The sequence below is a fragment of the Nelumbo nucifera genome, chromosome 1 (genome assembly GCF_055504915.1).
Source record: "Nelumbo nucifera cultivar China Antique chromosome 1, China Antique-T2T, whole genome shotgun sequence".
In the NCBI taxonomy this organism is placed as follows: Eukaryota; Viridiplantae; Streptophyta; class Magnoliopsida; order Proteales; family Nelumbonaceae; genus Nelumbo; species Nelumbo nucifera.
In genome coordinates, this window is record NC_142649.1 from 153,535,756 (window position 1) to 153,679,934 (window position 144,179).

General features: G+C 40.3%; 3 protein-coding genes across 10 annotated transcripts in view; 1 reads left to right on the forward strand and 2 right to left on the reverse strand.

Moving 5' to 3' along the window:
* The first annotated feature begins 1,639 nt into the window (after positions 1-1,639).
* LOC148804016 (uncharacterized) lies at positions 1,640-2,688 on the forward strand. The gene is made up of 2 exons (XM_088899039.1): positions 1,640-2,038; positions 2,116-2,688. The coding sequence occupies exons 1-2, from the start codon at positions 1,655-1,657 to the stop codon at positions 2,686-2,688; spliced, it is 957 nt and encodes a 318-aa protein (XP_088755165.1). The 5' UTR covers positions 1,640-1,654.
* Positions 2,689-6,482: 3,794 nt separating this feature from the next.
* On the reverse strand, positions 6,483-114,731 carry LOC104587649 (RNI-like superfamily protein). Of its 8 annotated transcripts, XR_016080428.1 has the most exons (19): positions 114,443-114,731; positions 113,535-113,622; positions 113,221-113,347; positions 109,250-109,318; positions 109,004-109,171; positions 108,822-108,895; positions 83,156-83,258; positions 60,387-60,434; positions 60,172-60,220; positions 55,846-55,908; positions 54,665-54,894; positions 22,009-22,129; positions 21,832-21,932; positions 21,049-21,162; positions 20,794-20,961; positions 20,498-20,644; positions 20,272-20,417; positions 7,855-8,184; positions 6,483-6,603 (listed from the first exon to the last, which is right to left on the reverse strand). XR_016080428.1 is itself a non-coding variant. In XM_088894772.1 (18 exons), the coding sequence occupies exons 2-18, from the start codon at positions 113,596-113,598 to the stop codon at positions 8,033-8,035; spliced, it is 1,944 nt and encodes a 647-aa protein (XP_088750898.1). In that variant the 5' UTR covers positions 113,599-113,622; positions 114,443-114,731; the 3' UTR covers positions 7,778-8,032. The 8 variants fall into 8 exon arrangements, 7 of the variants coding, with proteins under 7 accessions (XP_088750898.1, XP_088750900.1, XP_088750899.1 ...); XM_088894772.1 differs by lacking the exon at positions 6,483-6,603 and having other exon boundaries at positions 7,778-8,184; XM_088894774.1 differs by lacking the exon at positions 6,483-6,603 and having other exon boundaries at positions 7,778-8,184; positions 113,245-113,347; positions 114,443-114,730.
* A 26,448-nt stretch (positions 114,732-141,179) lies between these two features.
* The window catches only part of LOC104587648 (GDSL esterase/lipase At5g33370-like), a 3,695-nt gene continuing 695 nt past the window's right edge, over positions 141,180-144,179 (reverse strand). The window contains exons 3-5 of the mRNA XM_010245345.3: positions 143,954-144,179; positions 142,257-142,509; positions 141,180-141,717 (exon numbers count right to left, since the gene is read on the reverse strand). The exon at positions 143,954-144,179 is cut by the window's right edge and continues 17 nt beyond it. Coding sequence (XP_010243647.1) covers positions 141,479-141,717; positions 142,257-142,509; positions 143,954-144,179 — 718 coding nt within the window. The 3' untranslated portion in view covers positions 141,180-141,478. The remainder of the gene's footprint in view (positions 141,718-142,256; positions 142,510-143,953) is intronic.

Consider the following 144,179-nt stretch of genomic DNA (forward strand, 5'->3'; position numbering starts at 1 on the left):
CCGAGCTACTTGTTTTTTGCCACGTGGCATGATTTGCGAGGTCGGGCCAAATCTTCCTTCATCAATTGCCCCCCACTCCTCGTGCTAAGGATCTTGCCCTGGCGCGGGGAGTTCGCAATGTGTTAGGTAGATTTGCCCTGCACTTTGAATCTTGGTTCTGCCGGCGCAAGGTGCGTTGTCAGGGTTCCTTGGGTTTCTTCGAGCGTCCATTAGGCGGGAAGCGCGCCGGCCTGCCCAAATGCTTATAGATGTGGCGGCGCGCGCTTTATTTCGAAATTTCGAAAAAGCACGCAACTTGGGGGGCGCGATAGCGGGCGTCTTTTCAAATTTGAAAAAGACGTGCCGCTGCCGTTTTTACTAGGGAGACGTGCGCTGGCGTTCCGTCAGTTTCGAAAAGATGTGCGTCGGCGCTCTGTCAATTTCAGAAAGACATGCGCCAATCACGTCTCGGACTCGGGGGACGTGCGGTCAGTGCGGCTGTAGGCCGTCGGATTGGCTTTGATCTATGCCGTCGCCTTTCGGTCACTGTGAGTATAATTAGCGGGGGGGACCCCAGTTGTTGTCACTTATGTATTTCTCTCGAGCTCGCGTCCGAGTCTCAGCTCGCATCCAGTTCGCGTCCAAGTTTTTTCAGTTCGCGTTCAAGGCCTTCCGCTCGTCTGAGCTCTTGTGGTCTACAGCCTTTGTCCGGGTGAGTACTTTCCTGGATCCCATCTCACTCCCCGATGTCTAGCTTGGATGGCTCAGATAGTCTTTTCAGCGGGTCTGATGCAGGTTCTACGAACCGAGTCGCATCCCTCGATAGCCCTAGCGAGCCGGAGGTAGAGCTCGAGGAAGAGTTCGAGCTTGTAGGCCAAGGCGCTTTGGGTAGTTTTGCGTCCACCTCTCGTCGGGGTCGGATGTTAGACAAGTTTGGTCCTTCGACCATGACGCCCGAGGGGCTCCAATCCCTCATTACCTACTATAACTTGCCCGGGGAGTACGCTTATTTCATACCTTCGGGTAGCTTTCCTTGGGAACACGGTCCTGATGAGATCGTGATATTCTGGGAGCAGCTCGCCGTAGGGCTGCGATTGCCTTTCCATCCCCTCTTTGTCGAAGTCTTGAACCACTTCGGCGTGACGGTCGGCCAGCTTCACCCGAATTACATTCAAAATTTGGTCGGGACAATCTCCTTATTTAGCGAAGAGAGCTTTCCGTTGGACTTGGAGATTTTTTCTTCAATCTTGATGCTTAAGAAGCAAGCGGGTCCCCTCCCCGAGTGTAGGCGGGCTTACTTCCTGTCTCCTCGCCCGGGCTTTAAGCTTTTACATGAGCTCCCCAACAAGGTCCCAGCATGGAAGCGGGACTATTTCGGGGTGCGAAGTGTGCTGGGGTGGCCGTTTTAGACCGGGTGGGGGATGACCGCTCCTAACTCCGGGGTCACGCTTGACAAAGAGATGATGAAGGGCCTCCAGCAATGGGCGCAGCTTGGGCTGAAGTGTCAACAATATCTGACGGAGGCCGAGCTCATTGCGGCCGGCCTGAGTTCGGGTAGGTTCTTCACTTAGAGATTCTTATCTTGCTGTCTTTCTTGCTTTTTACTGATGGCGAACTCCTTTTCGCAGGTGTGATGGATTCTTAAGGGACCCGAGGTGGGCACTTGTTTCAAGGCATGAAGAGGAGAAAGCGGGTTGCCAAGCGAAGTCGCGCCGAGATGCCCCGGGATGCAGAGCCCGAGGTGCCGGACTATCAGCCAGAAGATCTGCCCAGGGAGCCCGAGATGGTCCCTCCAATGCAGGAGCCGGCAGGGGGCCCTTATGCTGAGACTACCTACACAGGGGCTCCTACATACTCCGGTGCTCCTGCTTATTCCGGGTTTGCTCATACGCGAGCTGGGCCCTCGGGCTCGGGGGCCCCGGGGGATTTCAGGAGTGTGTTGTCGCCGACCCATGCTCTTCAAAAGAGTAAGGAGGCTATCTTCCTCGAGGAGGTCGCGGCGTGGATTGATCTCCCTCTACATCAAGTGGCCTGTCGTGCCGTTACCCATGCCATGGTGGTAAGTGTTCCCCCATTTTTAGAGCTCTTTGGCTTTCGTTTTGTTGGTTCTTTTGATCACTCGGTCCCTTTTGGTAGGTGAATTCTTCTATTCACGCCTTGGCGGCTCAGGTGGAGAGGAGCTCGAGGCAGGCACGAGCTGCCGAAGAGGCTCGTCGCGCTGCCGAGGAGGTTGCTCGTGCTGCCGAGGAGGCTGCTCGTGTTGCCGAAGAGACTGCTCGTTTTTCACGGATCAGGCAGGCGAGGTCTCAGAGAGATGCTGAGGCCATGGGAGTGGTGGTGAAGCACATAGCGGACTTGAGGCTGGATCTACAGCATCAGGTCGAGTACCTTCAGGAGGACATCAGGGAGAGGACACAGATCTTTTCTCAAGGTATCGAAGATGCCAAGAAGAAGGCTGTCGATGAGTACATTGCTTCGCTGGGCTTTGATGATCTGATGGTGGATTCATACAGGAGGGGTTTTAAACTAAGCCGGTGGATGATCCGGAATACGTACCCCGAGCTCGATATTAGCGCCATATCCACTTCACGCATAACTCAGGAGATGACCAATGCTGCTGACGGTGAGCCAGACTTCGAGGGCGAGGCGGGGCGTTCGGGTATTGTTGAAGTGCCTTCTGATAATGAAGAAATAGCTCTAGGCTTGTAATTTTTTTTTATGTACTACCTTACTTTTGAAATGGAATGACTTTTGCTTAAGTGTTGGTTGTTCTTTCTCCCGAACTGAGCATATTTGCCGAACTGATCATACGTCCGATCTGTTTCCTTTCCGGGCTACCGCACTCGCGCGGCCTGTTTTGGTGGTGATTTTATCCACTTTGCTTGGCGGTCTATAGGTAGTATCGCCTTAGGTTGACAATGTTCCATGCTCGGGGTACTTGCTTTCCCTCTAAGGTTTCGAGCTCGTATGCCCCCTCGAGTGCTTTCTTTATTCTGTAGGGTCCTTCCCAATTTGGTCCGAGTTTTCCTACACCGGGTTCGGGTACCATGATCTTACAGAGAACCAGGTCGCCGACGCGGAAGCTCCTCTTCTTTACTCTGGCGTTATAGTACCGAGCTACCTTTTGCTGGTAGGCCACAGTTCGGATGTGTGCGAGGTCTCTCACCTCGTCCAGTTGGTCGAGGTTGGTGCGTAACTCGTCTCCATTTGTCTGCTCGTCGTATGCTTCTAGTCGCAGCGTAGGTACTTCGATTTCCGCCGGGATTACTGCTTCGGTGCCATAGGTGAGGTTAAAGGGGGTCTCTCCTGTGCTGGTTTTTTCCGTGGTTCGGTGAGCCCATAGAACACTTCGTAGCTCGTCTGCCCACAATACTTTAGCTCGGTCTAGTCGTGCTTTTAGTCCGCGGAGGATGTCTCTGTTCATTACTTCTGTTTGACTGTTTTCCTGCGGGTGTGTGACCGATGTGAAGTTCTGACTAATTCCCATACTTTGGCACCATTCTTGGAACTTGATATCCTTGAACTGTTTGCCGTTGTCGGAGATCAGTATCCGGGGTAGCCCGAAGCGATATACTATGTTATTCCAAAAGAAGTTCTGTATGTTTCGGGCTGTAACTGTTGCCAGAGGTTCAACTTCTATCCACTTTGTGAAATAATCTACTGCCACCACTAGGAACTTTCTCCCACCGGTTGCTGGCGGGAATGGCCCCAGAAGGTCGATGCCCCATTGCGCAAAGGGCCATGGACTGGTGAGGTACTTGAGGTCGGCAGTAGGCTGATGGTGGATATTGGCATGCTTCTGACACTTGTCGCATTTTCTGACGAGCTTGATGGCCTCTGCCTTCATCGTTGGCCAGTAGTATCCTTGTCGAAGTGCCTTTTGAGCGAGGGCTCTGCCCCTAGGTGTCCACCGCACAAGCCTTCATGAGTGTCGCGGAGTACGAGCTTAGCTTCGGCAGGTCGCAAGTATCGCAGGTAGGGGAGTGTGTAGGATCGTCGGTACAACCGTTCGTCTATTAAGACGTATTTGGCTGCCTGGCGCTGCACCCTCTTGGCTGCATTGCGGTCCGTAGGGAGGGTTCCATCTAGCAGGAAGCTCGCAAGTGGGTCGATCCAGCTCGGCTCTGCTTCAAAGACGAGAGCGACCTCTTCCGCCCCATCGAGAATGCTGGGCCGAGGTAAGTCCTCTATGTACACGGTTCTCATGGCATTGTGACTCGTGCTGGCTAGCCGGGACAGGGCGTTGGCCTCAGTGTTCTCTGACCTCGGGATTTGCCTAATGAAGTGTGACTGGAAGTTGAGCAGAGCCCCCTTTACTTTTGCCAAGTATGCAATCATAGTGAGCTCGTGTGCTTTGTACTCGCTTGTAACTTGGTTGACCACGAGCTGGGAATCACTGCAGATAACTACGTGCTTTGCTCCGACCTTCTGTGCTAGGTTCAGCCCGGCTATCAGTGCCTCGTACTCCGCCTCGTTGTTGGATCTGCGAACTCAAAGCGTAGTGCGCATTCCAATTTTGTTCCGTTCGGGCCGCGTAGCACTATTCCAGCCCCGCTGCCCTGCTGGTTCGAGGAGCCATCTACGTGAACGATCCAGGGCTTCTCATCCCAGTTCGCGTTTGGCCTAACCAGGAGAGATGCTACACTGGCCGCTACTTCACGGGGTTCAGACTCTATTGGTTCGGGAGTTCTGAGCTCACCCGAACTGGGGATCTCGGGCTCGACCGGCTCAGGGGCTTCGAGGCTAAACGTGCACTCGACGATAAAATCTGCCAAGGTTTGGGCCTTAATAGCAGTTCTTGGCTTGTACTGGAGGTCGTACTCGCTGAGTTCGATGGCCCATTTCGTCAGTCGACCGGAAACCTCGGGTTTGAGTAAAACTTGCCTCAGAGGTTTGTTAGTCAGGACGATGACGGTGTGAGCCTTGAAGTACGGGCGGAGTTTCCGAGCTGCTATCACCAGTGCATATGCTAGCTTTTCTATCTGCGGGTACCTTGTCTCTGCTCCCTGCAAAATTTTACTAACATAATAGATGGGTCGCTGGACCCGATCTGTTTCTTTTATTAGTACCGAACTGACCACCTCGTCGCTTGCCGAGAGGTACAGTTCTAAGACCTTGCCCTCCTCGGGCCGGGCTAAGGTTGGCACACTAGCGAGGTAACCTTTTAGCTCGTCAAACGCGAGCTGGCAGTCTTGGGTCCACTCGAACCATTTGCCTTTGATTGCTTTGAAGAAAGGTAGGCAGCGGTCTGATGATTTGGACATGAAGCGGCTTAGAGCGGCTATACGGCCGTTTAGCCTCTGAACTTCTTTAGTTTCCGGGGTGGTCTCATATCTCGGATGGCTTTTATCTTGTCCGGGTTGGCCTCAATACCGCGCCGATTGACAATGTACCCTAGGAATTTGCCCGAGGTGACACCGAAGACGCATTTGTTAGGGTTTAATTTCATGCTAAATTGACGCAGGATTTGGAAGACAGAATCTAAGTCTTGTTTTAATTCCTGTGAAAACTGTCTTGACGACCATGTCGTCTACATAACATTCTAATTTCGGGCCAATCAGGGGCCGAAACAGTCTATTTACAAGTCTTTGGAAGGTCGCCTCGGCATTTTTTAATCTGAAGGGCATGACCTTGTAGCAGTACAGGCCGAACTCGGTTATGAAGCTGGTTTTTTCCTCATCGGACTGGTCCATCCGGATTTGGTTGTAGCCCGAGTAGGCGTCCAGGAAGCTTAGCAACTCATGTCCCGAGGTCGCGTCCACTAGGCAGTCAATTTTGGGGAGGGGGAAGCAATCTTTCGGGCAAGCTCGGTTCAGGTCGGTGTAGTCGATGCACATGCGCCACTTGCCGTTCGCCTTTTTTACCATCACTGGGTTCGCCACCCAGCTTGGGTAATGGACTTCCCTTATGAAGTCTGCTGCGAGGAGCTTCTCGACCTCCTCGTTGACCGCCCTCCAGCGCTCTAGGGCTAAGTTGCGTTTCTTCTGTCTAACGGGTCTGACAGTTCGGTTCGTAGTGGTTCCTTGACGGAAGCACTGATCTGTAGTGTGCGAGCTGGGTCCGGAGCCGAAGTTGGGACTGCGACCGTTTTCTCTGTGGGCGAAGCTCATTCCTCGCCTTGCTCCGTGGGCCGCTCCAGGGTGGCAACATAACATTTGCGGGACTCGAGCTGGTCGCCCCGCGCTACCCCCACACCGAAGTCCGTAGGGAACTTCATGGCCAAATAGTAGGTGGAGACCACCGCTCGTAGGATATGCGTGATTGACCGCCCTATTATGGCATTGTATGGGGAGGGGGTCGCGACCACCAGGAAATCATGGTTGAGTCTGACCGCACAAGGCCATGTGCTGAATTCCACAGGTACTGTTATTTTTCCGAGGGGCCTGATTTCCTCTCCGCTGAAACCCACCGAGGGGCCTGACTTCCTCTCGGGACAGTCTGCCCCAAGAATCCGCAAGGGAAATAAGATGAAAATTAAAATTTGAAAATGGATGAAGCTTCAACAATGGAACAACATGAATGAACCGAATTGGTAAGGAAGTCCACAAGCTGATTGGTTTCTCTATAGAGTGGCTATAAGTGGCCTCCAATCTTTCCTCTTTTGCTAAGCTCCAGCATTCCTTCCTGCACCCAAGCTTTAAATACATGGTTCATGTGAAATCAGGACGGTTCATGTAAAATCATACCTGCGGAAAGACATGAAAAATGTGGGATCCAAACGATCTTGGGTTGTAATGTCTGTTTCGAAGGGGCTTCACACTAGGGTGCAAATGGATCGGATCATGATTTGATCCTATCCAAAGTCTGATCCTATATTTTCTGATTCGGATATCTCCATTTAGATCATCCCTATCCAATTCAAGAAGATCCGATCCGATATATATGCTATTTATATATTTATAAATACATTATTTTTTTTATAATGAAAATAGTTGAAAAGATACTTGTATTTTTTGTTTTTCTTTATTTAAATTGTTATATTTTATTTTTCTATTAATAATTTATTGTTTTTTATAAATCAAATCGGATTGAATCAGATCGAAAAATCCGACTTCCTCATCAGATTCAAATTCAAATCCATGGATGTGATCAGATCGGATCTGCAATTAATAGTGTTGGATTTGAATTCAACTCAGATGATCTTGGGTTGTAATGCCTGTTTTGACGGGGCTTTCTCACAACAGCTTCTGGCTTGGCAAGGTGGATCCAACACAGAAAACCTAGAAGTCAAGGTTTAAAATAACAATACAGGCCATTTTAGGTTAAAATAATCAGGACGGTTCATGTAAAAGCATACCTGCATAATCGGCCTGTATCGAAGCTCATTTTCCTTTTTTTTCTTTGAAACTGGTTCAGAGGGGTTGGTCTAAGGCTAGTCTACCCCCTGAACCAGGTCACACCCCGAGTTAAGCCAACGATACAATATGATACGATATGCCCAATACGGGGTGTATTATATCGAAATTTTGAACTTTGCTAGAAGCTATGCTTGGTGAAAAACTGGAAAGCCCAAATATTCAAAGCAGCTCAATCAAAGCTGAGGCCCTCTCAAACGGGCTCCAGAATTCTCTCTAGGGGATGAAGTTTCTTCAGCACAGGTATGGCGGTATCTTCCAATATTTTCCTGCGAAGTCCTGGGCTAACCAACCAAAACATTCTTGTTTTTGTAATTTGATTTTTTTTCGTTATTCCTTCTCGAATTTGTAGGTAGATTATTTGCATTGATTGTTAAGAATGTCAGAGTAAGTGTAATGCACAAGGAGAGGGCCCATAGCCCAACATGGCCCACTTAAAAAAATTTATGTTAAACAACTAAAATTAATGGAATATAAGCAATTAAAGAAGCAATCATATAAATACATAATCAAAACTTACAACTTTCCAGCTTCTTAGGAACTGGTATCTTCAATCCCTAACAAAGTCTTGGAAGTTGGAACTATGGCTGTAGCCTGTAGGTAGACTACTAACTGCATACTTGATCCAAAGCTTTGTTTGGAAAAGATTCTCCAATTTATGGACGTCTTTTGCAAATACATATTTGACAGAACTACTCTTATGGATCATCATCATAAGGTGCAGTTGAGGCAGGGAATGATGGGAGAAGTACAATAGGTCTTCCATGAACTTGAAACTCAGCAAGCATGGAACTGGTATGCGGTTGACAACACCGAGTATTTCCTGTTAGGTCAAGCAGCTCAATTTTACCTGAACAAACAGTCCACGATGAAGTGAATAACTCAACGTACAATTTGATTAACCAAGCAGAATGAAGCCAATTAAAATAGTTGCCAGTCTAGACTTGAAGCATTATTATTGAGAGACGAGAGAAATGTAATTGCATGAATTGATTTGGAGGATGTTTCCAGTAAAAAAGCACATTTACCAGAATGGATATCATCCTTGAAAAATGGAAATAAATAACAATGAGGTGAAACCCCTAATCATTCAGTTTGCAATTTCCAGTCTTTGGAAGAAATTTTGTTCTCTTTTATTGAATAAAATATAATAAATCTATCTTATATTTTTGTGTTAGTTTACAGAAATGTTTGAGTTAAATGTGAAAAAGTTGTATGAGTTAATCCACAAATTAAATTTGTAAATCTAACAATTACTTTTAGCAATAATATATATTATTTAGTTGCACTTCTTTTTTTTTGTACACAATTTTACAAAGTTATTATAACCAAATGTTACTTCAACTTTTACTTGGAGTCTAAGCCTTAAGAGATTGAGATAGAAGTCCTAAACGAGAGACTTCATATGGAAGCTTATCTTCAGCCTTCATGGTGGAATTAGAATAAATAAATAAATAAATAGAATTTATAGTGATTTGTGGGGACGTGCTACCCCCCATCTTGTGTAGCCCCTTACTTTTATTATAAAAAAAAAATAAATAGAATTCTATTGTTATTTTGAAGTTCAAATTTCAAATACCATGTAAGCTACTTGCTATCTTGCTCTCAAAGTGAATAGACCTGTGAATTGGACTAATAAAATAAGTTTTCAAGTTGCTACATCTACAAGTGATCAAGGTAACCATGCTTTTGATTTTAATACTACTTTAGTTATTAATAAAATACACACACCTCAGATATCCCTCCCACCCCAGTTTTCATGCATAATTGTAATCCTCAGAAATTTCTTAAAAGAAGGAGTACAAAAGATCCTTCACAAAAGTCAAGGCATAGAGTTTGCTGTGCAAAAAGATCCTTCTGCACATGAACATGCCAAACCATCAGTTATGGAATTGAGTCTTGGGGTCCATGTGAACTCAGCTAGAGTTGAAGTGGAAAGCTCTCTTGCTTCGTTGAAGTAATGGGCCAGCTGCCTCTTAGCACATACCTCCCCTTGTTGGAAGGGCTAGGATCCATCATATGGATGGCCGAACCATACTAGATGGCTGGGTGAAATTTCAAAAATTTCCTAATCCTTCTGGGAATCGAATTCCCTATGTTTTGAAAAATTGCATTTTTCTGGATCGTTCTTACATTGAACCGGACCAGATTTGAAACCAAACTAAGAGGGAGATGTGTCCTGATACGAATACCACAAATGCAGATCCCAAGGTGGAAGTTCACGCCCAAATTAGTCCTAAAACTAGCCTCCACTGAAGATGGTGCAGTGTATAGGTGAAGCTGATTCAGCAACACAGTTTTCAACAAAACTGCAACGCAACTGCTTGGATCGAACTAGGGAAAGTGAGCCTGAAATTCCTCTGGATTTTTCTTGAAAAAATAAGAAAACTGATTTCTAAAAGTCATTGATAGCTGATGTTGATCTGGAAGAAACTGGGAGACAAAAGGATGCAAAGAGAACCAGAAACTACAAAAATATGAAGCTATTTTGGACTGGTCTGCTCCCTCCTCTTTTATAATCTCTTATGAAGCTACCTCCTAACCTAATTAGGAGATAATCCAAATCTAAATCAGATCTGGACTCTAATTAGAGATATACCCTATCTTCTTATAAGATTAGGTGCTCCATACTCAGATCCAAACCTAGATTCGCCCCATGTCACATGACAACTACAACTTAATCATATTAATTATGGGCCTTAGGCCCATCAACTATAAGGCTCACGATTCCAGAGTGTTGCTTGGCCCACTTAGGCTTGATTTGTATGGCATGGGACCCCACAATGGCCTCACATAAGTCCACATAGGCTCAGCCCAGCCTCTATGAAAAGACTTGGCCGAATTCACTGCTAAACATTGCCCGATAGGGAAAGACCTCTCCCTTGGGTGCAAGGTGCAGTGTCACACTCTCTACTTGAATGGATTCCGAGAATTAAAATCTTTTTGCAAGCATTTTCATAAAAAATTAATATATAGATATAATGAATATATTTTGCAAAATCAGATTTCAAAACAGTGTTGAAATTCAACCGACAATTCAGGTTTCCATTAGAGAGAGTGTAAACCTTATCATTCACTTTGTCCAACAAAGGGGCCGATCCTATCACTATGATCACCCACTTAGGTGAATTCTCAGATTGCCCCAATATACCTAGGTTTTGACCCTTGATGGATTTCACTGGTTGGCATATCAAAGACAACCCGATCCAACACCTAGTATAGTACCATAATCAAGTCTAGGGGTTATGTGTAACTTTCTAGTTTTGCCCATCAATTTCCAAGGTCTAGGGCATAACTAGAAAATGGTCCAGGTTCATTGTTTCATCCAAACACACATTGCATGTGCTTTGGGTCTAACCCTACCATATGAGACAAGCTGCCCCAACTTCTTTGGCAGCATATCAGTGTCAGCTTTGGCAGGATAAACTCCCCAAGTCTATCCAACAGTTGAGAACATTCTAAACTAACACAAGTCTCATATGCGTCCAGTTTAAGGGGTAGTAATTACACAGAAACATACCAATGTCAACATGAAATATATCAATACTTTTATTCATTTATAATAAATGTATTTGTACATCAATTTGATTGGAGCTAAAGGTATACACTGTTTAACACACCCCTCCCCTTTCGGGGAGGGGGGGGGTGAATTCTAATCAATAGAGCTCCTTATAGGATCCATCTGAATCCCAAATCTTAGGCCTAGGATTTTGCAATATTGGATTTAGAAATCAGGTAGAGGTACATGGAGAAAATAATAGGCCTAAAAATCCCAAAGAAGCAAAGAAGCTATATTTATTAATCTGAACTGATTGATTATTTAAACAAATATATGAAATACAAAAAGATATAAGCATATGAACTTGCTGCACAGAATGAAGAACTCAAGTGTAATTTCATAAAAGGAAATCTACATTGTATGAAGATAAAAAAAAACCCAGCTGGTTGGCCAATCAAGTAGTCAATTTCAAGTACTATCTTCAATACTTTGCAGCACTACCGATTTATAATTTAAATTCTACTTGCAATAGTTAGGGGTGGTGGAAACTTTGTGCAAAATAATGCTAAAGATTAGGACCATACGTAGTTTACCCTCCCATGATCCTAGATAGCTGGGACCAACGTTGCACAATGGCCTTATTATTCTACTTGCAATAGTTGCTCAATGCAGATAGGACTGCAAACGGATCGAATCAGATTCAGCAAGAGGTATATCTGATTTGATTCAATAACTTTTTTAGTGATTCAAATCTGTATATAATCCGATGGGATTTATAAAAGTTGATTCGAATTCGACCCGTTAATCATAATGGATATCCGATTGTTAACCTATTGAGAATTTTCAGCCATGAACACCTATAATGGTGTACTGGATACAGGAAGAGAAAGAGACAGATTGACAGGGGGTGAGTAGAAGATTTACAGTTTCAAAAACAAATTACTTGCAGCCCCAAGTGGAGGACCAGTGGTGGCGCCTGATTATTGCCTGGTGGTAGCTGGAACTTTGGAGTTTGGAACTGGAAGCTGGTTGCAACGACCCTCCAAGCAAATCCACAGTACTCTGGAACTCAAGGCAGACAGGTGGTTGGAGTCAGAGACATCTAGTTTGGTTGGCGGGCAGTGTTTGGTTCTAGCATAGGGAAAGCATGAAGCACCAATACAGACTGCTGGTTTCCTGTGTTTCTGGGTTTGAATGGCGGAGTGAGAGAGAGAGAGAGAGCCAGAGAAAGAGGGAGATGCGTGCAGACTCAACTGGTGGTGTGTTGCTGGCCATGCTGCCGGTGATGGAAGAGCAGAGCCATAGAGGTTCGAGTTTGACAACCATTCGAAAATGAGGAATGACAGCTAGAGCTGTAAATTGGGTCATGCTGCCCACAGGCCAGCACGACATGGGCCGTGGCGGGCCCATCTCGTCACTGTAGCATGCGGGCTGTGCTGGGCTTGGGTTTTAAGGCCCATGGGCTGGAATGGCACAACACAACAAAGTGGGCCATGCTGGCACAGTCCTGCGGCCCGACCCAATATATATAATCAAGGTTCAAAGTATCGGAAGCGCCAAGTGTATCGGAAAGGCAATTTTAAGAGACGTATCGAGATACGCCTTGGATATGCATGTGTATCGGAGAAAAACTAAGATACACATAGATACACTTGGAAACACTATAAATACTTTATTAGATCATAAAAATACATAAAATACACTAAATATAAGACCTCAATGAGGTGTATATATATTAAATTAATATATTTTAGTGGTTTTATGAAGAAATATATTGTAGCTAATTATAACTTCATTAAAAATCCTATGCTTAACTATAATTTATAAATTATAATCTTAAGTTTTAATTTTTTATGGGATGGGAAAAACCCAACTCTCCTATCCAACCATAAAACATGCATTGGCACAACTTCTATGTGAAAATATAATTAATAATTATTTATTATTCCAAAAATTATAAAAATAAATAAACATTATATAATATATTTAAAAATAGTTATTAAAGAAGAAATATCAATTGCTTTGTGGATATGATAGATCATCCATAGAATTATAATATATTCAATCATTGTGATCAAATAGTAAAATATAATTAATTATTTTTTAATTCTAAAAATATAAAAATAAAAAAATTATTAAAGAAGAAATTTCAATTGGTCTGTGGATATGATAGATCATCCATAGAATTATAATATATTCAATTGTTGTGATCAAATGGTAAAATATAGTTAATTATTAATTATTTTTTAATTCTAAAATATAAAAATAAAAAAAAATTAAAGAAGAAATTTCAATTGCTCTATGGATATGATAGATAAATCCATAGATCTAAAACATATTTAGTCTTTATAGGTAGAGAAAAAAATTACATTTTCAAAATTTTTGTTAATTTATATTTTCCCTAAAATATCTTCATTAAATTTCCATAAATCTACTGATAACACAAAAAAGTTATGATTTTGAATGTAAGAAATGTAAATCAACATAAATTTAAACATCCAAGAAAAAAAAGAAATCACAAGATATTATAAAAAATTGAAAAAAATTACCTATTTTTGCCATGTTTTTTAAAAATTTGAAAAATCTTTTAAAAAAATTAATGATTCACACTTGTTTCTTGCAAATTGTTGCAAATCTAGCACTCTAGGAATGAAGTTTGGAGTTTTAGAGTCATTTGGGGGTGAAAGAAGGCTTATTTTTGGGAAAAGAAGCTTTCTTTCCCCCTTTATTTATTTATTTTTTTAGTTTTTGGCTGTATCTTTTTCGTATACTACCTATACACCCCGATACACCCCTGATATGCCCCGATACACCTCCAATATGCCCCTGATACGGGTCCAATACGCATGAAAAAAGATGGAACATCCGATTTCCATGTGTACCCCGTATCTATTTTTCAAAGATACGACACGATATGCCCCGTATCAGGCATATCACATCGAAATTTTAAACCTTGAATATAATATATTAATATAGTTAAAGTAATCAAGAAGAAGAAAGGGTTTTGTCGAGAATCTCAGGTGTGTTACTATTCACACCCTGAAGAATGCTTTACTTAACATATTGAAGAAAATTACAAATGGGCCCTTGAATAGGCGCCCAAATACAAAAAAGCATGAAAGGACATAAATGCCCTTACACTCTCAACACTCCCCCTCAAGCTGTGCACAGATATTTGTCATGCCTAGCTTGTTCAAATTGTTGTCAAGCTTTGATTTGGAGACACCTTTAGTAAGACAATCGGCCAATTGATCTTCAGACCTCACAAAAGGTAAACAAATCTCTCCATTGGCAACTCTTTCTCTAATGAAATGTCGACCAACCTCTATATGCTTTGTACGATCACGTTGAACAGGATTCTGGGATATGTTTATGGCTGCTTGATTGTCACAATATAATATCATTGGAGTATCAATATGCACTTCCATTTCTGTCAACAAGTTCTTCAGCCATAACAATTTGGAAACTCCATGAGCCATAGCTCTGTACTCTGCCACTGCACTAGATTGAGCCACAACTGATTGTTTCTTACTTCTCCAAGATACAACATTACCACCCACCAAGGTACAATAGCTAGAAGTAGACTGTCTATCATCAATAGAACCTGCCCAATCAACATCAGAATAAGCCTCTACCTTGAGATGCCCATGATTAGAATACAACATCCCTTTTCCTATCATCAATAGAACCTGCCCAATCAACATCAGAATAAGCCTCTACCTTGAGATGCCCATGATTAGAATACAACATCCCTTTTCCTGGACATCCTTTTAAATAGACAAGTATTCTATTCACTGCTTTCATATGAGATGATTTAGGCTTGTGCATATATTGGCAAACTACACTCACGGCATATGATATATCTGGTCTAGTCAAACACAAGTAGAGAAGGCGACCGACAAGTCTTTGATACACAACTTTGTCAGGAAGGACATCTCCATCATCAACTCCCAACTTATGATTGGGATCAATTGGAGTTTTAGCTGGTTTACAATCTAATTTCCATACCTCTTGAAGCAAATCAAGGACATATTTCCTTTGAGAAATATAAATGCCTCTCTTTGACCTTGCGACTTCAATCCCTAGGAAATACCGAAGATTTCCAAGATCTTTAATTTCAAATTTAGTAGCAAGAAAAGACTTTAGTTCAGAAATTCCAGAGATATCATCCCCTGTGATAACAATGTCATCAACATAGTCACTTTTCCATTTGCTCTCTTGATAAATAAGGTATGGTCAACTTGAGATTAAGAAAAGCCAATTTTTAAGATAGCTTTTATGAGTCTGTCAAATTAAGCTCTAGGGGACTTGTTTAAGGGCATAAAGGGATTTCTTCAAACGACAAACCTTTCCTTCACTCCCAAGGATGTTCACTCCAGGAGGAAGTTCCATGTAAACTTCTTCTTGAAGGTCGCCATTAAGGAAGGCATTCTTTACATCCATTTGATACAAGGGCCAAGAATAATGGACAGAAAGAGACATGATAGCTCGAATTGAATTCATCTTGGCTACTGGAGCAAAAGTCTCCTGATAATCAATGCCATAAGATTGAGTGTACCCTTTTGCCACAAGCCAGGCTTTATACCTTTCAATTTAGCCATCAGCTTTATGCTTCACTGTGTAAACCCACTTACATCCAACAGGAACTTTGCCCACTAGAAGAGAAACAATTTCCCATGTCTGATTTTTCTCAAGCGATTCCATTTCCTAGTTCATAGCATCCTTCCAATGAGGGAACTGCACTACCTCAGTAACACTGTGAGGGATAAAAATAGAAGCAATGGAAGAGATATAGGCACAATAAGAGGGAGATAAGGTATCATAAGAGACATAATTTGAGATAGGTTATTTAGCACATGTCCTTTTTGCTTTACAAACCGCAATAGGAAGGTTAAGGTCAAAAACCACACTAGGAGGCTCAGTAATAGGTTCACCGCAAGTATTAGAAACAAGAAGAGGTTTAGAATCTAGATTACTTGAGTCCGGTAAGTCAAATTGTAATGGACATTCAATCTCTAGAGTCATCCTCTTTTTTCGTCTAACAAACCACTGGTGCCAAGACCGAGGAACAGGAGGCAGAGGAGGAGGCATAGGAGGAGTATTACTACCACCACAAGGAGGAAGAGGAGAAGGAGAAGGATCGACAATACCAGTTACAACTGGAGTAGGAATTGACATACAAAAAGGAGTTTGACTTTCACTAGCATTCTTCCCCTGAAGAGAAGGAAGAGAAGAGGAAAAGAAGGGATTAGACTCAAAGAATGTGATATCTTTGGACACACACCTTTTTCCAGAGCAAGGGTTATAACAATGATACCCTTTTTGGACTGAAGAATATCCCAAGAAGACACACTTAATAGATTTTGAATCAAATGTCAACCTAGGACTCATGTCATGGACAAAACAGACACACCCAAAGACCTTAGGAGGAAGATGGAAGGCATCCTCGTCAGGAAAAAGAAGCTGATGAGGAGACTGGAGACGAAGGGTTTACAAAGGAAGTCTGTTCATAAGATATACAGCTGCTTGTGTAGCATCTCCCCAAAATTGAGTTGGGACATGCATCTAGAATAACAATCCCCTAGCAACTTTTTAACCACATGTCTGCTTTTCCTCTCTGATACCCCATTTTGTTGGGGGGTATGAGGACATGAACTTTGGTGAATTGCTCCTTTTTCTTCAAGGAAAGTTTGTAAGTGCTTCTCAAAGTATTTCTTGGCATTGTCAGATTTAATAATCTTAATCTTCTTTTCAAATTGTGTCTCCACCATATTAAAAAAGCCTTTTATAATTGAAGGAACTTCATCTCGACTCTTCATCAAATACAACCAGGTATACCGCGAGTAGTCATCAACAAAGAGAATGAAATACTTATAACCACCCATACATGGAATAGAATAAGGTCCCTAAACATCAACATGTATTAAATGGAAAGCAACATTACTTCTCTTGTTACTTGCCAAATATGTAGTTCTACATTGCTTTGATAGTTGACAGACTTCACATTGTAGACCAGAACTAGACAAGGACTCAAACAGACTAGGAAACAAAAACTTCAATGAACCAAAAGAAACATGCCCAAGATGGTGATGCCACAATTTCAATTAACCCAAACTTTGGAGACTGATCAAGAAGATAAACTCCATCGACTTCATGTCTATTGCCAATCGTCTTCCCCGTACTCAAATTCTGGAAGACACGATAAGATGGAAAGAAGGTTACAGAACAACTATGAGACTTTGTAAGTGAGCTAATAGATGAGAGATTTCTATGCAGTTGCGGGACATGGAGAACTGATTTCAGAGAAAGGTTGTTGGTAAGTTTAACTTCACCCAAACCCGAGATTAGGGTCTGAGATCCATCAGCAATAGTAATCTTACCTTTCCCTAAAAAAAGTTTATACGTGGTAAAGTAGGAAGGCATACCAGTCATATGATCACTGGCTCCTGTGTCAATTATCTAAGAGCCAGAGGATGAAGCATGACACACAAGTGCAATACCTGATTTTGCAAAGGCACTAGAAGGTGTACGTGAACCAGCAGATGTAGGCAACCCACTCTTTTCAAGATGGAGCAAGATGCCTCTCAATTTTTCCATCACATTAGAGGTGTCATGAGTAGATGCCTGAGCAGAAGAATTTCCCTCAAGCATGCGAGTTTGAGAATCATGACTAGCTGTAGAAACATGAACATTTACCTTCTTTCCGGTTTTAAACTTCTCAAGCTTTAGGTGGGGATTTAGTTTCCAACACCTATCCTTGCTGTGCTTTGGCTTCTTGCAATATTCACAAACTACGTCTTCAAGTTTACCAGAACTCTGTTTGGGTTTTGTAGACATGAGTTGTGTGCTCACTGACAGGAACTTGCATCATGGCACCTCCTACTCTCTTCATTTTGCACCAAAGAATATGCTGTGGAGAGTGATAAAATATCAGCACTAAGGATGTGTTGCCTGGTGAAATCATAATCGGCATTCAGTCCAACAAGAAAATCAAAAACTCGGTTTTTCTCAATGCACTTCCTATATTGTTTAGCATCAATAGGATCCTTCCACTCCAAAGCTTCTAAATGATCAATTTCTTCCCAAACTGATTGTAAGGAAGAGAAATACATGGCCACCAATTTCTCCCCCTGCAACATATTACACACTTAATCTTCGCAACTGATAGATTCTAGCCATGTTCTTCACTTGAGAATAAGTTGAAGTTAACCTATCCCAAATGTCCTTAGCTGTTGGAAGGAACATATAGTTGCGGGCAATGTGAGGAGGCTGCATAGAGCATACAAGCCATGACATAACCAACAAATTATCCTGCTCCCATTTGGAATAATTTGGATCTTCAGGCTTTGGCTTAACTTCCTTACTGGTAATAAACCCAAGCTTACCTCTTCCTTCGATTGTAAGCTTAGCTGATTGAGACCATTCAAGAAAATTTGTTCCATCAAGTTTTACAGTAGTATTTTGCCTTCCAGCACTGTCATTACTTCCTAGGAGGACATAGGTAGGTACGTACACATCCTTGTGTGAGTCCATTGACCACCATCCCTCTAAAAACACTTTTCTCATCAACACCACAATCTTCCAACACTAGCTGAACACCCAAACACCTTTCCTTGAAGGTTAAACACGGTCTACAACAATAAAACAAAAGAAAAGAAGGTGCTGGCGGCCAAATAGGGGAAGAAAAAATTCTCAAAAAAGTTTAAGGGCTCCAAAAAATCTGAGACTACTTCCTGTAATCTCATAAATTTGCCACAATTCAAATGCAAGTGGATTTAATAGCAACTAGCCCACCATCGAGCATGCAAGTCCTAAACTCCAAATCTGTATTTTTCGCCAATTTTCATATGAAAAATCCAAGAAAAATGTAAAAGAACTTCAAACATCCATGAAATGTATATCAAAATTCCTCTAAAAATGAGGTGCATCAATGGGTGTCAAAACCGCAAACGGACATCGCCAACTGTACGGGCCGCTGATGTCAACCGGCGGCATGCTGACATCAGCAGGTTCGTCTGTGAGTCACAAGCAACGGTTGATGCTCTCCTTGATCTTCCGACACTCTGATACCAAGTTAAAGTCATCAAGAAGAAGAAGAAGAAAGGGTTTTATCAAGAATCTCAGGTGTGTTACTATTCACACCCTGAAGAATGCTTTACTTAACATATTGAAGAAAATTACAAATGGGCTCTTGAATAGGTGCCCAAATACAGAAAACATGAAAGGACATAAATGCCCTTACACTCTCAACAAATACATATAATTTTTTATTTTCAATTTTATTATACTATTTTATTCCATTGTATTGTAATTTTTAATTTCACTTTATTATTTCATATGTAAACAATTGTACACATAAAAATTCATATAAAATAAAATTTTAAGATTTTTTTTTTCAATTTTTTCAATTTTGTTAATTTGTTTTAATTTTTTCATTTTTTTAAAATATCTATCATGCCCTGGCCTAGCCTGGCCCAAGGCTTGGCCCACGGCCTAGCTCTGGCCTACTTGGGCTCGAGCCAAGGGCCATGCTGGGCCTAACCCAAGCATGGCACGTCACAACTCACCAAAGCACGGGTGACACGCAAAGTTGTGTCATGCCAGTCTGATTTACACCTCTAGCTGCAGCTGAACAACGTTATAGAGGATGCGCTAAAGAGGAAGATTGGAAGAGCTGATTTAGTCTCGTTCATGTTTAGGTTTGGGATTTAGGGTTTAATGGCTTATAAGCCAAAATACCATTATAGGCATAATAAAAATACAAAATAACAAACATATAAAACCTACTTAAAATATAAACTGAAGGGTATAATTGTCATATAAAATTATTTTAAAATATATATATATATATATATATATATATATATATATATATATATATATATATATATAGATAGATAGATAGATAGATAGATAGATAGATAGATAGATATATGTATATGTATATATTAGGGGATCGGATCAGGTCATGGTGGATCGAATTGGTCTATATTTGAATTCAATCTGTTAAGTTAATAGATTGGCTTTTCCGATCCGATCTGATTTGTTAGGATCAGGAGGGATATCTGAATCTGCCTCTTAACGGATCGGTTTTGGATTTGAACCCGATATGATCCGACTTATTTGCAGCCCTAAATGCAGAACAAAGAAGAATATGAAACCAACCATCAAACTTGACCTCTGGAAAGCTGATGGAGATTTACAGATTTCTGTATATTTGTTCTCAGAAAATGGGCACCATAGGGCAAAGTGATGAATCTAGGTATTATAGGTTCAATTGCTGAGCTCATGTTGGGATAGGGTTTTCTGGAGTTGTATGCCTTCAACCTCTAGAAATGATTACAGTTTCAGATTCTTTTGATTTATCCAAGATAACAAATTGCAATAGAAGAAGATGTGTAGTGTAATAGAATTTCACCAGGTATTTTAGATCCATACCTCTGGAAGCTCTCAACGCAGATCCTATAAGTGCTAATGACTCAGCAGGAATAAAATTATATCCAGCATTGACTGCAACAAGTTCTGGAGACCGCAAAATGAGCTTTGAGATGAAATTTGCAGCTTCAATTCCACCACGATTCTTGCTATTAAAGAGACAATTACATGTTATATTTCATTATATTATGCCATCATAGTAACACCAAAAATTGGCATTTGATCCAACCTTATGTTTATGTAACCAAGTTTGATTTCTTCTGGTATTTCTTTTTGTAGTTCTAGGAAGCCAGATGGACCTAGTGCAATATCTTCAATATTGAGTTCTCTTACATGAGATGTGCCCAAAAATTTTGCCAGTTCTGCTGCTACTTGACTGCAAGATACAACTCAACAACTAAACTGAACCTTGTACCAAATGGGGTAAGTCACTTGACTTCAACATGGTAATATTAAAATGAATGCCTCAAGAAGAAATGAAAAAGAAAATGAAGCAATGGTATCTAGCGTTTAAGAAAGGCTAACCTTCCCAGCTCATTATCTGAAATGGAGAGAGTTCTCAATGGCTTCAAGGTTGAGAGGCTTCTCAAAAGTTGAGTCACTCCGTTGCAGGATAGGCTGCAGTTTTCTATCTTCAGATCAACTAAAGAAGAACCCCTTTCAGAAGCCTCCGTGAAATAGGGAATTAAATTCCTGGACCAATTAATGTACAGCTAGTGAAGCCTACATTAAATGAATGCAAAAAATCAGTGTATCAAAGGAATGGAAATCCAACTGCACCTAATTCCATCATCCTCAATGGGATTGTCACTTATATCCAGACTCTCCAAGTTAGGCATATGAACCAATGCATGTTTAAGATCACCAGCATCATCCTTGAGTAAATTGTTTCCCCTGGTAGTAAGCATAACATTCTCCTCATCACATGCACGAATCATGCTCTAAAGAATAAAATGATACCAACTTGTACTAACTAGGCACTGTTAATTAAGGCAGAATAATTAGTAGAAATTGCAAATTAAGGCCAAATTGGTGGTCAAATTCACCAAGCGAGTAAAATCAACCAATTGGGAACTAAACAATAAAAATAAGCAAATTGGGGTCACCATGAGACAAATGGATTATGTTAGCCAGGGCCAGATTTTAGCTAAAGCTAACACTAACATAGAACATTTGAAGGTCCACCACCAAGTCATGCTAGGACAGTTAAAATGGGCAGAATCACATATAGTAAAGCAATAGGAATGCATGTTAGACAAGAACTCAAGTGAAACAACCTATTACACATTTTACAAACTTTCCAATGCCAAACCACTCATCCTACCAAAAACAAATGCTTGTGCCATCACCCACCTTGAACTCAGAACAACCTGCAAAGAGTAAGTGGAATTATGGGGCAAGAGAAGTATGATTGAAGAGTCTTTTCTATGTTCCTCTATCTGTCTCTTGGGCTCTGTGTTAGGGCAAGAGAAGTACAATTGTCAAACCTATGTTTTATTTTATGCAGGTTAGCACTAAAAGACAAAGGCAAAAGCAAATGTAACTATATCTATGGTCCAATACCTTATATTGAGCACATGCAGCGATTGTAAGAATTCACTTTTCACTAAAGATGAGAAACTGCTTGAGTATCTCTGGTTAAAATTAGACAACCATCCTGCAATCTGCAAAAAATGTAAGTGATTTTCTATTGGTTCAATTATAAATAAAATGGTTATCAACTGATAATGAGCCCCTCACATTGTTATCAGATAGATCAAGGCTTGTTATGCAAGACAAAGCACCAAGAAGAGTATCGAAAATTCCGGCGGCAAAACTTGGCCCCAGGTGGTTATCACAAAAGTTTATAGCACGCAAGGACCTGGCAACAAAAAAAGAAACAAGCTTGGTAAATTAGATATGAATATATGATTATATTATAGTAGCTTCTCATCTATGCAACACTCAAGATTTCGTGCTGGAAAATAAACTTAAATATGTATGCAACACTAGAAAATATGGTCCATTGTTAGTGAATCTGTAGGGTCAGCTCATCCATTTGTTAGAATATATGTACCTTGCTAAATGAAATGTACAATTACAATAATACCCCCAAGATGATTATAACATAATATATCTAATGCTTAACTTGTGTAGAATATATTTCCACTCACTCTAACAGCACCCTTGTTTGGAAATTGGCAAACTGATCTTTGGTTTTCAAAAAAATGGAAAGCATACTTCTTGGGAAGCAGCTTTGTCCAATAAACTATGTTACCTTGACACATCAAGGACACGGCTGGACATGGTATTGGATATGGAATTTACACTAAAGATTGAAGTATCTGACATGATATGACACCCTTGTACTGGGTTTTGTAGCTAATAAGCATCGAACAGCCTCCATATGTTTGGTGCTATCATGTAGGGCTTGAGTATGAATTGTATCCAATAGTAACTTTATTATCATATATTCATATCATAGTTGGTTCTTTGAGACCATCCTCAAATATATTCTTTCCATTACGCCACAATAACTTAGAGATACTACGAACCATGGTTTGATACTCAGCTTCAACCCTCAATCTAGTGACAACAGATTGTTAGAATGTTAGAGTGATGTTCGGCTGATAAGAGTTCTTATTAGCCCGTTCTTATGTTTAACTTATCTTGTAACTGGGCCTGTGTTAATGGGCCTAATCCTGTTTAATGATTTAAGTCATCTGGTTGTCCCATCACTAATCAGGGGCATCCCAGTAATTTCTTGTACCTTGTACTATATTCATCTATAAATAAAAGACTGGTCGACTGGCTAGAACAGTTCAACATTCTCTTCATTTCAGTGGTTCTCTTCTCTTTTTTGCTACTTCGAGTATAGCTCCTCAGATTACATGGTATCAGAGCATTAGCTCCTTCCTGGTTTCAACAGGTGCACTCTCTTCTCTTGCTGTCTTTTCATCTTCTCTTTTCCTTTTCTGGGTTGCTGCAGTAAAGACCTAGGAGTGTAAGAGAGTAAAGCAAGTTTGAACCTAGGGTTTCTCTTGGTTGTAGGACTCAAGGGAAGTAAGACCCAGAAGTAGATGTCCTACTAGTTTTCTTTCAGCAAGTAGTAGCTATTGGGCTACTAAGAGAGGTCTGTATAGGACAGACCTAGTTGAGGACTGATCCCAGCAGTCCTAGCACTAGCCGAAAGGGGGAGAGCTTCCTCTACAGTTGCAGCTTCGGTGCTCCAGCAAGACTTGCGCAGAACAGTGGTAAAGACTTAGCCTCTTCTGCAGTTGCAGCTTCGGTGCATCAGCAAGACTCTTACAGAACTGTGGCAACTTCAGTTATAGATTTTTTTTCAGGTCGGTTACCAGCCCTACTTCTGCACTGCACAGTTGCAGCCTTGAACTTTTACCAGCACTGTGAACTGGTTCAGTTACAGACCTTTACTTGCTACTGTACCCGAACTGTGAACACTTCTACCAGCACTGTGAACACTGTGACTACTTCGGCCAGTCCTAAACAGAACCACCTACAGCACTGTGAACAACTCTTGGACTGAAGTCAGGATGTCCTCACTATCCGGTGAAGTTTCCTCTAGAGATAACAGACCTGTCACAAGGTCCTCAAACCTGGAAAACCCTAATCTGCACAGCTTGTAGATTACAAGTGTGCTGCTGGATGAGTATAACTTCAGAGAGTGGTCCGTCTCTGCAATGCTGTTCATTACCTCTCGTGATTTCACAGGCTATTTGGATGGAGACAAGAAACAACCAGAAATTGGCAGTCCTGAATACACCGTGTGGCGCAAGGAAAATGCCACAGTCATGTCTTGGTTGCTGGCCTCCATGACTCCTCGGGTGGCCAGAACTATTCATCACTTCCCAACAGCCGTTAAATTTGGGAGAAAGTATCCAAGACATACGGCCAGAAAAAGAACAATGCTAGAATCTACAGGCTGAACCAAGACATTGCAGCCCTAAGGCAAGGAGACATGTCCGTGGCAACATACTTTGCAACACTGGAAGGCCTCTGGGAAGAGCTTGACCACCACTTGATTTTGGATTGGGAAAATGCCAAGGATAAGGAGAGGCATGACAAGCAGATTGAGGAGGGCAGAGCCTTTAAGTTTTTGGTGGGCCTTGACCCTGTATATGAAGGTATAAGGTCACAGATTCTAGGGAGAGATGAATTACCTGAGCTTCACCATGTCTACTACCTGGTGAGGAATGAAGAAGTAAGGAGAAAGGAGATGCAAGTTGACTCCCAGACACAGTCAACAGAACTACCTGGAGAACATTCAGCCTTAGTCTCCACTAAGGGGAATAGATTTTCAGACAAGAATACCTCAAGTGTACCCATTGTGGTGGTGAGAAACACACAAAGGAGAAATGTTGGGTCTTGTACCCTCATCTGAAGCCAGCTGCTCTGAGAAAGGACAAAAGGCAACATAAGGGCCACATAGCAAGTGGGAATCTTGCTACCAACAACTGTAGTGACAACTCACAGAGTACTCAGACAGTGTCCTCTTCCACCGCAAAGCAGGCTGCCGACTCCTCTGGACCAAGTACTTCGGGCTTCACAATTAGTGAGGTAGAGGTTCTCAGCCGGGCATTAGCCCGCCTGAAGAACAATTCTTTAGCTTCCACCTCTCTTGCCAAATCAGGTACAGCCTCTGCATTTAGTGCAACTAGTTCCATTAATTCTACCTCTTGGGTGATTGATTCCGGAGTCACTGACCATATGACACACATGTCCTCCTTATTCTCTACATATCATTTGTTGTCTAGCCAGGATAAGATGAGAGTAGCTGATGGATCCCTCTCCACCATCTCTGGAAAGGGGGTGGTTGACCTAAGCAAGGATCTCTCTTAAATCAATCCTACATGTTCCTAGTCTTACCTCAAATCTGTTGTCTGTTTCAAAGCTTACAAAAAATTTGAACTGCAGTATAACTTTCTTTCCTTCTCATTGTGTCTTCCAGGACAGATTGACGAGGAGAACGATTGGGAGTGGTCATGAGTATGGGGGCCTTTACTATTTTGATGAGGATGTCAGCTCAGCCTTGCAAGCTTCTGCTACTACTAGTCCGGAAAGTGTGGAGTCAATAGCTAGGCTGCACTTGTGTCATGCTAGGCTAGGTCATTTGTTTTTTTCTTCTTTAGCAATGTTGTTTCCCGAACTATGTAAGGGCATTCCGAGTCGGAGTTTAATTTGTGATGTGTGTCAAATGTCAAAACAATGTAGGTCAATGTATCCAATTTCTAGTAATGAAATTCAAGCCCCTTTTGATTTGGTTCATTCTGATGTTTGGGGTCCTTCACCCATTGTTTCCATTGATGGCTTCCGTTACTTTATCAGTTTTATTGACCATTATTCTCGGTGCACTTGGATTTATCTGTTGAAAGATCCCTGAACTCATTCATGGAAGATGCAGGCATGTTACATCAATCTTCATGTGCTTACACCCCTTAGCAAAATGGGGTTGCTGAGCGCAAGAACATGCACCTATTGGAGACAGCTCGAGCCCTTCTTTTCCAGCACAATGTGCCCAAGCAATATTGGTCTCAAGCTGTTCTCACTGCATCATACCTGATAAATCGGATGACATCTAAGGTACTGGGTATGAAGACTCCTTTCTCTGTTTTGTGTCCCACTCTTCCAGAATTTCCTCTTCCCCCATGGGTTTTTGGCTGTACATGCTTCATACATGTGAAGGATCCAAAGAAAACCAAGCTGGATCCTAAGGCTACAAAGGGAATATTTTTGGAGTATTCTCCTACACAAAAGGGGTATAAGTGTTATGATCCTGTCTCCAAGAAAAAATATGTCACCAGAGATGTAGTCTTTTTTGAGTCTCAACCCTATTTCCAGTCTTCTCAGAATCCTCTTCAGGGGGAGAGTAGTGGGTTGGAAGAGGATTCTCAGTCTCCCTTCTTTTTTGTTCCCCTTTCATCACCTTCCACTACTCCTAGCTGTAACATTCCGGGTCAATCTAGTGAGACTCCCACTGTGCTAGTTACTTCTCCAGATTCGGCTGATGCTTCTGAAGGTTCCAGTAAACAAGAGAAAGAGATACTTACATACAGTAGAAGGAAGAAGGGCCCTCAACCTCATGATTGCAACCAGTTGACCTTAGATCAATCTGTCTCTGCAATCCAAGGTAATCCTGATTCACTCAATTCAGATTTGGATCTTCCTATTTCTCTCCGTAAGCCTGTTCATTCTTGTACCACTAGGCATCCCATAGCTGATTATGTTTCTTACTCACACTTAACCCCTGCCTATCATTCCTTTGTGTTTGCTCTTTCCTCTGTATGTGTCCCTTCCAGGTATTCCGAGGCGGCATCTGATCCAAGGTGGAAAGAAGCCATGAATGAGGAGATGAAAGCCTTAATGAAAGCAGGAACGTGGTAATTGGTGGACCTGCTAGAGGGGAAAGGCACTAATGGGTGCAAGTGGGTATTCATAGTAAAGCACAGGGAAGATGGGTCAATTGAGAAGTACAAGGCCAGACTTGTGGCAAAGGGATTTACACAAAAGGAAGGAATTGACTACAAGGAAACCTTTGCCCCAGTAGCAAAGCTCAACACAATCAGGGTTCTACTATCACTAGCAACAAAATTCTCTTGGGAACTTCATCAGCAGGATGTGAAGAATGCCTTCCTAAATGGTGATCTTCATGAAGAGGTATTCATGGAACCCCCACCTGGATATGATGTTGGAAAGAAGGTATGTAAACTAAGGAAAGCATTATATGGTTTGAAGCGATCTCCCCGGGCATGGTTTGAGAGACTTTGTTTGGCCATGAAGAAAGTAGGGTACACTCAGAGTAGTGCAGATCATACATTGTTTACAAGGAGACAAGATGACAAACTTACAACACTCATTGTGTATGTGGATGATATGGTGATTACTGGAAATGATGTGAAAGAAATGAAGAGGCTGAAGGAGTTCTTAGCTTCAGAATTTGAGATCAAAGACCTGGGAAATCTGAGATACTTTCTTGGGATTGAAGTTGCTAGATCAAGAGAAGGAATCTACATATGTCAAAGAAAATATGTGCTAGATCTCCTAAAGGAAACATGCATGATGGGGTTGAAGGGATGAGAGATCCATCCCATGGACGCCCAAAGTTTGCGGAATAAGGGGGCGAATTTCAAAAATTTCTCTCCCTTCAACTGGGAATCGCATTCCCTATTTAGAAAATCAAATTTTCAAGGATCATTCTTGAACCATAAACTGAACCAGATCTGAACCAAAAAGAGTAGGAGATGATTATACCTGATACGGAGAAATAGTATCTCCCAATGGAGGTGTTCATGCCCAAGGAAGGATCCAAAATATGCTCCCACTGAAGATGGCGCAGTGCAGGATGGAGCAGAATCAGCAATGTTCTTCTCCAAGAACTCTATCATTCGCAAGAAATAGCAGGATGGCACGTGAACACAGCTTCCTATCAATTCTTCCTCCAAGAACTGATGTCAAGATCAAATCTTGACTTCTCCCATTGGTGGAGATCGAACTAGCAAAACAGGGCGGCAAGAACAGGGAGGCGGCAAGAAAGAATTCGCAGGGTGCAGAATTCTCTCTTCTTGTGATTTCAGCATTGAAGAAAATCTGATTGTGTGTCTCCTAAAGGCTGCCGCCCCCTCTTTCTTTTGTTAACCTAAAAGATCAGCTCCTAATCCAATTAGGAGCTGCTTATCCAAATCATATTTGGATAAGACCCCTTTTAGGTGATAGGGATAAACCCTTATCTTATCTGCAGATTAGATTAGCTTTCTCCTAATCTCATTAGGAGGTTTCTAGATCTGAATCACATTCAGATCTGGACTCTATGAGTGGATAGGGTCAAGACCCTATCCTATCTGCTAATCCATCTCAGAATTCGCCCCATTATTAACTAATAAAATAGCCCAGTTCGAAATGGGCTTTAGGCCCATCAAGCTTATGTGCTCACTTAACCTTCCTAACTGCTGCCCGGTTGGGCTTCCTTGTATGGCGTGGGACCCAAGCATTGATCTACACATCAACCACATGGGTTCGGCCCAGCCTTTGTTACAAGGCCTGGCCGAATACACTGTTATGGACAGCGCACCCCCTGAAACCCATCAAATGGGCTCTATGGGCCCAACACTTACCCTAAGTGGTCCCTGGGCCAAGCCACCTTGTAACACCCAGGGACTGTGGGCAGATGCAAGATTAGCCCATCAGGTATTATCCTCAATGGTCTTACACTTAACCTCTCAGCCCATAATGATCATACACTGCCCGACAAGAGAGGACCTCTCCCTCGGCTGCAAGGAACAGTGTTGCACTCTCTACTTATATGGATCCCGGGAATTAAAACCTTCTTGCAAACATTTTAGAAACCATAATATATATACTTTTATATCTCATATAAAATATACTTTGCAAAACAAATCTCAACGGTTGAAATCGGCTACCGGCAGTCTTGGTTTCCATCAGTGAGAGTGCATCCCCGATCATTACCTTTGTCCGACAAAGGGGCTGATCCTGTCACTATGATCACCCACTCAGATGAATTCACAAACTGTCCCAACATACCCAGGTTTTGACCCCCGCTAAGGATCTCACTGAATGGTACATCAAAGACAGCCCAATCCGACACCTAGTGCAGTATCATAATCGAGTATAGGGGTCGGGTGTAACTTTCTAGTTTTGCCCATCAATCTCCAAGGTCCAGGGCAATACTGGAAATCTGGTCCAGTTCAAAGATTCAATTAATCCTACACTGTATGTGCCTAGGGTCTCTCCCTGGCAGCTGAGACAGGCCACCCCAATCGACTTGGTGGCACCACAGTGTCAACCTTGTCAGGATAGGTCTCCCCAACACGATCCACTGGCTGTGAACATTCTAAACTAACACGAGTCTCATTAAGTGTCCAGTTTAAGGGTATTACACAGAAACATACCAAGGGAACATGAATCAAATATACACTTTTATTCATTTACAATAAACTCATAAAGTACATCATTCTGATTGAAGCTAAGGGCATACAAAACTGTCTAACAGGGGTGCAGGTCAGCAGACACTCCAATAGAACAAAACCATGGATTACAAGAATCAATGGGTGGGGAATGCTGTGATAAGGAAAGGTACCAAAAATTGGTAGGAAAACTGATATACTTATCCCTTACTCGGCCAGACATTGCCTATGCAGTTCATGTTGTCAGTCAATTCATGCACTCACCAAAGACTCCTCATATGAGAGAAGTGGAAAGAATTCTCAGATACTTGAAGACTTGCCCAGGGAAAGGAATTCTATTCAGGAAAAACAACAGACTTGAAATTGAAGCCTACACTGATGCTGATTGGGCTGGGTCTGTTGGAGACAGAAATTCAACCTCAGGTTACTATACATTCTTGGAAGGAAACCTAGTCACATGGCGCAGTAAGAAGCAGAATATTGTGGCTAGATCAAGTGCAGAAGCAGAATACCGAGCTATGGCACACGGGGTTGCTGAACTCTTATGGCTCAGAACCCTCCTTAATGAGCTTGGTATCAAGACTGAGTGTCCCCTCAAGCTGTATTGTGATAATAAAGCTGCTATCAACATTGCTAACAATCCCGTGCAACATGACAGGACAAAACATATTGAAATTGATTGACACTTTGTCAGAGAGAGAATTATTTCAGGAGAACTCTGTGCGCCTTATACTCCATCAGAGATGCACATTGCAGATGTATTAACAAAAGGGCTGGCAACAACAAAGTTCAGGGACATACTTGGCAAGCTAAACATGATTGATATCCATGCTTAGCTTGAGGGGAAGTGTTAGAATGTTAGAGTGATGTTCGACTGATAAGAGTTCTTATTAGCCCATTCTTATGTTTAACTTATCTTGTAACTGGGCCTGTGTTAATGGGCCTAATCCCGTTTAATGATTTAAGTCATCTGGGTGTCCCATCACTAATTAGATCCCCGGGCATCCCAGTAATTTCTTGTACCTTGTACTATATTCATCTATAAATAAAAGACTGGTCGACTGGCTAGAACAGTTTGACATTCTCTTCATTTCAGTGGTTCTCTTCTCTTCTTTGCTACTTCGAGTATAGCTCCTCAGATTACACAGATTATTTCTTGCTTCTTCATGTCAAAGATCCCCGCCAACTAGAGTATAATAACTACTAGTAGATAATCTCAGCCAATATCTATATATGCTTTTAACTGAAGTTGGCTATGATTTGAAAATATGGGACCCCTATTTGTGAAGAATTTAAACATTTTGAAAATCCTTTCAGTTGCTTCTGGATGCAAGGCACGAGGAGTATGCATACATTGATTAATTATACCCGTGGAATAAGCAATAATTGGCTTGGTCAAGACAAGTAGAGAAGATGAGAGACAAGTCTTTGAAACTTCCCTCCATGGTTGCACCAACAGGATTGAATAAGTTTTCTTGTATGTTCAAAATGATATTGAGCATACTTTGTGAGTGCCCCTTCCATGATTTGGCTACTTGCCAAAAAATAAAACAAAACAAAATAAAATCTCTCAATTCTTTAATGTCCAATTCTATAACTAAGAAAGATTTATCTCTAAATTTTTGTTGGACAATTCTCAACGAGAACAATTTCATCCACATATACAATAATTGCTATGGTAAACTCTTGATCATGCTTAATGAATAATTTATGATTTGCACAACAAATTAATCTCTTGCTCATTTGTTTAAAAGTGCTTCTCTACTTTTTGGTTGCAAGTGGATCTCTCCTATTGAGGTAGTGAATTTCTTCAAGGCCTCTTCCTTTACCTTGCCAAGAAAGAGAGGGAACAGGGAAGATTATGTGAAGGTGTATAAAGGCAGCAGTCCTTTGGACCATTTGGTTCAGTGGCATTGCATGATCTAAAGAAGCCATCATTGAGTATTTCAGCACGGACGGTATAAGTTGATCTTGGAACCCATTGAATTTTCCCTTGGATGTTTCTTGTCATCCACCCAAGTTTCTTCAATTAATTTCCATACTTTCAAAGAGCCCTTTTGTCATTCTTCTACCAACTAATTATCACCTTAGGCTTAGAGTTCCCTTGTATGACAAGTTTCTCAATGTTCAATTTATTAGATTGTTGAAGTCCTTGTAGAACCGTCAACAATTCAGTCCTTGTCATCTTCACCAACTGATCTCGAATATGTTGCTCTCACACTTCCTACAATCCTACTTCGTCCCTTATAGCTCCTCCCTCCCCTGAAGGCCCCAGATTCCCCAAGATACTTCCATCAAAATTCAGCTTCCAAAATCCAATCATGGGGGTTCCCATATTCTCATAGCCTTAACCTTTTTTTGGTGAAGAAGTAGCCACCTCTCCTCACTTTCTTACAATACTATCAATGAGAGAGGATTAAAAATCTCCAAAGATTTTATTGAAAACCTAATCTTTATACAAACCAATATAGTCTGCTTGCTTCTTTTTTGTTCTTTGAATGTTCTTGCATTCCTTTCTTCCCAAACCATCCATAATATATAGCAGCCCTTATACACCTCCACATTGCTCTTCCCCCTTTCCCTACTCCCCAACAGATCCATGGAGAGCAAGTCTGTCACATAAGTTGGTGTGATCCACCTACAACCAAAAAGAGAGAGGAACCACTCCCAAATGCCAACAACAAACAACAGGAGATTAGTAAGTTATAGTTTACTTCATCAAACGCATTACAGAGAACATACCAGTTTGGGGAAAGGCACCAATAGGGTCTCTTTTTGTAAAATGTCCATAGTACTAATGCTCTCATGAATCATTACCCAGTAGAAAGCCCAAACTCTAGGAGGAACAAGTTTACACCACACCTCTTTAACAGGAAAAGGCTGGGAAAGACTAGAAGGGGAAGAGAGTCATAAATAGAAGCACAAGAGAAAGAACTAGAATGACAAGGGTTCCAAATCCAAATAAACCCAGATGAAGCAGAACTAGAGGAAAGAAACTTGGACACCAGCTCATTATTGAAAGAAGAAAGATTAAACAAAGAAGGGAACGGGTCTTTAAGAGTTGTTTCCAAAATATTATCTTAAAAAAAAAAAGATGTTCCCAAAATAGGTGATTCTTACCCAAGCACACATCATACTTGATAAATGGGAGGAAAGAAGGAAGAATGTTGTGAATAGCCTTCCAAGGATATGCAAGAGTAGTTCTCACAGATAACCCAACATCCCATCCACTAACTTCCAGTCCATCAATGTTAGCCACCGCTTTATGCCAAAATTTCTCCCTCTTTTGGGAACCTCCATAGCCATTTCCCTAGTAATGTCATATTCTTCTTGTCTACCCTTCCAATTCCCAATCCCTCATTTTCTTTAGCTCTACTCACAATTACTGTAGAGAACACTGATGTGGGCCCCACAGCAGTGGTCCCCACTGTGTTCGTAGGACAGCATGTGTAGTTATTTGTTTCAGTTATAGTAGTCAGTTTGGGTCAGTTTGTTAATTCAGTTGTTATTTATTTCAGTTTTTATTTACTTTATTTATCATGTAAGTACTAAGGGCAGATCTGTCCTTTCCTTTATGTACTGAACATAACCTATAAATACTAAGAGAGTGGCGGCGGCAGATGTGTTAGAATCTGTCCCTCCTTTCAACCCCTTGTGTTCTCCTGTTTCTCTTCTCTTCCTTCTCCTTTCTCTCACTTTTCTTCTGCTTTTGTAAACCTAAAATCTATTAGGATTCAAGACTGATTACAGTCTTGATCTTCTACTTGGTATCAGAGCCTATCTAGGGCTTCTCATGTGTGTCTAGTCCAGCCGACCACATTAGGACTAGCTAGGGCTGGAAGCTTATGAAGAAGTATTCGGCGGCTGATTCTTGGAGATTACCAGGAGAGGTTCACAGCAGTTGAGGACTTGCTGCGGCTTGCAAAGAGTTGGTAATCAGGAAGAAGCAGCGAAGGTTAGGGTTCAGGTAACCCTGGAAGGCAGTAAACCGAAATCCATAAGTAAGTTTTTTATTTAGTTTCAGAGACTGCAATCAGTCGAGATAGGTTGGACCTATCTAGAAGGAGAGGCCGAACTGTTTTAAGTTTGTTTCTAGGGTTTGACTGTTGGGCCGAACCCCCCTTCTCTCAGAGGTGATCAGTGCAGCTGAGCACTTATTTCAGACCTACAGTTGAAACCCTAATTCTGCTCCCGCAGCAGTGGGCCCCACAGCAGTGGTTTTAGAAAATAGCATCTCAGATTGCTCTTCTAGAGGATAAAAACTTGACAGACTGCCTGGTACTGTGCTTGCCGATTGATTTCAGATCAGATTTGTGTTGGTTTCTTGCATATATTGTGATAGCCAATTGATTTCAGATCAGATTTGTGTTGGTTTCCTGCATATACTGTGATAGCCGATTGGTTTCAGATCAGACCTGCATTGATTTTACTCTGTTTTCTGGTGTAGTGGCTCTAACAGTTTGTAGTTACTGATTCTTGACCAAAGATGGAGTTTAAAGGTCAGGGAGAAAGTAGTTTTTGGAACAACAGTTATGGTAGTGTATCTGAAACCGAGTTTCAGATTACAACTGTGAGATTTGATGGGTCAAATTACTTGGAATGGGCTCAATCAGCCATGATGGCTATTGGAGGAAGGGGAAAACTGGGTTACCTCTTGGAAGATGTGAAAGAACCTTCCAAGGAGGACCCAACATACACCAAGTGGGTTCAAGAGAACTATTTGGTTATGGCATGGCTGTGTAATTCTATGCAGCCACATATCAGCCGAAATTACTTGTGGGCAAAGACAACCAAAGAGATATGGAATGTTGTGAAAGAAACCTATTCCCAACCCCTTAATGTTGCCAGAGCCTATGAACTGAAGTGTGAGGTGAACAACCTTAAACAAGGAGAGAAGCCAGTTTCTGTCTACTTCTCTACCTTGAAATCCTTGTGGCATGAGATTGACCATCTAGAGACCCTTGAGTGGGAGAGTCCCAAAGATGCACAGACTCACAGAAAGCAAGTCGAGACAAATAGGGTGTTTGAGTTTCTGGCTGTTTTGAATTCAGAATATGACATTGTGCGACAACAGATATTGACAAGAGATAGTGTGACCCTTTCTCAAGCATACTCCCTGGTGCATAGTGAAGAGATCAGGAGGAAAGTCATGATGCAGCCTCGGCCTCAACCCGCTTTCCCAGCCCTGGCAGCTATTAAACCTAAGTTAGGGGGTGATCCAGAAAGGGACCGGAAGAAGGAAGATAAACGGGACCTGGTATGTGAACATTGCAAGAAACCCAAGCACACAAAAGATACTTGTTGGAAGCTACATCCTCACTTGATCCCAGCAAAACTAAGAAATAAGAAGGGTAATGCTCATGTGGCCGTGAACACTGATTCAGCATCCTCATCAGGCACATCCCTAGAGACTTTAGCCGTTGTTCGGGCTGCCCTCATACAGTTGGAAAAGGAAGTTGGGAGTTCAGCTCAACCATCTCAGTCACCATCAGCTCCTGCCACATCTACATTTGCACATTCAGGTACTCGAGCCTCAACTTACCATGCTTCAGCTCCAGGTAATACTGACCACTGCTGGGTAATAGATTCAGGTGCATCCGACCATATGACTAGCTTGCCATCATTGTTCACTTCTTATCACTTGTCCTCTGGTCGAGATAGAGTATCCATTGCTGATGGCCCTCTTGTTCCCATTTCAGGCAAGGGTGACATCAAGCTATCGGATACTATATCTTTATCTTCTGTCTTGCATGTCCCTAAGCTTGATACTAACATGCTTTCAGTTAGTAGTATTACCAAACACATGAACTGTTCAGTAACCTTTTTCCCTGACCGATGTGTTTTTCAAGACTTGGAGACCTTTGCCCCAGTAGCCAAGATGACCACTATCTGAGTTCTGTTATCCCTTGCAGCAAATCATTCTTGGCCCTTGTTCCAGATGGATGTTAAAAATGCTTTTCTGAATGGAGACTTACAGGAAGAGGTCTACATGCAGTTGCCTCCTGGATTCTATGATACAGAGACAGGTAAGAAGGTTTGCCGACTGAACAAGGCATCGTATGGTTTGAAGCAGTCACCTAGAGCCCGGTTTGATAGGTTCAGATTAGCCCTTGGAAAGTTCGGTTACGTACAGGCCCAGTCAGATCATACGCTATTCATCAAGAGGGTGGAGTCCTCTCTGACACTATTTGCAGTATATGTTGATGATATTGTGGTGACAGGAAATGATAGCTATGAGATTGAGTCCCTCAAACAGCTCCTTCATCAAGAGTTTGAGGTGAAAGATCTTGGTGCACTACAATACTTTTTGGGTATTGAGGTTGCTAGATCCAAGCAGGGTATTTTTATCTCTCAGAGAAAATATGTTCTAGATCTGTTGGCGGAAACTGGAAAGTTGGGTGTTAAGCCTGCTGATACACCCATTAAACAAAATCACAAGATTAGTGCAGAGGGCGGGGAGCCTCTTGAAGACAAAGTTATGTTCCAACGGTTGGTTGGAAAACTCCTATATCTCTGCCTCACTCGGCCAGATATCAGTTATGTTGTTAGTGTTGTTAGCTAGTACATGCATTCCCCTAGAACTTCTCATCTTCTTGCGGCAGAGAGAATATTAGCATACTTGAAGAGATGCTCGGGTAGACGTATACTGCTCAAGAACAATAATCACATGAGGGTGGAGGTCTATACAGATGCCGATTGGGCTGGGAGTGTTGATGACAGAAGGTCTACCTCTGGATATTGTGCCCTTGTGGGAGGTAACCTTGTCTCTTGGAGGAGTAAGAAGCTGAGTGTTGTTTCCCACTCTAGTGCTGAAGCGGAATAAAGGTTAATGGCTAACGGAGTGGCTGAAATCTTATGGCTGAGATCACTACTTGAAGTGTTGGGTATTGACTATGAAAAGCCCTTAATGCTGTATTGTGATAATCAGGCAGCTATAAATATAGCCCACAACCCAGTGCAGCATGACAGAACTAAACATATTGAAGTTGATCGACATTTTGTGCGAGAGAGGGTTGCATCACAAGAAGTGTGTCTCCCGTATATCACATCTAATATGCAGCTCGCGGATATCCTCACCAAGGCTGTACCAAGGAAGAAGTTAGAGACAGACCTATCCAAGTTGGGAATGATAGATATCTACTTCCAACTTGAGGGGGAGTGTAGAGAACACTGATGTGGGTCCCACAGCAGTGGTCCCCACTGTGTTCGTAGGACAGCATGTGTAGTTATTTGTTTCAGTTATAGTAGTGTCAGTTTGGGTCAGTTTGTTAATTCAGTTTTTATTTACTTTATTTATCATGTAAGTACTAAGGGCAGATCTGTCCTTTCCTTTATGTACTGAACATAACCTATAAATACTAAGAGAGTGACGGCGGCAGATGTGTTAGAATCTGTCCCTCCTTTCAACCCCTTGTGTTCTCCTGTTTCTCTTCTCTTCCTTCTCCTTTCTCTCACTTTTCTTCTGCTTTTGTAAACCTAAAATCTATTAGGATTCAAGACTGATTACAGTCTTGATCTTCTACTATTACTAAGTGGTTACTCTTTCCTTCCCCGGGCTCCCATAAAATGTCTAATAATTTTCTCCTCCTTCCTAACCACCCCCTGTGGCATCTTAAAAATTGATGAGTGAAATACAGGTAGATTAGTTTTTTTTTTTTTTGAAAGGTAAGATGAATTTTATTAGAAATCAACAAGCAAATAGTACAACAGCTCCCTAGCCTCACTGAGATGGCCAGGAGAGCAGAACAATTACAAGCTCCAAAGGGAATGGGTTCTTAACAACTCAGACACATTCTGGTTTTTGAACTGGGATTTTACAGAAACCCAAGATATCAGTCTGCTAACAGCAGAAAGGATTAAGTCTTCTGAACTCTTCACTTTGTTACAGAAGATTATATTGTTCCTTTCAGTCCAGATAGACCAGAGTACAGCTGCAGGCACAGACTTCCAGACAATCTATCCTTTTTTCTTCAGGCCTTGGACATTCCAGCAACACATCAAGTCTTTGACTGAGCTCGGCATAACCCAACTGATCCCAACTGCATTGTGAAAATGATCCCACACCTTAAGGTGATAGAACAGTGTAGGCTCGGGTGGTTCTAGTGAGGCAAGAGATGCCAACTGATCCCAACTGCATTGCGAAAATGATCCCACCTGCATTGTGAAAATGTTGTTTCAGGCACCAGGCCACAAGACAGATCCAAGAGATGCAGTCCCCTTCTCTCCAGATTTGTTCTAGTGAGGCACTTATCCAGAGACATAGCCCAAATCAGAAAGTTCACTTTTGAGGGATTCCGAATTTGCTTGCTAGGGAAATCTGACAGACCTGAACTGTTCAGCTTTGAAGCCAAAGATCTCACTGAGAAACACCCATTACCATTACCATTCCACTTCCAACACCACTCATCCTCCTTGCTGATGTCAATTTCTTGCCTCTGTAACAGGTTCAGAACTCCAACACTTCACCAATCTCCTAGTCAAACGAATTTCTTCTGAACTGAGGGACCCAGAATACTGAATTTTCAGAACAGACAAAGAATCAGCCACTGAGACATCTTGGTCCAAAGCACACTGGAAGAGGAGAGGAAAGGCCTCAGCCAGGGTACTGTCCATACACCAAGGATCTTTCCAGAGCTTTAACCTGTCACCGTTGCCTAATTTAAACCCCACTCCTTCAGAAAAACAGGGGAAACATTTCATGATTCCTTTCCAAATAGAACAGCCCCAATTTGGAAGGGAATCTTTGAGAGCCCCCCCCCCCCCCCCCCCTCAGTACCAAACCTCCAAACCCACTTACTTAAGAGGGCTGTGTTAAACAATTTTAATTTTCTAATACGCAGACCCCCTTCTTCAATTGGAAGACAGACCTGCTCCCACTTAATGAGATGGACTTTCTTTTCTTCTTCCCACCCTTTCCAAAGGAAGTTTCTTTGTAGGCACTCTAGCTTTTTGGCAATTTTAACTGGAATCAGGAAGAGGGAAAGGAAATAAGTGGGAAGGTTAGACATAGTGCTCTTTATAAGTGTCATCCTATCTCCCACTGAGAGATATTTAGCCTTCCAAGAAGAGAGTTTTCCTCTCCAACCTTTCAATCACAGGGTCCCACAAAGCAGCAAATGTACACTTTGCCCCCAGAGGGAGACCCAAATATTTTACAGGGAGGATATCCACTCTACAAGCCAAGACTTCAGCATGGTCCTCTAAATTAGCAACTTGACCCACAGGAATGATCATGCTCTTGCCCAAGTTTACCTTTAGGTCCAAGACCACTTCAAACCAATAAAGAACAAGTAACACCTCTAACTGATCAGGATCAGCATCAATAAAAACAGAGTGTCATCTGCAAACTGCAGAATGTTAACTTTTTCCTCTCTCTGAGCAATAGAAAAACCTTCCCAGAGCCCGGCCTCAGCTGCCCTTCCAGAAAATTGGGTAAGGATTTCCATAAGGCAGATGAACAGAAGGGGAGAGAGAGGGTCACCCTGCCTTAACCCTCTAGTGCTCTCTAAAAAAAAAAAAAAAAACCTGCAGTGAGAATCAAATCAAGCATTTGCCTCCCCAGAACAAAGGCACTCTAATTACTTGATATCACACTATTCAGAACTCCCTTCATTCTCTCAGTCAACACTTTTGCCAAGATTTTGTAGAAGCTATTCAAGAGGCTTATAGGTCTGAAGTCTTTTATGTTTGTAGTCCCTTCAACCTTCGGAATTAAAGTAATAAAGGTAGCATTTAGGCTCTTTTGCAGAGAGTCATTACCTTGGAAAGCCTGATCAAAGTAGATTTTTTAAGTGTAATTCTTCCTCCAAGAGAGATGTATTCCTCTTCTGAATGGCTAATTTCTCTACCATGGGGTCCTGAAATCTATTTTCTCTCAGGTTTGCACCTAGAGGGAGACCTAAATAAACCATCGATCATCTAGTCATTGAACACCCAAGCCTGTTTGCCAACTGCCTAACCACCCTATCATCTAAACCAATCCCCAAAAACTTTAGATTCCACCACCTAATGAGGCCCCACTTCACTAAAAAGAATAATGTCATCAGCAAATTGGAGATGAGTCAAATACAACTTCCTCCTTTCCATCTCTCCAACTTATTATCAGCTGCACTCTATATGCTCCAAGTATCATACTGCTAATGACATCCGCTACTGGAGTGAACAAGAATCGAGAGAGTGGAACCCCATGCCTAAGCCTCGCTGTAGTAGGAAAGAAATCTCTAACTACCCCATTCACCATGATAGAGTAATGACAAGTTGTTATGCAACATCTAGTCTATTTGCACCACCTTTTCTCCAAAAGTCCAACTCCTTGACACTTCAATTAACTAAGTCATATGCTTCTTCCAAATCTAGTTTACAGACCAAACTCGTCCCCCCATTCCTTCTCAAATCTTCTACACTTTCATTAGCAATAAGAATTTGTGTAGTGATTTGCCTTTTTTGAACAAAAGCCCCTTGAAAGTGAGTAACAATAGATGGAAGCACAAGTTTTATCCTCAAAGAGAGAAGATCTTTGCAATAATCTTACGCAAATTGTTGCCAAGCAAATTGGTCAAAAATCTTTTGGAAGAACAGGTTCGGTTTTTTAGGAACCAAGGCAATGAAAGTCACATTCGCTCTAGGATTTATTCTTCCTCTATCAAGGAATTAATTAAACACCCAGATCAAATCATCCTTCAAAAGTTCCCAAAAATCTTGATAAAGTGCCACTGTAAGCTCATAAGGTCCTAGGGCCTTAGATCTGTCCATAGCAAAAATAGCTTGATAAAGTGCCTCCATGACACCTCTTCCTTATATAGGATTCCTTCTAATTCCTTTCTCAAGCTCCATCTCAATTATTTTTCTTCTTCCTATACTTACCCTCGAGTCTCTTTCTCAACTAGTTCCTCAATATTTTTAAACTAAATCCTCCTCTTCTAGCCTCCCAAAATGCTCCCTATTCCACACTTTCACTTTAGCATTGTACATTTGCAATTTCTTCTGAAATTTCACTCCTTCCCATTTGAAGTCACCAAAATGCTGCCTCCACCAATCCTTCACCACCTTTACAAACCTAGGGTGAGTAAGCCACATTTTGGAATCTGAATGGTGTTAGGCCTCCTACCTAAGTCTCATGGCTTAGGCAAATTGGCCAATGATCAGAAGTAAGTCTAGGCAAATTGACCATGTAAATCTAGCTTGAATGGTAGGAATCTCCTTTAGATCATTCATGTCAATGAATTGATTGAACTTTCTTATACTAATGGTAACTATCTGCCTTTCTTTATTTGTCTCTTGGGTTAACCTAATCACATTAAAATCTCCTAATAATACTCAAGGCACATCATCCCACAATCCTCTAATACCAAACAATTCTTTCCACAATCCTCTAATCACATCTCTCAAAGAACCATTCAACCTAAAAGCTTAAGCTATTAGGTGAGGTCCTTGAATAGGTTGATATTCTCTAAGACGCCCCCTCACACGAAAGCCCATTGGGCTTGAAGCGTGAACAAGCACAGGCCCACCCATACCTTGTGCTGAAACTTATTTAATTATAATGGGGGTAACGAGGATCGAACACTAGACCACTTGATCAAAATGGCTCTGATACCATCTCAAAGAACCATTCAACCTAAAAGCTTAAGCTGTTAGGTGAGGTCCTTGAATAGGTTGATATTCTCTAACAACATCAAAATCTTCTTTTCAATCAGTGATGAAACTTTATTAAAATCCAATTCTTCAGCTAGAAGTTTGGATATTTGGCAATGACATCCACCTTAGTCCTAATCTAATTAAACTAGTTTTTGAAGGCTGCAGTTTGAGCAATATTAGCTTTTCAACGTGTACTTAAGATCCATAGGTCATGGAAGCTCAATAAGAGTGGACCTGCTAGTGGTGGTTCAAGGGCTGTGGTTGGTGAGATCTCTCAATATTAGCTTTTTGATGGTGGAAAGTAACTCAAGAGTAATAGTAGGTTGGCTAAGGTAAAATAGTTGAGGCTCATGGTACTGCAAGAACATACAAGGAGATAAATGCCTTGACAATAGAAATGGAAATTAAACATACTTGGACACATAGATCATCAAACACCATGACAAGCACTATCTAATCAAAGGGAAAGGACTCACCTATTTTGGGGATGGTTGGGAACTGAAATGTATTTTGAAAAGACTGGGTTAGGTGGAAAATGCCAGCCAAATTGAGGCTGCTTTGCAGGCTTGTACATAAACCATTCTTTATTCTATTTGATAAAGATATCAGTTAACTATAACTTAGTGTTCCACAGAGTCTCCTAAATGGATGAAGTGCCCTCGTCAGATGTGTTAGATTCCAACATTTCATGGATTCTTGAGGGGCAACTCTACATGATATTTTCCTTTCTTTCCTTTTTTTTTGACATAAACGAACAACTAGTTTACACAATGGATGCCATTTTTCCTATAAAACATTATTAACAATTATATTTGTTTTATAGGTAATAAAATGTCAAGTTAGGACTCTCGGACACATGTTGGATTTTGATTCCCGTCTTGTGTTCGTGTGACATTGGTCAAACCCATCAAATGATGCTCTTGGAGAATGCTTTAACATAAATTACAAACTTTCCTGGCATCACTTGATATACTGAATCTTGGAGGTGGTATATTAGTGTTAAAAAAATGGTGGTAACATATATACCTCATAGAGGTTTTCATGAAGGAATATGTTCTTTACATCAAGTTTGAAAAGAGACCAAGAAGGGTTGACTACAACAGAGAGAAAGACAGAATTCATCTTGGCAATAGAAGCAAAAGTCTTAGTCTGATCAATTATATACATTTGGTTATAATTCCATAAAATAAAGCACTGTAGGATCAGGAAGAAGGAGAACTCTCGCTGTTAGAACATAATGCAAAAACTGATTACCTAGAAGAAGAGACAAGAGAGACAGATACCTACAACAAGAGTTTTCTAAACCAAATATTTATTCATCTTTTAAATTTCAATTATGACCAAATTTTATAGGTTCAAACATAAAGGCTCAGGTTGCTTTTTACAGACCCAATTTGGATTAGCAAATTGACCAGAACTAAGTCCTAATTGCATTAGAACTAAGGTAAACCCACCCCTAACTCATAGGAACACTCAAATGTGGGCCCCAACTCCTAAAACAATGCCCAACTCCTAAAATAACCTTAGCTCTCTCAAACATGTAAGATTTACAGGATCTTGGTCTCATTGGACAGATAATAACCTATCTAATGACACCAACAAAGTACATAAACCAGAAAATGCTCTTGAAAGAACTATAAAAAAAACAAATTTCTGATTACCCAAAAATATGAAATTGCCACTGGTAAGGGAATCAGAAGAAAACTCATTCTTTCTCTATGGATTTTTTTTTTTTTATTTCTTTGTTTGCTCCAGGAACAACACAAGAAGATATTTTGACTAGTTTTTGGATCAACTTTAGAACAATTAGAGCCTAAGATATAAACAAAACAAACATAGTGAAAGCCTTTGAGAAGAATAAAAGAAGTTTGACGAGGTGGAGAGTTAATAAATGAAACTTAACAGTCAAAACCCTAGATGGGATTTGATTAATAAAAATGCAGCAATGAGGCCTTTTTGCCCAAAACTCATGTGGAACATTTATAGTAAACAATATGTTGATCTTCCTTTTATCTACTCTATTTTGCTGAAAAGTATAAGGATAGGCTCTGACGCACTCTTCTCTAACAGGTAAGCATGAAGTTCCTCAAAGTATTCCTTACCATTATCAGATTTGAAAACCTTTAATGTGCTTATCATACTGTGCCAAAGTCATTTGATAATTTTTTTATAACATTAGGTACTTTGTCTGACAAGCATGATAACATGGGTTTGAGTCTGAGAGCACCCACTTTGTGCCAAACAAATGCCAAAGGTTACGTTTATATCTAGCCCACCCCTTCCAAAACCACAAATAGATGGGACCAAGACCAACATTGGGTAATGGCCTTTTAGGCACTTTGCCCCTTGTCTTCAAGATATAACTATGTATAGCATGTACATCCACAAAAGTTATGAAATATCAGATACCATCCACAGCAATAAGAATAGGGCTACAACCATTGGTGTGGACAATAGTGAAAGGAAATCACTTTTTTATTACTAGGCAAGAAAGTTGCTCTAATTTGTTGGGAAAGTTGATACACTATACATTGAGGACTCAGAGGAGAATTTATTTTTGATAAGTAACTTTAATTATATTAGAAAAACAATAATATGCACCAATACAAGCATCCCGAGAAGTGTGAGGTTCACCACTCATAATAGAAAAAGAAACACAAAAAGAGTTACAACTGAGCCCAATATAACTGATCCCTATTGACCCCTTGCTTAGTTAGCTAGGAAATCAGTCATCCCATTAGCTGACCTCCTCTCCCACCTTACACTCACTGTCATATTACTGCTTAACCATTTAAACTTCTTAATTTCATCCCTATATGTCCAAATAATGGTATTTGGCTTCGGTAGCCATCCCACCACTAGCTTGGAGTCTCCTTCAACAATCAACTTGTAGGGTTCAAAGGAGAAATTGACCTAAACAATTCAGGAAACAAAACTTTTAAAGACTAAAGATTTAAATGACCAAGCCTAGAATGTCAAAAAAGGTTTTTTAGCTTTACTAGTACTCTGGCTTTGACTACTAAAACTAACTTAGACCACAAGGCAGACAACTAAAATAGCAAGTCCAGAAGGTAGAGGCCAACAGGCCATTAACTTACACGACCACGACTAATCATTCTCCTCATAACCAAGTTTTGAAGCACCCAATGGTCAAGGAAGAAGATTAATTTACAATGCTGGCATTTAGTAAGGCTACTAATAGACAATATATCTATGGATAATTAGGGAACATGAAGAACAAGAGATAAAGTATGACAATTAGAATGTTTAATATCTCCCTTTCAGATATAATAGGAGATGAATCAGAAATTTTAACTGTATTTCTACAAGAAAAATACAATATGCAAAAAATGAAGGAGACATATTGGTCATATAGTATTATAGTTAGGAAGTCCCCAAGTCAATGACTAAAAATAGTAATTCACAATTTTATAATAAATAGCAATTACAAGAATTACTGTAAATAGTGTCTGAAAGCTACTATGAATAGTAAATTTGCCTTTTTTTTTATCAGCAAAAGAAATGTTTTCATTAAATTAAAGTTACTGATTCAGTACAAGCATTCCATCATGGCGGTAAACAAAATACATCAGATTATAAAATTTCCCAGAAGAGAGTGGGTCTCTCAGCTCCCTGTTTGGCTAGAATATCCGCCAATCCATTTGCTTCCCTCTTTACCCAAGCAAAACTTGAATTGCATATCTCTGCAATTTCTCTGAAGATAAATCTGAATTTCCAAGGTGCTGAATTGATTTGCTTTGTCCAAGATATAACCAAGAGTGAATCTCCCTCAATCTCCAGCTCTCTTACTCCTAATTGCTTTGCAAGTTTTAATCCTTGTCAAAAACCAAAATTTCAGCCTGAAGTGAATCACTGAAACCAATTGGTCCTGAGAACAAAGCCACTACTATACCAAAGTGATTTCGAAAAACTCACCCAACACCTGCTCTCCCCAGATTACCAAAGGAGCTACCATCAAAGTTCAACTTTAGCTTGTGTAAACCTGGTGGTTGCCAATCCAATCTTATTCTTTCTCTCTGCACTTCTGTTTGTGCCACTTCATTCCACTTTCTTATGATGTCATTTGTTGAGACACTCCTGAACAGATCCAGAGAGCAGATGTGTTCCCAAATATAAGAAACAAAAGAACAGGAGATTAGAAAGTGAGGGAGGGTCTCACCGCTAGCTTTACATAGTACACACATGAGGAGATAGGCATTTATTTGGCCTTCGTTTCTGTTGAATATCAAAGGTATTTACCTTCCCTAGGAGCACTCTCCAACAAAGAGTCTACTTTTGGAGGGATTGGTTTACACCAAATTTCTCTCACAGGGAAATTCACCTCCAAACTCCCAGAATGGGTAAGCAAGTAAAGAAAGGAGGCACAAGAAAACAAGCCATCAGGGGCTGCATTCTAGATTCTATTATCCAAGACATTTTGGTCCAAGAAAACATTCTCCAAATTCGAGAGTAGGAGTAGGGAATCACATTCAAAATCTCTCAAACCCCTTGTGAAACCAAAGTCCCAGCTTAACCCAATTACTGAAAATAGACTAAACCTGGCAGGTTGAGCCCTTAGGTTTGACAAGGAATAAAGTTCAGGATATTGCAATTTTAGGGGTTGATCCCCAAGCGAAAGGTCCTCCCAGAATAAGACCTTATCTCCACACCCAACACCAAAACAGATGAAGTTAAGAAAGGTAGGCAATACCTCAAAAATTGCTTTCCAGGAAGAGTTTGAAGTTGCAATAGGAGCTAATTTTGCATCCCATCCATTGTTCATGTAGAGATAGTTGTTAGTGTGTGGTCCCACACTTTATTTTCTGTTTATATTTATTTGTTAGGCCATATTTATTTGTTTTTTTTTTTTGTTTCTTATGTAGGCAGCAGGGGTATTAGTGGAATTCCACTAATATTTTAAATCATAAATATAAATAGATTGGTGGGGCGGCCAAACACAATTAACCACACCCTTTTTCTTTCTCCTCTTCCTCTTCTCTTCTTCTCTCCTCTTCTTCTGTTCTTGGTTTATTCTTCTTCTTTTTCTCTCTAAATTCACATCAGGAAACAAACAACTTTTGTTTCCTTTATTCAAGTTGGTATCGGAGCTGACCTAGGGCAGATTAGGGTACTCATGTGAGCCTGATCTGGCCAGCTGCATGAGAACTCCTTATGACTGGAAGTTCTGCATCATCGCCTGATTCTTGGAGGTTGCTGGAGTCTTTGGAGATTGCCCAAGGGATTGCAAGACCCTTGGAGATTGCCTGGTGACCAGGAAGGATCAGAGAAAACAGGTAAGTCCAAGATTAGGAATTTAAACTGAAGTTAAAGGTGGCGAGCAGTTTTCTTCTGAGAAAGTTTCTATTTTTACTGAGACCGACCTTGATTAGAGGCAGTTTAAGCCATTCTGGAAGCAGTGATTGATAGATTTCTGTCTTCCCTGTTATTTTCTATAGGGTTTTCAAACCCTACGATCAGTTTTTTGTCTCCAAGGCTTGTTATTCTGACTGATAATAATTTTTGGGTGGTGTCTTTGACTGTGGATGATTTTTGGAAGATTAATATTGACTGAGAATGATTTCTGGATGACTGTTCTTGGCTGTGAATGATTTCTGGGCAGCTGTTTTTCAATTATTTAGGGTTCTCTGCATAGAAAAAGGCAGTTCTGGGTTTCCTTCTTGAAGTTTTGACCTATTAGAAAACGAAGAAGGCTGGAAATGAGTTAAAGACTCAAGGGGAAGGATTTTTAGGGGCTGGAAACATGATTGAATGCTCTTTTCAGATTACCACTGTTAGGTTTGATGGAACCAATTACTTGGAATGGGCCCAATCAGCTATGATGGCCATTGGGGGTAGAGGTAAATTAGGCTATGTGATTGGGGATACAAAGAAGCCAGCCAAGGAAGACACATCACATGCCAAATGGGTTCAAGAGAACTATTTGGTGATGACGTGGCTGTGCAACTCTATGCAGCCTCACATTAGCCGAAATTACTTAGGGGCAAAAACAGCCAAGGAAATTTGGGACAATATGAAAGAGACATACCCCCAACCCCTTAACGTTGCTAGGGCTTATGAGCTGAAGTGTGAAGTGAATAATCTCAAGCAAGGGGAGAAGCCAGTCTCGGTTTACTTTGCTACTTCGAAATCTCTATGGCATGAAATTTATCACTTGGAGACAATTGAGTGGGAAAGTCAGAAGGATGCAACAACATATAGCAAACTGATTGAAACAAACAGAGTGTTTGAGTTCCTAGGGACACTTGTTGGAAGTTCTATCTGAAAGAATGGTTGGATCCATCGTATGGACGCCAAAAAGGTTGCGGAATGGGTGGGCGAATTTCAAAAATTTCCTACCTTCTTCCAACTGGGAATCATATTCTCTAAATTTAAAATACAATATTCAAGGATCCTACTTGAACCATAATTGAACCAGATCTGAACCAAAGACAAGGGAGGGATTATACCTAATCCAGAGAAGCAATATCTCCCAAAGTTGGTGTTCATGCCCAAAGAGGACACCAAGAACCACTCCTGTTGAAGATGACACAGCAATGAATGGAACGGAACCAGCAGAGTGCGTCCCACACATTGAATCCTTTGCAAGAATCCACTGAAAACTCTGAGCACCAAATCTTTTCAGTCTTTTCTACAAAACTGATGTCAAGAACCAATTTCTTGATTTCTTTCTACTTCAAAGATCGAATCTTGAAAGAGAGAATGGCGGCGGCTGGAGGAGAACTCCTGAAGTGAAGATGGCTGAATTGCTTCTCTTCTCTCTGGAGTGTGTATGAGATCCTATCTCAATTCGCAAGATGATTTCTTTCACAAAACCCCAGGTTCGAAATCAGATTATGATCTCTTAGGGTTTCTCCTCTTTTCTTCTTGATTAAGAAACCTCCTAATTTGGAGTTATCCCAATCCAAATCAGTATTTGGATAGGGGATGATCTTAATCCTATCTGCAGATTAAGTTAGCTTACTCCTGATCTTATCAGGAGGTTACCAGATTCAAATCTAATTTGAATTTGGTTTCCCAGAGTGGATAAGGTTAAAGGCCCAATCCTTTTGCTAACATTAATCTCAGATCCGCCCCATAAATGGGTGATCATATCAGCCCAGTTCGAAATGGGTTTTTGGCCCATTAAGTGTTCAGTGCTTAACTAGTTTCCAATCTACTGCCCAGTTGGGCTTCTTTGTATGGCGTGGGACCCAAGCATTGATCTACACACCAGCCACATGGGTTCGGCCCAACCTTTATTACAAGGCCTAGCCGAATTCACTGAGAAGCCCGGTGAACCCCTGAGCCCATCACATGGACCCTATGGGCCCAACACTTACATTAAGTGGTCCCTAGGCCAAGCCATCTTATAAAAACCCAGGGACTGTGGGCAGGTGCAAGATTAGCCCATCAGGTATTATCCTAAATGGCCTTACACTTAACCTCTCAGCCCATAATGATCAAGCACTGCCCAACAAGAGAGGACCTCTCCCTCGGCTGCAAGGAACAGTGCTGCACTCTCCACTCACATGGATCCCGGGAATTAAAACCATTTGCAAACATTTTGAAACCGTATATATATATATACATATAATATATATAAATTTTGCAAAAACAAAATTCCAACGAATGAAATCAACTGCCAGCAGCTTGGTTTCCATTAGAGAGAGTGCATTCCCGATCATTACCTTTGTCCGACAAAGGGGCTGATCCTGTCACTATGATCACCCACTCAGATGAATTCTCAGACTGCCCCAACATGCCCAGGTTTTGACCCCCGCTAAGGATCTCACTAATTGGCATATCAAAGACAGCCCGATCCGACACCTAGTGAAGTATCATAATCGAGTCTAGGGATTAGGTGTAACTTTCCAGTTTTGCCCATCTGTCTCCAAGGTCCAGGGCAATACTAGAAATCTGGTCCGGTTCAAGGATTCGAGTAATCCCATACTGCATGTGCCTTGGGTCTCACCCTGGTGGCCGAGACAGGCCATCCCAACACTTGGCGGCACACCAGTATCAGCCTTGGCAGGATAAATCTCCCCAGACTTATCCAATGGCTGTGAACATTTAAAACTAACACGTGTCTCGAAAAGTGTCCAGTTTTAGGGTCTTACACAGAATTATACCAAACAACATGAATCAAACATGTACTTTATTTATTTACACTAAATATCAAAAGTACATCAAATCGGATTGAAGCTAAGGGCATACAAAACTGTCTAATACTATCCCCATCTTATTCCAGTAAGACTCAAAAATAAGTAAGGAAATGCCAATGTGGCAGTTACTACTGATAGTGCATCCTCTTCCAACACAAGGACCACATCCCTAGATGCCTTAGATGCTGTCTGAGCTACCCTCGCACAATTGGAGAGTGAAGTTGATACTTTTAGATCCCCATCTCAGCCACCATCTACTGCATCTGCTACTCCCACTTCAGCCTTCAGTCACTTAGGTAAATGAGCTACAACATATCATACATCATCCCTAGGTAACACTAGACCATTCTGGGTAATAGATTCGGGTGCTTTTGATCATATGACTAGTTTATCCACCTTGTTTACCACCTATTGTCTATCCTTTGGCAGAGACAAAGTATCTATTGTTGATGGCTCTCTTGTGCCTATTTCTGGCAAGGGAGACATTAGATTGTCTGATGCCATCTCCCTGTCCTCAATTCTGCATGTTCCTAAGCTTAGTGCTAACTTGCTTTCAGTTAGTAGTATTACTAAGAATCAGAACTGTTCAATGACCTTTTTCCTTGATCGTCGTGTTTTTCAGGATCTAGAGACAAGGAAGGTGAATGGGATTGGCCATGAAACGAATGGAGTCTATCTACTTGAGCATCCACAGAGGAAGGACAGTGAAATTGGGAGGTTATTTGTTTCTAATTGATTAGGTCATTTATCTTTTGGGTGTTTAAAGAGTTTGTTTCCTAAATTGTTTAAGTCAGTCCAAGTGTCTAGTGTGAGGTGTGAAAGCTGTAAACTTGCAAAACATTGTAGATCAACTTATTCTTTGAGCAATAAAAGAAGTAATGTTCCTTTTGAAATTGTGCATACAAATGTTTGGGGACCATATCATATTAGTAGTATTACTGCTATGGGGGGTGCAAATACTTCCTATTGTTTGTTGATGATTATACTCATTTCTCGTGGGTTTACCTTATTGAGATGAGGTCCCTACTCTAACCCAGGCTTTCCATTAGATGGTGTTGACCCAATTTGGAATTAGGATAAAAATTCTCAGATCCAATAATGCCAAGGAGCATTTTGCAAAACCCTTGGCCTCATATTTCCTTGATCATGGGGTCATCCATCAGAGCACTTGTCCTCGTACACCTTAGCAAAATGGGGTTGTTGAGAGAAAGAACAGACATGTCCTGGAGGTAGTCAGAAGCATCATTCTAAACTCTAATGTTCCCATACATTTTTAGGGGGATGCTATTCGTACAACTATATACCTTATTAACAGAATTCCTTCATGGGTTTTAGACATGAAAACACCATTTAACCTCTTGTATCCAAACAAGGACCTGTTCACCTTTCCCCTTAAAACCTTTAGGTGCACTTGTTTTGTTCAAATCCTTGGACCTCATCGCTCCAAATTTAATCCCAAAGCTGCCAAATGTATCTTCCTTGGGTATGCACAAAATCAAAAGGAGTACTGTTGTTATGAGCATGTTTTTGGGAGACGGTTTGTGTCTATGGATGTCACATTCTTTGAGGATGTACCCTACTATCATAGGGTTTCTTCTTAGGGGGAGAGTCGTGCGGCAGATATTTCATCCCTAGAAGTTCTGTTACCCATTCCAGTTACTAAGGGGGAGTGTGGTAAAGAGGATTTTTAGAAGTGCAGGGAATTGAGGGTGTTTCACAAACGATGGAGGTAGGTTGGTTTTGGTTCTCAGTAGTCCAGGTCGACCCCAATCTCTTCTATAGCTCCAGATCCAAGCACTACCTTCATAGTTGAGCCCACTATTGCAGATGATATACCTAACACTATTGAGCCTTAGCCTTATCCTTCAGATAACCTTGATTTCCCAATTGCAGTTCGTAAAGGGAAGCGTCGTTGTACTTCATCCACTACTCATTGTATCTCCCAGTTCCTTTCCTATGGTTGTCTTTCACAATCCTATAGATCTTTCCTAGCATCTATTGCTGCTATTTCTATTCCCAGAACAATGCAGGAAGCCTTGTTGATACTTAAGTAGAATGATGCAATGAAAGTAGAAATAAATGCTTTTGTTAAAAATAATACATGGAAGTTAGTTGACCAGCCTGAGGGGAAGAAACCTGTTGGGTGTAGATGGGTGTTTACAATGAAATACAATGTTGATGGCTCTATAGAGAGATATAAGGCCAGATTGGTTACAAAAGGATTCACACAAACTTATGGCATAAATTATTTGGAAACGTTTGTACCAGTAGCCAAGATGAATACTATCAAAGTCCTATTATCCATTGCTGCAAATTTCTCATGGCCACTATTCTAGATGGATGTCAAGAATGCATTCCTTAATGGAGATATGCAAGAGGAGGTGTACATGGAGTTGCCCCCTGGTTTTTACAGTATAAAAGCATGAAAGAAGGTGTGCCAGCTGAAGAAGGCTTTATATGGTCTGAAGCAGCCTCCAAGAGCCTGGTTTGATAGATTTAGACTGGCTTTGGAGAAGTTTGGTTATATGCAGGCTCAATCAAACCACACTCTCTTCTTTAAGAAAGCAGATTCTTCTTTGACTCTACTTGTTGTCTATGTAGATAACATTGTAGTGATAGGAAGTGATATTAGTGAGGTTGACTCTCTTAAGCAGCTTCTTCACCAGGAGTCTGAAGTGAAAGATTTGGGGGAACTTCGCTATTTCCTGGGAATTGAGGTATCCCAATCTAAACATGGCATTTTTGTCTCCCAAAGAAAGTATGTTCTTGACTTGGAAGAAACTAGGAAGTTAGGAGTTAAGCCTGCTGACACACCCATTTAGTTGAACCATAAGATAAGTGCAGAAGGTGGAGAGTCTCTTGAGGACAGGGTTATGTATAAGGGGTTGGTTGGGAAACTTCTTTATCTTTTCCTAACACGACCAAACATTTCTTATGCTGTCAGTGTTGTCAGCCAGTACATGTAATTCTCCTAGAACCATCCACCTTCTTGTAGTGAAAAGGATACTTGCCTACTTGAAGAGATGCCCAGGGAGAGGCATACTCTTGAAGAATAATGGTCACATCAAGATATAAGTATACATAGGTGCTGATTGGGCTGGATGTATTGATGATAGGAGATCTACCTCTGGGTATTGTGCCTTTGTAGGGGGAAATCTTGTTCCCTGGAGGAGTAAGAAACAAAATGTTGTTGCTCACTCTAGTGATGAAGTTGAATATATATCCATGACTAATGGTGTGGAAGAAGTGTTACGGTTGAGATCTTTACTTGATAGGTTGGGTGTTGAATATGAGAAACCTCTGATGCTGTATTGCGATAATCAAGCTGCCATTAACATTGCTTACAATCCAATACAGCACGACAGAACTAAACATATTGAAGTGGACCGACATTTTATCCGAGAGAGAGTTGCATCTCAAGAAGTGTGTCTTCCCTATATTGTCTCAGATATGCAGTTAGTTGATCTCTTCACTAAGGCAGTCACTAAGACCAAGTTGGAGACAAATTTACGCAAGTTGGGAATGACTAATATCTATTTCGAACTTGAGGGGGGAGTGTAGAGATAATTGTTAGTGTGTGGTCCCACACTTTATCTTCTGTTTATATCTTTATGTTATTTCATGGTAGTTAGGCCATATTTATTTGTTTTTTTATTTCTTATGTAGGTAGCAGGGGTATTAGTGGAATTCCACTAATATTTTAAATCATAAATATAAATAGACTGGTGGGACGGCCAAACACAATTAACCGCACCCTTTTTCTTTCTCCTCTTCCTCTTCCTCTTCTTTTCTCTTCTCCTCTTCTGTTCTTGGTTTATTCTTCTTCTTTTTCTCTCTAAATTCACATCAGAAAACAAACAACTTCTTTTTCTTTTATTCAAGTGTTCGCTATACCACGAATGCTTCTAATGACCCTACACCACAGTCTATCTTCTTCACGAGGAAATCTCCACAACCATTTACTTAAGAGATCTATATTTTTCTTCAACAAATTCTCTATGCCTAGTCCACCTAACTCCTTAGGTTTACAAACCTGTTCCCATTTAACCAAGTGGTCTTTCCTTTCCTTTCCTAGCTCCCATAGGAAGTCCCTCATTATTTTTTCTAGTTGTTTAGCTATTTTTGCTGGGATCCTAAAAGTGGGCAAGTCTGCTAATATGGATTTAATCAAGGTAGTTCTTCCCCCCATACAGATGTAGTTCCTCCTCCACATGGCAAGCTTTTTGGTGAATCTATCCACGATTAGTTTCCAGAAACTCTCATTTTTTGGGTTCCCTCCCAAAGGCTTCACAAGGTACTCTAGAGGCCAATTTTTTACCTCACAGCTTAGTATTTCAACCAATGTTTGAATGCCAATCTCTTCCATGTTAATTCCCGCCACATAACTCTTTCCCCAGTTGACATTTAGCTTTGAGATGCATTGGAAATTATCTACTAGAGTTTTCAAATTCCTCAAACTGAATTCATCACAATCCTCACAAAAGATGATGTCATCTGCAAATTGCATGTGGGTCACTAAAACCTCAGATCTACCAATCCTCCAGCCTTTGATCAGATTTTCTTGGCCAGCCCTAATGATTTGGTCACAAATAGGAGCATGAGACAACCAAGGTCACACTTCATTTGCTTTTAATAGGAATAGTAAATTTTTATGACAATTAATCATGGTTGTCTTTGTCTTGTGCTCCTATTTGTGACCAAAATCTATCAATTAAACTCCCAAAACTACCCTTACAATGATTCTTTAAGGAAAAAGGAAAAAACTGGACCCCTCCTACCTCAAATAAGACTCAAACATAAATCAATGTGCATTAACCAGAATTTATGAAAGACAATGGTTCTACAACCTTGGGCAAGTCAAACTTTGGAATCCACTCATCAAATGTTTGATTTTGTTGACCAAAATCTGCAGTCTTTAAAAAAATAGCTCCAAAGATATTTCAAGATACAAACTTGTGTTTATCCAATTTAGCTGAAACTTGGCAAATATCTGGTAAAATATGAGTACTATTTTGTGACAAAATTTGGCTTTAATCCACCAAATAACTTGGGAGATATAGCCTGAATGCTCAGCAATCAGCACTGTCAAGCTGGATTTCGGACAATCACCTATGCCATTTTAGTTCTTCTTGTTGGTTTCTTCTTTTCTTTTTTTTTGCTTCTATGTTTGCATGACATGGTTAAGAGTTACTAACAGGGGTCATTTGATATTAGATCGTTTTGTATTAAGGTTTGATATAAGTACCACAAGCCATTAAAGAATGAAGAAACAACTGCAACATGAGAATGGCAGGTCTACCTTTTCCTCTTCCTGATAGGCAGCAAAGAACTTTATTAATTAAAGAGAAAAAGGAAACAACACAAGTACCTACACCTAGAAGACTGAGGGAAAGGCAAAAAATTCCATAAACCAAAGTAGAGAAACAAAAGAAAAAAGAAGGCAAGAAAACAAAAGCTACTCTGGAGGAGCCATCCCACATTAGCAGGTCTACCTTCTACACAAAACTCTGTTGCTTCTAATAATGCTTGAAGCATTAGCCAAGAAGTAATATGGAAGTTGAAATCGTTTAATTGGAAAACCGTATATCATTAAGGTAAATCAAGTAATAAATGTCATCACCTATCACAAGTTGATGAGTCTATGAAGCAATAATTGCATTAAAAGCATAAAAGGTATACCTTCCTGACAATAGAAAAGATAACACCCCAGAAGGTATGGTTACTGCATTGTTTTCAAGAATGCTTGAAGCTTTGATTGAGAGGTACTGAATCCCATGTGTTTGAATACCCTCTGTATATAAGGAATTAAAAATTGCATTGATAGCATGTGAAGAAAGCCTGCAATGAACAAACTCAAGTGATAACAATGTGTGACTGTTCAGGTTCAGAAGTCTGCATGCTCCATTAACCTGTAAGATTGGTGCATGGGAATTCATAAGTGATGACCAAAAAGTGAGCAATGAAGGAACAAAATTTATCTTTAAAATTTTTTCTGAATAGGAAACCCAAGAAGTATCAGAGGATTGCAATGATTCAACATCCATTGAAAAGGAGGCAAAATGGATGAAATACATTGTCTGTAAACAATAATCCAATTGCTTTCTCCGACTGGTGGTTTCCTCAATCCTCACACCTTATGATTCAAAAATGCTTGAACATAAACTTTGAAGAAAAGGACTTGATCTTATTGAGGAATCTCCTTTTGCTGTTTTTTGGGGGTTATGTAAGGAAAGGGTAGGTGGAGATTCAAGGCAAAGGTAAGACCACTCCTTAGGATTTATAAGGATATATTTTCTGATGCATTATGGATTGAAAGTTTATCTTGAAAGAAGGGGCTATGGTTTCGTGTGATGGTAAAATCTCAAGCTGACAAACATGAGAATATGTGTTAAAAGTCTGAGAGCAGCAACTTTATGCAAGAAAATGCGGATAGTTAGGTCCTTATCCAGTCCATTCTTTCCAATACCCCAGATAGCTGAGACCAACATTGGGTAATAGCCTTTGATTTATCTTAAAAGACTTTGAGGATATATAAAGGATTAATTTAGACAATGGATGAGATTGTGAGACATTGGTCCTCTTTTCAGGTTTTTGAGGATGGGGATCATGTACTTTTTGTATCTGTTTTATATCTATGTTAATCCAATATTTTTTTGGATCTTTTTTATGGTTATCATTTGTAATAATTTAACTTTTAAGTTTTAACTATTAGACACCACTACAGTCACTTGTTAATTATCAACCAAATCAAACAGTTCCATTTATGTCATGCTTCTGTGCTTCAAGTGTCCAGGCAACAAACAGATGTTCTGGTACACATTGAATACAAAAGGTTATATGTTCTCCAGATATAAACTTACATGTTCTTTGGATTTGATTCTCCTTAAGACCACACTTTGCAACCTGCTATCTCGTAATAACTCCTGCAAATGACAAGAGACATTAGAGAGAAAAAAGGCATGAGATAAGTCACAACTAATTATCAAAATAACCAACATTTCTTTTCTCCCTTTCTTTTCTATTTCTTTATACTACATTTAGATTTTCAATCATTGAAACTACATAGGCCATATTTTTTTCTAATCAGTCATTAACATTTTCTTTTGAAAGGGTACCTGAATCAAATAGATATAGAGAGGCTCACTGATTCTACTAGGCGGGGAAGAGAAGAAGAGGAAATTAGAAAGAGAAGAAAAGAAGAATGAGAGAAAGACATGGGGAAATTCGGAATAGGTTAATCAACCCCTACACTCAAACTTCTGGGATAGACTACTTGAAGACCTTTGCACTGGTGGCCAAGATGAGTTCAAGTATTTGTCTATACTCAAACTCAATCTGATCATACTCTGTTTGTGAAGAGAAGGGAATCATTGGTGTCAGTGTTGATAGTGTATGTGAATGACATTGTAGTCACAAGAAATGACCTGAGTGAGATTGATACCTTGAAGAGGAACCTACACCAGGAGTTTGATTAAGGACCTTGGGGAGCTAATGTATTTTCTGGGCATTGAGGTGGCAAAGTCCAAACATGGGATCTTCATTTCACAAAGGAAGCATGTTTTGGACCTACTATAGGAGACAGGAAAACTTGGGGCAAGGCCAACTAATACACCTATTGATTAGAACCACGGGATGAATGCTTCAGATGGTGAGCTAGTGAAGGATGTTGGGAGGTATCAAAGATTGGTGGGCCGGTTGCTATACTTATGCATGAGACGACCAGATATCTCTTATGCAGTTAGTGTGGTAAATCAGTACATGCATGCCCCACGGGTACAGCACTGGGAGGCTATTGACAGTATACTTGCCTATTTGAAGGGACACCTAGGAAGAGGTATACTGTTTGCTGACCATGGACACTTCACACTTGAAGTTAGAAGCTTAAACAAATGTTGATTGGGCAAGGTGCCTGGATGACAAGAGATCTACATAAGGAGTTTGCACCCTTTTTGGAGGTAATTTGGTTTTATGGAAGAGTAAGAAACAATCAGTTGTAGAAAGGTCAAGTGTAGAAGCTGAATACAGAGCTATGGCACATGGTGTTTTAAAGCTCTTTTGGGTCCGGTCCATGTTAGGAGAGATTGGAATTGAGGCGAAAGAACCTATGATGCCATACTATGATAATCAAGCAACAATTAACATTGCCCATAACCCAGTTCAGCATGATAGGACGAAGCATATAGAAGTGGATAAACATTTTATATGGGAAAGGGTAACATCCGGAGAAGTGTGCCTACCACAACTAGCTGATGTTCTCACAAAAGGAGTTGCGAGAAAGAAGCTTGAGCATGATCTACGCAAGTTGGGAATGTGTGACATCTCCCAACTTAAGGGGGAATGTTGAGATTGGGCTGATATCACTTGTTTTTTGTTTATAATGTTTAGTTAGAGTTATTGGGCCCAAGGCCCATTAGTTTATGTTTTGTTAAGAGTGCTTCTTATATTCTTTAGTAGTAGTCGATTTACTAAGGGCAAGGTTCAAAGTATCAACACGTATCGGCCCGTACCAGCCGATACGTATCGTTCCGGCACTCCACCGATACGCCCCTACAATGGGTGTATCGGTGGTCTGACCGATTCAGGGTGTGGCGACGACCTAAACTGTCTCCCCTGAACCAGTTGGCAAAAAAATTAAAAAAAAAAACCACCAAAAGAAGTACCAATTCGCCCGATACGCCCATACCAGCGTATCGGGCATATCGATATTTTGAACCTTGACTAAGGGTATACTTGTCATTGTATTCAGATTTTTTTTATGAGTATATAAGATAATGAAAGGGGTGGCCAGATCTGATTTTTGGCTTTCTCCCATTCTTCTCAATTTCTCTCCTTCTCTTCTCTACAAAATCTTCTTTTCTTTTTCTTTTTTATCACAGGTTTCATATCAGATTGGAGTTTTGCACTTTCTACTCAAGCCACCATATAAGAGGAGAGTTTTAGGTGGAAAGAGGCCTTCCCATAACTGTTCAAGTCTTAGTTGGAATTTTATACAGTACTTCTAAGTCTGAGTTGTTTTGTATCTAATCTAAAGTCTCTAGATTATTTTTGAAGTTGGTCAATTGCTTAATTACTTTATTTCTCAGTTTCGGTATAAGTAGGAGTCTATAGTGAAGATAACTAGCTATGCAAGCTGTAGGTACATAGTACTCACTCAATCCTTTAGAGTACAAAAGACACCAAATTGATACCACGTGGACGCTTGTGATTGGTTTGCAGCTCATCGGTTGTCTGCGATGAACTTACAATGCATTGCACGCCTGCGGTAAACACACGGTCTATCACATGTTCGCGATGGACTTGCGCTTGACACAAGCCTAAAACAGGTTCTAGTTAAACCTGCGATGAACGCTTGGACGCGCGCGGCTTTGCGATAAACCTCAGACTTACGTGGTTCTGGGATGAACTTCAGAGGAGCGCGGTCCCGCGATAAACCCTAGACCATTACAGAGCCGTGAGTCATTGAGAACCGAACTTAAGTATTGACTGCACGTGTAATTTTAAGTTGCATGCGTAATAAGGTGCCATGTAGGTTTAATAAAAAGGCCGCCCACTATGTAATGGTGTCACTTACAGCCATGTCGGTTAAATAAGACGCAAAAGGCAGTAGTACGCGTGGATTATGAGAATCCTCGGGTGAAAGGAAAGTCAACCTTTGAGAGATCTCATAAGACACGTGGTGAAGCCCTAGCAATGTTCCTTAATGACCAACAGTGAATCTAATATTCCCTTTCCTAATAGGAATCGAGCACTTTCAGTTCCTTCCTTTCAGGACCTCGGGATCCCTCCTTATAAATGAGGGTCCCCCTCATAACAAAGATTATTCATTCGACCATTGATTCACTCACTCGTTGGATTCCCTGTTCAGCTGTCTCGCCACTCTCCTTTCTTGCCCTAGCCCTCTCGGTTGATTCTCTATTCCCGGTCTTCCTTTGTCCTTCAAGGAGACCATCCCCACCTAGCCTGGCCACTTCCTACTTACACAAGTATATCTCAGATAAGGATTATTGTTGAGCCTTATTTCAGTCCTAATGTAGGATATGCGTGGGATGCGGTCCTTAATAGTTCACTGTTGGCGGAAGCCAATGTCCCGGGGTCCCGGGGACTCATTCTGACTGAAACAAGGGGTGGGTCTTTACCAATTTAAAAATCCAAGATTTTAGAGAAGAAAAAAGAGGGGCAGGGCACTCTTCATTCTTCATTCGAAACTAATGAATGTCGGGTCAGGGGTTTCTGCCTTGTTATCAAAAAGGGGAGTTGGGTAAAGCAAACTCCCTCCTTGGACTAAATGCAAAATTAGGTCTATGGAAAAATACCTTAGAAACAAGAGGTTTTAAGAAGAACTAAAACAGAACATATATGCTATGTAAATTTAATATGAACTGTAGTGCAAATCAGAGCAAACTTAGAATTGGGGTCCAAGAGATAACTCAATGTAACTTTTTTGTTACCTTGGTTCAATAATTAATAACATGGGAGAGATTAGGAGGATATCATCCATAGAATTAGAGCAAGTTGGGCAAAATTGAGTGGCACATCTGGAGTCTTATATCATATGTGAATACCATTTAGGTTAAAGAGAAAACTCTATAAAACAGTTGTAAGGTCAGCAATGCTGTATGGAGCAAAGTTTTGGGCAGTCAAGACATGTCCAAAAAATGAGTGGCAGAAATGCATATGCTGAGATGAATGAGTGGAACAAACTAGGAAGGATAGGGTCAGAAATGAAGTCATTTAAAGGAACCTAGGAGTAGCTACAATAGGTGATAAAATGAGAGAAGTAGACTAAGATGGTTTGGTTGCGTGCATAGAAGGCCATCTATAGCACCCATAAGAAGTCATTTATTGCAAGTTGAGGGGGCTAGAATGGCTAGTGGCAGACCAAAAAGAACACAAGTTGAACGCAGTAAGAAATGATTTAAGCACTCGTACTTTAGAAGTGGATATGACACTAAGCAGAAGGGAATGGCAAAACAGGGTTCATGTAGCCAACTGTTAGGATTGATAATGAGATAAGGGACCATATTTATTTTCTATACATAGGAGAGACTTATGACCCAACTTTTTGCATAGGAATTCTATATCTTGAATAATTTTTCTTTTGCTTATTTGTTGGTAGAATTTTCAATTATTACATACTAGAAAGAACTGTCAAAAGAAACATATTTTCTATAGAATCAAATATATACTTTTTGGGTATCAGATAGCATTCTCTCAATTCCTGATTGCTGTACTCCCCTTAATAAACCAAATGGAAACAGACAAGACAAATATGATACCAAGTTAATTGAAAACATAGAATAGCAACAGGAAAATCCTGGAGATCAACTCAAGTGAAAAGTAACATATGAACTTAAAACAGCTTATCAGAGTCTCCTTCAATCTATCAAAAAAGAAAGAAAACCTTACGCATGTTTCTGCAACACAAAGCACATTTTGAAGTCTCAGTTTTCTGCATAAAGAAAGAAGGACGTGTTATAGCCTACAATTAACACAGGTGTATTCAAGTAGTAAAAAATGAAAGAGAATTACCGTCGCATTTATAAATTGTATAATTGAAAGCTCAGCAAAAAGTCAAGAAACATGTTACTGATAAACATTGTCCTAGCTGCATGACTTTAGGCTTATTCTATTAGGTAATTGAAAATAATAAAGTGATTTAGCCAAAATTTGACAAAAAAATAGGGCAAATTTCTTAAACTACCCCTACTGTTTGTGACAACTAACTAATTACTCCCCTACCATTAGGGTTCCGTCACAATCTGTCATAATCCGCTCACATGCCACACCACGTGACTGTTATATTTTGAAAAATGATAGTAATACCCTTGTCTTCACCCCCACGCTGATGCTTGTCATCTGAAACGTGGGGAGTGTCGGTGCTTGCGATCAAAACCTCAGGAGCAAGTGCTTGCTTCTCTTCACCCTCGGCACCAGTGCTTGTGCTTGTCGTCTGAAAATGAGTTCAGTCCTAGGGCCCATCAGAAGCAGATCTACTGGTTCAAGGCTTATTTCATCTAAAGAGCAAACCTTCACGAAGATTCAACCTTGAAAGCTGATTAGTTTGAACCACCATTTTCTGCAAGGTGTTAGGTGTATAATGTTTTTTTTTTTTTTTCTGTTTTTTCTCTCCACCACCATCCCTGCAAAAGAGGGGATTGCCAACCTCAACCGGTGAAGAAAAAGGTCATCATGGTTGAGCTTTGATCTTTCGAGCTTCCCGAGCTGAAATAGTTGGCTCTTCGAACTGAGAGGTGGTTTGCACCGATGGCAATGTCAGTCAGGAATTTCTGGTGAATCCTGGACGTAATCGACAAGTTACATCCAGAGATAACTTTGTTTGGGAATTTCTCATGAACAACGTTATTTGGTGGGGAGGAGGTGATGCCTTCTCCACTTGGTTCTCTCCACTCGGACGTAATCGACAATTTGCATTGGAAAAATGGTGAGGAGGAGGTAGTACCATCTCCACTCTTCTAATACTTCCTGAATTCTCTCAGAGCCACCGCCTCAGGTCTGAAACTTGGGTGTTCATCACTCCACCAGTCACCAAAGCCGACTTCCTGGATGCTTTAGTTGCTAATTGCTTTTAGGTTTAGGGAACCCCATCCTTGCCCAGTACCGGTTGAACAAAACCCAAAGTTAATCCTTCAGAAGGGGCAGAATCCCTCTCCAAAGAAGATTCATCTTCTTCTCCTTCCTCACCCCTAAAACCCCTGTAACTCACCACTAAGAGGAACTCTAGCAATGCATGAAACTCCATCGTCCTCCACCTCGCTCAGCCCCTATATAATGATACCTTATGTGATCATTTGCATCACAGAGTCCTTAATTCCTTCACAACTTTCTTTCTCTGTTTTCTGTAGGAAATGGCAAGAACCAAGCAAATTGCAAGGAAAGAACATTTTCTATGTCTTTGGTTTAATCTTCTTGTTCAGAGACGAAGGGGTTTCCAAGTTGCTCATCGCTAACCCAACAATCTGCAAATCATTCATCGTTTCAACGAGGGGCCCTACTGTTCCATCTGGTTTATTATTCTTTCGTCTTGAAAGAACCTTTCCTATGTCTTTACTTTTCTTGGAGAGATTAACACAGGAAAAAGAAGTTCGGAGAGATTGATGAAATTTTTTCATCAATTGGGTTTTATTTTGAAAATTTGATGGTAAAGGGCAAATTCGACATTTCGTTTCTTCCGTTAGCATTTAACGCCAATGACAATTGTCAGAAACAGTAGGGATACTTTAAGACAATATATAAATAGTAAGGGTAGAGTTAGTCAATTAGCTAAACAGTAGAGGTAGTTTAAGAAATTTGCCCAAAAAAATATGGCTGAAATAAAGTGATAAACTTGAGCATGTCTTCACTTTAGACTTAGTTTGAATCCCAATTCTTGTTTTTTTTTTTCATAACAAATAAAAAGATAATTGTTGAGTTGGGCCGGTTTCATGTTATTGGGCCCAGTCATTTATTTTTTATTTTTAAGTTGTTAAGTTAGGAAGTTATTGGGTTTTAGGCCCATTAGTTTATGCTTTTAAATTATGACTGTTCAGCTACTTGAAGTAGCCGCCCTACTAAGGGCATTACTGTAATCTCTCATTATTTTATTTTAAGTATATAATTCAAAGAGGGGTTGGTGGCCAGATCTATTCAATTCTGGCGATATCCCACTCTCTTTTCTTCTCCTCTCTTCTCTACTGCTGAAACCTTTCAACTTCTTCTACTTTTCTTCACAAGGCATTCATCTAAAACTGTTATCAGCAACTTCTACTTGGTATCAAAGCAGGCCGAAGGTTTCTTGTGCTGCTTTATCATGTGTAGAGAAGATGGGCCGAATGGCCCATATGCTGTTTATTCTTTTCTTATTATTTATGTTTTTCTGTAATGGACCTTATTCTGGGCCCATCCTGTCTATATTATGTTATTTGTAATTTCTTGCCCAACTAAGGGCCTCCTTGTAATTATTCAAATCTATCTTAATAAAACAGTGTTAGGGTGCTAAGAGAGTGTATGGTTCGAAACTCTCACTCTCAAACCCTCGTTGCCGAACTCTCAAGGTCTACTCTCTTCAGTTTTCTTCATGGTATCAGAGCATATCTGAACTTCAATATCCTAGGGCTGGAAGCTTAACTCGTGTTGCCTGATTATCGGAGGTCATTGGAAGTGCCCAAGACTCGAATCTCTTGGAGAAGTGGTTCAGTGGCCAGGAAGAATCAGAGAAAAGAAAAAGGGGAAGGGGAACAGCTCGGTTCTAATTTGAAGCTCAAAATTGTAAGTTGTGCTCAGTTTTCTGGATATTTTTGGGTGTGTTTGGACTGTTGTAGTGTCCGAAATTTCTGGGTTGTTTCTGTACAACTTTCGGCTGCCCTTTAATCTAGTTTAACCCAGAAATTTCTGGGCTGTTTTCACTCCTTCTTGGACTGTCAAAACTGCCGAAACATTCTTGTATCAAGAGCTGTGGATTGTTGCTTCTATTTGGCTGTTTTTGGGGACTGTACGAACTGCTCTTGAGGCCTTTTTTCTTTTTGACAGTGGGGTCGTCTCTATTGCCCTCACTGTGTTTGTAAAAAGGTCTTTTCAGCAATACTGATTGGTATTCACTCTTCTTGGCTATTTCTTTGGTGATTACCTTGAAGTCCCTGATTTGAAAAGGAACTTCGGTTGAGGGCACAGTGCCTAGAAGTTTCTGATTACTTCTTGAAGGCCGAACCAAACTGTTTTTGGGTGACTCGTGTAGAAGTTTCTGCTTCAGTCTTGGTTCTCACAACTTTTGGGTGTAGTTTGGCCTTGTGTATTGCCTTCTTGAAGACGGTTGAACTCAGCCCTTGCTCGTCCTCATTCAGTATACTTGTAGAAGTCATCTGAAATCATATTTGAAGTGTTTACATGATGTACTCAGAGTTTGAAAACAAGAATGGTGTTGAATATGGACTGGTTCAGGGGACTCCAAGTGATTCTTTATTGACTGTGACCACAGTCAAACTAGATGGAACTAATTATCTGGCATGGTCACAATCAGTAAAGATATATGTATGTAGTAGAGGAAAGTGGGGGTTCATTTCCGGAAGCAAGAAGGCTCCCCCAGAAGATGATCCTGAAGGGATGAGAGATCCATCGTATGGATGCCCAAAGATTGCGGAATAAGGGGGCGAATTTCAAAAAAAATTTCCTCTCCCTTCAACTGGGAATCGCATTCCTTATTTAGAAAATCATATTTTCAAGAATCATTCTTGAACCATAAACTGAACCAGATCTGAACCAAAAGGAGTAGGAGAGGATTATACCTAATACGGAGAAATAGTATCCCCCAACGAAGGTGTTCACGCCCAAGGAAGGATCCAAAGACTGCTCCCACTGAAGATGGCGCAGTGTAGGATGGAACAGAATCAGCAGTGTTCTTCTCCAAGAACTCTGTCCTTCGCAAGAATCTGCAGGATGGCACGTGAGCACAACTTCCTATCAATTCTTTTTCAAAGAACTGATGTCAAGATCGAATCTTGACTTCTCCCACAACTGGAGATCGAACTGGCAAACAGGGGCGGCAAGAACAGGGAGGCGGCAAGAAAGAATTCTGTAGGGATGCTTATTTCTTCCTTCTGTGATTTCAACACTCAAGAGGATGTGAATATCTCATTCCTCTAAAGGCTGCCGCCCCTTCCTTCTTTTGTTAACCCAAAGGATCAGCTCCTAATCCAATTAGGAGCTGCTTATCCAAATCATATTTGGATCATACCTCTCTTTAGCTGATAGGGATAAACCCTTATCTTATCTACAGATTAGATTAGCTTTCTCCTAATCTCATTAGGAGGTTTCTAGATCTGAATCACATTCAGATCTGGACTCTCTGAGTGGATAGGGTCAAGACCCTATCCTATCTGCTAATCCATCTCAGAATTCACCCCATAATTAACTAATTAAATAGCCCAGTTCGAAATGGGCTCTAGGCCCATTAAGCTTATGTACTCACTTGACCTTCCTAACTGCTGCCCAGTTGGGCTTCCTTGTATGGCGTGGGACCCAAGCATTAATCTATACATCAGCCACATGGGTTCGGCCCAACCTTTGTTACAATGCTTGGCCGAATACACTGTTATGGACAGTACACCCCCTGAAACCCATCAAATGGGCTCTATGGGCCCAACACTTACCCTAAGTGGTCCCTGGGCCAAGCCACCTTGTAACACCCAGAGACTGTGGGCAGATGCAAGATTAGCCCATCAGGTATTATCCTCAATGGTCTTACACTTAACCTCTTAGCCCATAATGATCATACACTGCCCGACAAGAGAGGACCTCTCCCTCGGCTGCAAGGAACAGTGTTGCACTCTCTACTTATATGGATCCTGGGAATTAAAACCTTCTTGCAAACATTTTAGAAACCATAATATATATACTTTTATGTCTCATATAAAATATATTTTGCAAAACAAATCTCAACGATTGAAATCGGCTGCCGGCAGTCTTGGTTTCCATCAGTGAGAGAGCATCCCCGATCATTACCTTTGTCCAACAAAGGGGCTGATCCTATCACTATGATCACCCACTCAGATGAATTCTCAGATTGTCCCAACATACCCAGGTTTTGACCCTCGCTAAGGATCCCACTGATTGGTACATCAAAGGCAGCCCAATCCGACACCCAATGCAGTATTATAATCGAGTCTAGGGGTCGGGTGTAACTTTCCAGTTTTGCCCATCAATCTCCAAGGTCCAGAGCAATGCTAGAAATCTGGTCCAGTTCATAGATTCAATTAATCCTACACTGTATGTACCTAGGGTCTCACCCTGGCAGCTGAGACAGGCCCACCCCAACCGACTTGGTGGCACCATAATGTCAGCCTTATCAGGATAGGTCTCCCCAGACCGACCCACTGGTTGTGAACATTCTAAACTAACACGAGTCTCATTAAGTGTCCAGTTTAAGGGTATTACACAGAAACATACCAAGGAAACAAGAATCAAATATGCACTTTTATTCATTTACAATAAACTCATAAAGTACATCATTCTGATTGAAGTTAAGGGCATACAAAACTGTTTAACAGATCCATCCTACGAGAAGTGGATGCAAGAAAATTACACTGTCATTTGGTAGCTTGTGAACTCAATGCAGCCACAAATTAGTCAACACTACCTATGGATGAATTCAGCAAAGGAAATTTGGATCAGTGTTGCAGAAACCTATTCCCAAAAACTCAATGTGGCCAGAGCATATAAATTGAGAAGTGATGTAAAGAATTTAAGGCAAGGGGAGAAACCTCTAGCTATATATTTCTCAACCCTGAAGTCTCTATGGCAAGAGATTGACCTAATAGAAGTTGTAACTTGGGACACCACCAATGATGCAGAGACCTACAGAAAATTGGTTGAAAGGAACAGGGTGTTTGAGTTCTTAACCGGACTAAACCCAGAATATGATATCACAAAACAGAATATTCTTTCCAAGGAGTATGTCTCATTGTCACAAGCTTATGCATTGGTGAGTAGTGAAGAGAGCAGAAGGGCTGTCCAGGTTCAAGGGGCTGACATTAGTGATCACTTTGCGAATATGGGGGTTAAACCAAAGGGAGTGCTGGAACTTCTGGTGGCACAGGAAAGAAAGAAGTTATATGTGAGTACTGAAAGAAGCCGAAGCACACAAAAGACAAGTGCTGGAAATTACATCATAATCTTGTTCCCATTCGGTTTTAGAAAAAACATGATAGTAAAAGATCAGGAAGTGCAAATGTAGTTGCCGGGTCAAATACTGAAGAAATGTCTGCTTGTGCACAGTTGGCAACCATGAGAGCAGAATATGAAAAGTTTGGGAAGATGATCAGTCAGCTAGGTGATGTGACTTCTCCTTCCAACCCTTTAGGAAATTCAGCTTCTTCTGCATTTGCTCACTCAGGTATAAGGGCTTCTGCCAATCATGCAACCACTTCAAGTAATCTCAAGATCCCTTGGATTATTGACTCAGGTGCTTCTGTCCATATGACTAACCTTTCTACCTTGTTTGTTTCATATGAGTTGCTTCCTAGACGTGATAAAATCACTTTAGCTGATGGTTCACGTGCCCCCATCTCTGGTAAGGGAACCATCAAGGCTACAGATTCCTTGTTCCTATCTTCTGCCCTTCATGTACTTAAACTACATACAAATTTGTTGTCTGTAAGTAGTTTAACCAAGTCACTAAACTGTTGTGTAACCTTTTTTCCTTCCTACTGTGTTTTTCAAGATCTGGAGTCTCAGAAGGTGATTGGGAGTGGCCATGAAGCGAACGGAATATACCTGCTTGATACTCTAGGACAATGCACTGATTATCATGGGAATGTTGCTCTCGGACCTGTTTCTTCAGAGTCTATTAGTCGGATTATGTTGTGTCATCGTCGTTTTGGTCATCTGTCTTTTTCTGCCTTGAGTCATCTATTCTCTGAATTGTTTTAAGGGAATTAGTTTGTCCAGTCTTCATTGTGAGTCTTGTGAATTATTAAAGCATTGTAGAAACAATTATCCTTTGAACAATAAAAGATCTTCTTTTCCTTTTAATATTGTGCACTCTGATGTGTGGGGGCCTTACCACTTGCCCTCCATGGGTGGCTACAAATATTTTATCCTGTTTATTGATGATTTTTCTCGGTTCACTTGGATATTCCTGCTGAAATCCCGTGATGAAGTTCCAAGGCTTGTAAGACAATTCCATGAGTTTGTTCTAACTTAATTTAATACCAGGATTAAAATTTTCAGATCTGACAATGCAAAAGAATATTTTGAGAAGAACCTATCTTGCTATCTCTCTGACATGGGGGTTATTCATCAAAGCTCCTGTGTTAGGACCCCAGAACAGAATGGAGTTGCTGAAAGGAAAAATAGACATATTGTTGAAGTTGCAACAAGTATCTTATTTGTCTCACATGTTCCTACAAGGTTTTGGGGTGATGTTGTTCTTACTGCTACCTACCTTATAAACCGTATGCCATCCAGGGTTTTGGGGTTTAAGTCTCCCTTCAATCTCCTTCATCCGGACAAAGGACCTTTTTCCTGTTCCTCTTCGTGTCTTTGGCTGCACCTGTTATGTACATGTCCCAAGTGTCCAAAGGCATAAATTTGAACCCAAAGCTCAAAAGTGTATCTTCCTTGGTTATTCCCCCACATAGAAGGGTTATTGTTGTTTTGATCCAAAGACTGGCACTCGGTATGTCTCAATGGATGTCACCTTTGATGAGCTTTCCCCCTTTTATGGTTCCTCTCCAGAAGGACATTGTCCACAGGGGGAGGATTTGTCACAGGTATTTGATCTTCCTCTTCCTGTCCCAGTTGAGTCTTTTGATGTGCCTGCTTCTCCTTCAAATGTATCAAGGGTGGATCAGTCGTTCCATTCTCCCTGTCCCAGTACTCTTCAACCTATACCTCCTCGTCCTATCCTCAATCCCAAGGTGTATCAAAGGCAAAGATCCAGAAATGTGCAGGTTGTTTCTCCTACAATACATGAGCCTCATACACTTCCAGTCACAGATGAGACAACAGGTACAGTTTCAGCACCTTTGGGGTCATCCTTCCCTGACCTTGATATTCCCATTGCTGTTAGGAAAGGAAAACGGAAGTGCACTGCACACTGCATTTCCAAGCACCTTTCTTACAGATTGCTTTCACCTTCATACTTTGCCTATCTCTCTTCTATTGCTTCTAACCCTATTCCCAAGTCTGTGTCAGAAGCTCTTAAGATTCCAAAATGGAGGGATGCTATGAGATCTGAAATCGATGCCCTACACAAGAATGACACATGGGAAGTGGTGGATTTGCCTGAAGGGAAGGATCCAGTCGATTGCAAGTGGGTCTTTACTATGAAATACTGAGCTGATGGCACCATTGAAAGGTACAAGGTCAAGCTGGTTGCAAAAGGCTATACACAAACATATGGGATTGATTATCAGGAGACCTTTGCACCTGTTGCCAAGATGACATCTGTGAGGGTTCTTCTATCTTTAGCTGCTCACTTTGACTGGCCTCTTTATCAATTGGATGTGAAGAATACATTTCTGAATGGTGAATTACATGAGGAGGTTTATATGTCTTTTCTTCTAGGGATGTATGGAACTGATATGCAGGCTGAAGAAATCCCTTTATGGACTAAAACAGTCCCCTAGAGCATGGTTTGAGAGATTTAGAACAACACTTGTTAACTTTGGTTATGTGCAGACACAGTCCGATCATACTCTTTTTGTGAAGAGGAGTGGACCTCTGGCAGTATACCTCATTGTGTATGTAGATGATATTGTAGTGATTGGTAATGATGTTTCAGGAATTCATGATCTAAAATCTTTTCTCCATACAGAGTTTGAGATTAAATATTTGGGGGAATTGAGATACTTCCTTGGCATAGAAGTGGCTCGATCCAAGGATGGGATTCTTATCTCCCAAAGGAAGTATGTTCTTGACTTGCTCTCTGAAACTGGAAAGATGGGTGCTAGACCAGTTGCTACTCCTATTGATATGAGTCATAAACTCTTTGCCTCAGATGGGACATTGTTAGAAGACAAAGGAATTTTTCAGACTTCTTAGGAAACTTTTGTACCTATGCATGACTCGGCCAGATATTGCATATGCAGTCAGTTGCATTAGCCAATTCATGCATGCTCCCCGAGATACTCATATGGTAGCAGCAGAGCGAATCCTATGTTATTTGAAGGGCTCTCCAGGAAAGGGAATTCTGTTTGCCAAGTATGGTCATATGAAACTTGAAGCCTACACCGATGTTGACTGGGCCGGAAACATTGATGACAGAAGATCTACTTTTGGGTATTGCAGCTTGGTGGCTAGTAATGTTGTTTCTTGGAAAAGCAAGAAATAATCGGTTGTTGCTCGGTCTTTCGCTGAAGTAGAATACAAGGCCATGGCACATGGAGTTTCTGAATTATTATGGCTAAAATCATTGATGGAGGAACTTGGGGTTGAACATGACAAGCCAATGATGTTGTACTGTGATAATCAGGCTGCCATTAACATTGCTCACAACCCAGTGCAACATTATAGAACTAAGCATATTGAAGTTGATCGACATTTCATTAGGGAAAGGGTCTCTTCGGGTGAAGTATGTCTTCCTTTCATCACATCTGAAGGACAGTTGGCAGATTTTCTCACCAAAGGCACTCCCAAGGAAAAACTTCAGCATGATACTAGCAAGCTTGGCATGATTGACATCTATGCTCAGCTTGAGGGGGAGTGTAGAGAAGATAGGCCGAATGGCCCATAGGTTGTTTATTCTTTTCTTATTATTTATGTTTTTCTGTAATGGGCCTTATTCTGGGCCCATCCTGTCTATATTATGTTCTTTGTAATTTCTTACCCAACTAAGGGCCTCCTTGTAATTATTCAAATCTATCTTAATAAAACAGTGTTAGGGTGCTGAGAGAGTGTATGGTTCGAAACTCTCACTCTCAAACCCTCATTGCCGAACTCTCAAGGTCTACTCTCTCCAGTTTTCTTCATCATGCAGCCCTAGATCGACCGACTGCATGATGATTTGAGAGGCTGATCGAAGATCTCAGGTAAGCCCAGTTTTTGAATTTTTTTGTGGATCTGTTTTGCCCTGTAGCTGGTCTAGTGTTTCCCATCAAATTTAGGAAGAACTGGAGAAAGGGGGAGAGTCCTGTTTTTGTAAGACTCTTCAATTTTGACCTAGGAAGTGGCGCCCTAATTGTTTAGGGTTCCTTGGAGTTTTCTGAAGACAGTGGTTCAAGTCCTACCTTTTTTGGAGGTCTTTGGAGAGAGCGACTGCCTCTTCTCTCTTCTCCCGTCCTGTGAAAAGGTAATCTTTTGTGGGAGGATCATCTTGGGTACCAGAAGGGTGTCTGTGGTACCTGAAGGGATTTATTTCATATTCTAACCCTTTTTTGAGAATTATGGAGGGTAACGGAGCTGAAAACAAACCAGGGAGTGAAATGAGACTAGTGGGAGGAGGTGTCAGAGACCTTTTCGACCATCACTACAATTAAGTTATATGGTACAAATTATTTAGAATGGTCACAATATGCAAAGATGGCCATTGATGCTAATGGAAAGTTGGGGTATATCACTAGTGAGGAAGTGAAACCCGAGACTAACAACTCCCGGTGGGTACAGGAAAATTATATGGTAATGACTTGGCTGTGTAATTCGATGCTGCCAAATATAAGTAAAATTTTTTGGTGGGAAAATACAACTAAGGAAATATGGGATGGGGTTGCAGAAACCTACTCACAGAGTGAAAATGTTGCTAGGACCTATCAGTTGAGGAATCAGATTATTGCTACCAGGCAGGGAGATAGACCTATTATTGTGAAGGGATGGGATATCCATCACATGGACGCCCAAGTCTTGCGGAATGGACTGGGCGAATTTCAAAAATTTCTCCCATCTTTGCAGGGAATCGAATTCCCTATTTTAGAAAAACATATTTTCAAGGATCAATCTTGAACCATGAACCAAACCAGATCTGAACCAAAAAGGAGTAGGAGGGAGGATGTACCTGATATGGAGAATTAGTATCTCCCAATGGAGGTGTTCACGCCCAAGGAAGGATCCAAAGACTGCTCCCACTGAAGATGGTGCAGTGCAGGATGAAGCAGAATCAGCAATGTTCTTCAAAAGAACTTGACCCTTCGCAAGAATAAACTGGATGGCTTGTGAGTACAGCTCCAATCAATCTTTTCCCAAAAGATTGGTATCAAGATCAGATCTTGATTTCTCCCATGAACTGGAGATCGAACTGAAGGTAATGACGGCGGCAGGAAGGAGGCGGCAAGAGAAATTTTGCAGAGGTTGCAGAAATCTCTCTTCTGTGATTTCAGCTCTGAAGACAAGAGTCTTTTTGGTTGCATGTCTTAAGGCTGCCGCCCCCTCCTCCTTTTATAGATTTAAAGGGATCAGCTCCTAATCCTATTAGGAGCTGCTGATCCAAATTATATTTGGATTAGAAGTCCCTTTAAGTGATAAGGGAGAACCCTTATCTTATCTGCAGATCAGATCAGCCATCTCCTAATCTAATTAGAAGGCTTCCAGATCTAAATCTTATTTAGATCTTGGACTCTCTAAGTGGATAGGGTCTAGGCCCAATCCTATCAGTTGATCCATCTTAGAATTCGCCCCCTTTAATAGACTGATCAATCAGCCCAGTTCGAAATGGGCTTAAGGCCCATTTAAGGTTATGTACTCACTTAGCCTTCCAAACTGCTACCCAGTTGGGCTTCCTTGTATGGCGTGAGACCCAAACATTGATCTACACATCAGCCACATGGGTTCAGCCCAACCTTTGTTACAAGGCCTGGCCGAATACACTGTTATGGACAGTGCACCCCCTGAAACCCATCTTATGGGCTCTATGGGCCCAACACTTACCCTAAGTGGTCCCTGTGCCAAGCCACCTTGTAACACCCAGGGACTGTGGGCAGATGCAAGATTAGCCCATTAGGTATTATCCTCAATGGTTTTACACTTAACCTCTCAACCCATAATGATCAAACACTGCCCGACAAGGGAGGGCCTCTCCCTCGACTACAAGGAACAGTGTTGCACTCTCCGCTTACATGGATCCCGGGAATTAAAACCTTTTGCAAATCATTTCGAAACCATAACACATATATATATATATATATATATATATATATATATATATATATATATATCTTTATATATTTTGCAAAACAAAATCTCAACAATTGAAATCGGCTGCCGGCAGTCTTGGTTTCCATCAGAGAGAGTGCATCCCCGATCATTACCTTTGTCCGACAAAGGGGCTGATCCTGTCACTATGATCACCCACTTAGGTGAATTCTCGGACTGTCCCAACATACCCAGGTTTTGACCCCCGCTAAGAATCTCACTAATTGGTACATCAAAGACAGCCCAATCCGACACCTAGTATAGTATCATAATCGAGTCTAGGGGTCAGGTGTAACTTTCCAGTTTTGCCCATCTATCTCCAAGGTCCAGGGCAATACTGGAAATCTGGTCTGGTTCAAAGGTTCTATTAATCCTACACTGCATGTGCTTCGGGTCTCACCCTAGAAGCTGAGACAAGCCACCCCAACAGTTGGCAGCACACCAGTGTCAGCCTTGGCAGGATAAATCTCCCCAGACTTACCCAATGGCTGTGAACATTCTAAACTAACACAAGTCTCATTAAGTGTCCAGTTTAAGGGTATTACACAGAAACACACCACAAGAACATGAATCAAATGTGTACTTTATTCATTTACAATAAATTCATAATGTACATATTTCTGATTGAAGCTAAGGGCATACAACTGTCTAACAGTGCTCCCACTTGCACTTAGGTCCAATCTGGTATAAGCCGGAGTTCCATACTTTCTACGTGTTTCTCGAACACTTTCTGTGTCAATGGCTTAGTCAATGGGTCCGCTACATTCTCCGCTGATGCTACCTTCTGAATCAAGATGTCCCCTCTACTAACAATCTCCCGGAGTACGTGGTACTTCCTCTCGATGTGCTTCAACTTCAAGTGGGCTCGTGGCTCCTTAGCCTGAGCAATCGCTCCATTGTTGTCACACAACAATGGGATGGGTGATGTGCTGGATGAAACTACTCCCAATTCGTGAACGAACTTCTTCATCCACACGGCTTCCTTGGCAGCTTCACTTGCAGCAATGTATTCGGCCTCGGTTGTGGAGTCTGCTGTGGACCCCTGTTTGCTGGAAAAGCAGCAAACAGCACACGATCCTATCGTGAAAACATATCCAGATGTAGACTTTCTATCATCCGGATCCGACTGAAAATCCGCATCTGTATACCCTTGGATCTATAGTGAACTACCATCGAATACCAGACAAAACTCTTTTGTCCTTTGAAGGTACTTAAGTATGCATTTCACAGCAATCCAATGCTCCTGCCCTGGGTTGGCCTGGAATCTGCTTACTACACTCACTGCCTGGGCGATGTCAGGACGAGTGCACAGCATGGCATACATGATGCTCCCTACGGCTGAGGCATAGGGAATGTCTTTCATGCTCTCGATCTCCTCAGAGGTCTTTGGAGACATCTTCTTGGAGAGATTGACTCCATGCCTGAAAGGAACATTTCCTTTCTTGGAGTTTTCCATGCTGTATCTCTTGACTATTTTGTCAATATAAGCAGATTGGGATAATCCTATTATCCGCTTCGATCTATCTCTATAGAGTCGAAAACCTAGTATATAGGAGGCTTCTCCAAAGTCTTTCATGGAGAATTGCTGTGATAGCCATACTTTTATCGTAGTTAACATTCCTATATCATTCACAATGAGTAGAATGTCATCTACATACAGAACCAGAAACGTAACCTTGTCACCACTGGTCTTCCTGTAAACACAGGGTTCATCCAGATTCTGCTCAAAATCAAACTTTTTGACCGTAGAGTCAAATCGGATATTCCAACTTCTAGAAGCTTGCTTGAGTCCATATATGGATCTATTCAACTTATAGACCATATGTTCCTGACCCGTAGCTACAAAACCTTGTGGTTGCTGCATATAGATATCTTCAGTAAGATCTCCATTCAGGAACGCAATTTTGACATCCATCTACCAAATCTCATAGTCATAGTAAGCTGCTACAGCTAGCAGGATCCTAATGGATTTAAGCATGGCCACGGGCGAAAAGGTTTCCTCATAATCAATGCCTTCTTTCTGAGTGTATCCTTTTGCCACCAGACGAGCTTTGTAGGTCTCAACCCTGCCATCGGGGCCCTTCTTCCTCTTGTAGATCCATTTGCAACCAATTGCTTTTACCCCGGAGGGCGGATCCACTAGAGTCCAGACTCCATTGGTCTCCATTGAATCCATCTCAGCTCTCATGGCATCTACCCATTTAAGGGAGTCTATGTCCAACATAGCTTCCGTATAAGTCACGGGATCCTCTTCACTAGTCAAGGTTTCCACCAGGTAACTATCCTGATCGTAACCAAAACGGACTGGTGGCCTGGAGACCCGGGTAGATCTTCTAGGTTGGTCACTACTTGGAACTTGTGGGACACCTCCCACTGCATCTGAGCTCTCCTCATCAAGAACAATTTCCTGACAAAGATTGTCCAAGATGTAGTGAAATACACATGTTGGTTACGGGTCCTAACACTCAGGGGACCACATACATCAGTATGTATAAGGTCAAGCGTGCCTGTACATCTTTCAGGCTTACCGTTAAATGGCCTCTTTGTCATCTTACCCTGAAGGCAAGGCTCACAAGTGGGAAGATCTTCTACAATTAGAAAATCCAAAGGACCATCCTTTACCAGTCTTGTGATTCGGTCAATACCGATATGGCCAAGTCGGTAATGCCACAGGCACGTGGCATAATCGTTTGGGTCAGAGCCTGTGAGTCAGATTATGCTTTGGCATAATCGTTTGGGTCATTTGTCTTTTTCTTCTTTGTATTTGTTATTTCCAAAGTTATTTGAGTCTGTTAATTTGTCCAGTTTAGAGTGTGAAGGTTGTCAGCTTGGAAAACATTGTAGACATTCCTTTAAAGCTAGTAATAAAAGGTGTTCATATGTTTTTGATGTTATTCATTCTGATGTGTGGGGACCATACCATGTTCCTTCTATGGGTGGCTATCGATATTTCCTTTTATTTGTGAATGATTTTTCTCGGTATTTTTGGATTTACTTAATGAGATCTCATGATGAGGTACCATCCTTGGGAGATATCAGAGACTTGTGGGGCGATTGCTATATTTATGTATGACAAGACCAGATATCTCCTATGCACTGAGTGTGGTGAGTCAATACAAGCATGCCCCACGAGTCCATCATTGGGAGGCTGTTGACAGGATTCTTGCTTATTTGAAGGGACACCCAAGCAGAGGCATACTATTTGCTGACCATGGACAGTTGAAGCTAGAGGCTTATACAGATGTTGATTGGGCAGGATGCCTTGATGATAGGAGATCTACATCAAGAGTCTGCACTCTTGTTGGGGATAATCCAGTTTCGTGGAAAAGTAAGAAACAAACAGTTGTGGCAAGATCAAGTGCAGAAGCTGAATACAAAGCCATGGCACATGGAGTTTCAGAGCTTCTCCGAATCCGCTCCTTGTTAGGAGAGATTGGTGTTGAGGCAGAAGAACCTATGATGTTGTACTGTGATAATCAGGCAGCAATTAACATTGCCCACAACCCAGTTCAACATGATAGGACAAAGCACATTGAAGTGGATAGACATTCCATAAGAGAAAGGGTGACTTCAGGGAAAGTTTCTCTTCCATACATTGCTTCGGATTTGCAGCTTGTTGATGTTCTCACAAAAGGTGTTGCAAGGAACGAGCTAGAGTATGATCTATGCAAGTTGGGAATGTGTGACATTTACTCCCAAGTCCCAACTTGAGGGGGAGTGTTGAGTTGGGCCAATTTCATGTTATTGGGCCCAGTCATTTATTTTTTATTTTTAAGTTGTTAGGTTAGGAAGTTATTGGGCTTTAGGCCCATTAGTTTATGCTTTTAAGTTGACTGTTCAGCTACTTAAAGTATCCGCCCTACTAAGGGCATTCTTGTAATCTCTCATTATTTTATTTTAAGTATATAATTCAAAGAGGGGTTGGTGGCCAGATCTATTCAATTCTGGCGACATCCCACTCTCTTTTCTTCTCCTCTCTTCTTCTCTAATCTCTACTGCTGAAACCTTCCAACTTCTTCTACTTTTTTTTTTTGATAAATTCCAACTTCTACTTTTCTTTACAAGGCATTCATCTGAAACTGTTATCAGCAACTTCTACTGTAATCTATTAAAAGAGTAGCTCAAGACCCAAGTTTTTGCCTTCCCCTCCACAATATGGTTTAAAGCTAAAATGGCTGCAGTATTGGGAAACCTGGACATTCAGGGACGGTGGAGCTCTATGATTTATGGTGAGGGAAGTATTGCTGGTCTATTCACGCCCTATAGGAAAACAGAAGTTAAGTTTCTCTCTTCTGTATCTTAGACTAGAAATTGAAGGAAACCCATCATCATCATCTAAGCCCTATCCCAACTATCAGCTACATGAATCCTGTTTTGCCATTCCCTTCTGTTTAGTGTCGTATCCAATTGGAAGTGTTGGAGAAAGAAGGAAGAAGAAGAAGAAACTTCAGGGGAATCGAGTGTGATACTGTTTTTTTTTTTTTTTGGTAAATAAGAAGGATAAATTTCATTGATAAAAACTAGTGCAGTTACAAGCTTCCCGTGGAGAGGCACGAGCTGCGTCCTCTCCTAACAGTAGGAAGAAAGACAAAAGATAGAAAACAGATTCAGTCTACAATTGAGCCCAATACAAACTTTCCCTATTTACCCCTTGCTTTGCAAGACCATCAGCCATAGAGTTTGCTGATCTCCCCACCAATTGTATTCTCACTGTCAAGCTTCTTGTTAGGCAGTTGAATTTTTTAATTTCATTCTTAAAACACCACACTATAGATTCCGGATTTTGTAGCCAGCCCACTACCACCTTGGAGTCCCCTTCTATTATCAACTGTTCCACACCTATCTGCACTACTAACTGTACTCCCTGGACAGCGGTAGCAAGTTCCTCCCTAGTAGAGTTTCCAACTCCTATGGGTCCTGAGAAAATAAGAACCACATTCCCACTCTCATTCCTCAGTACCCCTCCCACCCCTGACGGACCAGGATTACCAAGACTACTTCCGTCGAAATTCAGCTTCAAGAATCTTTTAGGAGGGGGTTCCCAAGCCATACTCACTTTAGTCTTTATGGATGAACAATTAGCCACTGCTAACTAATTCCTCCAAACATCATTAAATGAGAATTGATGGAATAGGTCCAGTGATTTTAGCCACAAGATCACCCTATTTAGAATGCAGTCCTTCATCTCTTCTGGGCTTCTCTCCTTCTCTTGGAAAATTCTGGTATTCCTTTTTTCCCACACGGACCAGATCAGCGCTGCTCTTGCACACCTCCACATAATTCTTCCTCTTCTGTGCCGCCAAGGGAAGAAAGCAGGATCAAAAATCAAACTTGCATCTACTGGCCTAAACAATCGGCACCCAAACAATGAGAAGAGCCACTCCCATAACTCTGCAGTAAATGAACAAGATATTAGTATATGGTTACAGTCCTCACCATTTAATTTAATGTCTGATACTGTTCACACCCAGAAAAAATTCCATTTAACTTAATGTTGTAAGTTACATACTTGCCCCTGAATGGGCACCCAAATATAAATAAAATGGAAGGACAATAATGCCCCTGCTCAAAATGCACAATCTCAACACTCCACCTCAAGCTGGGCATAGATATCTATCATGCCCAGCTTGCCTAGGTTTCTGTCAAGTTTTGACTTGTGGAGGCCTTTGATAAAGACAACCAACAAATTGATCTTCTGACTTAATGAAAGGCATACAAATTTCTCCACTAGATATCCTTTCTAATGAAGTGTGTCAACCTCAGTGTGTTTTGTGCGATCATGTCGGACTAGATTATGAGAAATGTTTATAGAAGCTTGGTTATCACACTACATCCTCGTTGGAACTTCAGCTTGGATTCTAATCTCAGATATAACAAGGTCTTCAACCAAAGCAATTTTGATACACCATGAGCCATAGCTCTATATTCTTCTTATACACTAGATCAAGCTACAACTGATTGCGAGCAATATGTAGTTGCACCAAACTGACCAACCATGACATAACCAAAGAATCATCCTATTCCCACATGGCAAACTTGGGGTCATCAAATTTTGGCTTCACCTCCTTGCCTATAATGAATCTTAGCTGACCCCTTCTTCCTTCGATGGTAAGCTTGGCTAATAGAGACCACTGTAAAAAGTTTGTCCATCAAGTTTTATAGTGGTTATCATACCACTAGAAGCATTAACATTGCCCAGGAGCATTCTAGAAACAGTTTGTACCTCCTTTGGCAATTCCATTAGACTTGGACAAAAAACTCAACAGCCATACAGCACTCTAACAACAACCAACTGGCACATAATAGACCCACCAAAACAGGTCAAAACCTGGTTGAGAGCCAATAGGAGGCCAAAAACCAAGCTAGCAGAAATATAAGAGAATAAAATCTCCCAAAAAATACCTAGGGTTCAAAAAAATCTGAAACCACTTCCCATACTCCCAGAAAGGTAAAACGACCTAAGGACAACAAGTCTCAAGCAAGAAACAGCCTCTAATGTGAAGAGAAAAGCCCACATTGAAACTGTATTTTCTTTAATCTTTTAATGAAAAATCCAAGAAAAAACATGGAAGCATCAAATGGAGATGAGACCCATACCAAAATCTTTCTAAAATCAGTGGGCACCAAACTAAACCAGATTCAAGGGTTGTCATCGGCACTTGTTGTTACACAGTTATGCCCTTAGCTCCAATCAAATTGATGTACTTATTGACATTTATTGTAAATGAATAAAGTGCATAATTGATTCATGTTATATTGGTGTGTTCCTGTGTAATACTCTTAAACTGGACACTTATGAGACTCGTGTTAGTTTAGAATCTTCACAACCGTTGAATAGATCTGGGGAGATTTATCCTGCCAAGGCTGACACTGATGTGCTGCCAAGAAGGTTGGGGTGTCTTGTCTCAGCTGCCAGGGTAAGACCCAAAGCACATGTAGTGTGGGTTATCTTGAAACCCTGAACCGGACCAAATTCCAGTATTGCCTTGGACGTTGGAGATAGATGGGCAAAACTGGAATGTTACACCTGACCCCTAGACTCAATTATGGTACTGCACTAGGTGTCGGATTGGGCTGTCTCTGATATGCCAATCAGTGAGATCCTTAACCGGGTCAAAACCTGGATATGTTAGGGCAGTCCGAGAATTCACCTGAGTGGGTGATCATAGTGACAGGATCAGCCCTTTTGTCGAACAAAGTGAATGATCGGGGAATGCACTCTCTCTGATGGAAACCTAAACTGTCGGCATTTGATTTCAAATTGTTGAGATTTGTTTTGCAAAATATATTTATATATATATATATATATATATATATATTATGGTTTCACAAAATGTTTGCAAAAGGTTTTAATTCCCGGGACCCATGTGAGCAAAGAGTGCAAGATTGTACCTTGCAGCCGAGGGAGAGGTCATCTCTTGTCGGACAGTGTTTGATCATTATGGGATGAGAGGTTAAGTGTAAGACCATTGAGGGTTATACCTGATGGGCTAATCTTGCATCTGCCCACAGTCCTTGGGCCTTCATAAGGTGGCTAGACCTAAGGACCATTTAGTGTAAATGTTGGGCCCATTAAGAGCCTATACTAATGGACTCAGGGGTTCACTATGTTATGTAGTGAATTTGGCCAGGCCTTGTAACAAACGCTGGGCCGAACTCATGTGACTAATGTGTAGATCAATGCTAGGGTCCCACGCAATACAAAGAGAGCCAAACTATCCAACATTTAAAGGGTAAAGTGAGCACAGTGACTTAATGGGCCTAAGGCCTATTTCGAACTGGGTTTAAGTGATTTAATTAAATGGGCGAATTTGGGTTTATAACCTGATTAGAATTAGCAGTTGGATAAGATAAGTCTTATCCAACTTGAGAGTCCAGATCCAAATATCAGATTTAGATCAAGAAACTCATTCCTAATTGGATTAGGAAGCTGATCCAGAGAAGATTATAAATAAGGGGGTGAATTCTACAAAAAGATCACTTCTTCTCTGCAATCTTTTTCTTCCTCTGCTCTTGCCGCCCTGCCTAATTTGATCTCCACCTCTTGGAGTGATCAAGAATTGTTCTTGATATTGTTTCTTGGTGAAGAAACAATCTAAAGTCGTGCTCACACAACCCTACACGATTCTTGCTGAAGAACCCTTCTTGCTGATCCTGCCTCAACATTCGTTGTGTCATCTTCAGTGGAGGCGGATTTGGTAACCTCTTTGGGCGTGAACACCTACGCTGGGAGTTTTACATTGATTCCGTATTAGGTACTACCCTCTCCCCAATCTTGGTTTTAGATTTGGTCTGATTTGTTTCAAGAACAAACCTTGAAAAATGCAGTTTTTCTAAATCAAGGAATAGGATTCCTAGATGGGAGAAAGAAATTTTTGAAATTTCGCCCAGCCACCCTGCATGGTTCGGCCATCCATATGATGGATCTCCCATCCCTTCACTTGTACGGACTGCTAATGTCATCTAGTGGCGATCTGACATCAGCAGGTTTTCTTGGGTTCAAAAGTCAGCAGAAAAAAGTTCTTCCAAGATCCCAACCTACTTTGATATCAAGTTGGAAGTGTTGGAGAAAGAAGGAGAAGAAGGGGAAGAGTTAGAAGAGAAGAAGAGACTTTGAGGGAATTGAGTGTGGTACTGTTCACATGCAGAAATTTTCCATTTAACATAATGTTGCAAATTACATACTTGCCCCTGAATGGGCACCCAAATACAAATTTAGTGGAAGGACAATAATGCCCCTGCTTACAATACATAATCTCAACATATCCATTGTTAAATTATGAGCATTTCTTATTACTTCAACCCATGTCTTTTTGGTCTGCCCTAGCCCTTCTACCCCTTCAACTTGCAATAGATCACTTCTTATGGGTGTTGTAGATGGTCTTCTATGTACATGAACAAACCATCTTAGTCTACTTTCTCTCATTTTATTAAAATGACTTCAATTTCTGACCCTATCCTTCCTAGCTTTTCCACTCATCCATCTGAGCATATGCATTTCTGCCACGCTCATCTTTTGGATATGTTATTTCTTGACTTCCCAACAAGCAAACACTTTGCTCCATATAGCATTGCTGGCCCACAATTATAGAACTTTCCTTTTAACCCAAGTGGTATCAGCCTAACACATAAGACTCCGCATGCACCCCTCCATTTTGCTCATCCTGTCCTCATTCTACGGGAAACATCCTCCTAAACCTCTCCCTTGTTATGAATTATCGAACTAATCCTGAGTGTACCCTGATTTTCACTCTTATTATTATTAAACTTACATAGCATATATTATATTCTGTTTGGTCCTACTTATTCTAAACCCATTTGTTTCCAAGGTATTTGTCCATAAACTTTGAAGGAAACTCCAAGGTGATAATAGGGTGGACACAAGATGGGGGGGAGGCCCCTGATTTATTTATTTATTTATTTTGTTTTTTTTTTTTGGATCAGTAAAGGGCTAAAGGCACCTATGTTTTTATCATCAGGCAAGGGATGCTAGATCTTTACTCTCAAGAATGAAGACCTTGTTCAAATGTGTGAGTATATAGGGAACATTTGTATTGCAGGTTTGGCACTCTGGTCTTCTAGGAAGACATGATGAACCTTTTCTTTGTACTATGGCCGATTCCTTGGTCAAGCCTAGCATTCTTGCTTGGGAGATCTTGTATTTGTAAGTTGTAACTCCATTTTCTCCATCAAAAAAGTTCTGATCTATTGTACTCAGAGTGGTGCAACATGTAACACAATGTATAGAAGCACAGAAGGAAAGCAAATGCAAATAGCAGAAATCCAAAGAGAAGAGAGAAAAAACCAAGACTTATGTGGTTTGATCAAATTGCTTGTGTCCACGGGCAGCACCTCAGGCAGTACAATAGAACCTCATCAAAACTCACACCAAGTACCCACCCATACAACCCCTTAAAGACCATGCACTCACTCTCTGTACAAACCCAAAGTTATGTAAAGAAGAAAATGAAATGATACAAACTGAAATAGGGTGACCCCAATTTATAGCTACATGTAGGGACACGAGTAGAATCTTGAAAGTGTTTTACACCACAAGATTGACTGCCAAATAATAGACATTGAGGATTAAGTGGTGAAAATGATCTTCACCACCTCTAATATTTGGCGGGTTAGATTAAAAAGGTGGGTTCAATTTTAACATTCAGTGGGTTAACTCAAAAGATGGGCTGGTTTTAAACTTTAATTGGTTGTCTGTTGTTTGGTGGGTCATATGGACCCATATTCACTGCAACATGCATTGGAAAAAATAGCCTGGCTTTTATGTTTATACCTGGATCCCAAATCACTGTTGATCCACCAAGAGATTATTCTCAGCACAATTCCAGCGGACGTAGTTCTTTTTGGTTTTAATACAATAACTTACCTTTTTCAAAAAAAATCCTGCTCTAAAAAGGTATGTTTAGTATTTATCCAAACAAAGATTTTTTTTTTAAACTAACTATTCCAAGAGCACACATAATCATCTTTTGATCAACAATCATAATAGCAAATTGTTATACACTAAAATCATATACAAAACTTAGAATATTGTCTTACCTGGCATACCGCCCAAAATTTCTACAATGGTAAGATAATTTTGAAACCTCAGAACTTTTATAACCCATTTCCACCTCATAACCTATAGACTTCATAAGAATGTCTGCACAGAATAATGGAGATAAGAAACTAAGTTGCATCTATCCAACTAAAAGTCATCTATAGAAAAATTAAAAGTTGAAAAGATAGGTGAATTCATCAAAAAATTTGTGATGCAAAAAAGTGATTTCATGATTCTTGTCTGTACAAACCTAGGCTTCAAAAGATTGTCTATATAGAACAATGGAAGTAAGATTATAAGAAAATAAGTAGCTTTTTATCAAATACAATTAAAAATTATGTATAGGAAGAGAAAAACCAATGAAGAGTAGAAAGATGAAAACAAAAGAATCAAAAAAAAAAGAAAGATAAAAACAAAATGCATGAACCAACCCACTATGAGCAAAAACCTACCATTGATCCATCCATAAATATATTCCCAACACAAGTACACAATGTGCCTCCTACTCCAACAAATTCTTTAGAAGCATTTTTTTTGGATTGGTAACTATCTGAGTTTTATTAATTGTGTGAAAAGAATGGTAAGCATACAGCATGAGGAGTATGCCTGCACAACAGACATGGAACCAGGCAAGTGACCTAGCCCTCAACATCCATACATTCTAATCAGTTTATGGGGAAAACAATTCCCTAATACAGGTTACTTTTTGTAACACCTCTCTGATGTTGAAACCCATTTAAATCCTTGATCCTCCTCTATGATCCAGCATTTCTTTCCTTTTTTTTCTTCATACGTTTTGTACAGACTTTTTTATTTTCTGCCAAATGATACCATGTGTTCACTAGGTACCCTATCCTGAAAAGATGTCCTGATTGTCCCACATCAGCTATTTAATGATTTAGATACACTCACCTTGTTTGACACACAGGAAATCATTATCATCATCTAAGCCTTGTCCCAATTATATGGGTCAGCTACATGAATCCTGTTTTGCCATTTCGTTTGTTCAGCGTCATATCCATCATCAAATTATGAGCACTTAAATAATTTCTTACTACTTCCACCCAAGTTCTTTTCGGTCTGCCCTAGCTCTTCTAGCCCCTTCAACTTGTAAGAGACCACTTCTAATGGGTGTTGTAGTTGGTTCTCTATGCCCGCGACCAAACCACCTCAATCTAACTTTCTCCCTTTTTATCATCTATAGGAGCTACTCCTAGGTTTCTCCACATGGCTTCATTTTTGACCCTATCCCTTCTAATTTTTACCATGTGAAAACCTTATTTAGTCCTGGGTTACAGTAGAGAAGAAGGAGAAGAAGAAGAAGAAGAAGAAGAAGAGGAGGAGAAGAAGAAGGGTTCGGCCAGTAGAGGAAAATCAGTCCTCTCTTTAGTCGACCCACTTGTATTTATCCCCAATAACATAGTTACAAGAAAGATCATATTGTTCCTCATAAGTGATGTGACACATAACTTAAACTTAAATAAAACAGACCTTTCACTCTCAAATAGATAAACCCAAATGACCAAAATACCCCTTTTTGTGTACTCTAACACTCCCCCTCAAGCTGGAGTGTATATGTCATATAGTCCCAGCTTGTCACAAATATAATCTACTCTGCCCCGAGACAATCCCTTTGTAAAGAGATCTGCCCACTAATTTCCTGAGCTCACATGAGATGTGGTTATCACTCCACTTATCACTTTCTCTCTCACAAAGTGACAATCGACCTCAATATGCTTGGTTCTCTCATGGAAGACTGGGTTGGAAGAGATGTGAACAGCAGCTTGGTTATCACAGTATAGTCTCATGGGTTTGTCAACCGAGAACCCCATCTCCTGTAGCAAGTTCTTCAACCATACTAGTTCACATATGGTATGAGCCATAGCTCTGTACTCAGCTTCTACACTATTCCTTGCCACCACTGTTTGTTTCTTGCTCTTCCAAGTTACAAGATTGCCACCAAAGAAGGTACAATACCCTGTAGTTGATCTCCTGTCTGATATAGAACCAACCCAATCAGCATTTGTATACCCTACTATTTCAAGAGTTCCTCCACTTTGGTATAGCAAACCACAACCTGGAGAACCCTTCAGGTACCTAACAATCCTTAGAACTGCTTCCCAATGAGGAATCCGAGGATGTTGCATAAACTGACTCACCATACTCACAGCAAATGATATATCTAGTCGGTAATAGTCAGATAATTCAACTTTCCCACCAACCTCCTGTATCTTCCAGGATCATCAAACTCTTCACCTGCATCAACATTCAACTTGACATTAAGTTCCATAGGAGTCTCTGCTGGTTTAGCACCTAACAATCCTGTTTCTTCAAGTAGGTCAAGAATATATTTTCTTTGACATAAGTTAATTCCATGCCTTGACCTTGCAGCTTCTATTCCTAGGAAATACTTCAGCTTACCCAAATCTTTCGTATTGAAGTGGTCCTGTAGGAATTTCTTCAACCTGTCAATCCCATTACTGTCACTTCCAGTTATGACAATATCATCCACATACACCACTAGCAAGATTTTCCCATCTTTTGAGTCATGGCTGAACACAGAATGGTCTACGTGACACTGTTTCATCTCAAAGTCTTTCACTACTTCACCTGCCAAACCATGCGCGTGGAGATTGTTTCAGTCCATAAATTACCTTTTTGAGTCTACAAACCTTACCATCCTCCCCCTGAGCAACAAACCTTGGCGGTTGCTCCATATACACTTCCTCAATGAGATCACCATGTAGGAAAGCATTTTTTATGTCAAGCTGCACAAGAGGACAATCATACATAGCAGCTAATGAAATCAACACCCGAACTGAACCAATTTTAGCCACAGGAGAAAATGTCTCCATATAATCCACACCATACAGTTGAGAATAGCCCTTGGCCACTAACACCCAACATCATGCTTACCAGGAGGAAGAGCAGTGAGTTCCCACGTGTGATTGTGTTGTAAAGCAGAGAGTTCCTCTTCCATCGCTTGCCACCACCCTGGGGAGGTAAGGGCTTCCTGGACAGTCTTGGGAATGGAAACAGATGATAGCAATGATATAAAGTTACAATGAGAAGCAGAAAGGTGAGCAGCTGAAACATAGTGTGAAATAGGATGAGAAGTACAAGTGTGTTTACCTTTCCGCAGGGCAATAGGAAGATCAAGGTCCAAGGGAGAAGAAGCAATGACAGGATTTGTCGACGAGGGCTGAATTGGAGGAGGGACCGATGCTCTTCTATGAGTATACACTTGTCTGATTGGTGGCCTCTCAGTAGTAATTGGCACGAGAGGTGAATCTACAACTGGAATGGAAACCACGGGAAGGGGATCCGCAACAGGGACGGGAAGAGGAACTACGGGGGAAGGAGAAGAAAACCACAGTATCCGAGAAAAAATGAACCAATTCAAAGAAGGTGACATCGGAGCACACAAATGACTTATAGAAGTTAGGGTTATAGCACTTATACCCTTTCTGAGTCCTTGAGTAGCCAAGGAAGATACACTTAGTAGCTCGTGCATCTAATTTATCTAAACCAGGTCCCAAGTTTTGAACAAAACAAACACATCCAAAGACTCTTAGGGTGAGAGGAAACGAAGACAAGGTGGGAAACAACACCGAGAAGGGGGATTGACTTCCAATGATGGACATGGGCATTCGATTGATGAGAAAATAGGATGTGAGGACAGCATCACTCCAAAAATGCTTTGGGACATTCATATTAAGAATCAAAGACCGAGCAGTTTCAAGGAGATGTCGATTTTTCCGTTCAGCTACACCGTTCTGTTGTGGGGTGTAGGCACAAGAAGTTTGATGAATTATCCCATGGTGCTCTAAGTATTGTTGAAATGGTATTGAGGTGCACTCTTTGGCATTATCAGAGCGAAGAATTTTAATATGAACACCAAATTGGGTACGTATTTCAGCATAAAACTTTTAAAAAATAGAGAACAATTCACTGTGATCTTTCATAAGATAAATCCATGTCATCCTTGAAAAGTCACCAGCAAAAATTACAAAATACTTATAGCCATTGTATGACATCACTTTGATCGGACCCCAGACATCAGAATGAACTAAAGAAAAAGGACTCAAGACACGACTATCAACTCTTGGACTAAAAGAGACTCTATGATGTTTCCCAAGCTGACATGACTCACAATCCAAAGATGAAAGATGACTCAAGGAAGGAACCAGCAACTTCAGAGCCTTGAGAGAAGGATGACCAAGTCTGCAGTGCCATTGAAGAGGAGTAAGAGACGACTAAAAAGCTACTGGAGGGCCACCATCATCAAGGTAATACAATCCACCTGCCTCATGCCCTCCACCAATCTTCATCCCCGTCTTGAGATCCTAAAACACACAAGAAGAGGGATAAAAGGTTATGGAACAATTAAGTGACTTTGTTAATCTACTAACAGACATAAGGTTAAAGGGGAACTTGGGGACATATAAAATAGATGATAAAGACAAGGAGGAGAGATCAACATCACCAACACCACAGATGGGAGATCTAGAACCATTAGCAAGAGTAACTGTTTGAGATGTGGAGGACCGAGAAAGAGAAGAAAATACATTAGGAGTCCCAGACATATGGTCCGAGGCTCCGGAGTCAATGATCCAGTGTGAAGGCTTGGAAACCAAGCAAGCCATACCTGAATGGACAAGGGTAGTTGTGTTCTGCTGAGAAGATGTCTGAAGGAACTGCTCATATACTGCACGGGGTACACTCACCATCTCCTTCCCAGAAACACCAGTAAATGTGGAGGGGATCGGGTCAGTTTGTTGACTTTCAGTAGCTGTACCACTAACCTTAGTCACAGCATGGTTAGCCCAAGTGTTGGGTGGACCATGTAAATCATAGCAGAAATTAACCGTGTGCCCCTCTAATCCACAGTATGTACACTTCCTAGGGGCATTACTTTTTCCATTACCACGACCTCCCCCTGAGTCCCGACCTCCACTCTGGTCACCAACACGATTAAACATGGGACCACCACAGTTACCTGGAAGTCCACGACCACCACCACCGCCTCTATTTCCACGGCCTCCCCCTCTAGTCACCACAAAACCAGATCTGTCTGAGAGAGAAGAATGCTCTATAGACTCAATAGATGTCCTCCTAAGATGGGCAAAAACTTCTTCAAGTGAGGGAAAAGCAGACCCCCCGCCCCCCTAGTATTTGTGCTCGGACAAGCTCATATTCAGCCTTCAAACCCACCAGAAACCTTGTCACATCAAGTTGCTCATGCTATTGTGTTGAATCTGAACATCCTGTGTCAGAGGATGATACACATTGAGCTCATTTCGGATATTCCTCAGACTTGCATAGTATTCCTCCAAGCTTTGACTGCCTTGCTTCCGATTAAAGTACTCTTGGTACAACTAATACACCCTAGTTGTATTGTCTTGCTCGGAATACAATTTCTTAGCATGATCCCAGATTTCTTTAGCTATATCTAGGAACATAAAGTTCACGCTAATTTTTGGTTCCATGCTATTCCACAGCCATGTCATTATTTGTGCATCTTCCTGTTCCCAGTCACTAAACCCTAGAGAATCAGAGGAGGATTTCTCCTCTCTCACATGTTTTACCTTTTTCTTGGCTTTTAAAAACACCTCCACAAATTTTTCCCACGGCACATAATTCTCACCATTCAACTTAATAGATGTCATTTGAACATTTAGGTAATCTGGAGAAATCATAATGCCTGTTTTATTGTCATTCCCATCTCCAATCGATGCCATCTTAACTAATTCACCTTACCTCACAAAGAAATCACTGCTATATATAGAGTATTCACCTTCAAATATTCACCACAACCTCACGCACTTCCACAAAACTTATCTCACTTTCAGCACCACCAACTTCTTCAAATACACAATACACATCAAATACAAAAGCTGAAATCACTCAGTCATTAAATCAAACACCTGTACTGCACACTGCAAAACCACTCACACACCAAATACAAGAGCTGAAATCACTCAGTCATTAAATCAAACACCTATGCTGCACACTGCAGAACCATTCACACACCAAATACAAGGGCTGAAATCACTCGGCCATTAAACCAAACACTTACACTGCACTCTGCAGAACCAACTTGTACTCAGCTGAACACTGTTCGCCCGAACCTGCTCTCTTCATACCATCGAATAGAGAGCTTCCTACCAATCACCACAAACAGCCACTGCACCACAAACCGGAGGTATGAAGGCCTCCTACAGAGAAAAACGACCACTCCTTTTCAACCTTTCCCTTAATCTCCCAGTGGTTCCTGAGAAATCTGCAAAACCCTAGAGAGGAGGGCAATAAAAAAACTGGGTAAACCAGAATAAAAGAGCAAGACGAGAAGATCTGAACTTGTTACATGTGCTCTGATTCCATGTGAAAACCTTATTTAGTCCTAGGTTACAGTAGAGAAGAAGAAGAAGAAGAAGGGTTTGGCCAGTAGAGGAAAATCAGTCCTCTCTCTAGTCGACTCACTTGTATTTATCTCCAATAACATAGTTACAAGAAAGACCATATTGTCCCTCATAAGTGATGGGACACATAACTTAAACTTAAATATAACAGACCTTTCACTCTCAAATAGATAAACCCAAATGACCAAAATACTCCTGTTTTGTGTACTCTAACATACCACTTACCCACCTGAGCATACAAATTTCTGTCATACTCATAAAATCAAATGTCTATAGTTGTATAAATTCAAAAAACATTGAAAAGTAAGGTTGCCTACAGATTCTGTAAACTAAAGTTTGTACATATTCTATATCATCTTAATGAAATCTATGTTATTCATGAAAAAAAAAAAAAGTTGCCTACAGATTTTCAGTTGGTCCAAACTCAAAATGGTTATTATTTCAGTTTTGAAGCTTTTTATTAATTAATCAAAGTATAGCTATAATAGAAATAATATAAGTACACCTGCTATAATATGCAAGTACATATGTGTTATATGTACCAATGTATATGTTCACATATTCTAATTTCCCCGTAATTTTACAGATGTATTTGTACATATTTATGCATCTATATACATACATCAATCTGTGCAATTTGGTAGGGTGATACAATGTTGAGACATTTGGATAATAATTTGTGCTCTGTTGCCTATGCATAATCTTTGATGCAATGAAAGTAAACAGAAGCAACAGTAACCAGAAACGGTGGGAGGGAGCAGAAAGGAAGGTAAACAAAGATCTCAGATGGCTGAGAAAAAACAGAATGGCTTCAGGAATCAGGGAAGAAGGACAGAGTTTTGGAGTAGGGAGCAAAGAAAGAGGGAAGTTTTGTCGGTGGAAAGATATAGAGGCCACAGAAATCTGAGTGTTTACGGTGATTCTGAGAAAGCAGTTAGGGAGAAATTTTTGCAAAAAGCCCGGTCAAAAGAACAGAGAAGTGGATCGAAGTCTTATGCAGACATGGCCAGAATACCAACTTGGTCGAACGAGGGTAAAGTGGTGCTGAAGGCAGGGACAGAGTGTTTCTACCTAATCACAGACAGTAGGAGAGAGAGCAAGAGAAAACAGTTCCTGGAAAATTGTCTGGTAGGGTTGTGGAGACGCCACTCTCAGTTGAGGAGTTGCAGGTGTGGGCCTTGAGAAATTGGGGTTTAATATTGGGGGTTAGGGTGAGAAGGATGGCAAAGAATAATTTTGTTTTCATCCTACCTTCAACAGCAGAAGCTAGAAGAATCTTAAACTCAGAAGAAAGAAACATCGGAGGAGCTTTGCTTCATTTACATCCTTGGGAAGATACTGAGGGCTGTTGGCGAATGGAAACTAGGACCCTGGAGTCATACAGGTTAAAAATTTTTGGACTTCCACTTCACTTGTGGAGTGAAGGTTTGGTGAGGAAAATTGGAGACCTGTGTGGGGGCTATTTAGAAACAGACGGTTCTGATGAAGCAAAACAAACAGTCGAGTGGGTGTGGGTGAGAGTGAAATGGAGAGGCTGTCCACCAAAGCCATCAATGTGGTGGGTTGAGAGAAGGTTTATGCGGTTGCAATATGGGCCGAAATTGCACAAGAAATTGCAGCTCCAGGGGACGATTTCAAGGAAGCAGTAGAAGTGGTGGATAAGTGGGCATTTAAGGTGTTAAGGGGAGAATGTATAGGCGAAGAGGTTCCAAGAAAGATAAAGGGTAAAGAAGTAATTGATCTGGAAAAGGAAAAAGAGTCCACAGAATCACCGGAAACAGCTGCTGGAGCAGGGGACAACAATACCCAGATTGGTACTCTCAGAGATGAGGGCCGCCACATCACAATTGCACAAACGAGAGAAGGTGGGATCTCGAGACAAGAGGATGAAGTTGCTGCGAGTACAATCTGGGACCGTAGGATATCTAGACCACCTGACGAAGAAATTAATTATAGGGAGGTGGAGAACAGCCAGGTGGCGGTCAAAAATGACTTGGAAAACCAGATTATGTTTAAACTTTTAAATGAAGACACTTTCTTGGAAACATTGACGCTTAAATGTGTTGGTAAATTGGAAGGGTTGCTAATATCTGAAAGATCGCCAGCTGGAGAAACATGGAAGGGATGGAGAGCACTAGTGGAAAGATTAAGCGAAAGAAATGTTGTAGATGGAATTGGAGGGAGGAGGTAAACTTGACAAACTTAACATCTCAAGGCGAGCAAATACCCCAACTGAACCTGGTTCAAACATAAGTTAGGGGGCATAGTTTTTAGGGGTTTCAATGAAGGGTATGGAGGAAATGACAAAAGGCTATCGCAAGGTGCCAACCAGCTGGTTGGTAAGGTCTCCTGCTGGTCATAGTGGAGACTTGGGATCAAATCCCGCCTGTGTTAGAATGTTAGAATGATGTCTCTTTGTATGAGTGTTCGGCTGATAAGAGTTCTTATTAGCCCATACTTAAGTTTAAGTTACCCTGTAACTGGGCCTGTGTTAATGGGCGTAAGCCTGTTTAATGTTTTAAGTTAACTGGGTGTCCCATCACTAATCAGGGGCATTCCGGTACTTTCTTGCATCTTGTACTACATTCAAATATAAATAATAGCATGGTCGACTGGCAAGTACAGTTCGACATTCCAGCATCTCTTCTTCTTCTCCTCCTTTCTGCTACTTCGACTACAGTGGTTCAGCTTTCATGGTATCAGAGCATTGAGCACCTTCCTGGTTACAGCCGACGCCATCTCCTCTTTCTTGCTGTCTTTCTTCTTTTTTATTATCTGGGTTACTGCTGTGAAACCCTAGGGTTTCAGGAGAACAACACAAGGTTCGTCCTAGGGTTTCCCTTGGTTGTAGGGCGCAAGGGAGGTAAGACCCTGAAGCTGGAGTCCTACTAGTTTCTAGTAGTTAGCAGCTATTTGGCTGCTAAGAAGAGTGTTTGCTGAAATAGAGCTGTCGAATGAGAGGAGAAGAAGAAGAAGAAGAAGAAGAAGAAGAAGAAGAAGAAGATATGAGATGGGCGGCAGAATATTTTTCAGCCAGCCCTAATCTATTATATATAAGAACATTACATAATGTTACATAAATAGACCAGAATGCCCCTGATTAGTGATGGGACACCTAGTCAAAATAAACACTAAATAAGATTAGGCCCAATAACTAATGACTTAAGACCCAACAAAGATAAACATACAAATTAAGACAGCCGAACCAACACTCCCCCTCAAGCAAAGCATGGATGTCAATCATGTTTAGCTTGCCAAGTAAGTCCACGAATTTCATTGTAGCTAGCCCTTTAGTCAGAACATCTGCAATCTGCATCTCGGAGGGAGTATAAGGGATGCAGAGTTCTCCTGAGACAATTCTTTCTCTGACAAAGTGACTCTCTATCTCAATATGTTTCGTTCCATCATGTTGCACTGGGTTATTTGCAATGTTGATGGCAGCCTTGTTGTCACAGTACAACCTGAGAGGACACTCGATCTTTATTCCAAGTTCACCAAGCAGGATCTTAAGCCATAAAAGTTCAGCAACACCATGAGCCATAGCTCGATATTCGGCCTCTGCACTAGATCTAGCAACCACATTCTGTTTTTTACTCCTCCATGTAACTAAATTTCCTCCAACAAAGGTGCAGTACCCAGAAGTAGACTTCCTGTCCCCAACAGAGCCAGCCCAATCTGCATCAGTATATCCTTCAACTTCAATTTTACTGTTTTTCCTGAACAGAATCCCTTTCCCCGAGCAAGACTTCAAATATCTGAGGATCCTTTCCACAGCTTTCATGTGAGGAATTTTAAGAGTGTGCATGAACTGACTGACAACATGTACAGCATAAGCAATGTCAGGGCGAGTGAGAGACAGGTAAATCAACTTCCCCACTAGCTTTTGGTATCTTTCCTTATCTAGGTAGTCCTCTCCTACTGACTCCTGTAGACCATGATTCTGTTCTATTGGAGTATCTGCTGGCCTACACCCCATCATGCCTGTCTCTTGAAGAAGATCAATGATGTATTTCCGCTGACATATATAGATGCCCTCTTTGGATCTTGCAACTTCAATCCCAAGAAAGTATCTCAGTTGGCCCAGGTCTTTGATCTCAAATTCAGTAGCCAAGACCTCCTTTAGTCTTTTAATCTCTTCCTGATCATCCCCTGTAATTATCATATCATCCACATAGACAATAAGTGTTGTAAGTTTGCCATTTCTCTTCCTTATGAATAGGGTATGATCTGCCCCACTTTGAGTGTAACCCCCTTTCTTCATGGCCCCACAGCTTCTCAAACCAAGCTCGAGGGGACTGCTTAAGGCCGTATAGGGCTTTTCTCAGTCTACATACCTTCTTGCCAAACCCATAACCTAGTGGAGGATCCATGAACACCTCTTCATGTAGGTCGCCATTCAAGAAAGCATTCTTCACGTCCAACTGATGTAGCTCCCATGAGAAATTTGCAACTAATGATAATAGAACTCGGATTGTGTTGAGTTTTGCCACCGGAGCAAAGGTTTCTTTGTAGTCAATCCCTTCTTTTTGAGTAAACCCTTTTGCTACCAGTCTAGTAGCCTTGTACCTTTCAATGGACTCGTCCTCCCTATGCTTCACAGTGAACACCCACTTGCATCCAACAGTGCCTTTCCCTTCTGGTAGATCCACTAATTCCCAAGTCCCTGCTTTCATTAAGGCCTTCATTTCTTCGTCCATAGCCTCTTTCCATTTTGGGTCAGATACTACCTCAGAATACCTGGTAGGAACATGCACAGAAGAGAGAGTAGACACAAAAGAACAATAACGAGGAGACAAATGTGAGTAAGACACAAAATCAGCAATGGGGTGTCTAATAGTACAAGAACGAGTAGACTTACGAAGGGCAATAGGAAGATCCAAGTCAAAGGAACTGATAGGATTACCTTGAGTTTCTGAGATAGGTTGATCCGAGTCCAATTGGTTGCTGTCATGAGTTAGAGGGCCCTTCTTCCTTCTGTTGTAGGTGATTCTGATATCTCTTTGCAGCCTGTTGGAGTCTTCAGTAATATTTGCAACATCACTAGTAGTAGTTGGTACAATGGGAGCCTCACTAGATTCACCCGGGATACCACAACTAGGTGGATTAGGAGGAGAAGACGGAAGGCCTGAGGTAGAGAGAGGCACAAAGAATGGGGGAATAGAAGAATCCTCTTCCATCCCACTAGTCTCCCCCTGAAGAGGATTCTGGGAAGAATGAAAATAGGATTGAGACTCAAAGAATATCACATCCTTTGTGACATATTTTTTCTTGGTGACTGGATCATAACACTTGTATCCTTTCTGAGTAGGGGAGTACCCCAAAAAGATTCCCTTTGTAGCTCTAGGATCCAATTTGGTCTTCTTCGGATCCTTGACATGTATAAAGCATACACAACCAAAGACTCTCGGTGAAAGAGAAAAGTCAAGAAGATGAGGGCAAAGAACAGAGAAAGGAGTTTTCATCTCCAATACCTTGGATGGCATTCGATTTATTAGATATGATGCAGTAAGGATTGCTTGTGACCAATAGTTTTTTGGAACTTTGTGCTGAAATAGTAAGGCTCGAGTAGTCTCCAATAGGTGCCTATTCCTGCGTTCAGCAACCCCATTCTGTTGGGGGGTACTAGCACAAGATGACTGATGAATCATTCCAGCATCCTCCATAAACAGATTCAAGGACCTTTCAAAGTATTCTGCAACATTATCTGACCTGAATTGTTTGATCTTCGTGCCAAATTGTGTTTCAATCATTTTGCAAAATGTCATGGTTACCCGCGGCACTTCTTCTCGTGCTTTTAATAAGTAGATCCATGTGCATCGAGAATAGTGATCAATAAAACTAATAAAGTATCGAAAGCCATCAACAAAAATAATGGGAGAGGGGCCCCAAACATCAGAGTGGACTAAGTCAAAAGGAGCTTGAATGTCATTACTCGAAGTTAAATAAACAGTTCTACATTGCTTTGATAGTTGACAGACTTAACAAACTAACTCTTGACTTGAAACACCTTTGAATAATTCTGGAAACAACACTTCCAATGATGAAAACGGTAAATGACCTAGCCTAGCATGCCACAGATGTAACCTAGCTATTGACTCCACATTGGACTGACTACTAGTAGCAGATGTTTGTAAGGCCGAACTGATGTCTGCATCAAGGTAGTAGAGACCTCCACACTCATGACCGCTCCCAATCGTTCTCTTCGTCAATCTGTCCTGAAAGACACAATGAGTAGGAAAAAAGGTTATGCTACAATTCACATTTTTGGTAAGCTTTGAAACATATAAGAGATTTGAAGAAAGATTGGGAACATGCAAGACAGATTTGAGTGAAAGGTCCTTGCTTAGGTCAACCACTCCTTTCCCAGAGATGGTAGAGAGAGAACCATCAGCAACCCTCATTTTATCATGGCCAGACATTAACTGATAGGAAGAAAATAGAGAAGACATGTGTGTCATGTGGTCAGTTGCACCAGAATCAATAATCCAAGAGGTAGGATCAATAGTACTAGATGCACTAAAGGCAGAGACAATACCTAATCTGGCAAGGGAGGTGGATGGAAGAGAATTGGTCCTTAGACGGGCTAGGGCCCGGCTAAGTACCTCTACCTCATTGGCAGTAAAACCCAAGGACCCGATTCCAAGGGAATTAGTATTCTGTCCCATGGAAGAGGAAGTAACTGTGGATGAGTGTTTTGAACCATCATCACTTTGACCCGTAGCCAGATTCACACTTGTAGATTGACCCTTCTGATGCTTCTTATCTTTCCTCAATGCAGCTGGCTTCAAATGCAGATGGAGAACCCAACAGGTCTCTTTTACATGCCTTTCCCCTCCACAGTGGGTGCACTTCAGATGTCTCTTGTCAAAGTGCCTGTTTCCCCTTTGATTTGTAGAGATTAGGGCCGAATGTTCCACAAACTGTTCAGCTAGTTTAGTTTGAGTATCAACCTGCATCTCTTTTCTTCTCACCTCTTCATTCCTCACAAGGTAGTAAACATGATGTAAGTCTGGCATTTCATCCCTTCCCAGAATTTGGGACCTTATGCTCTCATATATAGGATCTAGGCCAGCTAGAAACTTAAATGCTCTACCCTCTTCAACTTGTTTGTCATGCTTTTCCTTGTCTCTGGCATTCACCCAATCAATAATAAGGTGGTGATCTAACTCTTCCCATAGTCCTTCTAGTGTAGCAAAATATGTTGCAACACTCATATCTCCTTGCCTCAAGGCAGCAATGTCTTGATTCAGTCTGTAAATTCTGGCATTATTCTTTTTCTGCCCATAGGTTTTAGAAACTTTTTCCCATATCTTGGCAGCCGTGGAGAAATGTTGAACAGTCCTAGCTATTCTTTGAGTCATTAAGGCAAGTAGCCAGGACATAACTGTAGCATTCTCCGTGCACCAAGTTGCATATTCAGCACTCCCCACTTCGGGCTCCTTCTTCTGCCCGTCCAAGTAACCAGTGAGTTCCCGGGATGCGATGAAAAGCATGGCTGAGACAGACCATTCTCTGAAGTTGTACTCATCCAACAACACACTTGTGATCTGTAGGCTGTGCAGATTTGGATTCTCCAAATTAGGAGATCTCCCACAAGTCCTAACATCTCTAGAAGACACTTCCCTGGATATGGAAGACATCTTCTCTTACTCGTAAATGTCAAAGACTGTAAACACAATATATAGTGAACTGTTTCACACTTACGGAACTTGCTGCACTGTAAACTCAGTCCTGAGAACCCGACACAGAGATGAAACACCGAGTACTACACTGCACACTGTGCCCTAATTACTGCTGTTACAGATTATAATCTGTTGTGCTACCTTCTGCTGTGTTCTAATCACTGCTGCCGCAGCCTGCAACTTGCTGTGTTGGCTTCTACTATGTGCTAAGCACTGCTATCGCAGGTTATAACCTCACCCACGAACAGTTCTAGGACTGCTGAGATTAGTCCTTCCGCCTAGATCTGTTCTATACAGATCTATCTTAGCCGAATGGCTACAGTCTGTTGTACTGCGTCTATTAGGGCATCAGCCTCTGGGTCTAACTCCCCTTGGGCCCTACAACCAAGGGAAACCCTAGATGTAGGTCCAGCTGTGTTCTACGACCAACCCTAGGGTTTCTTTGCAGCAACCAAAAAAAAAGGAAGTGAGAGAGTTAACTACGAGTAGAAGAAGAGGTGGCTGTTGTAACCAGTCGAAAGATTAGCGCTCTGATACCATGTTTGCTGAAATAGAGCTGTCGAATGAGAGGAGAAGAAGAAGAAGAAGAAGATATGAGATGGGCGGCAGAATATTTTTCAGCCAGCGCTAATCTATTATATATAAGAACATTACATAATGTTACATAAATAGACCAGAATGCCCCTGATTAGTGATGGGACACCTAGTCAAAATAAACACTAAATAAGATTAGGCCCAGTAACTAAGGCCCAATAACTAATGACTTAAGACCCAACAAAGATAAACATACAAATTAAGACAGCCGAACCAACAAAGAGGTCTGTATAGGACAGACCTAGTTGAGGATTGATTTCAGCAGTCCTAGTGTTGTCTGTAAGGAGGGGACCCTTTACAGTTGCAATACTCGAAGCTCAAGTGGAGTCTGCATAGCACAGGTCGGTTACCATCCCAGAATACCTTTTTTTTGCTGCTGCAACTGAACTATTTCAGAACTGTGACAGTCTCGGCAAGTCTGGAACTGTGTTGCGAGCTGTCAGGGCCTGGTGAGATTACTTTGGCTAATCAGAACCTGTATCAGAACTGGTTCAGAACTTTCAGAACTGCTTCAGAACTACTTCAGCTAATCTTAAATTAGTGCCATCCACACAGTGGCTGCAGTCAAGATGTCTTCAATATCCGGAGATGTTTCTTCTAGGGATAACAGACCTGCGGCAAGGTCTTCAAATCTGGAAAACCCTAATCTGCACAGCCTGCAGATTACAAGTGTACTACTGGACGAATACAACTTCAGGGAGTGGTCCATTTCTGCAATGCTGTTTATTACTTCCCGTGACCTCACATGCTACCTAGATGGGAGCAAGAAGGAACCTGATGTTGGCTCTGCAGATTATGCTGTGTGGCGCAAGGAGAATGCCACAGTTATGTCCTGGCTGCTTGCCTCTATGACTCCTCGGGTTGCCAGGACTATTCATCACTTTCCTACAGCAGCCAAGATTTGGGAAAAGGTGTCTAAGACCTATAGACAGAAGAAAAACAATGCTAGAATCTACAGATTGAACCAAGACATTGCTGCCCTAAGGCAAGGCGATATGACAGTTGCAACATACTTTGCAACTTTGGAAGGTCTTTGGGAAGAACTTGACCATCACTTGATATTAGATTGGGAAAATTCCAGGGACAAGGAGAGACATAATAAGCAAATTGAAGAGAGCAGAGCCTTCAAGTTTCTAGCTGGCCTAAACCCAGTATATGAGGGTATAAGGTCACAAATTCTAGGGAGAGATGAATTACCGGAGCTTCACCGTGTCTATTACCTAGTGAGGAATGAAGAAGTCAGGAGAAGGGAGATGCAAGTTGACTCCCAGACACAGTCAACTGGACTATCAAGAGAACATTCAGCCCTAGTCTCCACTAAGGGAAATAGATATTCAGACAAGAAGTCCCTCAAGTATACCCATTGTGGTGGTGAGAAACATACAAAGGAGAAATGTTGGGTCTTGTATCCTCATCTGAAGCCAACTGCTTTGCGAAAGGACAAAAGGCAACATAAGGGTCACACAGCAAGTGGGAATCTTGCCACCAACAACAGTGGTGACAACTCACAGAGTACTCCGACAGTGTCCTCTTCCTCCACAGGGCAGGCTGCCGACTCCTCTGGATCAAGTACTTTGGGCTTCACAGCTAGTGAGGTAGAGGTTCTCAGCCGGGCATTAGCCCGTCTGAAGAACAATCCTTTAGCTTCCACCTCTCTTGCCAAATCAGGTACAGCCCTTGCATTTAATGCGACTAGTTTCATTAATTCTACCTCTTGGGTGATTGATTCCGGAGCCACTGACCATATGACACATATGTCCTTATTCTCTTCATATCATTTGTTGTCTGGCCAGGATAAGATGAGAGTGGCTGATGGGTCTCTCTCCAGCATCTCTGGAAAGGGGGTGGTTGACCTAAGCAAGGATCTCTCACTCAAATCAGTCCTACATGTTCCTAGTCTTACCTCAAATCTGTTGTCTATTTCAAAGTTTACAAAAAATTTGAACTGCAGTATAACTTTTTTTCCCTCTCATTGTGTTTTCCAGGATAGATTGACGAGGAGAACGATTGGGAGTGGTCATGAGTATGGGGGCCTCTACTATTTTGATGCAGACATCAGCTCAGCCCTACAAGCTTTTGCTACTACTAGTCCAGAAAGTGTGGAGTCAATAGCTAGGTTGAACCTGTGCCATGATAGGCTAGGTCATGTGTCTTTCTCTTCTTTAGCAATGTTGTTTCCAGAATTATGTAAGGGAATTCCAAGTCAAAGTTTAGTTTGTGATGTGTGTCAAATGTCAAAACAATGTAGAACAATGTATCCAATTTCTAGTAATGAAATTTGAGCTCCTTTTGATTTGGTTCATTCTGATGTTTGGGGACCATCACCCATTGTTTCCATTGATGACTTTCGTTACTTTATCAGTTTTATTGACTATTATTCTCGGTGCACTTGGATTTATCTGTTAAAAGGACGTGATAAAGTTCCACGAGTAACCATGATTTTTTGCAAGATGATTGAAACACAATTTGAGAAGAAGATTAAGCAATTTCGGTCGGACAATGCAGCTGAGTACTTTGAAAGATCCTTGAACTCATTCATGGAAGATGCAGGCATGCTACACCAATCATCATGTGCTTACACCCCCCAGCAAAATGGGGTTGCTGAGCGCAAGAACAGGCACCTATTGGAGACAGCTCGAGCCCTACTTTTCCAACACAAAGTGCCCAAGCAATATTGGTCTCAAGCTATACTCACTGCATCATACCTGATAAATCGGATGCCATCTAAGGTATTGGGTATGAAGACTCCTTTCTCTGCTTTGTGTCCCACTCTTCCAGAATTTTCTCTTCCTCCACGGGTTTTTGGCTGTACATGCTTCATACATGTGAAGGATCCAAAGAAAACCAAGCTAGATCCCAAGGCTACGAAGGGAATATTTTTGGGGTACTCTCCTACACAAAAGGGGTATAAGTGTTATGATCCTGTCTCCAAGAAAAAATGTCACCAGAGATGTAGTCTTTTTTGAGTCTCAACCCTATTTCCAGTCTTCTCAGAATCCTCTTCAGGGGGAGACTTGTGGGTTGGAAGAGGATTCTCATTCTCCCTTCTTTTTTGTTCCCCTTTCATCACCTTCCACTACTCCTAGCTGTGACATTCCGGGTCAACCTAGTGAGGCTCCCACTGTGCCAATTACTTCTCCTGATACAGAAGATGCTCCTGAACGTTCCAGTAGGCAAGAGAAAGAGGTAGTTACATATAGCAGAAGGAAGAAGGGCCCTCAATCTCATGATTGCAACCAGTTGAACTCAAATCAATCTGTCTCTGCAACCCAAGGTAATTCTGACTCACTCACTTCGGATTTGGATCTTCCTATTGCTCTCCGTAAGCCTGTTCCTTCTTGTACCACCCAGCATCCCATAGATGATTATGTTTCTTACTCGCACTTATCACCTGCCTATCACTCCTTTGTGTTTGCTCTTTCCTCTGTATGTGTCCCTTCTAGGTAATTTGAGGCGGCATCTGATCCAAGGTGGAAAGAAGCCATGAATGAAGAGATGAAAGCCCTAAAGAAAGCAAGAACGTGGGAATTGGTGGACCTGCCAGAGGGGAAAGGCACTGTTGGGTGCAAGTGGGTATTCACAATAAAGCACAGAGAATATGGTTCAATCGAGAGGTACAAGGCCAGACTTGTCGCAAAGGGATTTACACAAAAGGAAGGAATTGACTACAAGGAAACCTTTTCCCCAGTAGCAAAGCTCAACACAATCAAGGTTCTACTGTCACTTGCAGCAAATTTCTCTTGGGATCTCCATCAACTGGATGTGAAGAATGCCTTCCTAAATGGTGATCTTCATGAAGAGGTATTCATGGAACCTCCTCCTGGCTATGATGTTGGAAAGAAGGTGTGTAAACTAAGGAAAGCATTATATGGTTTGAAGCAGTCTCCCCAGGCATGGTTTGAGAGACTTTGTATGGCCATGAAGAAAGTGGGGTACACTCAGAGTAGTGCAGATCATACATTGTTTACAAGGAGACAGGATGACAAACTTACGGCTCTTATTGTTTATGTGGATGATATGGTGATTACTGGAAATGATGTGGAAGAGATGAAGAGGCTGAAGGAGTTATTGGCTTCAGAATTTGAGATCAAAGACCTGGGAAATCTGAGATACTTTCTTGGGATTGAAGTTGCTAGATCAAGAGAAGGAATCTACATATGTCAGCGGAAATATGTGCTAGATCTCCTAGAGGAAACAGGCATGATGGGGTGCAGGCCAATAGACACTCCAATAGAATCGAACCATGGACTACAAGAATCAATGGGTGAGGAATACTGTGATAAAGAGAGGTACCAAAAATTGGTAGGAAAACTGATATACTTATCCCTTACTCGGCTAGACATTGCCTATGCAGTGCATGTTGTCAGTCAATTCATGCACTCACCAAAGATCCCTCATATGAGAGCAGTGGAAAGAATTCTCAGATACTTGAAGACTTGCCCGGGGAAAGGAATTCTATTCAGGAAAAATAACAGACTTGAAATTGAAGCCTACACTGATGCTGATTGGGCTGGGTCTGTTGGAGACAAAAAATCAACCTCAGGTTACTATACATTCTTGGGAGGAAACCTGGTCACATGGCACAGTAAGAAGCAGAATGTTGTGGTTAGATCAAGTGCAGAGGCAGAATACCGAGCTATGGCACACGAGGTTGCAGAACTGTTATGGCTCAGAACTCTCCTTAATGAGCTTGGTATAAAGGCTGAGAGTCCTCTCAGGCTGTATTGTGATAATAAAGCTGCTATCTGTTAGACAGTTTTGTATGCCCTTAGCTTCAATCCGATTTGATGTACTTTTGACATTTAGTGTAAATAAATAAAGTGCATGTTTGATTCATGTTGTTTGGTATAATTCTGTGTAAGACCCTAAAACTGGACACTTATAGAGACTCGTGTTAGTTTTAAATGTTCACAGCCATTGGATAAGTCTGGGGAGATTTATCTTGCCAAGGCTGATGCTGGTATGCCACCAAGTGTTGGGATGGCCTGTCTCGGCCACCAGGGTAAGACCCAAGGCCCATGCAGTATGGGATTACTTGAATCCTTGAACCGGACCAGATTTCCAGTATTGCCCTGGACCTTGGAGACAGATGGGCAAAACTGGAAAGTTACACCTGACCCCTAGACTCGATTATGACGCTTCACTAGGTGTCGGATCGGGCTGTCTTTGATATGCCAATCAGTGAGATCCTTAGCGGGGATCAAAACCTGGGTATGTTGGGATAGTCTGAGAATTCATCTGAGTGGGTGATCATAGTGACAGGATCAGCCCCTTTGTCGGACAAAGGTAATGATCGAGAATTCACTCTCTCTGATGGAAACCAAACTGCCGGCAATTGATTTCAATCGTTGGAATTTTGTTTTGCAAAATTTATATATGATATATATGTATGGTTTCAAAATGTTTGCAAATGGTTTTAATTCCCGGGATCCATGTGAGTGGAGAGTGCGGCACTGTTCCTTGCAGCTGAGGGAGAGGTCCTCTCTTGTCGGGCAGTGCTTGATCATTAAGGGCTGAGAGGTCAAGTGTAAGACCATTTAGGATAGTACCTGATGGGCTAATCTTGCACCTGCCCACAGTCCCTGGGTTTTTATAAGATGGCTTGGCCTAGGGACCACTTAATGTAAGTGTTGGGCCCATAGGGTCCATGTGATGGGCTCAGGGGTTCACTGAGCTTTTCAGTGAATTCGGCTGGGCCTTGTAATAAAGGTTGGGCCGAACCCATGTGGTTGGTGTGTAGATCAATGCTTGGGTCCCACGCCATACAAAGAAGCCCAACTGGGCAGCAGATTGGAAACTAGTTAAGCACTGAACATTTAATGGGCCAAAAGCCCATTTCGAGCTGGGCTGATGTGATCACCCAACTATGGGACGGATCTGAGATTAATGTTAGCAAAAGGATAGGGCCTTTTAACCTTATCCACTCTAGGAGACCAAATTCAAATCAGATTTGAATCTGGTAACCTCCTGATAAGAACAGGAGTAAGCTAACTTAATCTGCATATAGGATTAAGATCATCCCCTATCCAAATACTGATTTGGATTGGGATAACTCCCAATTAGGGGTTTCTTAATCAAGAAGAAAGGAGGAAAAACCCTAAGAGAAAAACATTAGATTTCGAACAGGGTTTTGAGTAAGCAAGAAAGCACCCTGCGAACTAAGATTAGATCTCATTCACACTCCAGAGATGAGCAAATAGTAAGTGGGTTAGAGTTTCACCACATCCCAAACAAAGGACACACACACACGAGGAGAGAGGCAATTGTTTGGCCTCCTTTTCTGTAGCACATCACAAGTGTTTGCCGAACTAAACCTGTTGAAAGAGCTGAGAAGAAGAAGAAGAGGAAGAAGAAGAAGAGGAAGAAGAAGAGAGGAGAGTCTGATGTGTTCGAATGGGCACAATTCATCAGCCGGCCCTGTTCACTAATATAAGAACAATACATAATTTACATGAAAGGACCAGGATGCCCCTGATTAGTGATGGGACACCTAGTCTAATAAAATACAAGATACAATTAGGCCCAGTTACTAAGGCCCATTAACTAGAGACTCTAATACCCAGCCCAGACAAGAGAATAACAACATATCAGCCGAACCAACAACAAGTGTTTACCTTTCTTGGGAACACTTCCCAACAAAAAGCTTGTACTTTTGGAGGGATCGGTTTAGTCCAAATTTCTCTCACTGGGAAGTTCACCCCCATAGGATCAATATGAGTGAGCAAACCAAAGAAAGATGCACAGGAAAATAAACCATCAGAAGTTGGGGACCAAACTCTACAATCAGCTATAGGTTGGTCCAAGTTGACCCTCTCAAGTGTTGAAATCAACAGCACTAGAGACTCACACTCATTTTCCCTCAACCCTCTTCTAAAGCCAAAATCCCAAGAGATCCCTGACTCTGAAAGCACACCAAACCTAGCAACAAGTTTGTTTTTATAGTTTGATAAAGAGTAGAGGTCTGGGAAGTTGAACATAAGAGGTACATCCCCAACCCAAAGATCTTCCTAGAATAAAACTTTGTTGCCACAACCAACATCAAACCTGATAAATTGAAGAAAGGTTGGATATACCTCAAAGATTGCCTTCCAAGGAGAGGATGGAGCTGCATCGTGGGCTAATTTTGCATCCCAGTCGTTATCTTCTTCACCATGTAAGCTTTTAATGACCCTGCGCCACAACCTTTCTTCCTCACAAGGGAATCTCCACAGCCATTTCCCTAGAAGGGCCTTGTTTCTCTTTATTAGGTTCCCTATACCTAATCCATCCTGATCCTTAGGGTAACAAATTTGCTCCCATTTCACTAAATGATCTTTCTTTTCATCACCTGGTTCTCACAAAAAGTTCCTCATGATCTCCAATTTCATAGCTATTTTCACCGGGATCTTAAAGGTGGAAAGGAAATAAGTGGGTAGGTTTGCAAGGGTTGATTTTATCAAGGTGATTCTTCCCCCCAAGGAAATATAATTTCTCTTCCACATTGCCAACTTCTTCGTGAACCTCTCTACCACCGATTTCCAAAAGCTTTCAGCTTTCAGATTCCCACCCAAGAGCATACCTAAGTATTCTAGAGGCCAATTTTTCACTTCACAACCTAGCAGATTTTCCATGGCTTGGATGTCCCCCCCTTCAATGTTGATTCTGGCTACACAGCTTTTTCCCCAATTGACTTTCAATTTGGAGGCCTGTTGAAATACATCCACCAATCTTTTCAGATTCCTTAAACTGACTTCATCACAACTTTCACAGAAAATAATTGTCATCAACAAATTGCAAATGAGACACCACCACTTCTGATCTACCCATCCTCCAACCTTTAAACTGGTTTTCTTGATCAGCCTTGGTGATTTGTCTACTCAAAACCTCAGCCACAAAGGTGAATAAGAATGGAGATAAGGGGTCACCCTATCTTAGTCCTCTTTTAGCCTGGAAGAAATCCTTTGCTACCCCATTCATCAGAATAGAAAAATGTGTTGAGCTAATACATTCTTTAATCCATATCCTCCATCTTTCACCTAGCCCCATCTTTTCCATTAAATTCAACAAGAAGGACCAATCCACCATATCATAAGCTTTTTCAAGGTCCAATTTACACATCAAACCTTTTCCACCTTGTTTTCTCTTAGCTGCCACACACTCATTTGCCACTAAGATTTGATCCACAATTTGTCTCCCCTCTACAAAAGCTCCTGGGTTTTGAGAGATAATATAGGGCAGTACAGTCTTCAACCTACCAGCCAGGACTTTAGCAATGATTTTATACAAGCTACCCACTAGACTTATCGGTCTGTAATCCTTTGGGGTTTTGGCCTCCTTTTTTGGCACTAAAGCAATAAAAGTTGCATTTGCTCCAGGCGATAATTTTCTTTCTTGATAGAACTCCACAAATACATCCATTAATTCATCTTTCAAAATTTCCCAACAATCCTGATAGAAAGCCATTGAAAATCCATCCGGCCCCGGAGCTTTAGACCTATCCATCAAGAATATTGCTTCATGTATCTCCTCAATAGTGAAGGCTCTTTCTAGGGGGTTAACTTCAGATTCTAGCACTTTGTCCCACTGTAAATCTTCCAATTCTGCCATGTTTTCATCAAAGGATGCTAGGATTGACTTAAAATGATCCACAAAGCATCTTTCAATTTCCTCTTTTGCAATTATCACTCTTCCATAGCAGATTTACCTTCTTATTCCCATTCAGCCTAGGCCAAATAGAAAAGGTTTTTGCTGTCCCCCCCCCAAGCACCAAGGTTCCCCCCCACCCTCTCCTTACCTCTTCCAGCTCCTCCCACACCTCTCCTCTCTCCCCTTCTGTGTTAGGCCTGTACACACATGACAGCCCCCATTGTCGCTCCCATTCCACTGTCTAAAAGCAAATAGAAATAGAAAATCTCCCCTTCTTTTCCCCAATTTCCTCAAGCTACTTGAGTCCTACAAAACCACCAAACCACCTGATAGACCCAGTGCATCAAGTTCGGCCCACTCCCCTCTATCCAACCCCCAAATCTCCTTCATCATCCTTAACTCAAAATGTTCCAGCTTAGTTTCTTGTATCAAAGCCACATCCGAGTTGTGTTTTCTTAACAAATTCCTCACCACTTCTCTCCTCTTCCTATCTCTCAAACCCCTTATGTTCCAGGAAAGCAGCTTCATTCCCCAAGACACCTTCCCCCCTTCAAACTAACCTTTCATTCCTCTTCCGTCAAATCTGCTCTTCTTCCCTCTCCTTCTTGCCCTGTTTCTTTAGAATTCCCCCCACTCGTCCTCTTTTCTTTATCCTCCCTTCTAGCCCTTTCGTACTAATTGATGCCCTTTCTCACCACCTCCTCTCCTCCCAGGAAAAACAGCCCCAAAGATTTAACTACCTCAATCTGTCTTTCTGCTAGCTCTGCTATGCCCACCTTCCTCCTCCCTACTTCTGACTCCTGTCCTCCTTCCGTCTCTCCTCTATCTTCCTGAATGTGAACTCTCTTACCCCTTAAGTCCTCCTCCCCTAACTGCCCCCCTCTCCTCCTCGTTTTCTTTAGTTGTTTTCTTTCTGGTATACACCTTTTCTTTCTCCACCGCCTCTCTCATTCATTTTGTGCCGGACTTCCTCCCCCCTTCGAAAGATCCCACCTTTCCAGTCCCTTCGAACTCAACTCCAGAGATTCCTCCACTTGAAGGAGAGACAGAGACAGGAGGAGTCCCGGGGGGATCCAACCAAGGAACTGGGAGAAGTCCTTACCTCATCAGGTTCCCTCGCCTCTACCTGACTATGGCCTCCTACCGTGTTTGGAGTTCCCACAGCCTCGACCGTAGTGATTCATTTGTCCCCAAAGGTTGCTTCCCCATCCATGAATGCCGACTTGTCTGCAGCTGTCTTCTCTGTTTTATCTTCTTCCTCCTTGTCTTTAGTTTTTTCTGCTTTCTCACTTTTGAAGCCTTCCTGTCATTCACCGTGAGCTTGTCTCCCTTCACTAGTTTCAACTTCCCTCCTTTCGCCACAAGCTGTCATTCCCAGGAGCAGTTTTCTGGTTGATTTGGCAGGAAAGAAACTCAAGGCTCCTTCAAAGCAAAGGCTGTCAAGAAGAGGAAGTGTGGCAGAAAATAGTTGCAAATTGCTATCCTGGTCATCTGCTCATCTATCAAGAAATAGTGTTCCCCTTAGTTCTCTCGTTCAGTTTGAATTGTAATGACAAATGGGATAATGGTCTAATGTTTTTTGTATTTCCCATTGTATAGCCTCTGGTTGTACATGGGTCTCTTTTTCTTTTTCTTAATGAATTAATACTTTACCTCTTCTCAAAAAAACATGTATGTTATGTGTTATTCAGATGTTCTAATTTTTCCCTTACTTTTTGTGTTTATGCCCCCTTAGTCATTTTGTCTTACTATCTGTTCCTTTGATTGGTAACAGATCAATACACATGTATAGCTAATAGAAATGAATAGGTAAGGTAACCTATCAAAAAAAAGCATAGGTAAAGTACAAACAGAGAAGCAGGAATAAACAAATTGATACAACAATAAATAGATCCATTTATTTTTGATAAAATTCAGATCTGTATAGGTTTTAGTTTCAGAGTAATGAAGAAAAAGAAAGAGTGAAAGATTAGAAGAAAGAGAAGAGAAAAGAAGGAATAGAAATAAAGATTGGTTCGAATTAGAGAACTCACTCTCTCTAGTCGGCCAGGTTATTATTTATAGGTTTCTAATCTCAAGCATAAAGACTATTGTGCCCTTATTTATGTTTGGGACACATCACTTAACCAGGATATAACAAATATTACATCACACCTTTAACATAAAGTAAAATGACCACACTACCTCTCTACAGCCGGATCTAACAATTGTTCTCTTTCAAAATAAATTTAAACCACAGGTTACTACCAGAATTGGGAGCAATGCATAGGAACCATATGTATATGGTTCCATCAAAAGATGGAACCAAAAAATAAATAAATAAATAGGTACTTATATATTACCTGGAATGGTTATTTCACCAATGCATCCATCAAAAGACGGGAGCAATGCTATCTCTGCCGCTTCATCTAGACAACTGTTTTTCATGTTAAAACAACAAGAGTATCTGAAAAAAATGACTAGAAGTTGCACAAAAATTAACTCTGCATAGTTTTCCTATACTAATTTCAACAAATTAGCATACTTCTGTAAATGTGCTTCCCAATACAGCTGCTGCCAGTCATCATTATAATCTGTTTCAGATCCTTTAATTGGCCGCATTGTCAACTGTTCCATTGATTGGATCTGTGCAACACCCTCAGGCCAACGCGAGTAAAATAATGTCCTCCAAACTGTGTTGAAGTCACCATATCTGTGAATGAGTTCCATGATGAGTGATTTCCAATATAGAGATTCATAGAATGATTTATTAAAAATGCTGAAATTTTACCTTTTACGTTTTCTCCCATCCCTAGAAAAGGCATTAATGGATTCATCGCCCCTGCACTGACCGGATGGCCTATTTGCAAAAGGAACAGGATCATAAACCATGAATATATGTAAATAATTCTTAGAAAGGTGGTGCAAACTATTGGAAGTACCATGATACAAGTAGATAAAATAGAATAACAAATCCTAGAGAAAAACTGAAACGTGGAGTTCCATAAGAAGTTGCAATGTGTGAGAACTAAATAAAGGAATGGAATAGGGAACATTTTGGAAGAATAGAAGAAAGGAAACTTACCCTAATCTCTCAGATTGAAGAATTGGATGAGGTGGAGGTTGAAAGAAACCTTAATGTGGAAGAAAGGGAATTGAGAAGTTGAAAAAAGATTTGGAGGAAGTACTTAATTAGGGAGGAAATCTGCTAGAGACAAAAATCAAGGCAAAAATGGATCAAGGAAGGGTATGGGAATACAAAATTTTTTCATGCAATGGCCAATAGCAGAAGGCGCAAGAACTTTCTGACTAGGTTGGAGATAAATGGGGAAGTGGTTTCTAGTCAGGACGAGATAGTTAGGATATCGTAGATCACTTCAAATCCTTTTATAGAAGACCTTTAGGTGAAAGATTGATTGTAGAAGAGTTAGAGTGGCCCTTATTAGAGGAGGTAGCAAGATGGCTAGAAAGAGATTTTGGGGAAGAGGAAATAAAAAAGGCAGTTTTTTCAATGGACAGATCTAAAGCACTAGACCCGGATGGATTTACAATGGCTTTCTATCAGGATTGTTGGGAAGTGGTAAAATGATCTTTTGGAAGTCTTCAAGGAATTCTCAAATACACATATTGTCAGCCCTGGAGTTAATGCAACTTTCTTGGCTCTAATTCCTAAAATATCTGATGCTAGCCAACCCAAGGATTTTCGACCCATTAGTTTGGTGACTAGTATCTAGAAAATAATTGCTAAAGTTCTGTCATTGAGGATCAAAGTAGTACTTCCATCCCTCTTAGGGGGCAAAAGACACAACCAGAATGTGGGATGTCAATACCTCTTTTTAATTAACTTGTCTCTAATGCCACCATCCATCCATAAAGGACACCTTGGAGGGGATGGGAGTTCCATCTTAATGTTGAGGAAAGGATGAACTGTCCACATCCCAGCAATCATGATAAAATGCCATAGTGAATCATAGGCCTGAGGCTTTTGATCTATCCATTGAAAATACAGATGCCTTAATCTCTTCCAAGTCAAACCTTCTATCCAGCATCTTTTTTTTAAGAGTAAAATGAAAATTTTATTAAATAAAAATAAAGATACAGTCCAGTAGGTGACACCTATCTTGCAAAACAAAACAACTCTGACCTAAACAGCATGAACTGAAACAAAACTGAGACAAATTACAATGACTGAATTTCAAGTACATTCCAGAAATTCTCCCCCAAATCTGTCCTACTAACTTGATCAAAGTCTGGAAGCACCCAGACCCAATTTGCTACTAAATTCCCCACTAGAGCCACCAGAGCTTCAGAATTTTTTTTTTTTTATCTTCAAAAATCCTTTTGTTTCTTTCATTCCACAGAGTCCAGTTTTTTTTTTTTTTTTGAAGATTAATAAAGAAGAAAAATTATTAGAAAACAACCAGCAGATAATACAGAAGGCAACAAAGCATCACACAAAAAACCCAAAATAAACCAATCCATCCCAACTTCCAGACAATCCCTCAAATTATCCTTGCTTTCCTGCTTCCCCCAAGTCTTGGCCAAGAAGAGAAAAGTTCTGCTGTTGGGCAAGGAATACTTCAGCCTTTCCAGCATCTCCTGATAACTCCTACGTACCTCAGGCCAACCTAGGCCCTCAACATTCCATCTTCCATCTAAAGGCCTTCTATAAGTTTATTTAAAGTGATCCACAAAAGCTATTGTTATGTCCTCCTATTGGGTAATCACCCCATTCTTCAATTCCAGGATTGAAACAAAATTCTTTCTTCTCTCATTAGCAATTGCATGATAAATAAAATAAAATTGTGTTGCATCCCCCTTCCTAATCCACCTGACCCTAGACTTTTGCCTCCAACTTATTTCCTCCTTCAATAAGATTTCTTGCAATTCTTTTTCCGATCTCAGTCTTTCTTTCTCTCCTCCTCAAATAAAGGATTACATTCTTCATTTCTATCAATTTATTATATTTGATTGATCACTCTATCCTTTTTCTCCTCCAATCTTCCAAAATGCACTCTGTTCCATTCCTTGATTTTTGCTTTCAATGTTTGAAGTTTCCTGCAAAATCTTACTCCTTGCCATTTTGTTAGCCAAATATTTTCAAACCTAAAAGGGGTACCCCCCCTCCCTTACCACCATGAAATAGGCAAATGGACCAATGGTTAGATGTTATTATTGGCAAATTCTACCCATTCAATCCATTCTAATGCTCCTCCAAATTAGAAGTTACCAAAAATCTATCCAATTTAGAACATACGGGATTCTCCTAAAAGTTTGACCATGTGTATTTCATCTAACCAAAAGGAATTTCTCTTGGTCCCAAGGAATCAAAGAGCAAGTTCAATCTCCTCATACTTGTTGTTATCCTTTGCCTAGAGTTGTTAGATTCATTACCCTAAAATCCTAATCATGCAGCCTTGAACCCTTTTTCACTATACTTCTCTTATAAGGGCATTTATATGATTATACATATATTTCAGTATTCCCCTCTTAATATAAATCGATCTTAAGGATGGGAATAGACATTTTGGACACTCGCTTTGTTGAGCTGGCTGACAACTTCTGCTACTGTTCTGAGGTTGTTTTTGCAGTAAGTATATACAGAAATAAATTAGGAAATCAATCTGTTCTACTATCCACACAGAATGACTAAATGTTGCTACTATCCCAAACTCCACAATAGTGAAGGCTTCAAGTTAAATGACTTAAATCTAAAAGCTACTTGCCTATGTGAGTCAAGGCCATCACTCTAAAAAGTCCTTACACAAATGCAGAAAACACTTTTGGCACTAATCCAGAAAAAGAAACACCTTGGCCCAATCAACCAAATGATTTTTTTCCTTCATATTTACCAAGCCATAAGGGATCTCTTTTAGTTATTTCCAACTTCATCTCAATAGAAGCAGAAATTGTGAATAAATACAAGAAATAAGCACAAACTCTAAAAGCATGGTCAAGTAAACTGAGAGAGTGAGAGTTTTGCCTGTCGAAAGTAACCTGCTTTTTTTTGTAACTTCAATATTTTATTTATGTTTGAACTTATAGAAGAGTTATTAATTATTTTGAATAATTATTCAACCTCTGTCAAAATATCACAAACCTTTGGCAACAAGACATCCCCAGAGGACAATTCTTATGAGATCAACAGGTATTCTTAGATCTGGGCTCCTGATGCAGCAGCATTTCAGAGATGTCCCACACTATTCCTTTTTCATTTTCATATCTATTCAGATACAGTAAAATAGATAATCATGCTTTTGTATAACCTCACCTCTCGCACAAAGCCTTACTGGACATGGGTTCTGGTGTATATAGCTCTTCGACATACAATACACTTATATTTTACCTTTTGTGTGTGTGTGAGAGAGAGAGAGTATAACTACTAAGTCTGAAGAAAGATGTGGATACACTATAACTAAGACAAAGTTGAGGCTAGGGAGAAAAGAAAAGTTTCTAACTTATTGTGTTTAATCAGTCCATAACTGTGATTGTGTTAGATATATTGTGCATGAAATTAGAAAACAAGAAATTTGGCCAAATACATAAATCTACAGAAAAAAGTAACCAGTGTTACCAGAAGATAGAACTTATTGGTTACAGATTAAATGTACTTAACATTTAATTAGTGAAGTTTTTGAGCAAATAATGGAGTGTATTTGAAGCAGCCATAGAGATGCAAATGGACTAATTCGATTTTATAAAGTGGACAAGTTTGATGGAAGAATGCAAGTGTAAATGAGAATACTGCAGTTCTTTTTATACGTAGAATCTTGCAAGTTGACTGACATGTCTTCTTGTAACTTTTGCAGTGCCAATGGTGGTAAGCGCATCAATAAGCAATCAATTAAGTCCAGTGGCAATTCAAATATGTTGTGCAGAAAATGATCCCCTGAACAAAATTGAACAGTAATTAGTTTGTGAGCATCTGAAATGTTAATCAGGTTCTAATTGAAAATTTTCGGGTAAGCAAGCAGGGTGTTTACTGGTTCATCATGGGAACATCAGTAAAATAGGTTTATAAATCCAGAACAATAGAGAAGCAAGCTCATAAGTCTGGAACAAGTATCCAAGTTTACCATAAATAATTTCTTTTATAACTGTCTCCATGCATAACGATAACAAAGCTGGAACCTTTTCCATTTTAGTAACTTCAAAGCTACAATCCTACATCACATTACATAACAATAAGATCACAAAAATAACATATATGATTAACATGTCAATGCAATCAAAACAAATTTGAATTATCAGATATCAAAATCAATGGAAAGACTAATTGTTCAAATTCTAAAGATAAATAATCACATTTCAACATCTCTTCACTTCCAAAAGATTGTAACTGACTGTTAAACGTCAATATATATGGGATGCATCAAACTCATATAGTCCTTCCATTGGAGTAGGAATACACTATTATATTTGGAATACAAAAGCACCAAACCAGACATTTGATGGGGAATAGCTAAATGGCCTCCTAGATCAAAAGTCCAATGGCCAGGTTATCACAATCATTCTAGTCTACAACATTGCTTTGTAGAATCGAAGAAAGCATGCCAGCAGTCAATGGAAAGACTAAACAAAAAAAATCATTAATGAGCTAGTTCTAACTTCTGATCGAAGACCTCCAAAATAGGGGCTAGCTGCTGCACATACGCTACAAGACCCAGAATCGACTGAATCAGTACTTAAGATTTCGTCTTTGTCAAAACCTGTAGTTGCCCAATTTGTAATTGAGAAAATTCTTCATGGAACTACCATATTGTTTGCCAAAGGAGAGACAAAGGGTCTCCTGAAAAAGCTTCACAACTATGTCTACCATTAGAGCAGTTAAGCAAGAGAAACATCACGGGAGGGAAACCCGAAAAAGCAATAATTTATCAAATAGTTACTGAAACAGAACAAAAAGTAGATTTGTCATTCCAGTTATCAAGTATCTCTTCATAATGTTACATCGCAGAACCAGTGATTAGTAATTGGAGCTTACCAACAAAAACCCACATTTATCTTCCTTCCTTCTCCTTCTAAACCGAAAATTTTGAAGAGAGATAAAACGACAGAGTTAATGGTGAGAAATAGAAATACAAAAATTCTGCATTAGGACCAGATTGTTCTTGATTGGACTCAAGTATAGGCCGGAGCTCCGCCTGTGCCAACACTTAACAGTGATTTAGCTGCGTTTATTTCCGGTGCAAAAATTCCCCCTGGTTCATGAATACAAACTCGTTTGATTTTGCACCGATAAATTTTGTATTCCAGAGTCCAGACTTCCAGTTTGGTTGTAATGAGTACAAACACGCACTTCAACCAATGTTTTCAACCCGCGTTGACCCGACTGGTTAAACCGTTTGAATTGTCATTCAGCCTCTATTCTGGATACGGTTCTGCTAAAATCTAATATTGAGTCAAAAACATTGACCTGATAAAAAACTGTCGAGTTGGGCTGGTCATCGGGTCGTGAGTTGCATAGTAACCGGAGAGGCGGAGGCCATAACTTTGCACTTTAATATTTAATTGGGGTAGTTTTTTTTATTTTGGGTAATTTTTTAAGATATATACATATTAAGTAGACGTGTTCATGGATTGGGTAGTCCGACTTGGCCCGTCCTAAGTTGGGTTTGAACATGAGTTTAGGCCCATGGGCTAGGGCTCAGACTTGGGCCCAAAACATCAAGCCCAACATTTTTTCAAGTCAGGCTCAGGCTTTCTCCAAAAAGCCCAGTTTGAACCCAAGCCCGACTTGATAACATATTATATAACAAAAAATATATTTTATATAATAAATATATACATATAATATGTTATTATCTTTTCTTTTCTCTTTTTTTCAAGCTATAATGAGATTTTTCATTACTTTTAGCTTTACAGTTTTTTAATATAAATGAATTAGTTTTGTATTGAGTAAAAACAAGAAAAAAAAAATCATTTTTCTCAATTTTTTAGTTGGGCTTTGAGCTCGGACCTGAACTTCGGGCCTTATATGAGGGTCAAAGTCAAGCTTGGGCCTAAGACCTAGGCCCAATGGTCAAGTCAAACCAGGCTTGGGCTCGGGCATGAATGTTATATGTTAGTATAAAAATAAAGCCCGCGCGTGGCCTAGCCCGTGAACATGTCCAGTCCCCATACACTTTGCCATGCTATTTTTTCCTTTTTTATTCAATTAAAAACTATTTTATATTTATATTAAAAGACCTCAAAACCTTAAAAAAATGAAAGATTTCACTGTTACTTGAAAAAAGAGAAGAATAATAAAGAAAAAATACATTATATATATTTTTTATTATGTAAAATATATTTTGATTATATAATACATTTTCAAGTCGGGCTTGAACCCAGCCCAAAAAGGTCAGGCACAATGTTTTAGGCCCAAGCGTGAGAGCCTGTGGGCTTGAAATCTTGTCCAATGCCGACTTAGATCGGGCCAGGCCAGGTTGACCCATCGGGCTATATTATATATGTGATAATTATATAATAATATATAATATATTAATATATATATATATATATATATATTTCAATTTTATTATACTATTTTATTTAATTATTGTATATATAAACAATTATATACATCAAAATTCATATAAAATAAAAATTTAAACATTTTTTTCAAATTCTTTTAAAATAGACCTTTCATAGCTTAGCCTGATCTACAACCCAACCTGGCCCAAGGCTCGGCCCACAGCATGACATGGCATAACATAGGCCTGCGTGGGCCATATCGAGCGGACCCCCCAAATTATCCCAACGGAGGGAGGCACAGCCCGCGGGCACGACACAGCACAACCAATTTACACCTCTAGTCTATTACCCGAATAGTCAGGTGCCAACTGGGATCAACTATTCCATAAACCACCTCCCCCGGCAATCAATTTGGCGAAGATCTCATATTAGCATTTGGAAAATTTCTCAAGCATGAATTTCTTGTCTTTACCTCCACACCTTGATTTGGCAAGTCCTAAAATGACTATGTTTGGTTTGATAGAAAAGAAGGGAAACGAGGAAAAGTGAATTTCTCAACAAATTCCAAATTACATATTTACAACATGAGGGTCAACAATATAGGCTCAGTTCAGAAAAAGTACAAATACAAATATATACAATGCAAATACATAGAAAATAATACAAAATATAAGATTTTACATTTTATATATATATATATATATTTGCATTTGTACTCCTTCCAAACTAAGCCATAGGAGTTCATCAATATAATTAAACACTTTTTAACAACAAATTCTATAATAACTAAATAGCTATATTTTACAAGAATATGTTCTCACTACAACGAGGATAGCTTGTGATCATGGTGTTATTATATTTGTTTTCCCATACATGCACTTCATCATCATACTTATATCAAGTCCTCCCAGTCTTCAAGGGACCTCTTCCTGGCCTTTAGGTTAAGCTCAAGGCTTTTAAGTAAAGGGGATGCTCGTCCTCGAATGGCAAGAGCCTTCGACTCTGTTTAGTAAGTCTTTTTTGAAGATCTAACGAGCTTTTAGAAGCCTGATAAACCAAAATCGGTCTTTCTTGTTTGGCTCGTGAAAGCCCAATAGACTAGAAGACAAGACCTGAAAAAAGATCGTAAAAGCTCAAATGGTCCATATCTAAAAAGCCATGAGTAAAACTTATGGTCTATTTGGGCTTTCAGCTTCCTGATAGGTCCAGCAAAATTTTAGAAAGGGGTCGATGGAAACCTCCCTCATTTTACTGAAACTCTGCCCACTGACGTGACTGAGAAGCATGGCAGGTATGTTCTCCTTTTCTTCCTTAACTTCTTTCTTCTTCTTCTTCTTCTCTTCACATCACTGTTCACCATTCAAGTTCTTCACCATGTTCTCCTTTTCCATCCATACTCTCCATTCTTCACCATGTTCAAGTATAATCAATCGTCACTTCTCATACTTTTTTTTTTCCAGATTCTATTGATGCATTAGGGATTTAAATGCACATCTCTCCACGCTCAAATAGTTCCTAATGGTTAGGGTTTCACATTTGTTAACATTAGGATTTTAAATGTATAATCAACCATTATGCAATGATACCTTTCAGTAGAACAGGATAACTATTGCATTGCAAGAACCATTCACCGTATGCAGTGATTTAGTGAATGGATGCATCTAATTGGCGATAGTACCAATATATACAGCATAACCAAAAATGATTCCTAAGTAGCAAAATTTCTCTTATCTAACTGAGCACCTAAATATCTAAATGACTTCAATCCCAAGAACCTTTAGCCTTCAAACCAAGCCAGCTTCCAATTTCCTATATATTTGTGCTAGCATTGTAAAATCAAGTCCCAAATCAACCTAAGGAATTTGAGAAAGTTTTCAAAGTCTTAAAACAGGGATTAATACAACAAAATTCTTTTCCAGTCAACATACTTGGGTGATTGAATTGAGCAGCTTACCCTGTAAAGGTGGATATGAAGGTGATCAACTGCATCAATATTAACATTGACCAGGAATGAAATTACTGATTATATGATTGAGTTAAAATCACCTATTACTACAATTATAGGATTCTCCCATAGTAATCAATCACAGGCCAACTATGAACTATTTAATTGACTCTAGGGTTGGATATTAGGTGGATCCAAATGGTAATACATAGGTATTGGATATGGGTGTAATTAGTGCAGATAAAAATTAATGGTCTTACTATAAGTAATGAATAGTTTATGTATCCTAATTTAGTTGCAACAAATTATTTTTTCCTACACTTTAAGCCTGGATGAGTTGTTGGCTTGTAATTTTTGGTTGTAAATAATAAATAGTTTTTTTGAAAGCCCTTAGGTTGACTGGAGGAATCTATTCATTCTTTAGTGGCCTATGTGGTGGTAATGCTTTCTTTCATGTTGTTTACTATCAGTTGGTTTCCCTAGAACTTTGTAACTTGGGTTACTCCACACAATTTATTCCCTTGCCTGTCAAGGATTGCTTAGGAGAGGAAGTCTGGGAGGGTGTAAGACACAAATATTGGCAGCTAGATACATTCTACCTTCCTATTTATCAGGCTTCATTGGATTCTGAATGATGTTTTAACTTAATTGAGAATTTGTTTCCTTGTGTTTTATTTTAGAAGCTCTAATTAGCTTTCCTGGAATAAAAAAAAGCCCTTAGGTTGACCAACTGAGAGTTTGAGTACAAAGTAAAGAAAAAAAAGTCATAATCAACTTGTTGCAAGATCTGAGCTGTTAGCCTTTGTTGTCATATAGTCTGCATTAACTTACCTATTAACTACATTAAGAAGAAGTTGTCATGGGATTTCTGTTATACGCTTATTTTGAATTAAATTTACTAGCTAAATATTTACACTCATAAATGATTGTCATCCACTAACTATAGCAACATCTTCTTTCCAGGTTGTAGGGTTTGAACTAGAATAAGGATCTTCAGTGCTCTAATAGGATTTAAACTTTAAAATAATAATAAGTTGAATTTCAGTGAAGTTCGATTTGCATAGAAAAGAATATGAATTTGGATGCAACAGATATTCGATTAATAGTTGATTAGTTTTTGGAATTAAAAAAAAAAGATGGTATCATTTTAAACAAGAGATAAAATTCTTAACTTGTGAATTGTTTACACAATTGATACAAGATCAATGTGTAAGAGTCTCTTACATTTTTAAGAATGAGAAGAGAACTGTAAAAATTGTATTTCATAATGGCCTTAGGAGAGCATATATAATCATTTTCCTTTGCCTTAACATTTTCTAATTAATGTTGATTATGGTGGCCATTCAATATGTTGAATTAGGACCATTTGTAGCCTAACGAACTAAATCAGAAATAGATCCATCTCAATTAACATGAATTGCAACCACAGGAGTAAAGTTGGTCTAAGATATGTGACACTGCCAAGGAAGAAATAGAAAGTTGAGGGAAAGTTCTTAACAAAATTTGTGAAGTTCCTTAAGAACTTTGCCTTAAATTTCTGCCATCTCTCTTTGAAACTTGTTCAAGAGGTCAAGTTGAATTTCATGGAAGCTCTCTTGATTCTAACTCCTAAGCAAGAAGGAACTAGAGACTTGTTCTTGAATAGGTATTCTATTGTCAGTAGGCTTGTATAGGTCACACAATTGTATGAGGCATTTGCAAAGAGAGGAACAAGAGAAGTTTTCAAAAATAAAAAGACATCATACAAGACTCTTATGGTTTGGGTTCTTGGCATTTTTAACTCTTGGGTTCTTGTCACACTAGAACTGGAAGGGGATCATATCCAATGATAATACTACCCAAAATCCTTTAGTCCTACCAGAGGTATCATAGTTGTCACTGGTTTTCTTGAACCTTATTTTTGTTGTGATTTACAAGTTTTTGTTGTAACTGGTGTTTATACAACTTAGAGACCAATCTAGAACTTGCACAAGCTCTTCTTGGCAATGATCTTAATAGACTACAAAACCTACTGTGTGAATGGCATCGACAAATATCAATGTATAAAATAGGGATGACATTGTCATCTTATATAGGGAAATGCATGAATGGGGCCCATTTTAATATTTTGTGTAGGTAAATGTATAAGTGGGACCCACAAGTAATATTTGCATGCTTGAATTTGTTATTGGGTCCTATACAACATTTAACATGTATGTAAGAGGGACCAACATGCATGCTTGCCAAACAGTCTTTCAATCTTTTTAGCTTTTGAAAAGATCTTTAAAAAATTGCTACCAAACAGTCTTTGGTTTTTGAAGATCTACCTGCGAAAGCTCATCAGTCTTTTGAGGTCTTGAGCTTTTGGAAGATTTTCCTAAAAAGACTTGTCAAGAGAGCGGATTTGGCCCTCCAATGGTATTGTGACACGTGGCATCTCGGAACAACTGGATGACACTCGGAACCACTTAGGCAACAACTTGCCTTAGCTAAGATGATGGTGTCCCAGCTGGTGACCTGGCGACCTGGCACTATCACCGACCTGGCGACCTGCCTTTGTGCTGACCTAGCGACCTCAACCACAGCTCAGGTCGGCTAGAAGCACCTCGTCACTGGCCGAAGTGACCTCGACGCAAGGAGCGACCTCGCTCGAGGGTGTGCCGGCCTGATTGAGGTCTAGGTGGCGACCTGCTAGACGTGCTCGCCGACAAATTCGGCATCCATATCCCAACACTCCCACGATCCTTGAAAGTTGGCCCACGTATCGAGTGTTCCGGAGGATGGCCAACGTGCGTGGCGGTTACCTCCGGGGATTTCAGACCACTTAGGTGACCTCTCGAAAATCTCGGATGTGGTGCATGAAGCCCATGCCAAACAATGCCTATATAAAGTCACCAACCCTAATGACACAAGGAGGCAAGTAAGCATATTCTAGCTCTCATGCTTTATGATTTTTTAGCTCGCAATTTACTATGAGAGTACTAACTTAATCATCGGAGCAACGTTGCCGGGTTAGGCACCCCGGGTCCTTTGACATTGATTCCTTGCAGGTTTCTCTGAAGAGCTACCTAGCTTAGCTATCAACCCAGCTCGGCCTGGTCTGCTCGGCACCTGATCTGCCTTCAGCTCGGCCTGGTTAGCTTGGCACCTAATCTGCCCCCAGCTCGACACCTAATTTGCCTCCAGCTCGGCCCAATTAGCTCGGCACCTAATCTGCCCCCAGCTCGTCCTGGTTTGTTCGGCACCTGATCTGCCTCCAGCTTGGCCTAGTCAGCTCGGCATCCAGGTCCTCATCCAGCAAAAGTTCTCCACTTCGACCTTTGAGTCATCGGCCACTTGGAAGAAGACTGAATGACGAGGTACTTAGCACAAAAAATTGATTAATCAATTGGCGCCGTTTGTGGGAAATGCCACAAGAAGCTAAGTTCTCATCTTCTGAAAGGCTAAGTCCTGTTCTTCCAGAAAGCTAAGTTCTCACCTTTTAGAAACTAAAGCTCTCACTTTCTAATTTCCATCTTTTATGAACTCAAAGGCACCTTTGAGCAGCATCAACACCCAGAACAAATACCGATTACTGGGGGGCAAAAACATCAACACCCAGCTTGACGTATTCATGTCGATGCAAAATAGGTAGTAGTAGAATGACCTTGACAACTAGCAGTTCGGCGACAGGCACCTCAGTGTAAGGCTGTCCTCTTAGGTTGAGCCAATCATGGTTCTCATAGGAAATTGATGACCAACAGACTAAGCACCTCTGCCGACTTTATTTCAACTCGGATAAAGCCTCATCAGTCTTCTTTGCGAGGTACCCTCTACAAGATGAGCTCTTCGTGGCTTTCGCGGGATTTGTGGCCAACGGACTGCATGGACGCCCTTGCCGATCGAGCCTTCCAAAGCTCCGGTGCGATCTTGTGACCTAAAGTCAGTAGTGCTGCCCTCGTAGGTCGAGCTCCCAATAGCTTCTTGTAGGATTGGGTGACCGGCGTCACTAACGAGGCTGATGCAGCACAATCGTAGCTCTAAAGTGTCGAGCTGATAAAAGACCTCAGCACCACATAAGACCCAGTCGCCTCTTTGGCATGGGCGAAATCAAGGGTAAGGAGAGTGGACTGCGAGTCGCTCCCAAAGCCTAAGGGCTAAAGGTGTCGAGTTGATAAAAGACCTCGGCACCATGTGAGACTCAGTCGCCTCTTTGGCATGGGCGAAATATAAAGCAATTCACATTCAGCATGAGAAAACAAAGGGAAGACTAGTTCGCTCTCAGCACCATGATGGATGCAAACTTGATTTCTTCATAGCCGACCTCCACCTTGGTTGTAGGCTCCGCATCAAACTCCTTGGTTGGAACCAGCTCGAAGGATGCTGCGTCGAAGTCTACCTAGGTGGAGCGACCTGATAAAGCAGTCACACAGAACCCCCTCTTAAGGATGGCATGATGAGCTTCACTCTTGAGGTACTTAGCTGGATCACAGAACCTCTTGATGGTCACATCCCTAATAAGGTAGATGTCCTCGGGGTACCTGCTCCACCTCTCCTCGAGCAGATGAATTCACTCTTGGGCTCCGAAAATAAAGATGGCGAGGTCCTGCACAAGGCTACAAACACTTGGACTCTTCCGACCTGAGAAGCAAATTGAATCGACGCTTACGAGCTCATCAAATTAGTCATTCCAGGCCAAAAGGAGCAATCTACTCCATTTGCCGAGTTACTTTCAACTCGGGAATGGGGGGCAATTGATGAGAGCGGATTTGGCCCTCCAATGATATTGTGACACATGGCATCTCAGAACAATTGGGTGACACCCGGGACCACTTAGGAAACAACTTGCCTTAGCCAAGATGATGGTGTCCCAGCTGGTGACCTGGCACTGACGCCGACCTAGCGACCTACCTTTGTGCCGACCTAGCGACCTCGACCACAACTTAAGTCGGCTAGAAGCACCTCATCCAGGGCCAACCTGTAGCACCTCATCACTGGCCGAAGTGACCTCGACGCAAGGAGCAACCTCCCTCGAGGGTGTGCCGGCCTGATTGAGGTCCAAGTGGCGACCTGCTAGACGTGCTCCCCGACAAATTCGGCATCCATATCCCAACCCTCCCACGATCCTTGAAAGTTGGCCCACGTATCGAGTGTTCCGGAGGATGGGCAACGTGCGTGGCGGTTACCTCCGGGGATTTCGGACCACTTAGGCGACCTCGAAAATCTCGGATGTGGTGCATGAAGCCCATGCCAAACAATGCCTATATAAAGTCACCAACCCTAATGACACAAGGGGGCAAGTAAGCATATTCTAGTTCTCATGCTTTATGATTTTTTAGCTCGCAATTTACTATGAGAGTACTAACTTAATCATCGGAGCGACCTCGCTGGGTTAGGCACCCCGGGTCCTTTGACATTGATTCCTTGCAGGTTTCTCTAAAGAGCTACCTAGCTCATCTATCAACCCAGCTCGGCCTGGTCTACTCGGCACCTGATCTACCTCCAACTTGGCCTAGTTAGCTCGGCACCTAATCTGCCCCCAGCTCGGCCTGGTCTGCTCGGCACCTGATCTGCCTCCAGCTTGGCCTGGTTAGCTTGGCACCTAATCTGCCCTCAACTCGGCCTGGTTAGCTCGGCACCTAATCTGCCTCCAGCTCGGCCCAGTTAGCTCGGCACCTAATTTGCCCCCAGCTCGTCTTGGTCTACTCGACACCTGATTTGCCTCTAGCTCGGCCTAGTCAGCTCGGAATCCAGGTCCTCATCTAGCAAAAGTTCTCCACTTCGACCTCTGAGTCATCGGCCACTTAGAAACAGACCAAATAATGAGGTACTTAGCACAAAAAATTGATTCATCAATTTGCAACAAATATCAAAGACTTATATTAAGACTTTAGAGTAAGGCAATTATACAGTCATGCATTAATTAATATGGCATAGGCGCACAACTTAAAAGCGCCCCATGTCTTATCTCTACTTTCCAAAGGTTACTTGTTTTATTTTAGTGGCAATAGATTATTTTATTGAATGGGCATAAGTTGTACCATTAAAGAAGGGCCCGTTTGGCGCGTCTTTTTGGGAAGATCTTCTAGTAGCTCTGACATGCAAAAGACGCATTGAGCTTTTGCACGAAGACCTGAGTAGCCCGAAGCACATTTGGTAGATGTGTGTCTTTCTGCGTCTTTCTATGCGAGATTAAAATGCAAAAGACGCGAGAAGATTCATTTGGAGCTTCCCAAAATCAGCCCAAAATGGGCTTCTCACGTCTTTTCGGCGTCCCGTCTTTTGGTGACTACATCTTCCGCGTGCCAAACAGAAATAAACCGAAAATAAGTCTGCTTGTAAACAACCAAAAGACCACGTGGAAAGATAATTGCAACCAACATCACGTAACATAAATGGGCTGAAGATAATTTCAACCTACCTCACGTAACATAAATGAGCTGAAGCTACTAATTATGTTGTTGTTAAGTGGTTAATGGGCCTAAGTTATATTGTTGTATACTAATGAGGGGTAAGATGGTCATCTCATGTATTGTTTCAACCCTAATATCATTCTCATGGGCTAGTAAGACTTACTATCACCCTATTCTCTTTATCTCTTCTCTTACTTTCTCTGTTTTGCTTCTTTTCTTCTAGATCTAAAAGCAAACATGGTATTAGAGCAATAATCTGCTTTTGTTCTACTTGTCTACTCTTGCATTCGCTCTTCTATTTTCAAAATTTCTCTTTTCTTCGGGTAAATTACAAAGATCCCCTTGTACTATGGAGTCAGTGACGAATACCTTTGAACTTTCATTTGTGACAAACGCCCTTTGACTATTAAGTCATATGACAAAATACGCTAAATTACCAAAATGCCCACATGAACTTTCCTTATTTTATTTTCTTTTCCCTTCCCTCTTAAATCCTAATTGACCAAAAATACCTCCATTTTCTTCAAATGGAACTAACTAAAATAACAAGAATCATTTCTCTGGCATAGAAAACAAAAGTTTTTTTTTTAATTCTTTATTCATTTTACTGACATGAATGCCTCTCTTTATTTTAAAATATAAAAATTATCCACTCCTTTCTCCAATAAATCAAGAAAAACCAAACAAGCCATAAATTTATATCTATCAAAAAGAAATCTCTACCTTTCATTTGAATATTAATGGGTCATTTACTAGAACACCCCCTATAGTTTCACATATTTACTTAAACCTGCCCTATATTTTGCATTTTACTAAAACACCCCTTATAGTTTGCAATCTATTTACATAATCGACCTTTCATTAAAAAATATTTGTTTTGCCATCTAAAAATAGTAACATGATCACATGATCACCTAAACTAAGTGAAAAATGTTCAAGGGCATGGACCCATGGTTGTTTATTCCAAAATTTCCCCTAAATTGAGTAGAAAATGTTCAAGGGCATGGGCCCATGGTTGTTCATTCTAAAAGTACCCCTAACATTTTTTTTTGAATAGAAAACAAAATTAACCAAATAGAAAAACATAGTTGTTGTCCATGTTTTACTAGGGGAAAAATTGAAATTTTTGTTTTTAGTTTCTAATCATTAAATTTATTTGAATGGATGTTATGGTTAAAACTGCCATTTTTCACTTTCATTTAATGTAAGGTCGATTTAGTAAATTGATTGCAAACTATAGAGGATGTTTTAGTAAAATACAAACTATAGGGTAGGTTTTAAAATTCATGAAACTATAGGGGGTATTTTAGTAAAGGAAAAACCTATGATGCGGAAAAGATATGATATGGAAAGAGTTTTGACCAAGCAAAACCCACCCATGAATTTTGATAAATAACACCTTATTCGCTAATATGTTTATGATTCCAGTTTATTGGTCAGTTATTTTCCATATATCATATCTTCCATATCATAGTTGAACCCTTTAGTAAATGACCCAATATTAGTCCAGCCAAAATTTTGCAAGGATCTATTGGAGCAATCAAGAGGACTTCAATGTTATATTTAGAAAACTAATTGAATCATAAATCATTCAAATAAATAAGAAAATGGTAGTTTGGGCATTTAGAAAATTTTAAACAACTAAATGAGAACCTTTTTAAACTCTAACAGAGAGGGTATTTATTACAAAGTAAAAGTTCAAGGGGGTCTTTGTTGTAAATAAAAGTTTAAGGGGCATTTGTCACAGGGGTGTTCAAATTCAGTTCTCAACCTGAAGACTGAACAGCACAGAACCAAATAAGCCACTTCGGTTTGGTTAATTCAACGTTTGGTTCAGTTTGAGAAAAAAAAAATTCAACGAACCGAACCAAAAACCAAATTAACCAAAATACTATACATATATTCATATTTTAAGTATAAATATTCATGCTAATATTAACATTACTATTTATATTAATAATATATGATATATATTTTAATTATAAATGTTGATATATTTTAATAATAATTATTAATATAAATATAAAATACATTTATATTTTAGCTAACCAAAATTAAAATCAAACTGAATCAATTTAAATTCAGTTCGGTTTGGTTTCAAGTCTAACTCAGTTTGGTATGATTCATGAGAATGACCTAACCAAAGTTATGGTTAGGTTCTATTTCTGAACTGAACTGAACCAAACCAACTAAATGAACACCCTTAATCACTGACCCATAGTACAAGGGGCCCTTGTAATTTACCCTTTTTCTTTTGGAGCAACAAGAAGAAACACTAAGTGCTGGTTGTAGTTAGTTGAGACTTTTTACCTTTTTTCTTTTGGGCCTTTGTAATTTACCCCATAGTTGCTGGTATGCCTAGTTAGGGCAAGAAATTATGTAGTAATCATGTGGACTACAAGAGAGAGTGAGACCTATTTCTCAAGTCTAGCTGCTGGATTGAAAAAGAGAGATTCGTATGGGCTTTTGGCAAAGTTTTTCTTAGAATTAGATGAATGTTCGAATTTTAGGATTATGTTTGGTTTGATAGGAAAAAAAAAGGAAAAAATAAAAAAAAGTTTACGGAAGTTCTTAAGGAATTTCAGATGAAACAAAACTTCAGAAGAATTAATTGCCGAATTTGATGGAGGTATACCACTGTAGAGCAAGCACAGGAAAAAAAGAGCATCGATATATCAAGCAAAAAGATATATATATCGCCATTTTATGACTATCTATGAAAAGCTTTTCACGATTGACCGTCTGCCTTTGAAAGTGGCAGTTATTGGGTCAGTGGGTCACCCATTGTAATACATTCATGATTTGATAATAGGAATGGCAATGGAGTGGGTTTTCCGACCCCGATTTTAGAATAAATTCCCTTTTGTCAAGGATGAAAATTGTTCTCCATCCTCGTCCCCAGCCCCAATTATTATTGGGGATAAAAATTGTCTTTCATCTCCGATCCCTCATAGGGATAAATTCCCTGCAGGGATTTGAATTTCTGAAATTTTTTAGTTAATAATTTTTTTTGAAAAATAAATTTATTTAAAATAAATAGAAAAATTAAAATATAAATAAAATTTTAAATATATTTTGATATATATATAATACATAATAATATGAATAATATTTAATATATATAATTGGGGACGGAAATGGGTGGGGACCTCATTCCCCATCCCGAGCCTGACCCCATTGGGTCAAGGAAGTCAGATACCCGTTGAGGATGGGGAAAATTGCCATCAACACATTATGGGCTTATAACCCATAGGAATTGATTCTTCAAAGCTAATATCTAGCTTAAAAACATTTTTAGCTCAAAACTCATTTTTCAAATAGTGATTCTTTGGAGCAAGATTTTAACCAAATATAGCCCAAATCTTAGAAATGTTGACTTGGTCGAACATGATCTATTTACATGTATTAATTGGTCTTAGGTTAAGTTTAGGAGTGCTTATTTGAATAAGCACTTATTTTGGATTGACCACACCAATAAGTATTCATTTGCATTAGAAAATAAACCCGTAATAAATGCTTATTCTCAAAATAAGCATTTATTTGAAAAGCCAACTTTGGATTTATTTTCAAGTGTTTATTTCTTTTCTAGCCTATCTTGGCCCATCATGTCATTTTTAAAATACATATACTACCCCTTTTTAAGATAAATACTTTTTCACCAAATTCTCATAAGCACTTTTTAGAACAAACATTTATTTTTCAAATAAGCACTCCCAAACTTAGCCTTACCCTCTGATATTTATTGTTTAAGCTAATTTTGACGTAAATATAGACTGGTCTGAGTCTGAAAATATTGAACCAAAATTTTTGAAATGATCTTACAAATAAGATTACTTGCAAGTTCTAGGTGTCTGATGATGGGTAATTATATGTACACTTTTTATAGTTGACTTTTGAAATACTGATGTTTTAATCGACTCTTTGCACATTTTCTGCAAGGTAGGGTGACACATAGCTTCAATTGCTCTTCTGGGCGGTGGCGTGGTGCTTTCATCAATGGTAGGCCCTAATGTCATGGGGAGATAGGTCCATAAAAGTATAATATTGAGTGCCTAAAGAACCTCTCAATCAAAGATAATTTTCATGATGAGTCGTTTTCAAAGTAATGCATGAGCTAACGAGGTCCAAAATAAAAATCAAATTTTTGAAGGACAACCAATGTCATCATGCATGGTCTAACCCATTTTACTAGAAGCACTTTTAATTATAAAGATTCAATTCTTTCTCCTGTTTATGAGAAATGGTTGTGGTACGGAAGAACTTATTATCTTTTTTCATCAAATTTTAGTGTTGTGCAACGAGCTTGTCATTTTCTTTTTCATTTGATAAGTCTTTTTAGAAAGATTTTTCAGTAGTTCAGATGGCTAAAAATTAAAATATATTAGTTTTTGGGATTTTATTTTTAAAGATAAAGACTATTTGGTAAGCAGGTTGGTCTATCGGACTTTTAAAAATGTGCTTAATAAAGATCAGAAAGATTCATTTGAAGTTTCCCAAAATTTAGTGTTTTATGAGTCTTTCTATATATGTGTCTTCTCGTCTTCCTGGCTTTTAATTATCAAATGGAAAGGGACTAATTTTCAGTCTTTTTAAGTTTGTCGAAGCCCATAAGACTGCATGAAAAGACTTGCCAAACAACTCTTTTTTTGAGTCTCCTGGATTTTGGTAAGGTCATTCTGAACCTTCTCCAAGTCCATCTAGGCTGATTGGAGATTGATGGTGATTTTTTCCAAATTTGGACTAGTTTCATTTTCTAGCCAATTCATTTTATTCACCTAATTTCCTTCATCTAGAATTCAAATCCATGTGACTTAATAAATTTCTTACTTGGAGTCCTCCTAACAAATTTGACCTGTGATTTATTCTTAATGCTCAATTTGGAAGAAATACAAATACAAATTTGTAAAGTGCAAAATCTTGTATTTTGTATATATTTATACAATACATATTTATATTTGTACTCCTTTCACACTGAGCCTAAGCAACATCACCGAGAATGCATTAATTAAGATTGATAAAAACATCATTAAAACAGGTAAAAGGCATGGTCTAGATGAGGGTACACCATTCTCCAATTTGAGGTGGCAAAAGCATGGTCTGGCCTCTTACTGATGTGGATATAGAATACCCTGATTTGGATGTAGTATCACAGTCAACAATGTGGAGACCACACTGCCACATTTCAAGACTGTCCCATTTATGGTGTCCAAGCTGACCCTCTGGTTGTCTAGGGCTAGGCTAAAAAGAAATTGAATGATATTACAATATTCAATAATCAACAACATTTTTCCTTTTAATTATGAAGGCACTAAAATCTTCCCAATCTGGTTAGGTTTCTTCCTTCTCTTTCTGGTGATCCATCCAAGAGCTCTAATTCCATAGTCACTACACTCGCCCTTGAATCATATATAGTTAAGGTTAATCTGCTTAGTTCATTAAACTGCAGCATGTGAATCTAGTTTATTCTGTTCTTTAATCGAATTGATGATAAAGAAAAATAATAGGACTGACTATATAATAGAAATTACATTAAATATGTGATTTAATTGACTATTTTAACCCTTTAAAACAATTGTCAAATGGATATCATTTCATATGGTGAATTCTCACTAATGGGCGTGATGAGCTTGTAGGTTTTACCCAGGAGATCATAAACGAATGGAACCAACCTTGAATTGGTCTTGAATTGACCTTATTCAATCTATTATAGGATAGGGTATGATTCTAAATTCTTGGAACCGGACCCCTATGTAGGCTGGTTCCAGGGTCAAAGGGTTTATCCTACCTGAACAAGCCTTAAATAAACCCCAAAATATTTTTGAGAATGTGAAGATTTGAACCTAAGCATTCATGCTTACAAAGGCCATTATCTCACTTGACCATTGAGTTACTTAAGTGATTTGATCATTTATGCCTTCATTTTAATATTTGAATGTGTATAAAAAGTAATGTAAAAGGTAATTAATGTATATAAAATTTAAATTATAATGATACTTTTTGAACAATATATTAATATGTTATGATAATCTACATATTAAATTACTCAGTTTAACCAATAAAGATGTTATAAGTTTTAAACTATATATTATATTTATTGAAAATTAATTATTTAAAGAATATGTCATTTTTTAAGGGAGAAAATAAAGAAAGAACAAATTTCATAAGTAAACCCTAGAATCGACCCCACTCGCCATTTGACTGAGAGAAGCTTTTGAAATGGATCAAACCACCAACTAACTTAGCTTGTACCACAATGATGAAAATAGAAAGATGAGATACGGCATTCTAATCTCTTTACTCTCTTTGCTACAGCCAATCTTTGGGCCCCATGCAATTCAAGATGGAAACTAATGGGGAAGTACCACAAGATCGAGATTTGGTGCTATTGCCTATTGGCCACCAAAGAAACAGGTGGTCCAAATTAAAAAATAAAAAAATAAAAAATAATGCTGTTGAAATCCACTTTTCACTTAATAATTATTAGGACCATTCAAGATGCAATGACATGAACACTTTATATAATTCCATCAGGCATATTGATCAATATCGATCATTCAACCACATCTCGACGATTGCATTGGCTACAAGTACATTATCACAACCTTTATCTCTGGTAAAATCTAAACAAAGTGCAAATCTCAGATCCAAACTTCAACTTGAAATATATGTGAACTAAATTCTTGCCTTCTTGGACATCAATTGATATTTATGTTTCTGTACTGGTTATAACTTCGCGTTCTCTCAATATTTATCCTCCCGTTAAATTCTCTACCTTTTACAACTCTAATTCAATATTTTTGGCGTACTCTAGCCTTGAATGAGCTTCCTCTTTCTTACCAACTTTTATTGTGGGTTGGAGCAAGAAGTACTTTGATGTGACCCAGCTATTGCATCCTAATTAAAAGTGGTTAATGCTTGGCAAAATGTTATAAAATATTAAGGGAAAATTATAGTCAGAGTTTGTTGTGCATTCAAATTTAAACTATAGGTTGGTTCAGAAATCAATAAAATTTTGACAGTTGGCTGTAAATTTCAAATTATAAAATTCTCTGTCATGTCACCGAGGCTTATGTGGTTGTTGTCAATAAGGGACTCTTAATCCATGTTGGACACAACATGAATTATTTGAAAATAAAAAAAAGAATTTTCACTTTTTCCTCCACTCTCCCTGTCTTTTGATTTCCCTTCCATTCTCTCACTCTCACAGTCATCTCTCCTTACTCAACGGCTGTGTGATTTGAGAAAAGGTTTTTGCATTTTCTTAGCTAATCTTTCTCATTCTCTCCCTCTCCCATCAATCTATTGTTCTCCCTCAACCTCTTTCATTTTGTTTATCATTTAATCTCTCATTCTCTCTCATTTTCTCTCTTGGTTGATCTCTCCTTCTCCTTCATTCTCTCTCTATCAATCTCTCTTTCTCCCTCAATTTCTATCATTTTCTCTCAGTTTTTTCCTGTGTCCTCCTCGTTCTTTTTTTTTATTTTTCTTACATACTTATATGGTATTAAGTATTAACTAGACTATATTAAATAACATAAAACCAACTTGGTATGGTTCTAACTCCCTCAACCCAATTTGATAAAAAAATTCACAAGAAACTCTTGGCTATGAAATCTACACCAACTTGATCGAAATTTGTAACTTGATTGTACAAGTTGTTAGTCCTTTGACTAACTTATAACTTATACGGGTAATTAATACCATATATGTTTCTAAGAAAAATAAAACAAGAACGAGGGAGGGAGTGGGAGAAAGAATGAGGGACAACGATAGAAGAGATTGACAGAGAATGAGAGATCCACCATGAGAGAGAGAGAGAGAGAGAGTTTGATTTGGATGTAGACAAAAACTGAGAGAATGGGAGATCGAGAGATGACTCTGAGAGTGAGAGAGTGGAAGGGATATCGAGAGGTAGAGGGAGTGGGAGAGGCAGAGGGAGCGGGAGAAACAAAGGGAGCATCCCGAGCAGGAGAGAAAGTGAAAACTCTTTTTTTTTTCAAACAATTCATGTTGTGTCCAACATGGATTAAGAGTCCCATGTTGGCAACATCCGCATAAGCCTCCGATGACATGGTGGGGGTTTTCATAATTTGAAATGTACAACTGGTTGTTAGAGTTTTGTTGGTTTCTGAACCAACCTGCAGCATAAATTTAAATGTACAGCTAGGTCTAACTATAATTTTCCCAAATATCAATATATAGAAAGCGGAGCATTAACTCGGTATGAGAACCCAGTCCTACAGGAACCCTTTAGTCCTTTACCATTGTTGGGGTATGAATGAAAGGTAAGGCTTTTAAAATTGGACCGGATAAGGCACCGTTATGGGCTCCGGTTTTTGGGTTGAATGGTCTGACCATTGAGTCCAAATGGGCAGCTTGTTCTGACAAAAAAATAAAAAATAAAAAGGCAAAAAACCGTTGTTCGGATCAGTGGTTCGATGATTCAATTGCCCGAATCAACAATTCATTGACTAAATCAATGGTTTTGGGGTGAAACAAAACCGATCATGAGACCTATTCCCAGTTTTTTCGGTCTAACCGTCGATTCCAGTCCGGTTTTGAAACCACTGATCAAAGGCGTCCGAACCTGTAGTCTGGGCCCCTTTCTAGGGGTAAATAAATATTAATTAGGTGTGGTTAGACCTGTTCATGGGCCGGGTGGCCCGACCCCCGGACGGGCTTGAATAGGTATATAGGCCCGCGGGCTTAATCTTGGGCCAAAAAGCCCAGCCCGCAATAAATTCGAGCCGGGCTCGGGATTTGTCAAAATAGCCCGGCCCGACCAATAACTAAACCTAAAAACCCTAGTTGAATATCCCTCTTTTTTCACCTCTTTCCCTTCTTTTTCCAACCGAATTCTTCTTCTCCACATCCTCTTTCCCTTCTTTATATTATTTTTTTAATATAAATAAAATTTGAATTTATATATTTTTTTAATGTAAATAAATTCTGATTTATATTCATTATTGAATAGGGAAAATTTCTATTTTTTTTATTAGGTTGGGCTTCAGGCTCGGGCCCAAGTTGTAGGCCCGTTGGTCGGGCCGGGCTCGGGCTCGGGCTCGGGCCTAACATATTTCTGTTAATGAAGAGTAAAAGCCCGGCCCGAGCCCGACTCGGCCCAGCCCATAAACAGGTCTAGGTGTAGTCTATAAGATCTGTAGAAAGGTCTAGGGTCAATAGCTTCTTGTCCCATATTTAGAGGATTGAAACCCACCAAATGGTGGAAAGCTTCTATCTATGACAGATGGACAGCCCCATGAAGGTGCCTGTAGACAAGAGAACTTATAATTAATACCTGGCCTACTCAGAAAAAGGAACAAATATAAAAACCAAAAAGATATTGTGATAATAATAAAATTAAGAATGGTACTGTTGGAATTGCCTAAAAACCCAAACAAGTTTTGAGTGCTTCTGGATAAATACTTATTGCTAATTAATCAGCTTTTTCAAAGAGTTTTTGGATTGGATATATTTAGTTAGTAGGACTTGTTTTACTTGAAATGTAGCTTTTAATTTCATATTTAAAAAAAAAAAAACAAGAGCAGTGCTGCTCCGGCTTATGCAAAGCCCTTTGAAATGCTGACAAGTGCTTAATTATTAAGCATCTGAGGCTGCATTTTTAACCTAATTGATTCTAAGGCCTTAAAGTCGTCCCTCTTATGATCATACCCCAAAAAGTTTATATAAAATAAAATGTTGGGGGAGATTGCTGAGAAAACTGTTTAATACTATACCTAGCTACCCATATGTCTTTCCATGGGTCACTGCTAGCTCCTTCACACAGAAAACTGGGGTTGAAGAGTACAGAAGCATTAAAGTTATCGTGACTATTAATCCGGGCATATAGTCCCAAAAGATAATATAAAAATAAAACAAAAATTTTATAAGAAAAGGAGCATTAATTCCGGTGATTTTAAGAACCTTGGCTGGCCATGAGGCTCTTCTTTATTTGGTCAATAAGGCTCTGATCAGAAAGGGGCAGAGGTAAACAATTCTTCTCTCTGTTCCCATCATTTTGAATTTGAAACATAATCCACCCATGGAACTGTGTGAAATCAGTTCTGAGGAGTGCTTTAGTTCTGCGTAATTAAACTCTTAATGCTAGGTAATAGCTTTACGCTTGTGGATAGACATATTGATAAGGCAGCTTTCTTTAAGGCTGTATTTGGTTTGGTAGAATTAAAATAGGAGAGAAAAGAAAGTTGAGGGAATTTCTTTAGGAGTTTCAGAACTTTACCTCAAATTTGTGTCTATCTTATTTTCCACCATCAAATCAAAAACAACCTTAAGTTATAACTCTGGAACATACTTAAGGGTTAATTTCATCACAGGTAAATATTTAAGGAGTGGAGTACAGTCCACCTTAGCAAATTAAAGATCTACCAGTATCTAGGGTGTCAATTGGACTGGATTTGGTCCAATCCAATCCAGTCCAGTGTGAGTCCATTACGAATTAATGGATCAGGTCCAGTCTAATCCAATAAATATTTTTTACCGGAATTCAATGTTTGGACCGTCCAATCTATTCAAATTTGTTTTAATTTAGATTGATTTTAACCTAAACTCGGCCCATTGATACCTATATTCTTATGTTATTTCAATGGATCAGATATTAGTTTAATTCAGCCCAATCCAATATAAATTTATTATAGACGAACCAGGTCTAATCTAATTTAATAAATATTTTGAACTGAATTAGTCAAATTCAATACGTCTTATTAATCCATCCAATCTATCCAAATTGATTTTAGACTGAATGGGTCCAATCCAAAACCGTTCCATTGAACCCTTACAGGCAGTACCTAAATTTACCCAACACTTCGAATCCTAGAAAGTGTTTTTCACACATTAAGCAGAATAACAGGTTAATTTAAGCATATATGTCCTTGAACTTCCTAGCTCCTATTGGGGAATTGGAAGGGCCTGTCGGATGGGGCATTCTTCGCACTAGGTTATAATTACAGGTCTGGACTCAGGATCCAATTGGGATTTACCAAATCAAGTTGTCAGGCTTTGTTGGGTCCTTTATATATAATATATATAGAGAGAGAGCAAGCAATTGGAGGCACTATTCTGTCGGCAACCTATCATTATTATACAATCCAGAAGCTTACACTCTAATCGATTCCTATATATATAGATACACCCCCTCATCTTTATTAACAAAAGTTCCATATTGATGTGTATTTTTGGTAAGCTAAGAAATTGGCTGGACCATCTCTTCATTTTTCATGTACATATCATCCTTGGTTGGGGGTCATTGCTAACCATTCCTATGAGTTCCAATTTTATTTTCTGTTTGAATGAGAAAATTACATCTTTTTTTTCCTTTCATTTAAATAGTAATGACTTTAATCGAAAACACACTAATGTTGTATTTGGATATGCTCTGGTTGGAAAATGCTCATATGGCCGCCTTTTCTTAGTGGAGATCAGGGAATTTTTGGTAGATATTTTCAGACTCCAAAAAGCTATTGTAGTCACTGCTTTAGATCCGAGGCATGTGCTTCTCAAATTTGAAAGTGAGGAGGAATACCTTAGAATTTGGCTGCAAGTGGTTGTTATTGTCAAGGATTTTCTTCTATGATTTCTGAAGTGGATGCCTAGTTTGGAGTTAGGATGGGAACCTTCAATGGTTTATCTTTGGATTTCTCTACCAATGTTACCGATTAACCTGTACAATGACAGGTACTTGCGATCAATTGCGCAAGTAGTAGGAAGAGTGCTAAAAGTTGATCCAGCAATTGCTCGTTTAACCAGAACAACCGCGGCTAGGGTTTGCGTGGAGGTTGATCTGTTGAAAGAAAACCCTAGTCGTGTTTGGGTTGGGCTCGACAAGGAGGGTTTCTGGCAGAAAATAGTTTATGAGAACCTTCCCAAATACTGCACTTTCTGCTTCAAACATGGTCATGGTGAGGGGGAATGCAAATAGAAACTGAAGAGAATTTTGAAATCTGAGGGAGAAGTAGCCAAGTCTAAATCCACTTCAGCTCAAAAGCCTGTTGAACTTGAACAAGCACCCAGGAAAAAACAAACTGTGAAGCAGGTTTACCAGGAGGTTTGAAGAACCCCAACAACGGTCCCAGAAGTTGAAGTGATAGAAAATACAAATATAGAAGAGATCTAGACTCAACGACCTGAAATTCCAAAACAGATGATATTACCTACAGAGGGGGTGCGGAAATCCTTTGCTTCCAAAGATGACATTAGTTTGAAGCATGTTCGGCCAATCAGTCTGGAGACGATCTCCTTTTCGTCTAGGAAACCTGATAGGGTCTGGAGTTTTGAGGAGCTGCCAAAATCCAAGTTGGAATTGGACAAGAGACTTTCTCGTAGGGGGTACAACACAATCATCAATTTTGATGCAGAGCTGCTCGCAAAATTACTGAAAGAGCTCAAGGTTCCTCCTACGCCTTATTTGAGGACGAAGCCTGGTTAGAGGTGGAAGCAAACTAGACACAAGTGGTTCGCAAGAAAAGGCCTCGCAAAAAATATGTACAAAGTGAGAACAAACTAGTTACCAGATTGTAGACTAGCCAAGGTATGACTACTTCTAGATGTTCTCAATGAATGGTCTATTCTAGAATATTAGATGGATTGCAAATGATCCCTCTATCACTCGTTTGAAAAAAACTTTGCAAACTGCATAAGTTAGGTGTAGTAACAGTATCTGAACCCATGATTGGGGATGATAAACTTTCCCAGATTTCCAGGAGACTCAACATGATAGGTTTTATGGTTAATATCAGTAGTAAAATTGTTTTATTTTGGAAGCCTTTTCTCTATACTGTTGACTGAGGACTGTGATCAAATCCTAACTATGAAAGTCACCACCACTGCCAATGAGAGTTTTGTGCTTTCTGTGGTTTATGGCAAATGTGATTGGCTGGAAAGAATGTCTCTTTGGGATAGAATTTGGAACTTAGCCTCTGGTATTTCTGAACCCTGGTTGCTAGCTTGAGATTTTAATGTGATCACTTGTAGAGAGGAAAAAGTGGGGGGAAGAAATCCTGACGTATTTGCAATGGAGGATTTTGTTTATTTGATAAATGCCATAGGCCTGGTTGATTTGGGTTTCTCTGGAAGCATATTCACATGGTGCAATATTAGAGAAGGCTTAGATTGTGTTTGGGCTCGTCTAGATTGTGTTCTAGTTAATTCTAGCTAGGCGCAATCCTTCCTTTTGAAGCCTGTGACACATCTTAATTGCACCTATTCAGACCACTGCCCTCTGGTTTTTTCTGTTGAGGAGGAAAGACAGACAGGTCCCAAACCTTTCAGATTCCAGCAGATGTGGCTCTCTCATCACTCTTTTCACACGGTTGTTAGGGATTATTGGACTGAGGAGGTTCACACCAATCCATTGGTGAGTTTATTTCTCAAACTACATAAATTAAGGAGTAAATTCAAGCAATGGAATTGGGAGGTCTTTGGGAATGTTCATCTGGCTGTCAAGGAGGCAGAAGACAGGGTTCAACATGTTGAAATGAATCATTTATAGATGAACTCTGCTGCTAGCTTTACGAAGTTAAGAGAGGAGAGGAAGAAATATCATGAAGTTCACAAATAGGAGGAAATTTTCTAGAGGCAGAAATCTAGAATTAAATGGTTGAAAGAGGGGGATAGAAACTCAAAATTTTTTCATCTCTCTGTTAAGCTGAATTGAATGCGAAGCAGAATCTGCAAAATCAAAAATTCTATAGGTGATTGAATTTATGATCCAGAGGAGTTGAAACAAGGTGCAATAAGCTATTTTTGTAGTGTTCTTTCAGAGGAAGGGGCTGTTGGTGATGAGGATTTGCTGGAAGTCATTCCGTGTGTGGTTAATCAGGAAGACAATGACTATCTTTTGGTCGTTCCTTCTAAGATAGAAATTCAAGAGGTGGTTCATGCCATGGATAGAGACAGTGCACCAAGGCCGGATGGTTTCACAGGACATTTTTTTTGTCTCGTGTTGGGATATTGTTGGAGCGGATGTGGTAGAGACTGTCCAATTCTTCTTTAGTAGTGGCCAGTTTCCGGTGAGTTATACTTTTTCCTTTATTTATTTGATACCAAAATGCAAGGTTCCTGAAAGCTTCACACATTTCCGTATCAACTTAGGTAATTTTTGCTACAAAATTATTGCTAAAATCTTTACTAAGAGACTAGCCGGCATTTTACCTAAGATAATTTCACAAGAGCAGGGTGCTTTCATTCAGGGGCGAAATATTATGGATAATGTAGCTTTGGTGCAGGAAATGGTCATAGATATTGAAAGGAAGGTTGGGGGGGGATGTAGTGCTTAAACTGGATATGGCTAAATCTCACGACCGACTGAATTGGGACTTTCTCTTCAATGTCTTGAGACGATTCAATTTCAGTGAAGCTTGGATTGAGCTGATTAGAAAAATGGTTGTGAATTGTTGGTTATCAGTTCTTTGGAATGGAGGAGTCACGGGATATTTTCAGTCCACTAGAGGTTTGTGGCAAGGGGATCTACTCTTGCCTTATTTGTTTATCATTGCAGAAGAGGTACTCAGTAGAAACTTGTCCAAGTTAGGTGAAAAGTATCCTACAAATGTTTATGTGGCCTATAGGGAATGTCCTCCTATAACCCACAGTCTCTATGATGATGACACCATCATCTTCACAAGAAGGTCCAAGCAAGTGTTAGAGAAAGTAATGTCAATAATCCAAAGGTACGAACAATGTTCGGGTCAATTGGTGAACAAGGCGAAGAGTTGCTTTTTCATTTCAACAAAAGCCTTTCGCAGCAGAATCCAAATCATAGCTGCAGCCACGGGCTACTTGCATAAGCCTCTTCCCTTCACCTACCTTGGTATCCCAATTGGTAAGGCCGTGTGAAAGTAAAAGCCTTTGATGGGGTTGTGCAGAAAGTGGCAGCAAAAATTTTGGGCTGGAAAGGGAAAGTGATTTTAGCTGGAGGTAAGTTGGTCTTAATTAGACATGTCTTGAGCAGTATTCCGATATTCTTGATGTCGGTAGTTACAACTCCCAAGAAGGTTATCAAGTGCCTAGAACAGTTGATGAAAGGATTTCTTTGGTCTAATTCGAATACAGGTAATCATCACCATTGGATCACTTGGAGGAAAATTGTGAGACCTTTTTCTGAAGGTGGGCTGCAAATTAAAAGTTTATTTAATGTCCAAAAAGCCCTCAGGTTGAAAGCTTTGTGGTGAATGCTTTTTCAAAACTCTTTGTGGGCTGAATTTTTTAGAGCCAAGGTGCTGAAGCATGATCATTTCTAATATAGCCATCCCTCCTATCTATACTTCTCGTACCTAGAAAGTGAACATGCACTAAGAGGTGACTTAGTCCTTCTATCGAGGTGGTTAGTGGAAAGGGGAGAAATCAGCTTCTGTTTTGATAATTGGACCATGGATGGTCCTTTTATAGGACTTCTCATCCTATGGTGGAATGGTACAAGGTAGTTTGGAATGCTTTAGTGCCCACCAAGATAAGCTTCTTTGTCTAGAAACTTATGGTGGGGAAGGTAGGGTTGGACTCTGATATAAAGGAGTTGGGGGTCCCTTTTGTATACATGTGTCTGTTGTTGTGATCACTCAGAGGAAAATATCAACCATTTGTTAGTGCATAGCTGCATAGTTCGAAAAGTTTGGCTTTTCTTTAGCAGATTGTTTAGGTAAGGAGCTTTTCTCTGTTTGGTTTTTAGCATATTCAGAAAAAAAAAAACCAATGGGTTGTTACAGTAGGGCTGATTGCTTGTTTTGTAGTTTGGGAAATTTGGAAAGAAAGAAACAGGCACATAATGGAAAACAAATTTAGATGCTCTAATATGGTGATTTGGGTGATAGGCACATAATGGAAAACAAATTTAGATGCTCTAATATGGTGATTTGGGTGATAGTGTGATGGATTCATGAGGTCTCATTTCCTCCAAATCTCACCCATAAGGTGAGTTTTACTTAACAACTCTCCTTATAGGGTTTGGGGTTGCAGATTCACCTAATTAAGAGCAGGTACATCAAGGTGGTGCATTTATTGGCGGTTCTAGATGGATACTTTAAATTGAATGTTGATGGTTCTTCTAGAGGAAATCCTGGCCCATGCGGTGGAGGGAGTATCATCAGAGATGGAAGAAATGGTTTTATTAGTGCTTTCTCTAACACTTATGGTTTGGACTCCAATTTAGTTGCAGAGTCTATGACTTTATTGGATGGCTTACACCTGGCAGTTGCACTTAATTTAGATAAGATTATGGTGGAATCAGACTCCAAACTTCTTTATGATATTCTCAATGGCACTTGTACAACTCCTTGGAAACTTTGGTTTTGGTTGTCTCAGGTACAAGAACTTAGAAATAGATTTGATTTCTTTTGTATTCATATTTACAGAAAGGCTAACCATTCGGCAGATGCTCTTGCGAAGCTTGGCTGCTTAGCGTCTCAGAAAACTGTTTATGATTGCACAGATACTCTTCTTTCACACGTATAGAACTTGATTACAGCAGATGGTCTAGGTCTTCCTTTTTTGAGAATTCGTTAATTTTAGGTTGCTTAAACACTTTATGTTTATATGAGCCAGCCTTCCTTTGTATAGAACGAGGGGTAAGGCTTCATGTCCCCCCCTTCAAGGTTTTCTGCATATCAATAAAGTTTCAGTGGGCACCCCTCCATCGGGAGTAAATTTTAGGGCAAAAAAAAGATATGCTTATGGTTTTGTTCTTTCAAAGTCCAAAAGCACAAATTAAACCCAAATATCAGGCTTGTGATTTGGGGCTTGAAAGTTTTTGGCTTCAGATTTTCTCTGTTTTTAAAAGCAACTTCTACCAAACGTTTAAATCACTTTTTTTTGGCTCAATTTACAGCCTAAAAAGCTCAAAGCAAAAGCTTAATTATCCCAACAGTGTCTTGTTAAAAGTTGTTGACCACAATAGAAGCAGCCTTATTGCAAATATGAATTCTCCATAATAAATCATTGAATTTGACATATAATGCTTCACTGATATATTACCACAAAATCTTATATGATCCATACTGACACATTCAAAACACAACCAGGCTAAAAATTTTCAATGGACAAAGACATATCCAAACACAAATGTAATTGAAACTACACCTAGAACTCTATTCTCGAGCAGATCAATGCATCCTACTGAGGGACTAAGGCATGCAAGAGATTAATTAACTTGCAAGCACAAAAGCACCATATGAACAATAGTAATGGAGTCTAAAGGAAACATTAATATGTAAAAAATTTCAAAGGGCTGGTCATTAATTAATTAGGTCTTCATCCAGGCGTCCACAGCCATTATGGTGCTTAGATTCATTGGGTGCATGTAGTCATTTGAACCCGCCAGGATCTGTTGGACTATAATCCGGTTAGCTCGTTCACTTGGATGGAAAGGATCCCAAAATGCATAGACATCTCTGTTGGGACACAGGTTTGATGCAGACGTGCAGAGTCCTATCCCATTGTAAGGCCCTTGTCCACAACATGCGATCTTAGATGTAACAAAACCTGATTCACTCATAGAAAACAAACATAAAAATCATGTTGCGCTGAAAGATATGATGCTTGTGATCGATGAATTAAGACGAGTGGTTGGTACTCAAGAATTAAAAGAAGCAAGAATTTTGCTTTGCTTTTTGTTGCTCTGAAAGCAATTTCTGTAAATGATTTTATACTGACCATACTTTTAATTTGGGTTTGGCAGCAGGAGGGCCGAACCCAATCTGTGTTGATCAGCTTGGGTGGTAGAAATCACAGACCATGCATGACCAGCTAGCTACATTAATTTATATATATAAAACTATTGTACAAGGTACAAGCTTGTCTCTGGCATTTATTAGAAAAAATTCATCCCATTTATAAGTTAGTGTTTGCTGGTAGGTCTAAATCATGTTTATTTACGAAGGCTCCATTTGGGAAGAGTGCAAATACAAATATATCTCCAGTACTATAGCATCTGTATTTGCACTGAACATATATGTATTTGTACTCTTCTCATCAAAGGGAGTCTAGAAATTTTAAGAATTAATTAACCATGTTCAACGTACCATAAGCTTGAGGATTACTGACGAAATCCATGGTCATTCGGTTTGTGTTGGCAGCAACGAAGACATCTGAACCGATTTCGCTGTTGAGTTCGTTTATTGTCTGAGCAAGTTGAGGGTTAAACAGGGCAGCAGCTCTTTGCAGCTCAATGGCACATTCACCATTCACACTATGCAAGGCTAGCTCTGCTGGAACACAGCCCAAAGGCCCAGTTCCAGTCACAAGAACCCTTCGAGCTCCTAGTTCATAGACCCTCTGCAATACATACAAAAGTAAAAGTTTATGTAATTCACAAATTAAGCACAGTTAGGTAATCACAATGAGTGAGCATGTAATAGCTAGACTTGTTCATGGGCTGGGTAGCCTGATGGCCCGGCCCGGCCCGGTCTGCACCCCGGTCGGGCTTGGTCATGTAATTGTGCCCGTGGGCCTGACCTCGGGCCTAACATAGTAAGCCCGATTGTGTTTCGGGCCGGGCTCGGGATTTGTCAAAAAAGCCCGGCCCGGCCCAACTCAGCATTATATATTTTATAAAATATATAATATTTATTTTACATATTATATAAAATATATAAATAATATAATATTTATTAAAATATATTTTATAATTTAATATATATATTTTTTATTCTTTTCTTTATAATTTCTCTCTCTCTCTCTCTCTCTCTCTATTCAGCCGCTTCAGCAGTAGTAATAGTAATAGTATGGGCTAAATTTCGGGCTTGGGCCCAGGCTCGGGCTTTTTATGAGGGCCGGGATTGGGCCCAAGTTATAGGCCCGATGGTCGGGCCGAGATCGGGTTTGGGCCTTAAAAAAATCTGTTAATACAGAGTGAAAGCCTGGCCCGAGCCCGGTCCGGCCCGGCCCATGAACAAGTCTAGTAATAGCTGTGTGACACATGGCCTACTTAATGCGCCTTTCATCAAAACTTTTTTGCTTGGTTAGATAGAAATTATCCATTATTTTATTATCTTTGTCAAAATAATTAAAAATAAAAAACAATGAAAAATGAAAACGTAAATGAGTCTCAACTCCCAATACATTTAGGTTTTTCTTTTTTATTGTTTTTATTTTTAATTATTTTAACAAAAATAATAAAATAATAAATAATTTCTTTCTAACTGAGCAAAAACATTGGGATGAAAATTGCATTAAGTAAACCATATCTCATACAGCTATTACCTATTCACTCATTGTCCGTGCCTACCACATCCAGACCCACATTTAACATTGAGAGGGAGAGAGAGAATTTTGAATTTTCTCAGAAAAAAATGGCAAAGCACATCGTTTTATTTTTCAGCTTTTATGAGGTTAGCTGTGAAAGGGTCTGTTTGGGTGTAACTTACACGGGCTTCCGTCCCTTTTATAAATGCATGGTAGTTGGCTACGTACGCTTTAATTGTGCATGCAGAAACCAGATGCTAAGTTTGCTTTCCTCACCTCACCAACCAACCGTATCTCCTATTAACTCTCTCTCTCTCTATGGTGATAGTCTGATACGTACGCACCCCGTTCACTGTGCTTCACTGTTTAGGTTTTCCAGGGAGCAGGTTGACGGGGTGAAGCGCATTGAGCCAAGCCACCCACCAGGCCACCATGGCTTCATGAAATGGCTAATTAAGTCTAGTGTGGAGCTCGGACTGTGTATGCATACTATACAATACAAGGAGTAGTACAAGAAAAAGAGCAAGAATTATACCATTAAAATTTTCTTGTACTCAGAGATTACGTAGCGAACATAGTCTGGGAGAGAGAACTGCCGAGATCTTGCCGAGAAGGGAATCAAGTAGTAGTTGTTAACGAAGTCATTGCCGCCGAGAGTGATGAGGACCAGCGCCCGGTTCACAAGCTGCTGAGTCTGTTCTTCTCCAATTAACGCACTTACCCGTTGCTGGTATTGCTGGAAGTACTCCAATTGTTTGAAG

Bases quoted from the DNA above. Each gene is read 5' to 3' on its own strand.
- LOC148804016 (XM_088899039.1), top strand. From the start codon at position 1,655: ATGAAGAGGAGAAAGCGGGTTGCCAAGCGAAGTCGCGCCGAGATGCCC. The intron at 2,039-2,115 runs GTAAGTGTTCCC...CCCTTTTGGTAG, and splicing joins CCGTTACCCATGCCATGGTG to GTGAATTCTTCTATTCACGC.
- LOC104587649 (XM_088894772.1), bottom strand. From the start codon at position 113,598: ATGGAAAAGGTTCCAGCTTTGTTATCGTTATGCATGGAGACAGTTATA. The intron at 54,895-55,845 runs GTAAGTTTATAT...CCAATCTTACAG, and splicing joins GAATCAAATCCAAAGAACAT to GTTAATGGAGCATGCAGACT. The intron at 20,645-20,793 runs GTTAGCCTTTCT...TGTATCTTGCAG, and splicing joins TCAGATAATGAGCTGGGAAG to TCAAGTAGCAGCAGAACTGG.